The following is a 113,002-nucleotide window of genomic DNA, read 5'->3' as shown; positions in this document are numbered from 1 at the left end:
ACTATACATCTTATTTATATACCTTAAACGTAATGTCGCCTGTCCAACCTCGTGGGTTTTCTCCGGGTCCTCCGGTTTCCTCCCACTGCTAAAGACCACTGCGAATTATTGAAATGAAATTAAACCATATGTTAGTCCCGAAATGACCTAGTTTGTGTCGAGTGGACGTTAAACCCCATTTAATTCTCTCTCTCTCTCTCTCTCTCTCTCTCTCTCTCTCTCTCTCTCTCTATCTCTCTCTTACCTTAAACGTAATTTGTTCATGGCCGGTATATCTTTTGATAGATTATTTTAAAATTCAAACAATTAAAAATGATTTGATACTCTATTTGGAATTGTAAGTATACGAACATAAATAATTTCATTAAATATTGCGGTAAATATTTTCAAGATGGCGATGAATAAATAATATCGTCCATTATATATAAAGCATTGCACGTTTTGTTGCATTCCAAATGTCGTTGTTTTTTTCGGTTTTATTCGATTTTCAAATCGGTAAAAAGAACTAACCCAAATCAATTTGTTTAAAGGAGCTAAATCGCTAATATTTGGGGCCTAGAAATTGACACAAATCGGTCGTAACGCATATAATAATGTAATATGATTGTATATAAACTGATTGACATTCAATCATTTCTGTTTTACTGTAATTTCTAATCAGTTCTGTTCGGCGAAATGTCAATCTCTAGCGTCTGGTTTTTCCAGTCTATACCGATAGTATTTATTGCGCATGCTCTCCAGAATAGAATACGAGGTCACCGTTTGACATGACTTGTGGGATACGTCTAGCCTCTTTCTTCGAGTCCCCTGTTTTAAATGGCGCTGAAACGCATTATGGTACACGATTCGTGTACCCATTGTGAAATATTTATTTGTTCATAAATATTTAATATCATAAGCCTATCTTTTCCCGCTAAGATCACAACATTAATGTTGATTTAAAGTAGCTAAGCCTCTAACTTATTATCATCCAAAGTCTTACACGTTTAAAATACGAATTATTTGTCAATTCAAATCAACATTGATGTTGTGATCTTACCAGGAAAAGACAGGCTTCTGACATCCAATATTTAAGACAAAATAAACATTTTACCATTGGTACACGAATCGTGTACCATAGTGCGTTTTAGCGTCATTTGCAACAAGTGACCAGAAAGAACGAGGCTAGACATATTTAACTAGAGAACCTGCTCAATAGACTGGAATAACCAGACGCTAGAAATTGCTATAGGGTTGAGACACAGGCCGTATTTCGCTGGACATAACTGATTTGAGATTAAGAGTCAATTTCTAGGTCCCAAATATTCGCGATTTAGCTCCTTTAAATTGACAAATAATTTGTGTTTTCAATGTCGAACACTTTGGATGATATTGAGATAGAGACTTGGCTACTTTAAGATCTTATATCAAGCTATAAGTATAATGCATATAACATGTGCTACAGGTACATAATATACGTTCATATACAAACGATTAGAACGAGAACTGCGCAATTCTAATGATAGTTCGATAACTGAATGTTTTACTAGGTCGAGGCGATCTGAATGACCTAAATGCAGACTCAGTCTCGTTAATTCATTTATGTGCATACATAATAGCAGTGCGTTATTGGCGGCGAGATGAAGTAGCGAATCTAGGGCGGGGGGAGTGGCGGTTTCAAATCTAGGGCACCATCCACAATCAAACCCACAATGAATGTCAATAAAATACTTGCTATAACACCGGCTGGGTGCCCCGGTAGAACATTGTTCGCCAAACGAGATCTCTTCGAAAAGGTTTTTTATCAAGTTGGCAAAATGAGTCTGAATGCGTGAAGTTTAATATTGAGCTACAGCGAAAACAGGTGAACTATAAATTAATCAGTTAGCTGAAAATCCGGACCGTGTCATTGTGTACTACTTATCAATTGTCATAGATTAACGATTCGTTGATTGTTAATTGCCAAGATATATAGGGGGTTTATTCCCACGAAGGCGCAGTTATGGACCGTCACGGATTAAACAAGGTCGTTTTCGACGACTTCGTGGGAATCCAGCTCCTAGGGATTAAAATGGATTAAAAACGTAACAATGGTGTTATAGATTGTTATGATAAGAATGTACACTTTCATAATCCCCAATGTAACTAATTAATTAACCAACATTTTAGCATCATTTTTGGCATAAGAAATAAAAACATAACTACACTATAACAAAAATTAATTTTAATTTCGCCAAATAAGACACTAAAGTCAATTCCTCTTCCTCGTGTCTTCCATTTAATTCCTGGAGTTGGCTTTGGATTTGAGCATATTTATATCTCTTCCTTGGTGGTTCCTGTCCTCCAGCATACTGAACGATTCTAATCTCATTAATATTTTGTTCTTGTTGTAAAAATGTGATCATTTCAAAAACATTAGGATGGGCTTTTCCAAGTAGCTTCTTGATTCTTGCATGCCATCCTTCCAAAGTCTTGTTGGTCTGTGCTCCTTTGTGTCGTAGTAGTCCCACTGATGAGTTGCAAATTAACCCTCGAGAGGTCGAAGGCCAATTGTACAGCAAGACATAATATAATACACCTACCCTTTCTACTGGTACCAACGGTAGAGCTGCAAACCTCCGTACCACCTTCTGTATTTCTTCATATTCTCTATATTGCACTTGTAGACCTACATTCTGTGTTCTTCTCCAAATTAAGATTCATATTGAATACCTGGATGATATGATGATTTTTATCATTAGTTGCCAATTGGTGAATAAAACTCAGAGTGAACATAAATTCATAAAATCTTTAACACCGTTAATTAGGTCCTAATAGCAACATGCATCTCTTCGAACGAAAGCCGACAAGTCGATATCTGCGCCTTCGTGGGAAGGATTAATTTTTGTCACGCTCTGTAACTGCGCCTTCGCGGGAATACACCATATAGGGGGGGGGGGGCTGAATGGTTAGTACGTGCGCGCTGTCATTGAGTCAACTGGCGTGGTTTCGATTCCCCGGCTGTACGTGACAAGGAGTAGGGTCGCCTGTCTAACCTCGTGGGTTTTATCCGGGTCCTCCGGTTTCCTCCCATTGCTAAAGACCCCTACGCGCAACCGAATTATTGAACTAAAATTGAACCATATGTTATTCCCGAAATGACCTAGTTAGTGTCGAGTGAACGTTAAACCCCATTGCTCTCTCTCTCTCTCTCCAATAATATACTCTTCAAAAAAAGTAGGGGATATTCAGAAACAATACAAAACTGCGGAAATGCACTGCTGTTTTTATTAGAGGTAACCAGTTTATGTTAATAACAGGTCAATTGCCTACACATGAACATAAACAGTTCATATGGGTGGCTTATCTGACGGCCCCATTTCACTCGCAAAGAGATACACTGTCAAAAGTGAAAATGGACGTGTTTTATTTTTGTCTTAATAATGAGTAATTGCTCCACCAATCCTCAGACATTCAGCAATTCGTCGTGGCATGCTCCTAATCAACCGTCCAATCACGATTTGGGTCAATCTGACCCACAAGCCTTGCAGTGCCCCGGCCAATTCTTGCAGTGTTGTCGGTTTACGTTGACGTCGACGAACACGTCTTCCGATCAAATTAAACGTAACACACTAAAGCCAAGATACGCTAAACAGTAAATCTTAGGCATGAACCGATAGGAAAGCAAACATGGATAGGATAAACCAGCACGCGGCAGTTTTCATCAACCCTTCCTTGAAGTCAAATTTGACCAGGAACCCCTCCCACGTGTATAGCGCTATTGCGTGTCGCACATGCAGCTCAGTGGTTCTATTGGGGCGATACGTTCTTCATCTGTGAACATACTCTCAAAGCATGTCAAGTGTCCATGACTTTTTATCATATCACAACCTGCATACTAGGTTTTGCATTTCAATATGCCCAACATTTCAATATGCCCTACATTTCAATATGCCCTACTTTTTTGAATGAAGAGTATATATATGAAGCCTTTCCTGGCTCAGTATTAAATCTGGATAATTAATCCAAGCGGTGTTTATTGGGTATTTCGTTTCGTCTTTAAGAAAATCACATTATGATAGTTGAATTCCGTTTACTGTGGCGTTATATGTGTAGCACTTTGGCCCTTGAGACAATTGTGGGTCTTTATAAAATTGTCTCTTCAATTTTGTCTATAAAGTCAAAACACACGCACTGAATGAACGTGGATATAGTTATACATAAAAAACAGTGATATTTTGGTAAAATTATAATCATTGTCAAAATAGTCATCAAATTCTGGCGGTTTATTGACCTATGGTTGATAGACCAAAAATAGGTAATGTTTTCTATCTTATTTGTGGGAAATAAAGAGTTTTATTCCTTATATGGCGTGGAAATTAACGTCAAGGTTATCGAAGACCTGCAGAAATTAGGGGGTATAAATTAGGGTGTAGAGGCGAGCTGGATTAGAGCTCACCTAGAAATTCCTACCAGCCATTATCATTGAGAACGAGGAACCTGCAAAACCAGTACAACTTAGAAATAAAGTTGTGAAATTATTTTATGCTGTAGTCTTATTAAGATCACCAGAAAGGAAACACAACAATAAGAAGTCCTATAGTATTACATATGGCATGTAAAATATGCATGGGTATTATTGTTTCAAATAACAACATAACAAACGACCTATTATTCATTTTAACTTCGTCACACGATAAATTACAATAAGGACAGGACACACCTATAGCTATGGTGGCTTCTATTATGATCAAGGCTAACATAACAAAAAATATCAAATTAACTCATTGAAATTCGGCGTGAATAATTAGAATAACAGTTATGGATTTATGAATTCATTTTTTAAAAAAAAAGCCAGACCGGTCCGTCACGCGTCTATACAGACAGACAGACAGGGCCATTCGTATATATGGGTACACTGAGTTAAACTATGCAACAAAAGCTGTTGTCTGAATAGATTGGTTAGCTGCGCAATAATAAATAGAACTGCGTGCAGTCATGACGGATTTCAACAGTGCATTTTACCTAACAGACGCCACTTCTCGTAACAGAATTTCTAAAACGTAGGTTTTAAAAACATGGACGCCAAGGGACAATAATAGACCTGGCAAAACCTTAAAAAGTGACAAATGCGAAATTGTAATAAACAGAGAATCTCCTACCAGTCTTTTTTGATATCAAAAAATATCAACACAAGTTGATAAAGTAACAAAAAACGAGGCTCTGCCGAGTGTTTTTTTACTTTATCAACGAGTGTTGATATTTTTTGATATCAAAAAAGACGAGTTGGAGATTTTTTTTTATCACTCAATCCCTTCTTACATGCACACATAGATAAATATAATTCTTTGCTGTAGATTTCACTTTTACTGAACATTACGGCGTAGTGATACATCATTTTTTGACAGCAATTCAACCATTGCAAAGTCCTTTATATTGACCCAGTGTTTCCATCAAGGTCAATTGAATAACAATAGTTCATTTTTAATAAAAAAAAAGTTACTTTTAATAAGAAATGAACTGTTCTTTGAAAATAAAAAAAAGTAGTTTCTTTTCAACTGACCAATCAAATTCATGTAAAGAGATATCTCCTAAGGAGATATCGCAGTAGATTATGAAATATATCACACAAGCGATATCTACTGTAGACTGTATTATTGGGTGATAAATGGGGTTAAAAATCCTCGTAATTATACATCTTCGAACTAGTCGTTGATTGTTCTTAAAGGATACGAACTAGTTGGTTTGTTTAGTAGTTTAACGCATGCACGTGGAATCATAAGGTCTGTGATTAAGTCGACTGCCGTGGTTTCGACAAGGAGTATGGTCACTTGTCCAACCTCGTGGGTTTTCTCCGAGTCCTCCGGTTAACCTCCCACTGCTAAAAATACCAACGAGGAGGCAGCGTGATTGAAATTTAACTGAACCATATGTTAGTCCCAAAATGACCTACTTTGTGTGTGTCTGTGTCAAGTAGACGCTCTTTCTCCCTCTCTCGCTCTCTCTCTCTCTCTCTCTCTCTCTCGGCAATGAGTTAGAAACTATTTATTTCAATGAGTGAAATAACAGTTTAAGGGTTTCAACAAGTAAACAACTAACCAGATCCATTTGAAAAAATAAAAATTGTTTGAAAGGCAAAAGAATACAGTTTTTGCCAATAGGACATTGTGAAATTTGAATCCCTAATAAGGAGATGTAAATAAAATTTGAAAAATTTCAGTCCGAAGTATTTCAGAAAATATACGTCCAGATATCACAGCTGAACTTCGAAACCACGCCAGTTGACAGACCTTATGATACAGCGCGCACGTGCTAACCATTCGGCCATCCAACCCTCCTTATAATTTAAAATCTAAGTCTTCCAAATAGAGTAAGAAGCACCGTGATAAAGATCCCTACGCGCAAAGGAATTATTGAAATAAAATTAAACCATATGTTAGTTCCGAAATGACCTAGTTTGTGTCGAGTGGACATTAAACCAGATTTCTCTCTCTCGCTAAGAAACAACGTGGCAGTTTGAAATCTTGTATCAATCATTATTATAGCTGACGTCATTGTTTAACGTGAATTGTGTTTTAATCAGCTAGTTATCTCTGGAGGAAGATAATTCAGATAAAAAAAAACAGTTGATAATTTTATCATTCCCTGATCAGTACTGATACACTTAAACAATTTCAAGCAATAATTTTCAAAAAATAAGAAAAGATTCTTGGAATTTTTGCGCTGTGAAAAGAAAGCAACAACGTTTCCAAAATCAAAATGATGAAATTGTGAATTATATTGCTTAGACTCCTCTGGCTATAGAAAACTGTAAAACTCGGGTTTTAACAGTTAGACCCATTAAAAAAATCTTAACGTCCGGGTCTTACATGTACATTGTTCGATCCCTGCATTGGCCGAGAAAGTTCATCTAGATTTTCCAGCGTGATTCCCCCTTATCAGTGATGCAGGACGGAGGGCCTGACAAGGACAGCTGTCTAGTCTTTCGGATGGGGACGAAAACCGGAGGTCAGGTGTACAAATTGGCGTGCACGTAAAATATCCCTTGACAGTTGGAATTCGATATAAGAGTAGACCGTAGTGGCGCTGTTCGGGCAAAATTTTCCTTATAGCACACTGTATGGCGTATGCCCGTCTTCATTAGTCCAGTTCGGAGCAGAACAGTAGGACGTTAAAGGACAATATTGGTGCCATTCATTATCACATATGTGTTAGAGCTGGTTAAACACATTCCAAATATATTTTTAACACAGAGATCATTGCTACGACAGCTGAATAATACAGGTTTCCCATATCGGAAGTAACGAACGCCAAAGGAAAACATGAGTCGCCGCTCTCTATAACTGACTGAAGCGACGAGTGATAACAGATATACGGCCGAATTTCTACTCACTAATAATTCCTTTGAAGACCAACAGTTGTTGTATGGGACTGTAAGAGGATTCCTGACAATTCAATAAAGTAATTGAATGTCATTAGATAAGAGAACACGAGAAAAATAGAAATAGTCCGTACATTCCCGTGTTTATATTCCTTATATACCTTATAAAAACACGGTAATGCACGGACTTTTTCTGTTTTTCTTTCGTGTTCTCTTATCTAGTTGCAGTCAATTCTTTTTATGAATTGGCAGATATCCTTTCACAGTCTCACACAACAAGTGTTGGTCTTCAAAGGAATTATTAGTGAGCAGAAATTCAGCCGTATATCTGTTATCACTCGTCGCTTCAGTCAGTTATATTAAGCGGTGACTCGTGTTTTCTTTTGGCGTTCGTCACTTCCGATACGAGAAACCTGTATTACTCAGCTATCGTAGCAATGATCTCTGTGTTAAAAGTATATTTGGAATGTGTTTAACCAGCTCTAACACATATGTGATAATGACTGGCACCAATATTGTCCTTTAAACCCCATTTTATTTCATTTCATTTCATTACATGTACAGACTTATAATAACATCTTTAATCTTTAAGTCAACCTCACTTTCCAAACAAAATCGAAAATTTCACAGCGATGACACGAATATTTACTATGACAAATATAAAAAAAGTAATCCGAACAAAAACATACGATTTCACACAAGCTTTGCACTGTTCGCAGTGTGAAACCCTAAAGAGTCCAGACTTATAGAAGTCGTTCCGCAACCAATGATTTTTCATGATGAACACGTATGAGTTGACATTTAGGTGGCAACGCTTTAATATATATAGGGTAACGAAGGGTGGGGGATGCCTGAATGGTTAGCGGCGCGTGCGCGCTGTATCATAAGGTCTGTCATTGAGTCAGCTGGCGTGATTTTGGTTCCCCGGTTGTACGCCTGTCCAACTGCGTGTTGCTGTGTTGCAAAAATGGAAAATATGACATTCTTAGAACCAACCTTTTAGTTCTGGAATTTGTGTTTTGCTTGAAATTGTGTGTGTACGGTCATGTACTGTTCGGCCATAAACGGATATATGCAAGATTCTTCAAATTATGTAAATAGCTTTTTTGGTTACAAACAAGACTTTTTTTTATCTCTCTGAAACACTTTCTGGGTAGAAAACATGATTATATCACAGTTTAGATGCTATGTCTGTATAGCATTTGTAAGAGCACATAACCTGTTGGAAAAATGAATGAATATTTCATGTAAAGTCGAGGATCAACGATTTTGTCTAAAGGTTTCCGTAAAATTTTAAATATATATTTTTCAGAAATGACAATACAGGAAAAAATGTTTTGGTGAGAGAGAGAGAAATAAGGTTTAACGTCCACTCGACACAAACTAGGTCATTTCGGGACTAAAAAAATGTTTTGGTACACTATAAATTCATTTTTTAAAAAAAAATTAAAATTGGAAGTCATGTTACTGGTTCGCTTGTCTCTACACGGATTTGGCATTCTATTTACGCTTCGTCGTTTGGCAGAAAATCTGATCAAAGGCGCTGTTTGTTAGTGTTCCAAAGGGGTTATTTCTTATTGCATATTCGAAATCTATGGACACCTTGTTGAAAATCGTTGGTCTGCCCCCTTAATAGAGCTCCAACCAGTCCATTCATAGCCTAGAGTCGCAGTGTCTCGGTGAGTAACACGTTGACCCGCTAACCTGGATGTCCCGCGTTCGACCCCGGTGTTGGCCGAGAGAGTTCATCAGAATTTTATGGCGTGGGTCCCCCCTTGTCAGTGAAGCAGGACAGAGGGCCTGACAAGGGACAATGAAAATTTTGGTTCAGATGGGACAAAAAAGAAATCGAGATCCTGGGTACACATTGGCGTGCACGTAAAATATCCCTTGGCAGTTGGAATTTTATATAAGAGTATCCCGTAGCGTCGCTATCCAGACAAAATTTCCCTCAAAGCACACTATGGAAATTGCGCGTTTTCATTAGCCCTGTCGGTGCAGAACAGTAGGACGTTAAACACCATTTCATTTCAATACATTAATTTTTGCAACCTAATTCCTGTTACACACGGCAATATGTAGGCTATTTGCAACTGATATAAACCGGTCTGAGGTAAATACTGGTTGATACTGGTATAAAGTGGATTCTATTATGCTCGTGACTGCTAGTACGAGCTGTTGTATTATTAGATAAAGTGTTTTTTGCCTACTTGACTGAGATACTGAAAAGTCTCATTTTTTTATCTGCAGTAGGTTAAAGTAGGTAAGTCTCTAACTCAATATCATCCAAAATCTTCGACATTGAAAACACGATTTATTTGTCGGTTTAAATCAACATTGATGTTGTGATCTTACCAGAAAAAGATGGCCTTCTGATATCCAATATTTCAGACAAAATAAACATTTTACAATTGGTAAACGAATCGTGTACCATAATGCGTTTCAGCGCTATTTGTAATATGGGACTAGAAATACGAGGCTATGGTTATTCTACAATTCATGTCAAACGGTGACGCTATATTCTTATCTGGAGAGCAAGCCCAATAAATAATATCGGCGTAGACTGGAATAACCAGACGCTAGAAATTGAAATTCGATTGAGAATACTGGCGTATTTCGCCAAACCTAACTGATTAGAAATTACAGTAAAAACAGAAACGATTGAATGTAAATCAATTAAATACATTCATATTTCATTATTGTATGCGCTGCGACCCATCTGTGTCAATTTCTAGGTCCCAAATATTAGCGACTTAGCTCCTTTAAATACATATACAGATAAAACTTGACTAGCACTCTCTGTTCATTTTCAATATCGACATCTCACTTACCAAGCTAGTGCTAAATGGTAAGGCAAGCTCACTTTTTCGTCATAGGTCACAAGATGTAAACAGGACTAGCGCTAATCCCAACCCTAACCCTAACCCTGGACCAAGTCCCAATGCTTACCCTAACCCTAACCTACAATCTCGCCAACAATCACGTGGCCTAACATTATTTACATCTCAGCGACCTTGATAAAGAAATGAACTGGCCTTAACAAATAGATTTAGCCTCAATTACCAAGAGAATATTGAAGTACAGTTCTTTTATATTGTCAATTTAAGCTTACGTTCCTGAATTCAACATTGAATGTAATTCGTTTAGTTAAAGATGCATTATTCAAGAGCTAAATCTGCCTATTGCAGGTTTTTCTTTAGGCCTGAAATGTTATCTAAATTATCAGTTAGACTTTTATTAACTTGCCAATGCCATAATAAACCCTCGTTGTCATCTTGTGCTCCAGATTGTCAACGGATTTAAACACGATAGTCGGTTAATAAATTAATTACAAAATGGATAATCAAGACTTTGTTTATTATTGTAACAACAGTAGCAGCTCCAAACCGCTCTAACGTCGCTGAGAATGAAATAATTTGACAGATATTTTCAAGATACCCCATTTTCATTATCTAGTTTATAACTATTATAGCGAGTTTATAACTATTATAGTGAGTTTATAACTATTATAGAGAGTTTACAACTATTATAGCGAGTTTATAACTATTATAGCGAGTTTATAACTATTATAGCGAGTTTATAACTATTATAGCGAGTTTATGAGTTTATAACTATTATAGCGAGTTTATAACTATTATAGCGAGAGCTGTCAGCTCTTTATCTAATCTAACAACAATCTAGGAAACCTGTCCTCGGATTTATAATTTGTAATTTAAAATCCAATTCGAAACGTTCGCCTATCTTCCAGGTAACCAGGGAGTAAAGACCGATTTTATTTTGGTCTTCGTGGCGTTTGTTAAAATATTTACCATCAAAATGGAAAACCAGGGAGTAAAGACGGGGTTTTATTTTGGTCTTCGTGGCGTTTGTTAAAATATTTACCATCAAAATGGAAAATACGTGTACTACTAGATTTTACCAACAGTCCTGGTATTTCGGTTTAACCAGTGATGAATGGTTATGCCAAGTTCAGTTTCGATTTTACAATAGAAACGCCAAAATATCAGTAAATAACTGTTTGGTTTAGGTGTACGTTAAAGAGACATTATGGAAGATTAGATAAAGAGCTGACAGTTCTCACTATAATAGTTAAATAATAGATAACGTTACGTAACGGGAATATATTGAAAATTTCCGTCAAATTACTTCACTCTAAGCCGAGAAATAGACATTTTAATAACATTGTAGCCTCGATTATCATTGTTATCGTTGTTACAGTAATATTCAAAGTTTCAGTTGTTCATTTTTACGGTTAATCATTACGGCCGTTGAAAGGCAGGTCGAATTTAAATCTAATGAAAATCGGACCCTTCTCTTAAATAAGTGGAAAATTCCCACAGTATTTTAGCAGATTGTTCTGAGAACTTTGACTCTTTGTTGGTAAAAAGAATAAAAGCCAAAGAAGGAATTTCTACTGAAAAGGTTTATCGTATTCCCGAAACAATGGCCCGAGAAATAACTTTCTGGCCATTGCTGGATTGACTTCTGATACTTGAGCCTTTCGGGGAATGTGTCTATTCTTCCCGTTCAATAAAATCTATCCCAAGTACAGCAACATGACTGCCCTTCGTTTAATCTGGGTCTTCCCTCAAACTCTGGACAGTGATTTAAGGTATTAAAAATGGTGAAAGTCTTGTCCGTCTCTAAACAGCATTGTTTACGGCGTATCCGTTTTTCTGCAATATTCTGCTATGCACTGGTTAATTGGACATAAATTTCGTGAGTCATGACATAACGTTATGTAAACATAATTTTGTCCAATTCATATTGGAGCGCTGTTTAAAGCCTAATGAAATTGTTACGCAGTTACCTATTGGTTGTTAATCGAAGTATTGACCAGTCATAATTTGGAACAGAAATTTGCTTCCATTACAGCAGTGCTAAGTGGGATTAGGACTAATCAAACAAAACACTGCGAGGAGTATGAAGGTTTATTTACTGAGACTTGATACAAAGTGGTTGGTTGAAAATTAGTGGTCTGTACCCAATGACCTTCAACGCAGTTGTCTCCTCCCTTGACTTTCCTGGGAGTTGTCTTTTCCTGACAACATGGACGACTGCTGGACATAATATCGACTATTTGTTGATGATTTGTATATTAATGAATGATTGTAGATAATTTTTGAAGTCAGCAGTATCAGCTGTAAGTCAAAATATCAGTGTGTTGTAAATGTGCATTAAAAGAAACAAAATGATGTATGTGCATGATTATATTTTCATGACGCATGTCCATGTATTTTATTTGGACTATTTCAAATTCATTTTTGCTCTTGCGGATGCACGATATTAGATATTTGTACGATCTGAGAAATATCTTTCCGTGTTTATACCCACAATTCTAACCCTTCAGAATAGCTTTAGCGTGTGCGTGTCTGGTTAGTTCTATTTCATAAGGCCAACTTCAAGTTTGGTCAAAGGTCAGGAAATGTAAACAGGGCTAGCGCTAATCCCAGCCCTGGACAGAGCCCTAATGTTTATCCTAACATCTCACCAATATCCCTTTTTCATGTGTTTTCAGATTAACTCCTGTCACTCACAGTTTCCAGTACGGTACCAATAATCATGGCAACGATGCTGAAATCTGGTCAATTGTTAAAAGACGCAGCAAGAATCTTTACATCTTTGATGCCATCAATAACAGCAAAATCAGGTCAACATATCGGCGTGTATAACATTACCTGTCTACGAACATTTAGTGTAGCTTCAAATCCAGCCATTTACAGAAACAATGTGCCGCAAAATCAAACAAAATCAGCGCCCTTATTACAAAAAAATACAAATATTTTCAACCCATTTGTGCTTCATAGCCAAGTTCGACATTACAAATCTAAAAACATTTTACGTCTTCGGTGCTCGGGTTGTTATTTTGTGAAAAAAAATGAAAGACTTTTTGTGGAATGTAAATTAAAACCACGACACAAGCAGATGAAGAAGATGCCAAACTGGGCGTTATATAAAGAAGATTATTCGGAAGGAAATATAAAAAGGGCGCTGCATTGGAATTATTTTCACGAGAGAGATTATCAGATGGGAAATAATAAATTTGCGAAGTATAATTGGCTAGAAGGAAAATTAGGACATACATTATAGAGATGGATAGAGAGAATAGTAGTATAAATAGATATATTATAAATAGAAATATTAAATATGGTTTGATTTAAGATACAAATGTTATGTAAGAGGTCTTTTTTCTCGTGGGGAGGGGGAATGGTTAACGCATAATTGAGTCAAGTGACATGGTTTCGATTTTCCACTTGTTTGTGACAAGGAGTAGGCCCGTCTGTACAACCTCGTAGGTTCTCCGGGTCCCCCGCTTTCCCGCCACTGCTACTAACCCCAACCCGCAAGGGAATTATTGAAATAAAATTGAACCATATGTTAGTCCCGTCATGAACTATTTTGTGTCAAGTGAATGTTAAACCCGATTTCTCTCTCTCTCTTTTCTGGCTTCAGACGTTAATGTTATATTCACATGAGAAGCTCCGAATCAACTCTCAAGAACATCTGATGGCTGCGATATTACGTGGATTAGACCATCTGTACCATTTAATTAACTTTAAAAAAGAATATTAAGATTTTGTTTATTATTGTAGTAATGACAATCGAGACTGTTTATTATTGTAGCAATGACAATCGAAACTAGGCTATTTGAATGAAATTTTTAATATGTTTATTTGTCGTTATCTTTTTTAAACTATTACAGTATTTCAAGAACGACCATCTCTTTATCTATATCTAAAACATTTTGTTTTTTATTAAAGCAATAACAATTGAGACTATACACTATTTGAATGATGCGCTGTATCATAAAGTCTGTCATTGAGTCAACTGGCGTGGTTTCGAATCCCCAGTTGTACGTGACAAGGAGTAGGGTCACCTGTCCAACCTCGTGGGTTTTCTCCGGGTCCTCCGGTTTCCTCCCACTGCTAAAGACCCGTACGCGCAAGCGAATTATTGTTTTATGTTCTGTGGTCGTCTCTTGTTGTCATCTTTACCCATCTACAATTTCTTGTGAACACCCGACAGGTTTATTTCAAAGTTGTGAAGGCTGTGAGTAATGGTGACATTTAATATCTTGGGTGTTTTCAAGATACCGATTATGGTTAATCGATTTGTAAATTCCATTTAATCACGTTTACGGCAAAAATTATCCTAATCCGTTTCACATAAGTGTTGTATTTAACAGATCAATTATGCAAATTTTCCAACTTGCTCGCCTGTGCTGGATTGACGTTTCGAACCGATTCGAATACCATCTGGAGACCTACATGTATATCATGTACAAAACAAGATAGGTAATCGAAACATTATGTTTTAACTGGAAGGGGATCATTAACATGCTGTCAATGGTACAGGATGCGGGAATCCCGTCTGGACATTTCTGCTGAACTTTCTCGACTTTCCCCTGGATATCCCCATTGATAATGTCTTGTGAGCAGGTTAGAGGACAGATTTTTTGCTGGGATTGTTCAGTTATCTCCCTTTTTACATTCAAATTAATGAAATCTTATGAACATGAATCATGAGACACTGTCTACAATATGCACGTAACTAAACCTATACTAGGAGTCAGTTCCATTTCATTTTATTTTTGGGTTGTTTACGCAAATGGGAGAAATGTGATTGGATAGTAATAAAATTGATATCGATCTGACAACTGAGGTGGTGTTACTAGAATATGTTTCAGCTGTTGTGGTTGGTTAAGATATTTTCTTACTCATTCTACATGTACATGTAGTAATAAGCCCCCACTACCACTGAGCTCCATTTAGTATCACCCACGATTATCGAATTCAATCTTGTATCACCCACGACTACTGAGCTCAATCTAGTATGCCACACGAATATCAAACTCAATTTTGTATCGCCCATGCCTACCATCCCAGTCAAATGGGGTTAACATCCTACTGTTCTACTTCGACTGGCTAATGAAGACGGGCATACGCCCGGGAAGCGGCACAAAGCCTACTCCTATAACAAATTCCAACCGCCCAGGGATCTTATATGTGCATGCCAATGTGTACATGGGATCTAAGTTTTTCGTCTCCGTCGCACGACTAGACAGCTGCCCTCGTCAGGCCCCGTATCCTGTACTACAGATAAGGGGGAACCATGCTGTAAAATCCGGCCAAGTGATAGAACCCGCAACCTCCAAGCTAGCGAGCCAGCATCTTACTCACTCAGCCACCGTGGCTCCCCAATACCCGAAACAAAGAAATGATCTTTATACATGTACACTACGTACTCATTATGAAGATAACATTCATCTTGGTCTTTCACATCAAAATTGCTGCCCAACTTTTTTGTTTTCGGGGGGTTGGATAGCCAAATGGTTAGCACGTGTGCACTGTATCATAAGATCTGTCATTAAGTCAACTGGCATGGTTTCGATTCTCCTGTTGTACGTGTCAAGGAGTAGGGTCGCCTGTCTAACCTCATGGGTTTTCTCCGGGTTCTCTGGTTTCCGCCCACTGCTAAAGGTAATTATTGAAATAAAATTAACCATATGTTATTCCCAAAATGACCTAGTTTGTGTCAGAGGAGTTAAACCCCATTCTCTCTCCTCTCTCTGAGTTTTCAAATAAAACAAACTAATTGTTGATATTTTACAAGCTTTAGCTTTATTTTAACACAATAAAAGGCATGTTGTCATAGTAACATGTCGTCATAGTAAAATAAAGAGTATATTATAATATTGGAAGAATGGAAAAATAAATCAGAACAAAAAAAAAAAAAAACCTTGGCATAAATTCTCTAAAGTAAAATAAAATATAACCAACTAAACTAGACAAAAAATTCAAACATTGTGTAAAAATGAATTTTTTGGTAGGAAAAAATCTGATATTTACAACCTCCTTGCAAATGACTACAACCTGTTCCATGGTCAGCTAGGTACATGTAGCAAATGACTACAGTCTGTCCCATGGTCGGCTAGGTATCAAAAGTAGATGCATCATTTGAATTTTTTGTTAAAATATCAAATTTGTAACAGGTCAGGTTAATCCACACTATTGTACCCCGATTGATTATTGAACAGGAAAACATAATCAAAATACCAAAGCTAGATAACCTCCAGGCATGGATTCAATCAAACATGTCTATCAATAATTTTCCGAAGACAACAAAATGGCAGTGGGCTTATTATATATGGAACAGGATAGATCGATGAAATTTTAATTCCACATATATTTGTAAAAGCTGAACGGAACTGAATCATTGTTGGACCGATAGAGATTGTAGTTTGCCAGTGATTCCTATCACAATAAAATGATGCATCAAGACTTCAACGGATTTGACCGACGTGAAGGTTATGACAGACTTTAACATGATTAAACCAATGTTTATTACTAATAGTTATATTATTCCACGGTCAGAAATCATTAAAATCAATAATAACTCAGTTTTAAAAGAAAACTGCTCTATGATCAGTTAAAATACAGATGAGACGTCACCCTTTGATGTTGGAGTACCATTATTTCAAATAATCGTATGGGCAATGTGCCAAGCGTAACTTGGTAAAATATTGAAATCGAGTGACGTATTTCATTGCAAAGCACGTGCAAGTGTCTGTATTTTAAGTTGTTTAATGGTCTCGAGCTTAAGACATTGCATAATATATTGTAAAAACATTCGGGCCTCACGGCCCTCGTGTTGTTACAATATATTACTTAATGTGTCGCTTTCAACCATTAAACAATACATAGTTACCCATATATCATAGACTTTAGTTTTTAAATCTTGGGCTAGATGTTATACTTGTTTTAATAGGGATGACCTAAAACAATATCACCATAGTAACAGATATAGGTATTTATCAGTATGTTTATAATATTATGCTGATTAATCAGGTGTATCAATATATATAGAACACAATCAACAAATTTTACCGATTTTCTTTCATTTGGGTAAAAAAAAAAAAAACTTTTTCGATTTCAGTAAACTTAATGCCTCAATTTTTAAATTAAAAATGCCCAGATGGATTCAATACTAAAGTACATCAAAATTTTCTGGTTATGAGAAGTGATATTAGATGTTCTAGAACAGCCAGAATACCCTGCATCATTACTATTTATAGATAATCTATCGCAATGGTTGGGACCTGGATTTCACAATCTGTGGATTAAATATACGACTTTTTGTTGTCAATAGTTTTTCCTCCAAACTCATACTAAAATAAATTGCCACTAACTCTTTTAAGATTTGTCCAGGGTTTGTCCAAAGAGATTAACCAATTCAATTTCTATCTATATCAGAGAGATTGTGTTCCTTTGAACCTGTTTTCTAGAGAAAAAAAAACAAACGTAAATGGAAACCAAGATGTAAATGATAATACCATACTACATGTACCCCATTATGTAAAATAGATCTAATTAATAGGCCCTTAATAACTCCACTCATTATAGAATCTTTAGCACTATATACTGCACATGATGCCCTTAAAGTAACATTCTCTCTGTCGGAAACCCAAGTTTCTCTCTTTCAGAAACCCTCCTCACCCCCAATTGAAAACAAATCCATCTTACTTTTGACCTCTGTATGGAATAAAATCTAATTGTTTATATAAATGGATCAAAATCAGGTGACATTACTTACTAATAAATTTAATATTTATTAGAAACAAAAGATGAAAACGATAATCAACATATCAGCCAGGTAAAAAAAAACCTTTAAAGATTTTAAAATATGATGACTTTCGGTAAAACTGAATGGAATAAAAACAGACCTTGCCATTATAAGGAAATATGTGAATAGCGAAGTGAGACAGTCCCAATATTTTATTTGAATAGCAGAAGATAACAGCCTACTAATTGTATAGTTTGTTTATGGAGCGTTAATTTTTATCACCTTGGTTGGTTTATAGTTGTTCTCCAAAATTTCAAATTCAAATTTAAGTTAGGATGTGTCATCACTCTCCTTATAAGGCAAGGTGTGAGAAGAAATAATCGGTATATTTTTATCTTTTGGAACTGGAGAGATCTGATCAATATAATAACCTAAAAAAAAAAACAAACAAAAAGAATGTTTGCTGTTCAATCCAAAGCTTAGCTTATTGTACAAATATATTTACAGTCATTCTCATTAGCTCATCCTCTCTCAAAAAACATGACTCCACTCTTGATAAAATATCTTTTATCGTATTGCTCGGGTAGCTACTACCATGTTCACAGACTTTTTCGTAAAATCCAAACGTTTTTTGTCTTTTTTAAGTCAGTTGCCAAGTTCTGACGACTAGAAGAGTTGTTATGTTTGGCTATATCTGTGATTACGTGATGCTAATTTTCCAATCTGTGGCGTGTTGAAACCATGACGACCTGTTGAAACCATGACAACACGTAGAAACCATGACGACATGTTTAATGAGAAATGAGGAGTTTTGAGAATAATTTACAACATTACTCACAGAAAATACTTGGAACTATAAACTTATTAATAAATCACTCAAAAGTTCTACCGTACAGGAAATATCAAATTTCAGCTTTATACAAAAAATCTTGCCATAATGTCCACCTGTTTTTCAGGTTAAAAAGAGAATTGGTGCCTGGTTGATGTAAGATGCCGTCTGCCAGGAACCCCCACAGCCCAAGACTCGCGTAAATAAAACGTGTACTACATGTATACAACCATGGGCCTTCGGTCTTGTGACTTTCGGATGCAACAAAAAATGCATATAACAGATCTTATAACAGTTGAAATCTGACAAAGTGCATGTGAAATTTTTCCTTAAAGCACAATAAATGGTGTATGCTTAGCTTCATTAGAGGATTGGTGCACATGCAAGACCTACCCACACAAAAACCAAACATGTAGTAAATGTATACAGCTATCTAAAACTTCCGTGTAAGCACACATCCCGCCCCAAGCCCTTGGTCAGTAACAGACTTGAGGCTTCGCGATAGGCATGGAGTGTATCTTGAACGATCCAGGGCACATTGCAAGGAGTATAAATATATCTTGAATGAGTCAGACGGTATCACCACGAGGGGTATAAATATATCATGAATGAACCAGGGGGTATCACCACGAGGGGTATAAATATATCATGAATGAACCAGGGGGTATCACCACGAGGGGTATAAATATATCATGAATGAACCAGGGGGTATCACCACGAGGGGTATAAATATATCATGAATGAACCAGGGGGTATCACCACGAGGGGTATAAATATATCATGAATGAACCAGGGGGTATCACCACGAGGGGTATAAATATATCATGAATGAGTCAGACGGTATCACCACGAGGGGTATAAATATATCATGAATGAACCAGGGGGTATCACCACGAGGGGTATAAATATATCATGAATGAGTCAGACGGTATCACCACGAGGGGTATAAATATATCATGAATGAACCAGGGGGTATGGAGAATGATAAAGAGGGCATCTTACATCAACTGATCTGCTTCTGTTGATAAGAAAGACCACCGGAAGTAAGTTGATCATTTTAAAATATAAATATTATATTTACAATGTCAACAAACGTCCTTATTTAAAAAAATTCATCCACAAAAATCCTCTGAAAATAAAGTAATATAATAAACATGGCGTCCATGAAAAATAAGGCTCTAAAAATCAGGTGTCATTTTACTTCAAATGTAAGTTTTTAGTCTTAATTTCTCGTCTGTTTGGCTCAAATTTGGTTCAGTATATGTATTGCTTAACACCTTATTCCCCCTTTAAAAAATGAACAGGTCTATAGTGAATAACTTATTCATGTCCAAATTAAATCTTGGATCACATGATTTTAGAATATAGGGAGAGAACATGATCCCAACTTCAATTCAGAAATGATTGATTTTAAAGTAAAATGCATATATACGCTGTATTGCACTAAGATGATGCCCCATTTAACATACACAACACGATGCATAGATAGTTACTATAAATAGTAACATTTTACCCTTCCCATAACACCCTGGCAGATATTTTAAGAAAACTGTCCGTGATATATTTTTAAGGAATTATTCAATATATATTTTAATAACAATGAAAACATGGAGAAAAATACCAGGGAAACATAGAACAATATTACACCATTTTCGCGACCATAATCTAACGCTTTACAATTGAACGTTTTTTTTAATATAATTTAAACCCACTTATTGTTTATACTACATCAAACTTTTAACGAATGGCTTCATTTTACAATTCCATATCTAAATGAATGGTCAGATTACTAAATACAAAATTTATTTTTGCTTAACCCTAATAAAATAGCTTCATTTTATGTAAATGAATAGGTCATATTACCATTTTTATGTTAAAAGGCAGAATATCAGTGGTTGGTCTAAAGACTTGAACTTTGCCCTTTATGATCTGTCTCATTTTACAGTTTATAATAACCCTTTGTCCACCCCCCTTACCCTTGTCCCCACCCCACCCCCTTTACCCCTAGAGCCGCCTTGCCTAGCTATCCTGATAAATTTTTTAATATTGCATTTTTTCATTAAAAAAAAACATGAATCATATTTTAAATGCAGGATTGGATTTAGAAGCAAGACTGTATTCCATTCTAGGCCTCAGATCTACATGTATGCTAACAACAATTCAAATAGTCGTGTAATAGAACTGGAATACAGATTGCCAGAATTTACCGGGTCATAAACTTTTAAAAATTATTTTAGACAAATTTGGTTAAATGTTTAAACAAACAAAAACAGACAGAGGCTGATTTAAAATATCTTCCAGCTAGACCCAATATCTACATAGACTGGATCAACTAGACCCTATGTAGACTGGATCAACTGAAACTATGTACGTTACCACCAGATATTAAACTAAACTATTAGAGTTATCCAGCTGACCCTAAAATAAACATGTTAATATTCATTTAGTGGTCAGTCCCATTATTTAGACATTTATATCGCTGACTGTAAAACAAGAAACTATTGCTAGCATTTTAATATTGCTCCATTTCTATCATCCATCAGGGACTTTAATTTCACAAGGATGTAGATATTGCAGGAAAAAAAAATATGTTTCTACATAAATTGTGGATATTCTTGGATGAGAAAGATTAGAGTTTCTTATTCCATATTTTATAAAACATTTTTCCTCTAGGCCTACATCAAATTTTTCAATATTAATTTTATATGTTATTTTCGATAGATCTATACTTGTGGATCTTTCGATAGATCTGTATTAGTTTCAACAATATGTTTATGTTATTTTTGGTATTAGTTTGTTGTATATTGTGGAGAATGAGCATTAATTTTTTGCAGCATTAGATTCATGTTTTAACAGTAGGGTATAAAACTGTCCATCACTAATATTAATTAAATACTGGACTACTATTTACGTGTTATACTACTTGTAGGAATAGCGTGGCACGAAGCCCATAGCACCCGGGTAAGAAGGGTTCAGTCCCCTTGTTGATGCCAGTCCAGCCGCAGAATAGCCGAGATTAGGATACGAAGGATGAGCTTGTTGCATCTGTACCCCAGGATAACCAGCATACGGAGAAGATGTTTGATACATTGGACTGGAAAACTGTGGATTGTAGACTGGTTGTTCTAGACTTGTCATTATCGGGGTTGCTATGTATGTTGGCTGGGAATAAGTCGATGCTTGCTGAAATTATATAAAATCACAAAATATTATTTTATTATTTCCTGCTGTCAATAATCTGTAAACAAATGAAACACTGATTTTTGTTTATACATATATATACAAGGACAGCTGTCTAGTCCTTCAGATGAGACGAAAAACCGAGGTCCCGTGTATACATTGGAATGCACGTAAAAGATCCCTTGGCAGTTGGAATTCGATATAAGAGTAAGCTGTATTGCCGCTGCCCGGGCAAAATTTGCCCTCATAGCACACTGTATGGCGTATGCCCGTCTTCATTAGCCCAGTATAGGAGCAGAACAGTAGTACGTTAAACCCCATTTCATTTCATTTATATATATGTATAAATGTATAGCTTCTGACAAAATGAGAAGAGAGACATAGTTTAACTACATGCACGTCATTTCAGAGAGAGAGAGAGAAATGGGGTTTAACGTCCACTCGCACAAACTTGGCCACCTCGGGACCAACATATGTTTTTTAATTTTATTTCAATAAATCACTTGCGCGTAGGGGTCTTTAGCAGTGGGAGGAAACCGGAGGACCCAGAGAAAACCCAGGAGAGTGGACAGGCGACCCTACTCCTTGTCACGTACAACTGGGGATTCGAAACCACACTAGTTGACTCAATGACAGGCTTTACGATACAGCACGCATGTGCTAACCATTCGGCCATCCAACCTCCCCATTTCAGATCTAACATACAATGTATGGCTCAATTTTATTTCAATAATTCTATGATTCTATTTCAATAATTCATCTGCACATTGGGATCAACAAGCTTTTGGGTGTGAGCATAATTGGGGGACCACGAGACAAATCTCAAAGCTGGACAGGAGACCATTCACCTTGTCGTCACATGCAAGCAGGGAATCGAAACCACGCCACTTGACTCAATGACAGACCGTATCATCTAAATCGCACATGAATCGGTTGCTTTTTACCGAGCTGATAATTACGCACAGAAATGGAAAAGAAAAACATTTGAAAGGTATAAGACATACTGTTAAATAACTTTTTGAAAAAAAAATTTGTAAACTAAAAAAAAAAAAATATTATCTTAGGAATACGAATTTTGCTTTTTCCATATAAAATAAAAATCAACTGATTGACTTCAGTTATTGGTTTAATTAGAACTAACCTGATAGGGTAAAGAGTTAGCAACTGAAATATGGGCAGCCATTGTTGACGGAACACCAGCTGGATGTCCACCTGGATGACCTCCTGGATGACCAGCCGGATGACCACCAAGTCCTTGAAAGGCAGCTTGTGGTGTCCCTAAAGAGGGTGGCATTGATGAACCATAGGCTGCCGAGGACAGGGCTGAATAAACAGGACTCCCAGAGTAAGCCATGGCATATGCTTGAGACGGTTGCCCGTAGGAACTAGCTTGATGTTGACCAATAGATGGCATACCGGCACCTGGCTGCCCCACAGTACCAGGTGTTAACCCTCCTGGTGGAAAGGCCTGGGCTGGATAACCAGGACTAGCAGCATAATAGCCCTGTTTATCCTGACCTACAATGGTCTGTTGAACTCCTGGACTTGGGTAGTAGTTCATGATCTGAAAGAATGAAAGAAGGTTTACAAATTAATACTTTATAAACTTACACTGTTAAATTGAAATACTGTCTTCTCATCCGAATCTTAACATACAACAGTTTATAAAAAAGGTAAATCTGCCTATTACATGGTTTTATTTTGGCTTCAAATGATATATGTAAATTATAATTATTAGATATCTATTCACATGACATTTAATGATCTTGTATAAAAATGGAGAAGCGAGGACAAGTCTTGATTAACAAGTAACATTACTGAGATAGTACACAATGTAAGTCAAAACTTTAAACGATGATAACTCTGCTCAGAATAAAGTAATATGAATGAAATTTGCAATATATTCATTTTCTTTATCTATTTTGAAACTATTATAGTAAGAAAGATCAACTCTTTATCTAAATCTTACATAATGTATCTTTAACGAACTAACTAATATTTTTGTTATTAGATGACACAAGCGATCACAATCCTATTTCGTTTCGTTTTTTATAGTTCAAAATTTCGTTTTCCTCGTCTTTACTACACCAGAATCTCTAAGAGTTGTTCTATAACCTGTGTTCTGTGTGATGTGAGGGATTAGTCAATGAAACAGTTTGTTACTGCATGTTTTGGGCGTAAGGACTAAAGGAGCACAAAACTTTGGGTAAACCACTAGAAACGTCAACACTGACCGATTAATCAATGTTTGACGTCAAAAGTCGCTTGTATGACACCTGATGCGACCTTCCACTACAACCAGTCAGATCTTCATGTAGTACTATAGAGGCCATCAAAAGTATAAAAAACCGAAATGAAATTTTAATCAGATTGAGATGACAAGTGATTATGACGCTAAACTAATAGTAATATTTATTTTATGATCAGTAGTGGAATACCGCGTTTTATCAGTGAAATAAAAGTGTTATTCCACTGGCTAGCAGTGAAAAAAAACTTGTTATTTCACTGGCCGCCGGAACTACTTTTTTTCTGGAGTTACACTTTTTAGTGACAAAATTATGAAAACAATATGGCCGACACGCCGACTTGTCCATCGTTACATTCTCAAAGGTATTCATACACCAGAAGCAGATAAAGATGTAAAGCGGTCTAACACCCCCCCCCCCCCCCTGTTGTCAAAGCAGACAAAGTAGCCCATGTTGTTTTTACCTAAAATGATTGTAAAATCATAAAATAAATAGAATGTTTGTCGTTTTGTCGTGAATAACATATTTTATTTCATCTCGAAGCAGTTTTCTTGCTTCTCGATGAAATAAGATATGTTATTCACTCTAAAACGACAAATATCCTCTATTTAATACATGGGGTGTACTCTTGCTACACTTGCCCAAATTATTCTTGAATATCAGAAACTACAAATATATACATGTATTAGCGATTCAATTTTAGGCTAGCCTCGATCGTCATTACTACCATCGGTACGATAATAAACAAAGTCTCGATTATCCATTTTACGGTTATTTCATCCACCAAAAAACCTATTCAAATCCACTAAACATTGCAGGCATCCCATGACATCAAGAGTTGATTATGGTCTGGATAAGTTAATTAATGTCTAATTAATAATTTAGATAACATTTCAGGCCAAATGAAAGACCTGCAATAGGCAGATTTAGCTCTCGTATAATGCATGTTTAATGATGTTATAAAATCTCAGATTGCAATCTAAACCTAGCGGGGAATCGAAACCATGCAGCCGGACTCAATCGTGGACCTTATGATTTCACGCATTAAACTATTCACTGCCCTTTATTGAACAAACCTTGTTGCTTGAGTTACCAAAAGATAGAACTGTTCTTAATCTTAACAGTAAACATTAATGAAATATATTTTAAGATAAAAAAAAATTAAATCTTACGTAAAAAGATATTTAAAGAAATTCTCTTCCTGCTTACATGGGTCTCGAATTAACTGACAACTAAACCTGAAGATAGAAATAAAAATATAAATAATTCACACAGCATAATCTCTATTGTGCAGAATACTCCCACCATAGGTAGGAGAGCGAGAGAGAGAGAGATGGGGTTTAACCTCCAATCGACACAAACTAGGTCATTTCGGGACTAACATATGGTTCAACTTTCTTTCCATAATTCGCTTGCGCGTAGGGGTCTTTAGCAGTGGGAGGAAACCGGAGGACCCGGAGAAAACCCACAAGGTTGGACAGACGACCCTACTCCTTGTCACCTACAACCGGGGGATCAAAACCACTTCCCCCATAGGAAACAATAATTACAATACACCTTAATAACTAGAGATTTTGGATACGACACCCAAGTATATTTTTGTTTATGTTACTGTCAATCAAATGGAGCCGCTGTGGTTGAGTGAGTAAGATGCTGACCCACTAGTCTAGGTGTCAGGTTTGCTCCCGGTGTCGATTGAAAAGGTTCCATAAAATTTTCCAGCTCAGTGTCTCCTCAGTATGAAAACAAAGACCCCATATGTAAACATATTGGCGTGCACATAAAGAACATTTGTAAGATGGAATTTGATATACATATAAGACTAGGCTGTAGCCGTGCTGTCCGGGCAAAATTTCGATCATGTAACATACTGCATTAGCCCATTCAGTGCAAAAAAGTATAAGATAACGTTAAATCCTAGATCATTTCGGTCTTCAGACTTTAACAATTTGTACTAGAGACTTCAGACCAGGTTTCTCCTCTCATCATAACTCGCAAAATATTCCAAAACTCGGCAATCAACATATTTAAAAAAAACATCGCTCAACTTTGTGTGAGATTTATGCTGCCCGTATTCCATAACACAATAAAATATCCTTGTAAACATCTTGGATATCATGTCATAAAATCAATCTGATTTCCTGTACATGTTGGAGGTATCATTAATCTCCGCACAAAGTTCTCTTGATTTTTTTATATTGTAAGAAAACATGAATATACATGAATATACGGTAAACTTTGCATAAGTCGGATCTAAGTGGACTGATCAATTAAATCCGAGTTAAGCGAAGATCCGAGTTAGCCGAATACCGAAATTCAATCTTAGCTCGATCAGAAATGAACTGCAATAACCGGATAATTATTGATTCAAAGGCACATTTTAAGCTTTTGTTCGTATGTGCGAGTAGATAACTTCCGTTTTGGTGCGAGTAGATAACTTTCGTTTTGTCGCCATCTTTGAACAATGTCCTAAATTTTCCCGGAAAGTGTCTCGTACAGCAGACAGCCAGTTTCGAACTGGGAAAATTCTATTATTGAGTCGCATCAAATAATCTGATTTGAGTCAAAATGATACATGTAGAGGAAAGTATTTTGGGCCGCTGTGCATGGAATGCCTGAGCGCGTTTTAGACCATCGGGATGAAACTGACAGTGAAATTCTGAACATACTGTCAATCTGACTTAGGCAAAGAAAAAAAGCCTGATTTAAATCAAATGGACCAAACATATTGATCCGAGTTGAGCAAAGATCCGACTTACATGCAGAAACTTAAACATGCATTATGCAAGAGCTAAATCTGTCTATTGCAGGTCTTTCTTTAGGCCTAAAATGTTATCTAAATTATTAATTAGACATTAATTAACTTATCCAGACCATAATCAACTCTAGATGGCATCGCTAGCTTGGATCTTAAGTGGATTGTGATCCGATTTACTGCATAACTTTCCTTCTCGATTAAACGATTAAATGGATAATCGAGACTATGCTGTTTAACGTACTGACTTAAGTAATGATGACCGAGGCCAGGCAGAAATTTTATTCGCTTAGTTCTCGGTTGATAGTGGATCAATTTGAATGAAATTTTCAGCAAATTGCCTTTAAGTTATCTAGTTTTTAATTATTATAGTGAAAACTGCCAACTCGCTTTCGAATCTCCCATAATGTATCTTTAATAAGAAAAAAAAAAACGTGCAGGATCAAAGGGTTCAAACGATTTTATCCGAGTTGAGTGAAGATCCGACTTGTACGAATCCGACTTATGCCAGGTTTACTCTGTATTGAAAATTTCATTCCAATTACTTTATTCAGACTCTGAGCGAAGATGTGGGTGTTCGAAGATGTAGCTTAGATTTTTTTGTATGGTAGAAACAGTACTGAAAAAACAAGACTCCGCCTCAATTATCCATTTTGTAGTTAAATTTTTTAATCAAAAAAATGTTTGCTGGCGATATTCTTAAATGCTCGGAAAAGCAAATCAGATGGGTTAATTTGTCTATGACATAACTCAAGTGGATTTTTCATATACTAAGAAATATTTATGACAAAAATAAATGTTACAAAGAAATGTTGTTTTTTTTGTCTATGGAAATATTCAATATTAATAAGCTCAGACTCAGATCTTCAAAAAATTTAATTAGGAAATTGAAACGAAGCAATGGAATGGAAGCTAATAATACCGAGATGTATAATAACTTTTTAGAGATGTCTATTGCCGAGTCTTGAATTCTTTGAGTTGCTAAAAATGTGGCACGGACAGTAAAGTAAGTTATCTTATTTTCTTATTGAATTCAGGCCTTCAACATCATTCAAAATGGCCAATCATTTGACAGTCAATTTGGCTTGAGAAATTGTCACATTTTGCCTTGGACTACTTTTTCTCATATTTCCCCGAGACTGAAGATGAAATGGATAAAATAAAAATAAACCAATCTTGCTAAATAACAGTTTTTTTATGTTTTTCATCAGCATTGATTCATGAAATTCTTGATAGACTTTTGCAGAGTTCAGTTTCTTCCATACAGAATTTAGCTTACTAAACCCAAGACATTTCTGCTCTTCATTACCATCATACAAAATTTACACTTTCAATATTTGGTTAGGCTGTTAAACCTATTGAGTTACTAGAAGAAATCACAAGCAAATCGCCATTTATAATTACTTACCACTAATTAATTAGTAAGAAAAATAAAGTCAATGAATTTAAAGTCAACACAATAAAAGGTGACTTCCGGAATGACCCAGTACCGGGCTGAAGACCGTTCTAAAAGTTGATTGGTTTAAATTAATTTGGTCTTGATCAACTTGGTCTTATTGTTGTCTTGCACCATTGATATTTTTATACAAAGTATTCCTGAATCGACGACTGGTTAGATATTACTGCACCCAAGCTAAAACAGGGAAAAAAGAAGACGCAATAAAATAGGTTTTAGATTCCTACTTTCTGCTAGTCTCCATCATCCAGACAAATATTCTACGTTGAAGACTAGAAGGTTCTAGGTGACCGAGACTAACTTTCTGCACCAACCGGTACTAAATCTATTTATTAAGGCCAGCTCAATTTCGTCAAGGTAGGTAAGATAAGGTTAGGGACGTGATTATTGGCTAGATTGTAGGTTAGGGTAAGCATTAGCTAGGTCCAGGGTTAGTTGAGTTTGTGGGTCAGATCTATTTGATAAGGCCAACTTCAAGTTTGGTCAAAGGTCACTGGATGTAAATGGGGCTAGCGCTAATCCCAATCCTAACCCTCAAATTTATTCTTTTTCTTCTTCAGAAACAAAAATACCAGAAGTACCAGAAGTACCATCCAAGGAAGACCATCAGCCCCACCAACACCAAAAACAGTGAAATCGCTTATAATTCTAATATATTGTAGTCCCTAGTATTTTTAATAAAACTAGTGCTTATGTGGAGACTTAACCTCTCCCCCAAATTCTTAAACCTAACCCTGGACCTAGCCTTAATGCTTACCCTAACCCTAACCCTAACGTACAATTTCACCAACAGGCACGTGTCCTAACCTTATTTCCATCTCAGCGGGGGGGGGGGGGCGTGGATGGCTGAATGGTTAGCGTGCGCGCGCTGTATCATAAAGTCTGTCATTGAGTCGACTGGCGTGGTTTCAAATCCACGGTTGTACGTGGCAAGAAGTGGGGTCGACTGTCCAACCCCGTGGGGTTTCTCCGGGTCAACTCGACACAAACTAGGTCATTTCGGGACTAACATATGATTTAATTTTACTTCAATAATTCGCTTGCGCGTAGGGGTCTTTAGCAGTGGGAGGAAACCGGAGAACCCGGAGAAAACCGACGAGATTGGACAGGCGACCCAACTCCTTGTCACGTACAATCGGGGATTCGAAATCACGACAGTTGACTCAATGACAGACCGTATGACGCAGCACGCACGTGCTAACCAACAGGAATAATGTCAACATGTAGCTTTTTTATAGTGGGAAATTCTAATACTATGTAATGGTATTATTATATTTTTGTAGCTTTAATAATTGAAAATAACAAATACATTTCACGAACTATAATAAATGGTAAACGTTTGTCATTCTCAAACATAAAATATACCGTCATTAATAGTAAATTCGTCAACTTGAGTGAGCATATGAATGCACACGTCACCTCAAGATTTGATCTAGGCCTTGTTTATTGCTATATGTTACAATGAGGCGAGATGATATGCCCCAATCAATGATATAGCCCGATCGGTCTAACATATTACGTGTAATACGGAGTCAACCTACTATTTCTATTTATAGTTACAGGACATGTATATTTAGAAATACAACTTGAGCTCCTGGTTGGCATATTTAATGTAAATGTAAGATAGGTAATAATAACAAGTGTTTATGTAAAGTGAATTAATATTAGATCTCTATCAGTGGATTTTATTCGATCTAAAACAAGCCAAACCTATAACGGTAAGTTCATGTATATAATTGGGAAAATGTTAATAGACGATATTGTTAAGGTAATGTCGTCATGCCCTGTTGGACTCTTAAACTTCCTGGGTTCGAATACAACATCTATTCTATATATCTTGCTTAGATTACAATTACTAGAAATGTAATTTTAACTACTAGAGATTCTTTCACAAACACTTCCAGACATCTACGGTAAGGTTTATGTGCGTTTGTTTGACATAATACAGAACAGCTTCATGGGCGTTTCCCAGAATTAGCTCACTGAAGATATCAGTTTTATACTTAGAACGATTAAAAGCTGAGGGTGTGAGAGGATATCTGACAATTCATAGATTTTCACTAGATAAAAGAAAACGAAATAAATAGAAAAGGCCCAGCTTTCCCTTGTTTTTATTCATTCTCTACTTAATAAAAACATGGTAATGCTCGGACTTTTTCGTGTTTTCTTATCTAGTCACAGTCAATGTTTTGTTTACATTGTCAGATATCCTCTCACAATCTCATATAATAAATTTAACAGAATTATTAGTGAGTTGAAATTCAATCGGATTAAAATACAGATCTATATTTCGTTTCTTTTTTTATACTTTCGATGGCCTTCACTACATGGAGATCTGGCCAGTTGTACCGGGAGGTCGCGTCAGGGGTCATACGAACGACTTTTGACCCTATGACGCCAGACATTGATTAATCAATCAGCGTTGACGTTTCTAGGGGTTTACTCACAGTTCCGTGCAAAGCACGCCAAGCACTCGCCGTAACATACCATTTCATTGGCTAATTCCTCACATCAACTATAACGTATGTATGTTATGTAACAACTCTTCCAGATCCTATTATTGTGGAGACAAGTAAAACGAAATTTTGAAACGAAACGAAATAGGATATGTGTTTTAATCAGATTGGTTGAAATTCGTCCGTGTATCTGTTATCCCTCGTTACTTTAGTCAGTTACATAGAAGGAAAACTCGTGATTTCCATTTTTTGGGTCGCTTTTCGTTTCTTCAAATCTTCGTTACGCATCTATCGTAACAATGACCCCCGTGTTAAAATTATATTTGAAATACGTTTAACCATTTTTTTCAAATACATGTATGTGATAATGGCTCATACTTACATTGTCCTTTAACCTGAATTATGTTTTATTGACAACTCGCCATTGTCATGTTTATTAGCATGACATGTATGTTATCTACTTTCAGAAAATAACAAAAACACGGATCAGTCATTTGTCGTTTTTTACCAGAAGGTAAATCCGATGGTGTCTATCAAGGATCATCTTCATCCAGAAGAAATCAATCAAACAGTAGAGATACCACGATTATAGACAATGATCAGGATTCTGGGTTTGATGCAAACATCGAGGAAGGAAAGATAATAGCAGCCCAGGATAACAGACTTTGGCGTTACAATCTAAAAATAAATCATTTAAGGACAAACCAATTCGGCTAACATAACAACTATGAGTACTTAAATTATGCATACAACAGTCGAACTTGATGCTTATAAGGACAATAGAACATGTCATGACGAAGCCACTGAAGTCAATGACAAAAACAATCTAGATGACACAAACATGGAAGATGACGCTGGGGAATTGTTCCATATCAACAAGGACCAGGAAAACAATAACATAACATCAAATAGAGAATTAATTGGGAGTACTGCACCAACAGCCAGTGAAGATGATAGAACGATGCTCACCAAACAGGTACCAAGAGAGAGGGATAGCCATATAATTAGACAAACGAATATAGACACAGCTAATAACAACCAGCCAAGTGAAGAACCACCATCTGAACAACATTCAGATGATACCAAATTAAAAACAGGTTCGATAACATTTACTACATTCGGTAATGGAATTTTTGACTTGAGATGGGAATTCCATGTTATTATTTTGCTCACTTGACTACTTTATTGATTATGAATTAAGGGTGGTGGTGGCCGAATGGTTAATGCGTGCGTGTTTGATCATAAGGTCTGTCATTGAGTTTAGCGGCGTGGTTTTGAATCCCTGGTTTACGTAGCAAAGAAAAGGGTCGTCTATCCAACCTCGTGGGTTTTTTCCATATGTTAGTCCCGAAATGACGTAGTTTGTGTCGAGTTGACGTTAAACCCCATTTTCTCTATATATACTGTAGCCTACGGTTTATTGTCTTGTTTTAATAGACCGTAAAGCGGGAGAAGATTTTCAGTTGAATTTGCCATCTTCAACACGCCACTTAGTGACATGTCTATCCAAGCCAGTGAAAAGATAACACTTTTTGGTCAACGATTTGCAATAACAAATTGCCTTCTGTTGGTAATACACAAATCGACATTGTAATTTCGATAAATCGGAATGTTAATTTCCAAAACAATGCAATTAAAGGTGCAGTCCTTACAATGGTATGACCAAGTGAGAATGAAACGAGTGATAGGCCTGGCTAAAGAAATCTATAGACTCGAACACCCTATTGCCTGTTTACTTCCTGCTCCTTCCGCCTCAAACCCTTGAATAATCACATAAACTTGGCAGCAAATGGAAATTTAAATACTCGTCTTCGATCCAATCCTAGACTAAAACGTCAACAACCGTTCCTAAAACGGGAAAAGGAGAGAATTGCTACGCATAGAGGAACTAGTCTAATGCCTTTTTAATGGGAAAATAAGACACTATACCCCCCCCCCCCAACCTTTTTCCCAGCCATCTGGTGATTGGTGTTGATTTAGTGGTCTATAATGGAAGAAGAGGGTTTGAATTAACATTTTCTGCCAGGTTTTTGTAAATATTCATGATTTAGAGTTAGTTACGGTGATTCATATGGCGGAAAGGAGCATGTTTTTAGTATCCAACTTCATGTTTGTTTATCTCAAAATTCCATTGGTCAACCTCTCACAGAATCTGGAGCAAAGCCATGGCCACTTGTGACTCTGTCAATAGTGAAGAGCGTCCAGTTCAACCAACAATTTATAGAAATTTTGAAGCCAGGCAAAGAGACCATAATTAACATTAAGTCAATGGGGAAATTAATGGGGGTTTATCTCCGTAATAGCGAAAAAAGAAATAATATTTATCCCCCCCCCCCCCCTGTTTACAGTTATGGTTTGTACAAACGATGAAGAGGAAGAAGAAACTATAGAAGAGATTATACCCGTTAAACATCAAAGAGGATTGATGTCTAAAGCTGATAGATGGAAAATACAAAGACATACAGATTATCTTGTAAATCAACTAGATGCTATAGAACTTATAAATAAACTGTATTCCCAGTTTGTTTTCGGCGACGATGATTATGATTTGTTATTGAATAGCTTAGAGACAAAGGGCCGATACAGATGTATTACACATATGTTGAGGATTTTACGTAGAGAATGTGGACCAAATTCCTACATTCAGTTCCTGGTGGCACTAGAACGATGTGGCTATACCTGGGTTATAAAGACTTTAGAACCTGGATGTGGTATGTATTATAATAAACGAGCTCAGTACCCACTTCGCCCAATTTCTGCTTACTCGCCATCTTCTTTCTTGCACGCTTTTTCGCCACATTGAGTTAATTGGCGTGGTTTCGATTTCCCGGTTGTACGTGATAAGGAGTGGACGGACGTTTCGGCCAGTGGACTTTTTGGCCTAAGATGTTTAGGCCATTGAACATTTCGGCGTAGGACGTTTTGGCCAATTTTACAATTTTTTTATTATTATTATTTTTATGGAAAAATGTTTTGAGATATCACGCCTGGCACGGGCTTGGATCAATCTCACCCCATGCGTTCGGTTTCTTGGTTAGGCGCTCATGATCGTGCCGAGGCAGCCCACTAATTTCGGCATTATTGGCGCCCCTCTGGGATGAGGCGCCCAACCAATCGCACACGGCATTATTCATTATGTGCGATCCGACAATGATATAGCTACAAGTCTGTGTGGGTCTATTGTCAAGGTTTACATGGCTATCTTTTGGTATCTCAAGCGTTCTCCATATTTCAGGTATCTATAAAGGAAAGATGAAATACAGTGGACAGAAGTTTTATGAATTAATAGACAACACCAGTCCTAAATATAAAGAATTTGTAAAAAGATGCGAAAATAATATTGAACAGGTCTACCAGGACAAACCAGGACAACAATTTGTGGTTGTAAAGAAATTAGAGTAAGTTACAATCCAAGTACTACGTACATGAAATCAGTAACGTTTAAGTTGCTATACCTTGTACTTGAATAAACATTTAGTCCGTCTTCATTAGCCCAGTCGGTGCAGTACAACGGGACGTTAAACCCCATTTCATTCTATTTTACATCCGTCATGAATATATATTCTAAATTATGTCTTCTTCCATCTTTTCGTCCTTTCTCTTCTGGCACATTGTTCGTTGACACGAATCCTTGCGCATGCGTAATGTGTTGATTAAACAGATTTCACTGCATTTTATGGAAACATATTCGTTATTTTAAGGGATATACACGTTCATTGAATGAAATTCTATCAACCACAAATAATTATCACAAATAACACGTGCACAGAATGACAATTGGGTAGATCAACACCATTGATTCCAAATATAACTTGGTTTATCGCGTTTTCTTTGAGCTAAATACTGTACAAGTCTCAAACAGAAAGGGATATTTTTAAAAGTGCAAACTACACAGACTTCACAAATGAGAAGTAGTGACCGTGGTTCTAGAAATAAAGAAGCATTGGATTAGATCTGCGAAAACGTATGTGCAATCGTGAGAGAGAGAGAGAGAGAGAGAGGGGGGTAATATTCATCCCTAATATAATATGTCTATTGTAACCTATTTACAGGAAAGGATGTGTTGAAGTAACTTTTCATCTCATATCACTCGGTTCAAATGATGAGGAGGGATTGCGAAGCTGTCTTCAAGATGTCGTACAAAGTGGTTTCATTGATTCTGATCCAGTTGAATCGGATTCGTTTACATTTCATCGTATCACAGGTATTTTTGAATATATGTTTATGATTTATTGTAACACAAATGTCAAATTGTCTTGATGCTGATTGATCTGTTTGGTCAGGCAAATATGTGGCACTACGGGGACTTTAATCAGTAACTCCCAGAAAACGGCCCTTCACACTATATAGGTTTATCACCCTAAGATCTCGGTTCCTTTCGATGTTGGCAGGTATCGGAGTGTAACTTCATGGATTATGGTCCCCGATTTTACGAAAAATCACGTTTTTAGCTTATGAACACTGTAGAGGTCACAATTATTATCCGATTTGGTTTAAACTTGAAATGTATGCTTATAACCCAAAGATCTTGGTTCCTTTCGATATTCGCGCATATCAGAACGTAACTTCCTGAATTATGATTGTACTAAAAATCGCGTTTTTAGTTTGTGAACCCTATAGAGGTCATAATTTTTATCCGATTTAAAAAACCGTATTATTATATCACCGTTACACCACAAGGCCGACTGAGTTCGAATTTCGTGAAAATCGGCCGAAAACTGACAGACAAAATGGCCGCCTTTCGTTCTTAAATAGCGTAAAAATATGGTACATCAAGGTTGTGGACCCTATAGAGGTCACAATATTTATTCGATTTTGTTGAAACTTGAAATGTAAGTTTATAACCCAACGATCTTCGTTCCTTGTGGACCCTATAGAGGTCACAATTTTTATTCGATTTTGTTGAAACTTGAAATGTAAGTTTATAACCCAACGATCTTCGTTCCTTTCGAATTTCGTGAAAATCGGCACAAAACTGACAGACAAAATGGCCGCCCCTCGTACTCAAGTAGCGTAAAAATATGGTATATCAAGGTTGTGGACACTATAGAGGTCACAATTTTTATCCGATTTTGTTGAAATTTGCAATGTAAGTTTATAACTCAAAGATCTCGGTTCCGTTCGATATTCGCGCATATCGGACAGTAACTTCCTGAATTATAGCCCCTGATTGTACGAAAATCGCGTTTTTAGCTTGTGGACCCTATAAAGGTCATAATGTTTATCCGATTTAAAAAAAACGTGTTATAATATCACCGTTACACCCCAAGGACGGCTGAGTTCGAATTTTGTGAAAATCGGCCTAAAACTGACAGACAAAATGGCCGCCCTCGTTCTCAAATAGCGTAAAAATATGGTATATCAAGGTTGTAGGCCCTATAGAGGTTACAATTTTTATCCGATTTTTTTTAAACTTGAAATGTAAGTTTATAACCCACAGATCTCGGTTCCTTTCGATATTTGCGCATATCGAATTGTAATTTCCTAAATTATGGCCCTTGATTGTAGGAAAAATCACTTTCTTTTTAGCTTGTTCTCTATCCATCTCTCAAAAATGTGGGTGTATCCTGCATGGCCGCCGCTGGTACGACGGTTATATACAGAAAACTACACACACAGCTATGACATTATATATAAGATAAATATAAGTTCTATATACCCAAGCTTGTGTTTTTCGCTGGAACGCCCTTCTGAGAATAGGAAATGATGCCCAAAGAAACTTAAACCCCGCAAGTCTATATAAAGAGGATACGTGCACGAGTCATGTATTGACCCTCGGGAAAGTGGCCAGGTACACTTTTGTCTGGTTGGTCAGCTGCACAGAAGCTACCCTGAATTTTAGTGTACTAATATGGACACGCAGGAGGACGGGTGTCCACGTTTCTAACGTATGGGATTGCCATATTTGGATTACCAGACTATGATGTCTTTGCCCGATTTTAATCTACCAGACATAATATACTTGTTATCCTAGTTCTCGTTGCCTTTAGGTTCTAGCTAACGAATTCAATACATAAGAGCATCGTTTGCAGAACCTAAATAACCTCTACAGTATTAGAACTATACGTACAAATATTGCAGTATACATTTTTGTCTTTACTGACAAAAATCAAGAATTTTTACACAAATAACCACCACACTATTTTCAAAGTTAATCTTCTACCCCAACACAATCCTGAAATACATCAAACAACAGTATAGTAATTGAATCATTCAAAACAATAGACGATAAATTACTTGCAATTTCGTTCCAATATGACAGAAGTGATTTCTCATACGGTTTTCGCCAGTATCGCCACTGTGACAATCACATCTGTTATTCCATTCTACTGGTATTAGTCAGTTTTAAATATATGGCATTCTGAACCATATTCTATTATAAACTGGCTCAGTGGGTAAGACGTTAGCTCGCTAACCTGAAGGTCCCAAGTTCGATCCGAGGTCCCGTGTACACATTGGCGTGCACGTTAAAGGTCCTTTTGCAGTTGGAATTCGATATAAGAGTAGGCCCTAGCGCCGTTGTCGGGGCAAAACTGCTCTCATAGCACACTGTATGGCGTATATCCATCTTCATTATCCCAGTCGGAACAGAACAGTAGGACGTTAAACCTCATTTCTTTTCTTTTAAACGTTTACTAACTGGATGTTCACTAATTGTTATGTATTTTGTATTTTCAAGAGGAAGAAATCGCCACTGAAAGGCAATCGATGAAAGGAAAACAAGTAAAAGATCTTGAGAATGAAATACAAACCTTGAAATTGGAAATTATTGATCTGAAGGTAGAAAATGATGCATTGAAATCTGAGTCGGTTCATTCTACGGAAATTCAGAAATTCAAAGAACTCGAAGCTAATAAATATAAAGAAAAACTTCAAGAATTGGTATCGGAGAAGGACCTGGTTATTTGGAACATACGAGAACAACTGGACCAAGAGAAACAAGATAATTACAAATTCCATCAAGACCTGGACAAATTACATCAGGATCTGGACAGATTACAACCAGACCTAGACAGATTACAATCTGACAATAAAACACTTCGACAAGAGAAAGACAAATTGGAAGTAAAACTTGTGGAAGTTGAGCAAATGCTTGAAGAAGAGAATCGGGGGGAGGGAGAGAGAATATCGGTGAAACGGGCTGGAACTGTACTGAGGAGGAGGGGATTGGCAGAGGAGCCAAAGAAGAAAATGATACAGATTCACCATTTTGATGTCATTTTGACATGCTTAACACTATGCGCGCTATTTTATTTTGGCAATATTATTTTTTTTTAATTATTATATTTTGTAGCTGGGGATGACTTTTTTATTATCTTTGATCTAATGGGTGGTCTGCATTGTTTTAACAGTTTTGTATAAGTTGATATTGCCGTCACCGCTGTCCACCCGTCCATTGTTTTGTAAAATCATTCATCCGATATTTTAGTGAATTGTTTACGTAAGTACAACGATGAATTATTGATCGATCTTTTATTAAGTTTCAAATGAAATAAAAATGATTAATTTCATTTCCAGCATATTGATAAAGGTAAATTGTTGTTTGATTCCAATGGGCTATTGACACCAAATGTGACAACCATCAAAGCTTTTCCAATGAGTTGATCGTCAATTCTTATAGCTAACGGTTATAATATCCTTATCTTGTCTGTCGAAAACAAAAGGAAAGATAAAACGAGTTGTCTCCCCTGTTCGAATCATTCAATCCTACTAAGAGTTTAAAGGGACAATAACACTCTTGCTGGCTTGACAGCCCCAGTAAATAAATATTAGCCATATTCTAAGTATTAGATGCTTAAGTGTCCTACCTGTTGTGTAAATTCTCCACTACATCCTATTTTACTTGTCCAGAGGGTTCGAAAATATTTTTAAATCCTTGTCACATTTGAAAATGTTTACGTTAGGCTTTTCAAATCATTTAGTTGAATTTTTCCAATTTTTTAAATTAGGTGTGTTAAGATGAAATTTGTATCATAAATTAATTGGAATACTGTAAAATAGTACAATTTGTTGACCAGAATAAAGATTGGGAGATATTATTCAGTTACAACAAGAGTGGTATTGAACCTTTAGAAAGTGACGTTAAATGGGGTTTAAAGTCCAGTTTGTTCCTACTGGACTAACGAAGTCGGGGATTTTAACTTGACACAAACTACATGTATGTCCATATGGTTCAATTTTATTTCAATAACTCGTCCACGCGTAGCGGTCTTTAGCTTTCGGAGGAAACCGAGGGAACCAGAGAAAACCTATGAGGTTGTACAAGCTTGTGCCAAATAAATCTATATATCTGCGATACTGACATACATATCTCAATTGTGTGAGTGTGGCGGGCAATGGCCTGTATATCCCCCCTTTAACATCCTGCTTTTCCATTTGTTCGAACTAGACGAACGAGGTACCAATGTCTGACCATATAGTCATCTTCATACTAACCTGGGGTGCACAGAAGTGTGCGTCTGTCGGGTTCCAGCCCCTGGGTGTGGCCCTGATGATCCCTAGAATGACCCCCAAAATGGGTTAAGCTCATACATTCGAGGTACCGGTGGAAACCAATTTTAAATTAAAGAGTGCGTCTCACTGACTACGAAACTGCCCATAACAGACCATTTTGACCCTGGGTGGCCCAAACTGACATCCTAAATACGGACTACAGAGGGCCTGAAAAAGGCTATATTCATACATTAGATGAAAAAGTATGTCCAGCTGAGTACTAAATTTAGGACCCTGGAATGACCCAAACTGACACCCCAATTTTAAATGAAGGGTACATCTCACTCGTGATTATTGGTTAGATCTATATCATAAATCCAACTTCAAGTTTACTCTAAGGTCACGAGATGTAAACAGGGCTAGCCCTAATCCCATTCTTAAACCTAACCCTGGACCTAGCCCTAACGCCTACCCTAAACCCTGGACCTAGCCCTAACGCCCACCCTAACCCTGAACCTAGCCCTAACAGCTACCCTAAACCTAATCTATAATCTCGCCAACAATGACGTGTCTTAACTTTATTTACGTCTCAGCGACCATGACGAAACATTTAGTTGGCCTTAACAAATAGATCTAGTCGTGATTATGCTCAAATTTGTACAGATGGTTCTAAATATGGTGATCGGGAAGCCTCGGCTACTGTAACGTCTTCTGAAACCTGCAACTTCTATTTTTACATCTGAGCTTCAAAAACTGGAGTTCATTCAATCGCCATCTACTATAAAGCATGTCATCTTTACTGATTAGTTGCCTCAATTCAAACAATACGAATAAACAGCTCGATCACCCATTATAGTGGGAAATTCCAACACTATGTAATGACAACGGGACCAATGTCAACATATAGCCTTTTTTATAGTGGGAAATTCCAACACTATGTAATGGTATTATTATATTTTTGTAGCTTTGATAATTGAAAATAACATAATATGCTTTTTACGAACTATAATAAATGGGAAACGCTTGTCATTCTCAAAGATAAAACACCGTCATTAGTACTACATTCAACTTGAATTGGCACATGAATGCACACGTCACCCCAAGATTTGATCTAGGCCTTGTTTATTGCTATATATTACAATTCGTCAACTTGAGTGAGCATATGAATGCATACATGACAATGTGAACTCTAGATTTGATATAGGTCTTGTTCTTTGCTATATACGTATTACAATAAACAGTAATTTTAACGTGCCTCTAGATAAAACAGTTCATGCTTTGAAAATCTAAAATCCGTGCTTTAAAAAATATTATGTAGCCTTGTGAATCCGAGAAGCACCTGACAGTGCCATGTTCTGCCATGTAACTTTCGAGCTTTAGGTGGTTGTGGGAATACGTCAACAATACAAAACTTTTGAAATGAAATGAAATGAAATGGGGTTTAACATCCTACTGTTTTGCTAATGAAGACGGGCATACGCCATACAGTCTGCTATGAGGGAAATTTTACCAGGGCAGCGGCGCTACGGCCTACTCTTATATCGAATTCCAACTGCCAAGGGATCTTTTACATGCACGCCAATGTGTACACGGGACCTCGATTTTTCGTCCCATCTGAACGACTAGACAGCTGTCCTTGTCAGGCCCTCCGTCCTGCATCACTGACAAGGGGAAACCACGCCGGAAAATCTGGATGAACTTTCTCGGCCAATGCAGGGATCGAACACCCGAACTCCAAGCTAGCGAGCCAGCTTCTTACCCACTTAGCCACGTGACCCCCGAAAACTTTTGAAACAGAAATCGAAAGTTGCCGATGATCATAATGATAGGTAAGTGTCCCCATACAATCTGTAAAGGTTCGTTTGCCTTTGTATTGACTTTGGATATTTATTTGGGCCGCTAATGATACTGACACACGGTTATAAATATAAATATGTTAATTCTCTTATATTTTGGTTTTATATAAGCCAATAAAACCTTAAAATAGCCCCTGACAATGAGGCGAGATGATATGCCCCATTGAAGTATATAGTCCTGTCGGTCTAGGCATATTACCTGTAATACGGAGGCAACCAACTTCTATTTACAGGAAATGTATATTTAGAAATACCGATGGTTGACATGCAATGGGGTTTAACGTCCGACTGGGATAATGAAAACGGGCATACGTCATACAGTATGCTATGAGCGAAATTGTGCACTATGGCCTACTCTTATATCGAATTCCAACTGCCGAGGGATCTTTTACGTGCATGCCAATTTGTACACGGGATTAATTTCTAAAACATGTTTTTTATGTATTAGAAAAATAAAGACGTTTGACGTATTTGTAGGTAAAAATGATTTCCAATTTTAGTGTAAGTGGGTATTAAATGAGTAAAAGGCACCATTTCGCCCGAATGAAAAGTCACGTGTTGAAGGTAGTCATCTTTTTCAGAGATATTAGAATAATTTCGTAATCCTATGTGAAACAGATTGGTTGTTTTGTAGTGGTGTCTTATAGGACACCGTTGTTTTGTGACTTTTCGAAACCGAAAACGAAAATCGTATAAGACAAGTATAAACAATGTTGAATTGTTGATTTCCTAGCCCTGTACGGAATTAAATTAATCACATTATGTAACTTACAGAATTTAAAAAAATAATAATAATGCTTTATTCTGTAATAGAATCATACTATGTACATGCTATTTATCACCTACACTGTCTCAATCTGTTTTACAGAGAATTACGAGTCTTCTCTAATATCTCTGTAAATGACGACTGTCGTTAACACGTGCCGTCACAGCACGCGGTGTCAATCATTGGCTGAATGGCGCGTGCAATGTTTACATAAGCCGTTACTGCTTCGGGCAGAATGCTGCCTTTTAGTCATTTAATACCCATTTACACTAAATAGGAAATAATTTTTACCTACAAATACGTCAAACGTCTTTATTTATTTTTCTAATACATCAAAAAGTGTTAGAATTTAATTTGTCGGTGGACAAAAGTTAATATTTGAAACTCATTAAGTCGCATTGATGTCATCCTTATCAGTGATTGTAGGGGCCGAGCGAAAATTCACTGCTCATCAGTGTGATAATACAGAACAGCTTCATGGGCGTTTCTTACAATTAGCTTATTGAAGATATATGTTTTATACTTAGGACGATTAGGGACTGAGAGTGTGAGAGGATATCTGTCAATTCATAAATTGTCACTAGAAAAGAGAAAACGAAATAAATAGAAAAAGTCCGGGCATTACCATGTTAAAATGAAAATACAGGTTACATACTATATATACAATCCGAATTTATAATAAAAGTTTGTCTCATTTAAAACGTTTAACAATTTTCCATATAGGCCCAGTTGATTAGTCCATTGGTTATATGGACTGAACTAATTCTCAACTTAAAATTTTTCCATATAGCTTCGGTTGATGAGATCTTTGGTTGTATTGAATGAACTATAATCTACCTTAGAAGTGGTATCAGGTTTTCTAGAAATAAAAAGCATACACTGTCTCCTGGTCGTCAATTATTATAGGTAAAGGTTATAAAATCCTTATCTTGTCTGTCGAAAGCAATAGGAAAAAGAAAAAAAACAGTTGTCTCTCCTGTTCCAATCGTTCTATTCTGTTAAGAACAGTGTACACTACTTTTGGTGCCCACAAATTTTACATGTGATAGAACTGGTTAAACACGTCTCAAAAATAAAGCCCGAGTACGTATGAAATTTAAATGCCAAAATACAGATGAATGGTGTATTTACCCGGTCTCAAAAATTCAGCTCAAAATATTGAGTCGTTTGGACGTGAACGTCAAAACCGCTTATCCGGACACGTAACCCTTTCAAGATTTCGGGTCAATTGTTTCGTTGGATGACCCGATAATCGATTGCCGTTACTATTGGATATATATACAGTCCATGACCCAAGTGCTGTACTTGATAACAAAAGGTGAATTTCACCTACACATTCTTTTTATAAACAGACACCGTATAATAAAACTTCAGACACGGGTCTCCATTTTCAGATGAAGACTGGCGGATTTACGTCGTTTGAAAACATATCACGTATAATGAGTTGGTTCCTCGCTCTAAGATAGAGTATTTTAAGGAGAAATGAAATGAAATGAAATGGTTCAATTTTAATTTATTATTCACTCACGCGTAGGAGTCTTTACCTTTCGGGGGACACCAGAGACGGTACAGGCTTGTGCCAATTAATCTAGTTATCTACATATAAATGCCAAGGGTTATTTTACAAGTACGCCAATGTGTACGTCCCATCCGAACGACTATACATTGTCCTGTGTCGCCAGATGAACTTCCTCACCTACCAATCAAAACCAATGATGTAGAAAATTCGCGAAATCGTTTTAAATATCTTTGATTGTCGAGACATTTCATTGGCTATCTAATCAATGTGATATTATACCTTTTTATATATAATTGTCCAAAATTTATTGTTTGAACAAATGCACTTTTAATTGGGATTTGAAACTTTTGTTGTCCCGAATAATTTGAGGTAAATTGTTCCACAGTTTTGGTCCAGCAGTACTAAAGCTCCGAACTGTTTTTAATATTGATTTTGATGATGGAATACACAAAATGTTTTGATGCTAGGATTTCAAAGTACGAGTCATATTTTAATTAGACTGTATTTCGATGAAAGTCAAATAAATTATAAATTTACGCATGTTTATTTTCTGGGTTTTATTTTTAAATACGTGTATTTTGTTTCATCTGAAATTGGATTCGGCATTAGACTGGATCTATTTGACCGTTACTTTATATATAGTTGGGTACGAGACCAAAAATCCGTGTATTGATTACAATATTTCGATTCAGACACCCTTGGAACATACGAATAGACACCTCGGAAGCCTATATTAAATAATTTTATATTTTCCCGCCAAATCTGGCAGCCATTTAGAATTTGGCCCTCTAGTGGATTCCGCCAACATTTTAGAGAGAGGCACCCAAGCTTAATCATCTTCAGCAGGTTTTTGTCATATAGAAACCACCTTCAAAACAACTTCCCCGAAAATTGGTCACGGATTTTAGGTCTCGTACCTAATATAATATATATATATAGTAAATATACAATATAATGCATATACGTAGTAAAGATACAGCATAATTTATAGTATGATTTATATACATAGTAAAGATACAATATAATTGATATACATAGTAAAGATATACAATATAAATTATATACATAGTAAATATACAGTATAATTCATATAGAAAATAAAGATACAATATAATTTATATACATAATAAATATACAGTATACATGTAATTCAATACAAAATAAAGATACAGTAATTCATATACATAATAAATATACATTATAATTCATAGTATGATTTATAGAAATCGCAGGAAAGATAAAATTGGTAACATGAATAATAAATTTATACATTTTATTTCAAGATTGGATTCGAGATTGAACTGGATCAATATAGATCCTTAATTTATATACATGTATATACATAAATATATGTACCCTACTCGGTGGTAATCGACAGTGTACTGTGAGGGAAGACCCTCGCAGTTGTAATCGACAGTGTACTATGCGGGCAGACTCAGGCGGGTTGTAATAGACGGTGCGCTCTGAGGGAAGACCCATGTGGTTGTTAGCGACGGTGGGGGAATGGACGCTGATAGTGTTCGAAAAATAGACAATGAAGGACTCATGAACTGATAGACATTTTGGTGAGCGACAAACTAGAAAGCTGTTTCGCATTTGTGTTTGAATTGCCTTAACTTCACTATTTAGATATATCCATGAACGTAATGAACACAATGAATATAGTTGTACAGAATAACATAAAAATGAATAGTGGCACCATGTTTCGAAGTGCTTCCGAGTCAGACTGTAATCATTTCAGGTACTGTTGTAATTTGTAATTATCTTGTAGAAGTGTTTCACCACGAGACTGTAATTTACTCAAGTCCTGTTGTAAATCGACATTCTTTTCTAGATGTGTTTCACTCTCAGAACTTAATCTCTGCAGGTCCGTTTTTAATTCGGATGCATGATGTCGAAGATCTCGAAGCAGGTCACGGGTCCGTTTTGATTTGTAATACTTATAAGGTAGAGGTACTTCATCGTCAGACTGTAATCTGCCCAGTGGCTTGTGTAATATGTATTGATACTGTCGAGGTACTTCATCGTCAGACTGTAATCTGCCCAGTGGCTTGTGTAATATGTATTGATACTGTCGAGGTACTTCATCGTCAGACTGTAATCCGACCAGTGGCTTGTGTAATTTGTATTGATACTGTCGAGGTACTTCATCGTCAGACTGTAATATGTCCAGTGGCTTGTGTAATAGGTATTGATACTGTCGAGCTACTTTATCGTCAGACTGTAATCTGTCCAGTGCCTTGTGTAATTTGTATTTATTATAATGCCGATGGTATTCTTCATCGTCAAATTGTAATCTGTCCAGGTCTGCTTGTAATCTGTCCAGGTCTGCTTGTAATTTGTCTTTATCTTGTTTCTCGTGGTCCAGTTCTTCATCGTCAAATTGTAATCTGCGCAGTTTTGTTTGTAATATGTTTTTTTTACGTTGTCGAAGTGTTTCATTGTCAGACTGTAATCTGTCTAGGCATTGTTGTGATCTGCCCAGAACCTGTTGTAATCTGTCCAGGTTTGCTTGTAATTTGTCTTTATCTTGTTTCTCGTGGTCCAGTTGTTCTCGTAAGTTCCAAATAACCAGGTCCTTCTCTGATTCCAGTTCTTGAAGTTTTTCTGTATATTTGTTAGCTTCGAGTTCTTTGAATGTCTGAATTTCCGTAGAATGAACCGACTCAGATTTCAATGCATCATTTTCTACCTTTAGGTCAATGATTTCTGATTTCAAGGTTTGTATTTCATTCTCAAGCTCTTTTATTTGTTTTTCCTTCATCGATTGTCTTTCAGTGGTGATTTCCTCATCTTAAAAATACAATTTAATATCAAACTTTAGACTATAATATAGTTTTCGATTTATTTGAGCCTATTTGAGCCTGTTTATTGGGTCCAACAACATGTTGATTTGGGAGTATAGCGTTTTGATTGGGCTATATTATCCATTGATTGGGACCAATATTGTTCATTGGGGTCTAAAACATGTTGATGACACTTTGTAAAACAGAGTGAAATAAATCATGTCGGTTATATTGAAACTAACATATATGTACTGTATTGTGTTGAATGTGTATGTAGAATTAACAGATATTCAGATCTGGAAATATGCGTTGGTCAGGATATGGGATTTCAGACTTTCCCCAAAAGAGAGCATATATATCCAATTGATTAATATATTCAAAAATACCTGTGATACGATGAAATTTAAATGAATCAGATTCAACTGGATCAGAATCAATGAAACCACTTTGTACGACATCTTGAAGACAGCTTCGCAATTCATCTTCGTCATTTGAACCGAGAGATATGAGATGAAAAGTTACTTCAACACATCCTTTTCTGTAAATAGGTTACAATAGATATATTTTATTAATGATCAACTACCATTAATTGTTACTTAACCAAATAAGAAGTGACATCAGGCGTTCCGAGAAGTGTAAACATATCCTGTCTCGGACATTGATTTAAAGGTGACGGGAAAAAGCTTCTTGTGGAAAGGATATGTTGACATAATTACTTGCATTATTTTAAAAAAAATTGAAACTTTCCCGGTAACCTTTAATGTTTCTGATGAGAAGGATAAGATTCGACAATAACTGGTATAAATTAATACAAAACAACATAGGTTAGCTAAGACAACCCCACACAGTAGCAACGGAGTAGATGAGCAAACGTTGCTGCCAAAAGGGAGAGAGGGTGTGGTTTGTTTGACGTGGTGGAGGGGTGGAGCACAACCACGCCCACCACATCGTCAACTCGATCATCTGACACTTTGCACAAGTTTTTAACTTACTCTAATTTCTTTACAACCACAAATTGTTGTCCTGGTTTGTCCTGGTAAACCTGTTCAATATTATTTTCACATCTTTTTACAAATTCTTTATATTTAGGACTGGTGTTGTCTATTAATTCATAAAACTTTTGTCCACTGTATTTGATCTTTCCTTCATAGATACCTGAAATATAGACAAAGCGTTAAACTGTGTTCTGTATACATCCACACAAGATTGTAAGGCCTTGACACAACGGGGGAATTGACAAATAAAATAGCTACTTCGGAGAAAATTATTGATATTTTAACAGTCGAAGACAGGCCCAGAATCCGGACACATGACAATCTTTTCATCAAGCTTTAAGTGTTTAATTTGTTCGGCCACCGTACAAACATAACAGAGCGTTTTCTCACGCAGGGATAATATTTAAAAATTTTGCAAGTCACACATTTTTAGTAGCGGTTAACTGAGTCCAGAATTAGGTCCATAAAAGCCGTTGTCCGCTTCAGGAAATAAGGTCAATAATTTTCCATTCCATTTAATAGACTTTGATATTTTTATGTAGCATATCGTCATCTGAGTAATGTTTATGATTAGTACTGGTTTAAACCTTACGCGTGTAATATTCCTCAATAATTACCTGCCTTTAAATGTACAATTGAAAGAGAAATCGAAACATTCGTGAAAAGGATAGTTCATGATATCTAAAGAACGTTTTCTTTTTTATAAAATGGTATTTCAAAATTACACTGGTAGTTTAATGACTCGTAAAATGACGTAGCCCACTTCCGCATATTATCATTATTGGCCTACGTGACTCTTTACATATCATTCGCACCAAAATCAACTATTCTACTAGTTTCATAGTAAGCAATATATTTTGCATATAATGGAACATATGCCTACTTTAAATATTGTGTAATGGCAAATGGGTTCGTAAAAAAATTGTTACGCTTGGTAGAGGACTGGGCAGGCTCAGAACCAAAGTCTCATTTCGTTACTGAAGGGGTGAGTTCAACAGGTGACCCAGGCTAGCGACGAATATACCAGACATGTTTCCTCTGGTCAATTCAGAAAGATTGAATACATCACGAACGTAGGCTAAATAGCTTACAATTCTAATCAATCTCTACAACTATATTTAAATGCTTGGCGATACCCTGTTCCTTGTGTAGGCAACATGATAATACTATACATACCACAATCAGGTTCCAACTTCTGTATAATCCAGGTATAGCCACATCGTTCTAGGGCCAGCAGGAACAGAATGTAGGAATTTGGCCCTTTTCTACTTAAAATCATCAACATATTCATAACACATTTGCATCTGCCTTCTCTTTTTAATATGCGTAAAAGTGATTCATAATCATCGATGTCGTAAACAAACAGGGAATAAAGGATATTTATAAGTTCTATAGCATCTAGTTCATTTACAAGATAATACGTGTGTCTTTGTATTTTCCATCCATCAGCTTCAGTCATCAGTCCTCTTTGATGGTCAAGGGGTATAATCTCTTCTATAGTTTCTTCTCCCACCTTATCTTTTGAATATACTGTAATTGAGATTAAGAGAGATAATTATAGTTTGTTGTAATAGTAAGGAGAGAGAGAGAGAGAGAGAGAGAGAGAGCAGGCCATTTCCGGACTAGCATATAGTTCTATTATATTTCAACAATGGACCTTTAGTATTTTTTGTTTTTTTTTTTGAGGGGGGTAGAGGCCCCGGAGTAAACCCACGAGGTTCGAGGTTGAACAGGGGACTATACTCCTTGTCACGTGTAAGCGAGGCATCGAAACCACGTCATTCGACTTAACAAACAGCCCTTACGGTATACCCCAGACGTGTTAAACCGAAACCTATAGGGTAAACCCTCCGTCAAGACAAACAATATAAATAGATGTTGCAAACCATGAAATCAAGTTAACAAAACAGGGAGGCTATCTGTAAGTGCTCCATTGCTCTGTATAGTCCCAGTCCAGTAGTCATAGGGCTTCACGCAGATTGAAAACCAACTAACAATATAAGTGAAACAATTCACCAACACAAACGGTTACCTGTTTTGAAATTGGTATCATGTGAAGATTGGTTAGACGGCGCTGCTTCTTCAATTGGATTGTTATCCACAGCTGTTTTGCTATCCACTTCGTTAATTATATGACTATCCGCATCTGTTGGTATTGGGCACATCTTCGTGTTCTTATCACTTGAGATTAATTCTCTATTTAATGTGACATTATTGTTGCTATGGTCCCTGTTTACTTGGAACGATTGTTCAGCCTTACCGTCCATGCTGGAGACATTTTGACTGCTTTGATCATTGGCGTCACCATGACATCTGATATTAACCGATTCAGAATCATCATGATGAAGAGCACCAAGTTCTTCTGTTATCCGTTTAAGCTTCTCCTCCAGTATCTCCTTTTCAGACTGTAATTCCTGTTTTCTTATATTCTGTCCTTCCTCATCGTCTACTTCAAAACCAGAATCCTGATCTTTCATCGTTCTGTTGTTCTCCATCTTGGAATCTGTAAAGATTTCCTTGTTTTTGTTACCTTCTTGTTGAAGATGTTCATTGATGGAAATCATTTGATTTGGCCAAATCTGTTGATCCATTTTGTTGCCTATGCTGTAAGTATATAGATAACACACATGATAAATATGGCCACGCCCACACAGCAGCTTTGTCACAACGGCAGCTTATCGGAGACGACAACTTGGATGATAAGCAAATTTGAGGGTCGATGAAGAAATCTCATCTTGAGGAATCATCCTCATATTACCCCATTCATTCGAACAAAATTAAAAAATCTCTTTAAAAAAACCTTTAGAATGGAAGAGGCCTATGCAAGGAAATTGAGCAAATAGCAGCCACTCTTAGAGCAGTGCCAGCAAAATGGTTGGAAGGCCTGGGATTTTCCTGTGGAGGATTCGTGTCTCAAACATTTTGGAGAGCACCCCGGAACCTAGGCATGGCAGGACCAACACGCAGGACCTTAGTTACCAAAGTAGGCAAACAAGCTGAGGAAGCCTCCAACTGGTTGTTGATAATGAGAGGAGAACTGTGGAAGTGCTAACTGGTTATGGGCTGAGTCTGATCAATTCAGTTGGCTCACCCCTCGAGAGCGTTGTGGAAAGCGCCGAAACGCATGAAGACGGAGGACCCCCACCTGATGACAGAACCAGTTCCGCAGTGGAAACACTGTATTCAAGATATGCGAGCGTATTACTTTATATATATGCTCACATTTCAGCGTGGGCGTATTACAACTGAAATGTAGACATACATAAAATAATACTCAAAATAACTGCCTTCAAAAGGCAAAACCTAGTAACTCACTTTTTTTTTTATCAAAATTGAGTTAGGACCAAATTTGTAGTTACTAGGGTATGTACTTCCTGTTGTTGTACTAGATATTCCAACCTTTTGATTTTGTAAGCAGTTACACCCATGACACAACCTAGCAACTTCCTTGATTTGCCTAGTATACCACAGCAAAACCTAGTAACTCAATAGTAAAATCAATGAATGAGCTGGGGTTTAATATTCATTCATTACGTTTTCATTTTCTCAAAATAAGAAAAAAGTGAGTTACTAGGTTTTGCCTTTTGACGGGAGATAAGTACAACATATATATATTCTATACTATTGGGTCGAATCATGCTTGGGAAATTCATATTGAGCGGGTATAACACATGTTGTCGGTGATTTATATGGTCCATTACAATTCCCGTGAATATATTACATTACGATGCATTGACGAATGGGTTAGCCATCCACATTAAAGATGCATTATGCAAGAGCTACATCTGTATATTACAGGTCTTTCTTTAATCCTTGAACGTTAATTAGACTTTTATTAACCTGCCAAGATTATAATCAACTCTGGACATTTTCAATGGATTTAAACACAATTGGCAGATAATGAAAACATGGATAAATGAGACTTTATTTACTATCGTAACAACGCGTGTAGCAATGGCTTTGTTTACTATCGTAAAGGTATATAGCAATGACTATCGAAACTCCAGTATTCCCCAAACTTCTCCTAGATTGAAATAATTTGACTGCCATTTTCAAGATATACCCCTTTCATTACCTCGTTTTCAACTATTATACCAAGAACTGGCGGTTCTTTATCAAAAGCTAACATAATGTATCTTTAACTAGAATCAGACAAATGACCGTCTAAAAGTTGACGTCAGACACCAACAAATTATAACGCCCCCCCCCCCCAACTACTACTGTAAATGTATTGTAAACAAAGTGCTATAGACGTATTTCACACAATTCTAAATATAACACTGACGTCATCAATCGGGTGAGCTATTTCTAAGAAACACAAAACTGGGTCAATTCGGGGACCTGTTATGTATTATATTATACAATAAAATATATTTCATCCGTAGCATAAAATATGTTCGAATTCAGATGCCTCAAATTTAGTAGTCAAATGAGTTGGTATCAGGTACGAAGCAGTATATGCTTTAGTTCTGATAAACATTAATTTAAATTGCGAGTTGATAAGGCTGGCAGATTTTTGTTGTAATTTAACTGTGAGCAAGTGGTTGGTGGTGGGGCAATAATTGTACCATAGGTTAGGTGAAGGGATTCAATCAGGCGCGTGTCCAGAGCGTTTCCGAGGGGTCCGGATCCCCCGTTGCGGACGCAGAGCATTGTTTATTTCTCCTACTATCTTTGAAATAACACCTCCCTGGCAATTAATAGCTTTTCGTCGTAGTTTTACTACAAATGCTCTCTAATGCTAGTTCCCACTATCACGATTCGTGCTACAACTAAAATTGTGGTATTAATCGTGGAGTAATCGTGGTGATCCTATCAGGTCTTATCATTTTGTATATCATGGATACATAGATACAATCATAGTACAATAAAGTTGATATCAAGAATGCTAATCTATTAATAATGTTCCGTATTTTACAAGAAATATTAACTTACCGCTATATAGATGTATATATAATCCAGCTCGTGTCAGTCACTAATAAAATCCCATTTACACGCAAGCCTACAGTATGTCGTCATTTAAGGGCTCAAATGGGATTTTCATTACGTGCTTTTTGTTACTATAAATAGGAGTAGGTTGACGCCCTTTATTCTTTCTTTTTCGTTTTTAAACAATATTTTTATTCAAGATGTCTGCATTGGAATGTAGAACAGGCTTAATCCATGTGAAACCCCTCTCTATAACTATTATTAAATTAATACAAAAGAACAAACGGGTGTATTTACATGGTGAATATATCAAACACACACATGTATATTTAGAAAAGAAAATATGTAGAGTATATATGTTTTGTGAAAGCGAACAACAACATTGGAGAGCAGGTCATTGAAAATAAAATACTCATTTGATAGATATTAAAATCTGTGTAACAAATCAATAAACTTATGTAGACTGTGGGTTGTGGGGCATTACGGTTAATGTCTAGATGATATGACTATGTACACTAGATTCATTTTAAATCAAATACGGATTAATGGTTTCATCTTACGTCTATATAATACGCACTATAAACCATTTTTGCAATAAAATGTCAATAATTAAAAACTATCGTCACTTCCATGTTACCGATCATAAGATTTATAATATGATCAATACATCAATAATGATTATGTCAATCATCAGGGTGAAAAGCATCATGGTGATGATGAGAATGGCAACAAAAGAATTGTTTGTTATTGCAGAATGGTTCCTTCAACGTTCTACTTTTGCAATATCAACCATTTTTGCAATAAGTTAATTTTCTTGCTAAAATAGTTGGTATTGTAAAATAGTCGCTACAAAGCGTGTTGTGTTAACATATGTGGCTCAACTGTAGAGGGAGAGGGACGGTTAACGCCTGCACGTTACATCAGTAGGTCTGTAATTGAGTCGACTTGGGTGGTTTCAAATCCCCATTTGTAGGTGACAAGGTAAAGAGTCACATGTCCAACCTTGTGGGTTTCTTCCGGACCCATTTATCTAATTGCAAGCCGAGTTTGAGCCACCAGTTAATAAATACTGGATAAATGAGCCTTTGGTGATACATTTGTATTATGGCTTAATATATATATAAAATGTGGATTTGGCTCATGTAGGTTGAAATCTCAGAGAACGCCATAAGTATAGCAGAATCGAAGACGGAATGTTTTATCCGACATTCGACACTTGTAAGAAGAATAGGGTGTGATGGAGTACCTTTTCACATAGACGAACTTGAAAAATACATGTATATTATTTATTGTAAATATATATCATAATATAATGTACAGTAAATATCTATTACTATTGGATGACCCGGCGCTGCATGGGTTGAAAGTAGTATAACTCAGAAACCGATGGGCCAACCCCACCTAGCCAATGTTACTCCCAGTTCGGAGCTACCCCCCCCCACCCCTACCCCTCCCCCTCCCCCTCCTATACACCAAATGTCAGCCTCAGGTCAGACCAACCTTGAACAAACAAACAAACGACATTCACAAATATTAGTATAGATAATATAATGTATATCAAATAACATATACATCGTCTCGTGCAGTGACCCCAATTGTCATACATATCTAAGACACACCTCTTACAATCCAGTGTATGATTGTGTTTATAGCTTTGTAGACACCGAACATTATTTATTACACTGAACCCGTACATCCAGATGCACGTAAAGGATCCGTAGCTCTCTTTTCTCCAATTTTTATTTCATCACACATTTTTCGATATCGCCAAAAGACTATAAAGATGCATTATGTAAGAGCTAAATCTGCCTATTGCAGACCATTCTTTTATTCTCTAGACAATCGAATGTTTGTGAATTAGAAGAAATTGAAACAGGATTAATTTTACAATTATCAAGGGTTCATTCACGCGTACACGTGTACTTTGCGACCCACCATACGCCCGTCAAAAGTCAAAACCTAGTAACTCATTTTTATCCCGCGCCGAACGAAGTTAGGGAGGGATGTTGAAATGGGGTCCGTCCGTCCGTCCGATTTCATTTCCGGAGCATATCTCATAAACCGTTCAAGATATCCTTCTAAAACTTTGCACACACATCAACCTATTACAGTAGTTGTGCCTTTTGCTATTTAGGAATTTCTGGGATTTATATTTTTTGTGTTTCCATGGAAACAAATTCGACTTAGTTTTTGGTGTATAATTTTGTTTCCGGAGCATACTCAATACAGTAGTTGTGCCTTTTGCTATTTAGGAATTTCTGGGATTGATATTTTGTGTGTTTCCATGGAAACAAATTTGACTTAGTTTTTGGTGTACAATTTTGTTTCCGGAACATATCTCATAAACCATTCAAGATATATTTCTGAAACTTTGTACACACATCAACCTATTACAGTATTTGGGAATTTCTGGGATTTATATTTTTTGTGTTTCCATGGAAACAAATTTGACTTAGTTTTTAGTGTATAATTTTGTTTCTGGAGCATATCTCATAAACCATTCAAGATTTGTTTTTTGAAACTTTGTACACACATCAACCTATTACAGTAGTCGTGTCTTTTGCTATTTAGGAATTTCTGGAATTGATATTTTGTGTGTTTCCATGGAAACAAATTTGACTTAGTTTTTGGTGTAGAATTTTGTTTCCGTAGCATATTTCATAAATCGTTCAAGTTATCTTCTTGGCACTTATTTTGAATTTCTCAGATTTGATAATTTTATATGTTTCCATGGAAACACATCTGACCTTCAAGATACCTTTAAAATAATTTTACCCATTATTATATTTTCTGAAATCCAGCCTTCCATCCTGATTTTGTTTCTGGAGCATATTTTATTATCTGTTCAAGAAATCTTTTTGAAACTTTGTACAAACATTAACCTATTATATTTTATTTTCTGATGTATACGTTTATTGTTTAACATGCAGCAGCTGATTGAGGTAGGCAAAGGTTGTTGTGTAAACCTTACAGGGAGTAGCGACCCTGCCTTGCCGAGCTACTGTGATCACAGTATGAAATTCTGTGAATTGATATTCCATGTGTCGGAATATGAGATTTGTCTAAAGATTTAGACTCTGGGCGCAACTGATGGTACAACCCCGACATGCTGAACTACTGTGCTCAGAATATTTATATTCTTACTAGTTGAAACTTTGAACACACATCATCCTAATTACAGTAGTTGTGCCTTTTGCTAATTAGAAATTTTTGCGTTGCCATGGAAAAAATTCTCTGTTGAATGATTTTTACTACACATTTGAATTATTTTTTGGTATATAATTATTATTCTAGAGCATATCTCAGAAACTGTTCAAGATACCTTTAAAACACTTTCATATTCATCAACCTATTATGTTATTTTTTGATGACCTTCCTTCTGTCCCGATTTCATCTGTCGAGCATATTTCATTATCTGTTCAGGGAAATCTTTTTAAAACTTTATACAAACATCAAACTATTAAAGTATTTTATTTTCTGATGTATAAGCTTAATGTTTAACACACAGCAGCTGATTGAGGAGGCAAAGTTTGTTGTGCAATCCTTACATGGAGTAGCGACTGTGCCTTGCCGAGCTACTATGATCAGAGTATGAATCTTCTGACTAGTCCCATTGATATTCCTTATGCCTTCCAAACAAGTTCAAGGGCGCGGGATGGTGATGACTAGTCATCTTGTTTTTATTAAAATTGAGTTGGGACCAAATTTGTAGTTACTGGGGTATGTGATTCCTGTAATTGTACCAGATATTGCAATCTTTTGATTTGTTAAGCAGTTACACCCACGACACAACCTAGCAACTTCCTTCATTTGCCTAGTATACCACAGAAAAGCCTAGTAACTCCATAGTCAAATGAATGGATAAGCCGGGGTTTAATATTCATTCATTACGTTTTCCTTTGTTTTCTCAAAATAAGAAAAACGTGAGTTACTAGGTGTTGCCTTTTGACGGGAGCATAATGAATACACGTTGTTCCTTTCCCTATGTCAAGTACCAACCCGCAAATTCCGGAGGTACTTTCTTGGTCAACACTCTCGAGATCAGAGTGTAATACTATAGAGTTTATTTCAGTTACATGATGTGAGACGAACACTAGGGTAATGAAGTAGCTTGCATTATTCTACTACTTTCTTAGACTAACCCACCGACAGTTATGTCAGTATCCTTTGCTGGAAGTAGGGTACTATAGTCCAGTCATCTCGTGCACGGATTAGTACAATTAACTAGAATAATGTTGACGCTAAACGGTGCCCATATGAAATACTTACCCAAAAATTGTAATTGTCCCGCAATGATAGCTGACGCATTTCCTTTCTATATAAGAAAGAGCGAGTTTTATTTCACTTCAGACATTATGATGAGACCGTAGAGAAGACATCATTCGGAGTTTAGGGGAACGTCATACCCACAGCTAGGGATAAAAACAAAATGTGATGTTTAGGCCGTTCGATTTTAGTTATTAAATATATTAACCTCAGACCGTGATGTTTAAGCCGTTCGGTTTTAGTTGGGGATCACGTGGCTAAGTGGGTAAGACGCTGGCTCGCTAGCCTGGAGGTCGGGTGTTCGATCCCTGCATTGCCCGAGAAAGTTCATCGAGATTTTCCGGCGTGGTTCCCCCTTGTCAGTGATGCAGGACGGAGGGCCTGCCTAGGACAGCTGTCTAGTCCTTCGGATGAGACGAAAAACCGAGGTCCCGTGAATACATTGGAATGCACGTAAAAGATCCCTTTTCAGTTGGAATTCGATATAAGAGTAGGCGATAGTGCCGCTGCCCGGGCAAAATTTCCCTCATAGAACACTGTATGGCGTATGCCCGTCTTCATTAGCCCAACATAGGAGCAGAACAGTAGGACGTTAAACCCCATATCGAATTCCAACTGCCAAGGGATCTTTTACGTGCATGCCAATGTGTACACGGGACCTCGGTTTTTCGTCCCATCCGAACGACTAGACAGCTATCCTTGGCCTGTCAAAGAAACACTTCGACAAGTTAAAGATAAATTGTAAGTAAAACTTGTGGAGTAGGAGCAAAGGGTTGAAGAAAGAAATCGGGGGGAGGGGAGAGAGGACATTGATAAAACGGTCTGAAACTGTAATGCTGAAAGTAGTTCAGATTCACGAAGTTGAGCAATTTGATGTCATTTTAAACTGCTTCGCACTTGGCTTATTATATAGATATTTTTATCTTAGATGACTGCAATATATTTTCTTAATTATTATATTTTGCAGCTGAGAAGGACTTTGTCATTATCTTTGATCTAATGGGTGGTCTGTATTTTTCTTAACAGTTTTGTATACTGTAAGCTGATATTGCCGTCGCCGCTGTCTATCGGTCAATATTTTTGTAAAATTATTCATCCGATATTTTAATTAATTGTTTGCGTTAGTGTGTGATAGAATACATAACTCTTATTTATTAAAAAGATATTTTAATACTGGATAACATAATTACATGTACAACGTCATTGTGGTTAGATCTCGTGACATCTATGTAGCCTGTTCCCTCAGGTCTGCCAAGACCTCCTTCTCCCGGGGTCCAAGGGCAGACCGTCTTGCCCCGGGTCCGAGCCGAGTTCTCTCTAGGTCTCTCTTTTTTCTTTTTTTTTTTTTTTTAAACAAGTTTATTTAGAAAAATATAAATACATTCATTTATGCATGAAACTATAAACAATGCAATATACAATTTTATATCATAGGATTTAAATATTTACATTTCCTTGAGGGTCAATATCTAATTACATGTATTTACATTTTCAAAGTTAACGGTTGTATATAAGAAACAATAGTATGGCATAATATACAAAGCAATATACACTCACTTTTGAACAATATATACAATCGGATATATACAACAATAAGTATTAATTAGTAACTATAACATTTGACTAGTACATGCCCTTTAAAATATACCGGATGACAGTAATTATACTGTAAGAGATTAAACTCCTGGGAGATGTTCAGGTCGAGGCCCATGTTTCTAAAATTACAGGTGACGTAATCAGATAATTGTGGGATAGCGATATTTCTAGACCACGTGGTGTTAGATTGCGTGAAAACATAGCGGTAAGTATACGTTGACAGTGTCGGTATAACCGTTTAAGGGGAGGAGTTATACGTTCATTCAACACAAACTGAGGTACTTTGCGACTAAATAATGCTTAAAATTTATTGTACAGGGCTTGAAATTGTAGCGGGGGAGCGCTATAACGTCCGTTGACTGAGCGCAGTGGGGTCGAACTCGTGCCACTTGTTTGTCATTTGGTTACATTCCAAATCACCTATCTGTTATAATAAGTTAGGGTCGGGTTCATTTCAAAATCGTATTATTAAACATCATTCAACTTGTAAGCAAAACAGATAAATATATGAACTCTTAACTCTTAATTAACTAATTATATAATTGAACTAGAAGAGAATTTTAAGGTATGGGGATTAGCTGTATTTGAATATAGGTAGGGTTATGTGTAAGCTTTATTAAGTGAGCAGACACAACATAGTTTATATATATGGGTAGTATCCTATTAGGTGAGTTTTAGTAACATTATAGCGCCATACCAAATAAGAACTTAAGAATGGTAGGCCTATATGCATTAGCTGTGTCTGTAAAAGGGTTTTAGGTAGGCCTGTTTTGGACAGATAAACATCGCAGTTAATGTGGGATATATAATTTGTATATGAAACATTAGTTGCAGTGCTAATATACGAAAGCGAAAGAGTATAAGAAGATGCCTATGGTTGCAGCAACTTATAGAGATAGTAGCAACAGTAAATGTTTTCATATTAGGGGTGTAAACGCAGAATAAAACTTCAAACATGACGAAACCTTAGCCTTATGGAAGGTAATAAGGCAAGAGAAGACTGAAGCTTTAGAGAGTAATCATTATTTTTGTTTTCTTTTTGTATAGAATTGGTATATAAGATCTTTTGAAATATTGGTGGATTTAGGGTGTGTCCGGTTAGACCATATAATTGACAGGTATAGGTATATATCATAAATGTATTTAGATTCAACATTGTGTAGATGGATGGTGTCGTTGTTGATTTTGAACTCTTTTGTGAAATGAATGTTGTTTATGTGTGTGGTAATGAAACATTTATAGAATTGTAATTTGGGGCAATTTAGAAACAGATGATGGTAAGATTCAGTTACTCGGTTGCAATAGTGGCATTTATAGCTGTTAATATATATATTTCTGTATAGCATAATATCTTATGTTAGCACGGCATTATTAATGGTTGTATACATGAAATCCTTTTCTTTTTCAGACAAGGAGGGACATTGATAGAGAGTTGTCCAGACTTGAGAGAAGTCAATATGGGGTAATTGTTTATTTATTTTTGGTTGTGTGTGTAATATGTCAATTAGAGACCGGTATATGTCTTTAAGTTTTGTATTGCAAGTATATTTGATGGATGATTTGAGTCTATTGTAAGTTTCTTTTATATCTATATATGGTTGGGGGATTTAATCTGAGTGGGTGTAATAATTGGATGCATATCTTGGCAGAATATCCCTTGTAGTAAATCCTAGCCAGTATATGTATAGGCCTACCCAGGGACTTATGTTGTCCTTGGTAGAATTTACTTTGAGTTGTTGTTGCATTGCCTGGATTTTTAGTCGAATGTTTGGTACTTTAAGGCCACCATTTTTATGGTCTAGGTTCAAGGTGTTTCGATTAATTGTTTCACTTTTATTATCCCAGATGAAATTGTAGATTATTTTATTTATGTTTTTGGTAATTGAATTTGATGGAGGAACTATCCTAGCAACAAACCATAGTTTACTGAGTATGTAGGTGTTTAAGATACATATTTTTTCTTTATATGATAGCGACTGATTTTCCCATGTCTGAATGGTTGATTTCATTATTTGTACTAGGGGTAACCAGTTTTTTTTCCATTTTATTTGTGCCAAACCAAATGCCTAGTTATTTAATAACATCCGTTTTAATATTTATACTTATATTTACAGGATAAGAGTATTGGGGTGGGTTACCAATAGAAAGAATTTCAGTTTTATCATGGTTTAGCTGGGAGCCAGATATTGAGCCAAAGGTTTTGAATTGTTCGAGAAGAGTGTTGTATGAAGATAGTCTCGATACTATTGCCGAACAGTCATCTGCGTGTTGAAAAAGCTTTATCTCTGATGGGTAGTTGGGATTCTGATGCCTTTTATAAGGATGTTTCTGTTTATGTGTGAGGCAAGGGGGTTGATACATATGGAGTAGAGAATCATGGATAATGGACATCCTTGGCGAATCGATCGGTTAATTTTAATATTTTGGGAAAAGGATCCATTTACTTGGACTTTACTAATCAAGTTTTTAAACAATATTGTGACCCAGTTTAGGATGTAATTTGGGAAATTTATATGTTTTAGTAGATTTTTAATATAGTTGTGTTAAATGCGATCAAAGGCTTTTTCTTGGTCAAATGGTAGTATATAGGCACTGGACTCATTTGTATTTATATAGTTTAGAATTGTATCTATTGAATATAGATTGTCAAAAACGCTTTTATTTGGTCCGGCTCCAGTTTGTGTATTAGAGATTAATTTGTTTATAACTGTATTGATTCTTGTGCCTAAAATTTTTGTGATGATTTTATAGTCGACACATAACAAGCTTATCGGTCTATAGTTCTTAAGTAATGGGTGGTCGCCTTTATTCTTATAATTAATTGTTATTATACCAGTTCTCATTGTGTTTGATAATTCACCCTGTAAATAGATGTTGTTAATTACCTCTGTTAAATCGGTTCATATGGTGTCAAAGAATTTAATGTAGAAATCGCCTGGAATACCGTCGATGCCAGGGCTACGGTTTGTTCGGAAACTTTGTAACGCTTTGAGAACTTCATTATTAGATGTGAAATGAGACAGAGAATCTCTTTCCGTGTTAGTTAGAGTATTTATGTTACTGTTTTCAATATAGGAGTTTATTAGGTTTTCGTCAATGTTTTGAGATGTATATAGTTGTTGGTAATATTGGTGAATTGTGTCTAAAATATCTTGTTCATTATCTTATCACATACTGTATTATTTTGATTGATTAATTGTTTAATTTGCTTTTTAGCACCGTTTTTGACCTCTGCTAATTTATATATTTTAGAATTATTAGATTGAATAATTTGAGGTATTTCTAGTTTTGATCTATAACGTAACCTTGTATTATATTTTGTTCTATTATTTCGATTTTTGTTTGAATTTCATGCATTGAGGTAGTAATCTCTTGAATTTGACCAGGAGAAAGTAATAGAGTCAGGGGAAGTAACTCTATAATTATCAATGCTATTTAAGGTGGATTTAATTTCAATTACATCCCACTTCTACTCGTTGCCACTGGCAACCTTTGATAAAACTGTCCTGTTTAATTGCAGTACATGCAGAAAAGTATCCGTGTATCAGAAATGTTCAGAAAGAGAAATGTTCATTTCTGATACACGGATACTTTTATACCGTTTTAGATACCTATCAAACAATAAGTAGCGGACGTTTAGTCCGACCCAGATCGCAATTGATAACGACGGCTCTGTACAATGTCCACGAAACGACTAGTCAAAATCATAGTAACAAAACAAAATGGGGGGAACTACATGGCAGTTCAAAAACATATACAATGACATTAAATTAACATAACAACATATTACAAAAATCAATTATTATACATATCAATTGGCATCTATTTCATAATTTGGTTTGATTTATATTAATATGCAAAATATATAAATTAGAATTTTGAATAATTATTTTAATTAATTGTGATGATAGAAGGCGCAGTTCTCTTGCTTGACACTTCACAGGCATTGAAAATAAGCAGGATGAAAAAAAAACGCCTAGAAAGTCATAAACTTTATTACAAATAAATTTCAACGGAAGAACCATCCGCCGATGCATACTTTCACCAGGAATGACCCACGTTTCGCATTTCCTTTACACTACATTTAATAATATCGCAGTCCTCTACGCCATAGACAAGTTTGTTTTGACGATGTGGTCTAAACAAACACGTGAATGTTTTACGCTCAGAGTATCATAGCAAGACGCACGTGTAAATACTACTCAGGTCGTCTCTCCACTGCGAAATCATTCTACCATGAAATGTAACGTGAGGCTCATAAAGGGATAAATAATGAAAGAGCAGAAAGTATTTGTCACTTTTCGGTTGAAACGACTCGATAATAAATACTATTTTTCACATTTTGCTTCACAATACTCGATAGAAATGTGATGTAATTAACTTATTAGCACCTTTCCTCGGTGTATCGGTGAATATGAGGACAGTTTTGGTCGGGAGCCGCCTCGGCTCCGCCTCGGCTGGGCCCCTCGACCAAAACTGTCCTGATATTCACCGATACACCTCGGAAAGGGTGCTAATAACTACTACTTAGCTTTTGAATGGCTTCTTTTGGGTGGTTGTTCATGTTTTCCGATTTATTGTCTTTTTTATCTTCTATAAGGTTGAAATTTCCTGTCATAATATATGTGTGTTGTGGATTATAAAGTGTTTTGACATATTCTAATAATGTGGTGTAAAAGCTAGTTTTTTGTTCTCTGGCGCTGGGCCTATATATATTTAGTAGCTGAATAGTTTTCATATTGGCAGATATTTCTATATGCTGAACTCTACCAGCAAGTTTTTGAGGGGTAATCTGGATATTATGTACAATGTTTGGATTTATTAGTAAAGCAACACCAATTTTAGTTTCATTAAATGATGTGTACATTTTATAGTTAGTAATATTTTCAACACTTTGTCTCAGGTTATCATCCAATGTTAGTATTTCCTGAATACAGGCAATATCTAACTTCTTAAACATATTATTTAATTTAATAATCTTCAAGGTATTACCTTGTTGAATATTCATGGAATATATATACATAATTAAATAGATATAAGAGAGTAGGAGCTTCATAGTTTTGTTTCTTAGAATTGTTTCAATCTAAGTTAGAGAATTTCAAATATGTATCTAAACATTAGTTTCGATTAGGGGCGAGATCGCCCTTTGTTTTTTCTCGTTATTATCACTATCGGAAAGACTATCTGAACTTCTATCTCTTTTATATCTATCACACTCAGTGACTGTAGAAATATTTATAGATTCATCAGCATCATAATTTGTAGTAATATTGGTTGCTAGAGTACCGTTAAAACTATCATCAGCATATAAGTCATTGTGGTCCACTAAGGGCCTTGTACTTATTGGGGTGGAAAACCCAGAACTACTTGGGAGGGAGTCAAGTGGGGTGCTCTGGGAATTCGTGCTGATATGGGCAATATCTGTGGGGCTTGAGATATTGATGTCAGACTGTTGATTAATTGAGTAGGGATTAGGTGCATTTTTGGCATCGGTTATAGTATTTACTTTGGTGCATTCCTTAGACATATCGGTATTACTTAAAATATTAGGATCAGCTATGTGTTTTGGGCTTGTTGTGACTTTGTAACTGATATTGATAACGACTTCTTCTTTTTCAGGAGTAGAATTTGAATTATCAATGGATGGATTAATCATAGGGGATGTTACTGTGGATTGTATACCACTTTTTGGGATTGTTTGGGGATGTAAATCAGGGAAGTCATTTTGACTGTCAGGTTTTGGAGGATTGGGGGTGACACCTTGGCTATATCTTTTGTCCGGTTTAGGGCAATCCCGACCTAGATGGCCATGCAGACCACAGTTATAGCATATTTTGCCACGAATTTGGCCCTCATACTTAATGGAAACATGGATTCCCTTCACGTATATGTGGGATGGGATGGGTTTATAAATTTATTTAGCATAAACAATTCCTACACCACTTTCCACTGTCGGAAATGGTTTGAATGTTGATCTGTCACATTTTACTAGATCGCAGTAGTTCAGCAGTTTGTTGACGATATGTTTGTTTTCCATTTCGAAGGGTAGACCGAACACCGCAACTGGGATTGAATCAACTGGGTACTCCCAAGCAATGTTACCTGCAGCTTCAACAGTATAATTGCAGTTCTTTATTGTAAAAGTCTTAAAGGTTTCCAGGAAGATCTCCTTAGCCAGGATATCCTGGAGGGTAAGACAGAATTTACCCTTACCTATATTCTGAAGGCACTTTATGTTCTGTATGTTATACTCCTTTGCCTGTAGGAAATAAAGAATATCAATCGAAGCAATCCCCGAGGATGAGTGGTCATCATCGGGTATTAACACCACAGTATTGTCTCTGTTGAGGTGGTTTGTTACACTAATATCCCCATCGGGATTTATTGTCATCTTTGTTGATTTAGCGTAGCTCATTGTCAATAAACCATTTATTATAACATTTCACGCTTTTCTTTTTATTATTTTTTTATTATTATTATTATTATTAATGTTAATGGGTAGACTATGTGACGGACATCGACACATTTACACAATAGTGAAATATGATGATCATGATGACAGTAAGTCTGTCAACAGATAAAGTTTTTTTTTTATGTTTTGTCACTCTTGTATAGTTTACGTAAAACAGCTGCTAATGTGATATTAATCCAGTTTCAGGAATATCTTATTTGTACCTATTTAGCACACTCGATGCGCACTATTGCATACTGAACCGCTTTCTATAAACACTAGCTAGAGGGAGAGCTTCCGAGACACGTCTTGTCAGCTCCAAATCTTACGCCACCACCCATCTTACGCCACGTCTCTCTCTGTGCCTCGTCTGTACTTTCCCCTCTCTGCTTCTAAACTAGGCTTTTTATATCGGTTAGGGCACGCCTTAGTTAATACCATTAGTAATCAGAACAATGAAAACTAATCATTAAGATTCACACATCTTATCTCTAGACAATATGTGTTAATGCTTGTTACCTAAACCTTATATCATAATATACTTGTCTAAGACAAGCCGGCTATACATTGTTTGAATAACCCATTATATCTTACATAATACTATGAAATAACCCTCACACCTGATGCAGATTACATTTTGCAATTAATCTGTCACATGTTCAAAATGAGTTACAAATGAAAAATATAAATATGAATTCAAAATACAATAATAAAATTTAGATCCCAAATAGTGGAATATATAAAATAATATATGAAACGATTTTAAAACAATAAAGATTAAAGCATAATACAATAATTGAAGCTTCCAAAAGCAGATGGAAATATTGTCTATGGTAAAAAAAATGTTCAGTAGTCCACGGAGTAATGCCGGGGTAAATATGGCGTCGTGGCGGACATATTTGGTAAAAAATTATATACAATAAGTAACACAACATCGAAACTAAAAATATTCACAAAAGTATAAGTGTCACTGGTCCTAGATCCTAGATTAGTATATCCTACGAATAAAGACACACCTACGTGGGAACAAAGTACGCGGAAAAATAGTCACACAATGAATGTCATATAAATGATAAATTAAACACACGGACATAATCACATTCACACGCGATCCAAATTAGGGAATCCACCATTTAAACACATATTTTCCACCATGTATGCATCACCATGTATGCACCTGTTCTCCTTTATGTCAGCATAATTATATTTTCCACCATGTATGCATATTCTTCTTCATGTCGGTATAATTATATTTTCCACCATGTATGCATCACCATGTATGCATATTCTCCTTCACGTCAGCATATATTTTCCACCAATGTTAGTGACCATATATATGCCCTGTTTTTCGAGGTGTGGTAAATGGATAATTTCTCCATTTTCCAAGCTTACTGCCGCTTGTGGCTTTAGCCGTCACCATCTTCTTCAATACTTTATACTCAGTATCGTCACCTTCTGTATATTTATTGGCCGCTATTATTCTTGTCGGTTAGTCTTTTTCCTTTCCATACCGCCTGGCCAACGGTGCTTAATGACATGTAGTGTCATGAGAAATATTTTTAACTGCCATGCGTGCCCAAGTTTTATCATCTACTTATTATATTACGGAGTGAACTCAATTAACTGTTAATCAAATTAGTAAGTGGAACAGACTATTTTAAAATATTTACATGAGAATTGACATAAACCAAATTGAAAGTAGGAGGTCACATTGCTCTACTTCAAGCTAAATTATAATGAATAAGATATTTTGGAAAGAACCTATCAAAATTAACAGTGGTTTTATCTCTATATTTTTTGAAACAATACATCATATTCGCTCTTAATTCCGAGCAAGACCCGCCTGGGGTGAAACCAATTCCGCCTTACAGGAATTTCACATAAGACTCTCCCGTAACATCTCGGGCTTCCCAATCGCATATTATTGGGGTTAATACAAATAAAATCTCTCCCGTAAAACCCGGGGCAAAACCAATCCCAACTTATAGGAATTTCACATAAAACTTTTCCCGTAACATATCGGGCATTATTGGGGTTAACACAAATAAAATCTCTCCCGTAAAACCCGGGGCCAAATATATATATAGACAAAACAAAAAAAATATAAGAGATAAAACCGAATATACCGTGTGAATATTTATGAGTTATATCTCTCAATTAGGATACTCTTAACTCGATTCCAGTAAAATATAATTTAAAATATGAATTCAAAATACAATAATAAAATTTAGATCCCAAATGATATTGCATTACAAGTGCGACGATGAATCAAAATGAATTTCAAGAATTATTGATCAATCTTTTATCCAGTTTCAAATGAAAATAAAATTGTGTTTAGATATGCTTTTTTCAAAAGGATTCATTTCATTTCCACCACATTAATTAAAGTCAAATGTTATTTGATTCCAACGGGTTATTGATAAAAAATGTGTCGATCATCAAAGCCTTTTAAACCCATTCGGAAATCATGACATTGCATTGGCATTGGTAGACTGATATCGGATAGTCTCTATCATCCAGAAAAATATTCTACGAATATTAGTCTGGACCGGTTGTCAACCTTTGAGAATAATTGACTAGATAATCCGGTCTTTCACATTTTCATAAACAATGTCTAAGGGGGGTAACTCCTCTTAAAACAAGATGTTTACGTCCATGAAATTAATTTAAGAATGTCATTTCAAAAAATCCATTTGATTGCATGCGAGTTCAATATCTAACACTCTTAATTTTTTATTGTAAAATTTCTTTCTTCATGGGCCATATCTATGCTTTTAAAATTAATCCTAATTCGTCGTCACCATTCATGTTTGTTTATATTAATGCAAGAATTATGGGATTTATTGTGGGAAGGGGCGCAACTCTTACTTGACTTGGCTAAAGAGACTGGATAATCAACTACATTAAAAACCAAACTCCCGGTTACCCATGGGCAATGGACTTTACGTCAAATATTGACAACCTTCCCAGACCCTCCGTATGTTGAAGACTAGGAGGTTCTGGGTGACCGAGACTAGATATCGGATAGATACATAACAAACAGTGGTTTTACTGATCGTGGATAATAAGACAACATGGACTAAAAAAAAAACAGAACGAAAACTCGGTATGATTTTAATTAACAAAATAATAATTATATATATCAACTCTGACCGGACAATATGGCGCCAAAAGATGATCTTAATCAGACTGCATAAACGATATCACAGAAATCAATTTGATTTAAATACAGATCTACATTTCGTTTTTGTTTTATACTTTCGAGGGCCTACACTACATGAAGATCTGACCAGTTGTTTTGGGGGGTCGCGTCATAGGTCATACGAACCGCTTTTGACCCTATGACGTCAGACATTTACTAAACAAATCAGCATTGATCTTTCTAGTGGATTACCCATAGTTCCGTGCCCACCACGCCAAAAGCTCGCTGTAACAGACCATTTCATTGGCTAATCCCACACATCATCCAGAACACGTCAATGACAACAACTCTTCCAGATCCTAGTGTAGTAAAGACAAGTAAAGCGAAATTGTGAACTATAAAAAACGAAACGTAGCGATCTTTAGCTTTCGGAGGAAACTTATGAGGATGTACGTGCCAAATAAATCTATATATCTGCCATACTGACATACACACATTTCATTTGTGTGAGTGTGGCGGACAATGACCTGTTAATCCCCCTGTCAACGTCCTGCTTTTCCATTTGGTCGAACTAGACGAACGAGGTGCCAATGTCTGGCCATATAGGCATCTACATACTAACCTAGGATGCACAGAGGTGTGCGTCTGCCGGGTTCGAGTCCCCGGTGACCCCTAGAATGACCCCCAAAATGGGTTTACATTCGAGGTACCGGTCAAAACCAATTTTAAATTAAAGAGTGCATCTCACTGACTACGAAACTGCCCATAACAGACCATTTTGACCCTGGGTGGCCCAAACTGACATCCTAAATATGGACCACAGAGGGCCTGAAAAAGGGCTATATTCATACATTCGGGGTACCAGTTGAAACTAATTTTAGATGAAAAAGTATGTCCAGCTGAGTACTAAATTTAGGCCCCTGGAATGACCCAAACTGACACCCAATTCTAAATGAAGGGTACATCTCACTCGTGATTATTGGTTAGATCTATATCATAGAGCCAACTTCAAGTTTACTCTAAGGTCACGAGATGTGAACAGGGCTAGCCCTAATCCCAACCTTAATCCTAACCCTGGACCTAGCCCTAACGCCCACCCTAATCCTGTACCTAGCCCTAACGCCCACCCTAACCCTGAACCTAGCCCTAACAGCTGCCCTAAACCTAATCTACAATCTCACCAACAATGACGTGTCTTAACCTTATTTACGTCTCAGCGACCTTGACGAAACATTTAGTTGGCCTTAACAAATAGATCTAGTCTTGATTATGCTCATATTTATACAGATGGTTCTAAAGATGGTGATCGGGAAGCCTCGGCTACTGTAACGTCTTCTGAAACAAGAATGTGGACACTGTCATGTTTCTTTGGCAGTTAACACATTTTGATTGAGTGCAAGCATACTAAAGACATTAGATTAAATCATTACCGTTGCTACTCTTTACACCAATTATTTGCGAAGTCGGGTATGTATAAATTACTAGACTTTTTAAAACGGCAATTTCTACAGGAAATTTTAATGGTATATTTGTGATTTTTATTCTTATTATTTAGTTATATATACATAAACTGTTGTGATAATTGTTATAAATTGATATTCACTGTGATATTTGTTTTTAATTATATACTAAACAGCAAAAGAAACGCCAGGTTGGTATGTTACTCAGAATAGACGCATTGCATAAAACTTGCCGAATGTTTTTATTGTATACCTGAGCAATAAGGCTCCTTCACAAACACAGAATTGAACCCAGGAAATGTTCTCAAAAACGCAACCTGACTTCTAAGATAGTAATGTGTTCTCCATGATTTTAATGTAACTCATGTTGCACGTGCTGTTCACCGGGACCAGCCCTAAAATGCACCCCATGCCTTGTTGAATCAACATGCCACGACCCACGACAGCTCAGAGGAACCGGGCCATCTACAGGCTTCGGCAACGCTTTCGGGCCACCAACACCACGGATGATCGCCCGCCGAACTGGTAGACCAAGGGTTACCACAAGGCGACAAGACCGCCAAGGTGTGCAACAGCACGTGCAGAATCCCTTTACACAGGCACCTCAGACAGCACGCCAGACAGTGGGAATACACGGAAGACCCATCAGTACCGATACAGTGCGCCGACGCCTCACCAGAGAGAACATCAATGGCCGTAGACCTTACCGTGGACCGATCCTCACCCCTCGCCATCGACGTGAACGTCTACAGTTTGCCCAACAAAACCAGAACTGGCAACACGGGCAATGGAGAACTGTTCTGTTCTCAGATGAGAGTCGGTATTGCGTATCAACTGCAGATGGCAGGACCAGAATATGGCGTCGACGTGGCCAGCGTTATTTTGACCAATGTGTCATGGAACGAGACTCATGGGGAGGTCCAAGCATAATGATTTGGGGTCCTGTGGTGTTCCAAAATCTTAGTCCAGGGAGAGAAGGCGGCATCACAGCAGTGCGCTACATCGATCAAGCTCTCAGACCCCACGTCATTTCGCACGTCATCGAAAAAACGTTTTCCAGCATATCAACGCCCGTGCCCACACCGCCAGAGGTACTCGGATCTTTCTACAACAGGGGGGGGGGGGCGCTGAAAAAATTTTCGACCATAAAAAAAAATAGATATACATTGTCTGTCAATATTACAGCACCTCTGAGAATACTCCCCCGCCCCCCTGTTGTTGCTCTGAGCTAGTTACGGTCCTGGACTTAATAACGTCGTACCGAGACCAAAGTCAGCTGATTGATTGTGCTGCTGTTATTGACACTTGCGGTGGACGCACTGTTCACAAACAATGTTTTGATCCATTTAGTAAGTCGTTCTCTAGAATGATTTGGGTGTTCGACCCCTGCATTGGCCGAGAAAGTTCATCCAGATTTTTCGACGTGGTTTCCCCTTGTCAGTGATGCAGGACGGAGGGCCTGCCGAGGACAGCTGTCTAGTCCTTCGGATGAGACGAAAAACCGAGATCCCGTGTAAACATTGGAATGCACGTAAAAGATCCCTTGGCAGTTGGAATTCGATATAAGAGTAGGCGATAGTGCCGCTGCCCGGGCAAAATTTCCCTCATAGCACACTGTATGGCGTATTCCCGTCTTCATTAGCCCAGTATAAGAGCAGAACAGTAGGACGTTAAACCCCATTTCATTTCATTTAGAATGATTTGATTAAAGTGCCTCTCTGATTTTGAAATCGTACTGACGTTTTTTTGGGGTTTTTTTTTTTGCTTTTTATTTATATATAGAATAAATAAAAGTTAAAAATGCCTAAAGAAAGTACTATAGTTTAATTGTCTATATGTTTCGCCTGAGTTTGTCAAGACATACAATCTCAGCGTAGATACACGATAGATAAATAAAAATAAAAAATAAAACCACTTTACTTCATTCTGACATACATTAAATCATATAAACTAGCTGTCTGCCCTCTATAGGCGTCCTCAGGTATCAATAATGTACACTACAGGTGTAATGAGATGAAATAAATGTCCATAGATCAATTATGTAATTTGGTTATTCAATTTGAAAAAGTCTTTCAATATTCACACAAACAGACCAATTCTTTAGAAATAAGCCAAGGAATTATCGAAGCAGGATAAGCGGAAGCCATGATTGAATTTGTTTCAGGTAACACTAGTGTTGTCTCGAGACTCTTCATTGAATAAAAATAAAGCTGTAATTATCTCCCCTTTGAGCGTAATACTTTATTCGAGGTCAAAAGTTAGTAAATTAGTTACACTAGTGTTACATTACGTCATAACTATTAATTACACGACATTGGGTGTCACCCATCGTCCAAATGTGTCAATGTAAGCCTTTTTAATCTCTTCAACTAATTATACAGGATCGACCATGTTGACGTTTGTCATAGTAAAGCTGTGATTTGGTTAATTTTCTTGTATATGTATCATTGTCAGACTGTAATTTGTCGAGGCCCTGTACACGTAGAAGTGTTTCACGATCAGGCAGTAAAAGGCCCAGACTCTGTTGTAATTTGACTTTATCTTGTAAACGTGTTGTACAGTCAGAATGTGATCTACCCAGGCCTTGTTGTAATTTGACTGTATCTGGTAAACGTGTTACACAGTCAGAATGTGGTCTGCCCCGACTCCGCTGTAATTTGACTTTAACTTTTAATCTGGTAAGGTTTTGTTGTAATCTGTCCAGGTCTGCTTGTAATTTGTCGTTATCTTGTTTCTGGTGGTCCAGTTGTTCTCGTAAGTTCCAAATAACCAGTTCTTTCTCTGATTCCAGTTCTTGAAGTTTTTCTTTATATTTGTTAGCTTCGTGTTCTTTGAATGTCTGAATTTCCGTAGAATGAACCGACTCAGATTTCAATGCACCATTTTCTACCTTTAGGTCAATGATTTCTAATTTCAAGGTTCGTATTTCATTCTCAAGGTCTTTTACCCGTTTTTCTTTCATCGATTGTCTTTCATTGCTGAATTCCCCATCTTAAAAATACAAATTAATAATTAAAAATAGTTTTAAAGGTCAATTTTGGCGGATTTTGTATGAATTATTTCACCACAAGATATTCGGGTTTTTTTTAAAATGACAGAAGTTTCTGATTTAGAATCTGTAAATGCAATTTTGATCTGATTTTGTAGTCTGTTTTTTTTTTATTTTTACCACAATAGTTCCACAAAATATTGGACATAGAAAAAAAATCAATTTTTCCAAATACAAAATTTTTGGCTTGTAATGATTTTGACCTGTGGTGCTTTTTCACCACACGAGCTCCACACGATATTTATAAGTCGGATTAATATTATCCAATGAAATGAAATGAAATGAAATGGGGTTTAACGTCCTACTGTTCTGCTCCAAACTGGGCTAATGAAGACGGGCATACTCCATACAGTGTACTATGAGGGACATTTTGCCCGAACAGTGTCACAGCGGCACTACGGCCTACGCTTATATCGATTTCCAACTGTCAAGGGATCTTTAACGTGCACGCCAGTATGTACACAGGACCTCGTTTTTTCGTCCCATCCGAACGAATAGAGAGCTGTCCTTGTCAGGCCCTAGGTCCTCATCACTGACAAGGGGGAATCACGCCGGAAAATCTGGATGAACTTTCTCGGCCAATGCAGGGATCGAACACCCGATCTCCAGGCTAGCAAGCCAGCGTCTTACCCACTTAGCCGTCGTGATCCCCCTTGAAATTAACCGAAATATACTTGATCGTATTTGATTAATGTGGATTCATTCGGTTGAAATAAAACATCTTATTAAATATCACGTAATATACTTTATCATATTTGATTAATGTGTGGATGTGGATTCAGAGCACTGAAAAAAGAGTATAATATTGTCAATTGATTAATATATTGAAACATTACCTGTGATACGATGAAATGTAAATGCGTCAGATTTAACTGGATCAGAATCAATGAAACCACTTTGTACGACATCTTGAAGACAGCTTCGCAATCCCTCCTCATCATTTGAACCGAGTGATATGAGATGAAAAGTTACTTCAACACATCCTTTCCTGTAAATAGGTTACAATAAACATATTATATTAGGGGTGAATTTAGTTCATGAGTGGCATAATTATTATAATACAAAGATATACAACAACCATTAAAGATATATTCCTTAAAGTTGCAATTTCATATTTTTAAGTTATGTTTTTAAAATTTATTAAAATAAAGCCTTAAAATAGATGATATCTATAAACAGTCTTACCTTGTTAAAAATAATCCTATTAATCCTATAATTCACTATTGCCAGTTGAGAAATTGGCAAAAATATCATTTTCATCTTCACGTTTGAGGGAGAGAGAGAAATGGGGTTTAACGTCCACTCGACACAAACTAGGTCATTTCGGGACTAACACATGGTTCAATTTTATTTCTATAATTCGCTTGCGCGTAGGGGTCTTTCGCAGTGGGAGGAAACCGGAGGACCCGGAGAAAACCCACGAGGTTGGACAGGCGACCCTACTCCTTGCCACGTACAACCGGGGAATTGAAACCCCGCCAGATGACTCAATGGCAGACCGTATGATACAGCGCGCGCGTGCTAACCATTCGGCCATCCACCCACCCCATCTTCATGTTTGAAGATAACTACTCCAAGGTGGAGAATAGAAAACAAGGGGGTAATTGGGAAGTAATTGTGTTACTATTTCCGGTGTAACTGAGTTTTAAGTGTGAGAATGACAGCTATGATTGTATAATAGTGAGTTGACAACCTATTGAGCAAAAGACATAGAAATAATTATGTTTTGACTTTCTTAGAAAATATGAAATTGTAACTTTAAGAGCTAAATCTTCTTAATGCAGATCTTTCGTTTGGCCTCAAATGTTAAATAAATAATTAATTATACATATATTTACATGTCAGAAACATAATCAACTCTCTAAAACTTCAGGTGGTCTTAATTTTCAACAGATTTCAATACGATTGGCAGTTATTGATTTAATTAAAAAATAGAAAATCGAGAATATAATTTCAATCGAGACTACACTGATTTGCAAATGACGAGAATTCGGTTCAGAATGGATAAATTTGAACATATTCCCTTTTCATTATCTTTTTTTGTAATTATTATAGCATGAACTCTCAGCTCTTTATCTAAATCTTACATAATGCATCTTTAATTGTTACCTAACCAAATAAGACGTGGTATTAGCTATTCCAGGAACAGTAACCCTATCTTGTCTCACACTAATTTCATGTTTCATGTGTGTACGTTTAAAGTTGCAATTTCATATTTTTAACTTATATTTTTAAAATTTATTAAAATAAAGCCTCAAAATAGATGGTATCTATAAACAGTCCTACCTATTAATCCTATAATTCACTATTGATAGTTGAGAAATTGGCAAAAATATCATTTTCATCTTCAAATTCAAACGTTTGAAGATAACTACTCCATGGTGGAGAATAGAAAACAAGGGAGGTAATTGGGAGGTATTTGTGTTATTATTTCCGGTGTAAATTAGTTTTTTAAGTGTGAGAATGACACCTATGATCGTATAACAGTGAGTTGACAACCTATTGAGCAAAAGACATAGATATAATTATGTTTTGACTTTCTTAGAAAATATGAAATTGCAACTTTAAGTTTCGTTAATAACTGGGCACCTTCAGACAAACGATACAACAAAATAATCTATGCTAACAAAATAGTGCAAAAGAGTGCAAACTTCACACAGTGGACTCAATCTGCCGAAGGGTGAGAGGGAGTGTGGTGGGTGTGACATGGGTAAGCGAAGCGGAGGGGGAGGGGTAACATCCACTCAAAACCAGCAAGATCAATTTTGAAGTAATATATCGTATAATTCTAAATCGCGTAAGATCGCAACTACACCCACCACATAGACAACTCGGTTGCAAGGTTTTAACTTACTCTAATTTCTTTACAACCACAAATTGTTGTCCTGGTTTGTCCTGGTAAACCTGTTCAATATTATTTTCACATCTTTTTACAAATTCTTTATATTTAGGACTGGTGTTGTCTATTAATTCATAAAACTTCTGTCCACTGTACTTGATCTTTCCTTTATAGATACCTGAAATATAGAAAATTACTTCAATAAACATTCAGACAAAGTGTTAAAATGCTTTGTTTTGTAGGCATCCACAAGATTGTAAGGCTTTACGTAAGCTGGGATTTGACAACGAAAGACAGGCACATCGGGAATTATTGAGCCTTTAACGGTGGAAAATAAGATATTTAAATCCCGTTGTTCTATGGGCATTCAAAAAGATTGTAAGACTTTGACATAAGCGGGAATTTTACAACAAAAGGTAGCCAACATCAGAAATTACTGCGATTTTATCGGTGGAACAAAGACATATAAATTCGGATCATTAGCACGCCCTGGTAACAGTGAAAAGTTATCCTCGGTATCCCCAGTGGTCGTATTTCGTTCTACCCCTCTATACCATTGGTTCATCCATACGGTATTCATGTATTCAGATTATCAACCCGTGATCGTAGCCTGATTCTAAAAATTAATCAACGAACAGTTTACAAACCAGTCTTAGCCCCATCGTTTAAGTTCATAACAATATGTCGACTTGTTCGTTCGATTATGAGAAAGTTTGCAAAACAAATAATACACACACAAAGAGATGCCCTTAAAATCTTTTTGATGGGAAAGGTGTCTTTGTGTCAGTTTTTATGTATTTCACTTATTTTTTCATTTGTCGATAAAAATAACTAAATTTCCATGGGCAGATAATCTGAATAGGTATCTCCCCCATGTATGAACCCATGGGTTAGTTGAGTAGAACGGAATGAGGCCACTGGGATGTGCCAGGTTTATAATTGAATCACTTTGATAATCAATCTCTTTACACAAAGTCAATCGTTATAGACGGCAACGCTTGACCATACCGTACACGTTACGTTACGTTGTAGATTATCTGCGTTGCCGTTGATGCGCTGCGTTGGCCATCCAAATGCCCTGGCCTGAATCCGGGGGCAATCTTGGGCGTAAAATCCATCAAACGGATTCATCAGTGCAGAATCTTAACGATTTGGAAGAGACAGGAATGGGTCAGACTAAAACAGGCCCAACGTCTTATGCAGTTGATCCAGGCTGGCAGAGAATGCAGCAGATATTGAGTTTTTGGGTCTATGTTTCCTACCAAGTCAAACATTACCACTAAATGTTACGATACGTTGTTCTCTGTATACCTGATAATACTATACATACCACATTCAGGTTATAAAGTCTTTATAATCCAGGTATAGCCACATCGTTCTAGAGCCACCAGGAATTGAATGTATGCATGTGGTCCTTTTCTGCGTAAAATAATCAACATATTCATAACACATTTGTATCTTCCTTTGGTCTCTAATCTATTCAATAATGATTCATATTCATCGTCGTCGAAAACAAACTGGGAATACAGTTTATTTATAAGTTCTATGGCATCAAGTTCATTTACAAGATAATCCGTGTGTCTTTGCAGTTTCCATCTATCATCTTTAGGTATCAACCCTCTTTGGTGATCAACAGGTATAATCGCTTCTATAGTTTCTTCTTCTTCCACTTTATCTTTTGAATATACTGTAATTGACATCAAGGGGGATACTTATAGTCTGTTTAATAATAAAAGGAGAGAGGGAGAGAGAGAGAGAGAGAGAGAGACCGTGTAATTTCGGAACTAGCATATGTTTCTATTTTATTTCAATAATCCGCTTGCGCGTAGGGACTTCAGCTGTACAGGGAAACCGGGGGACAGGCGATCCTACTCCTTGTGGCGGGGAATCAAAACCACACCACTTGACTCAATGGCAGATCTTCCGACCTTCGGTTCAACCAGACACACGAACAAAACCCGTACGGCAAACCCGCGGTCAAGATACACAAAGTAAATAGACGTTGCAAACGCAAGTGAATAGATCAGAGAGGCTACTGTAAGCGTCCATTTCGCTGTACAATCCCAGGCCGGTAGTAATACAGGCTTCAGTGAATAAGTGAAACAATTCATCAAAGACAAAGGGAAGAAGGGTGTGCAGATGATAACGTACCTGTTTTTAAATTGTTATCATGTGAAGATTGGTTAGACGCCACTTCCTCTTCAATTGGCTTGTTATCCACAGCTGTTTTGCTATCCACATCTTTAATTATATTGCTATCCGTCTCTGTTGGTATTGGGCATATCTTCGTGTCCTTGTCACTTGAGATTAATTCTCTATTTAATGTGATGTTATTGTTGACCTGGTCTCTGTTTACTTGGAATGATTGGTCAACCTTACCGTCCATGATGGATTCATTTTGACTGTTGTGATCATTGGTTTTAAATGAGTCAGAATCAACATATTGAAGAGCACTTAATTTTTCCGTTATCTGTTTTAGCTTCTGCTCCGGTATTTCCTTTTCAGACTGTAATTCCTGCCCTTCCTCATCGCCTACTTCAAAACCACAATCCTGATCTTTCATCGTTCTGTTGTTCTCCATCTTGGTATCTGTTACGATTTCCTTGATTGTTTTACCTTGATTGATGGATACTATCTGATTTACTAAAATCTGTTGATCCATTTTGTTGCATGTGCTGTGAATATATAGAGAACACAAATAATAATGATAGCCACGCAAAGCGTTGGATATGCCCACACAAAAGTTTATCTCAACTGCAACTTATCCGAAAGGACAACTTGGACGATAAGCACATTTGAAGATCAATGAATAAATCTCATCTCGAGGAATCATCTTCATATGACCCTATTCCTTCTAATCGATATCAAAATTCTGTCACAATTCTCTGTCGCTATAGAGGGGGGGGGGTGAATAACTCAGGTACAGCAGGCTGCGGATTATAAATATCAATAATGATCATGATCCCAATTCTTCAAGACAAGGTTATTACGTCAAAGGGGCGTAACTCGAGAACAGGGGGTCATGGAATGTAAAATGAAATGAAATGAAATGGGGTTTAACGTCCTACTGTTCTGTTCAGAAACTAGGCTAATGAAGACGGGCAAAAATTTGTTAAAAACTATAGCCTCTATCGCGTTCACAAGGGGGTGGCCCTGGAAAGGAAAGTCGCAGAATGCTTAATGTCGATAGGGTTCATTCTTGCAATGCAATTGGGGCAGGGGGTAACTCGGGTACGGACAGTGACACTACGCCGAATACCGATTGGGTCCCTCGTCTGATGACCACAATGCTTTACACTTAATCTGAAAATCATTTGTCCGAATCTAAAGCCACTATCCCGGTCGACAAAGTGGGTATAACTCCGGATCGAAACGTAGCAGTATACGGAAAGTCGATAGGGTTCCTCCTCTGATGGTCCCAATGCTCACTGGACAGTCATAGAATGCTGAATATCGATAGGATTCGTTCTCCCATGATGACAATGCTTCACACAAATTTCGAAAAGAATCCGTCGAAAACGAAAGTCTCTATCCCGTTCACAAGGTAATCTGTAAAACAGGGATTACTCCAGAACGAAACGTAACAGAATGCTGAAATCGACAGGGTTCCTCTTCTTATGACCACGATGTTGGAAAGAATCTGCCAAAACTCTAGCCTCTATCGCGTTCACAGGTCAAGTCAACACTATAGCTTACAAGAGCTGGTTGAAAACTTCTAAGCCTATCTGTGAAGGACCTGTACAGAGTCTATGGTTTCTATTTATTTTTCTACATAGTCCCCTTCGAGATGCTGCAAGACCTAGATGCTGGTCAGGAAGCAATTTTCCACAGCCATTCTAAACAAGTCGTTCGTAGCGGACACGACGTCATGTTTCTTCTACAAATTGAAAACAAGTATGGCAGTCGTTTAGGGCGTTACCTTTTTTTTCTTTAATTATTTCTGTAGTTTTGTAATCGGAGTTCAGCTTTAAGATGCAGTATATTCAATCACAACGTGAAGCTGTCATTAATGTAGAATGTCAGAATGGCATTTAAAGATACGTCCTAATCAGTTAAAGAATTACAAATGCAACCAGAGACAATACTAGACGATCAAAGGCTGTTCCAAAATATGTAGTAAGAAACTATGCATGGTTATACGCCGGATGTGGCAACCGGCGTTGCTATATGACCGATCTCCACGTCTGACAGACGACCCATGGTGCTACAGAGATAAAACACTCGTTTGGGCAAAGAAATAGGTCACTACCAGACAAAACCTAATTTCTGAAAATAGACTATGTTCAATCTATTTCCTTTCTCGAAAACCCGGTCCGAATAGCCATACTACGCACGCATACTTTCACTAAAGTCGCGGTCATCAAGCGATATTTCTTATTGTATATATGCTTGGCCGATTCACCATTATTGTATGGTGAGACATTGTTTGTCGGGTTGATTTCCGCTCATGTCGTCATAATGTTCGGGTTCGAAGAATTTCGAGAAATGTTTTTGGAGAAATGTTTTTAGAGATTTGCAAGATTTATATTTGGAGATTTGTATTAGGAAATTTGTTGTTCGAGATTTGTTTTTCGTTGTATTTCTCTGGGGAAATGTAAATGGAGGCTAATTTTTTGATTTTCTAAAAATAATATTATCTTTACATTAAAATACAAACATTCATTTTACAAATGTTAATTTTAGTGTACAAAAGTCGAAATACGACAAAAAATGAAGAAATAAGAATTAAGGACTGTGAATTAAGAACTAAGAACACTGAATAAAGAGCTGTTTGGTCTTCCATAACAAATGCCCTCTAGCCTGCTCCAACCAGCCCAGCATTTCGTGGTCCCAGCGGGAGTTATACTATATAAATATTCAGTTTTTATGCCCCCGCGGAACTTTTCTTCATCATGCAAAATGAGCGGTCACTAAAGCCGAACGCACACAATGGAACATTTTAGCCGAACATTCGTGAAAACATTGTTCCGATCAATTTGTTCACCGGCTGCTGGTTCAAAAAGCATGAACAAATCACATGACATTCAACTATCATGTGATTTGTAAGCCCTTTAGAAACCATGTGTTGGTAGCAAAGAGAGAGAGAGAGATTGGGTTTAGCAACCACTCGACACAAACTAGGTCATATCGGGACTAACATATGGTTCAATGTTATTTAATTAATTCGCTTGAGCGTAGGAGTCTTTAGCAGTGGGAGGAAACCGGAGGACCCGGAGAAATCTCAAGAGGTTGAACAGGGCGACCCCTACTCCTTGTCACGTACAGGTGGGAAATCGAAATCACACCATTTGACTTAATGACAGACTTTATGATACAACGCGTACTCGTTAACCATTCGGCCACCTAACCCCCATGACGGTAGCAATGACGTATGCTAATATATATACGTCATTGGCCGGTAGTGTAGTGTTAGAGCTAAAACATTCGTTCGTCTGAGGAAAAGAATAACAAAAACATTAGTTTCGTGCTTTTGTTCGTCGACATAAATGTTCCATCGCCCGCATTCGGGTTAAGCCTCCGATTTGTAGCATTGATATTATAACATGTTACTTCGGTCTAGTCTGAATCCAACAGGGCGTGGCGATGTTGTCATGACTACGTCTTCAAGTCTATTAAATACAGAAATCCGATATAAAATACATAAACATACCGTTATATAGATGTATAGCTCAGCTCTTGGGACTTAAACGCTAATAAAGTTCCTTTATACTGATCTAATATTGTCCTATATACTAATAAGCCTACACTATATCGTCATTGGTTTCAAGGAGGATTTCCATTACTTAATATAACTTTCCGGTTACAATTCACAGTAATAGATCGACTCAACATTTGTTTTAAAATTATATAATATATTTGGTCGGGATGTCTGAATTGGTTTGAGAGGTAATGAAATGAAATGGGGTTTAACGTCCTACTGTTCTGCTCCTATACTGAGCTAATGAAGACGGGCATACGCCATACAGTGTGCTATGAGGGAAATTTTGCCCAAGAAGCGGCGCTACAGCCTACTCTTATATCGAATTCCAACTGCCAAGGGATCTTTTACGTGCACGCCAATGTGTACACGGGACCGCGGTTTTTCGTCCCATCCGAACGACTAGACAGCTGTCCTTGTCAGGCCCTCCGTCCTGCATCACTGACTAGGGAGAACCACGCCGGAAAATCTGAATGAACTTTCTCGGCCAATGCTGGGATCGAACACCCGACCTCCAGGCTAGCGAGCCAACGTCTTACCTACTTAGCCACGTGATCCCCCTTCTATATTCTATAATTAATATTTAAATAACAGTGTCATCATCTGAAATTGATAAAACTGTATCGTATATGGAGGTGATCGATTGTCATTCGGAACGTTCCGATTTAACGGAATTGCAATCGGGTGACGCTGTTAATTCAATCCTGTCACAGTTCTGTCAGTCCTGACTGTCATGGTTGGTTGAGATATTTTCTCATGCAGTCAGTGCATGCGTTCTAGCCCCAAATCCCATTTTCACTCTATTGTCAGTTAGTGCAAAATGATAAGGCCAGCTCAATTTTCGTCATAGGTCACGAGATGTAAACAGGGCTAGCGCTAATCCCTACCCTAACCCTAAACCCTAGATCTATCCCCAATGTTTACCCTAACCCTAACATATAATCTCGTGCTTTACCCTTATTTACATCTCAGCGACCTTGCCAAAAATTGAGCTGACCTTAACAAATAGATTTAGCCCTCGATTGTCACTATTTTTGACAGAATTCAATTCCGGAACGTTCAATCGAGTATCGCCTATAAGTAACTAAGTAAGTTGATTGCATAGAAACGCCCACGGGGAGCAGCATTCAAATACTAAATGAAAGAAAAATCACATAAGAACAAATATACATGAACATAGATATAAACGTTGCCTTGTTCACTACTGATTCAAGGCCGATGTGTGAAGAAACCTAAATCGAATATAATACCTAATTCAATCTTATAAATCAGAAAGTACGCTCTCAACAATAACGAAGAAAATATACATGACTAGAATCTATACGAACACATGTAGAATATATTAGAACATTCACATTTATTTAGTGATATATAGATACATATATACATAAGGACAGATCCTGTCAGGTAACATCTCTTGAAGTAAGAACAAAACACACAAAACGGCAGATTTCGCGAGATATACACCTTCGGGGGTTAAATAGATTTTTGGAGAGAATTGGATAGACAATTTCCTTCCGAAGATTTTCGTACTTTGTGCATTCAAGTAGGAAATGTTTTTCATCTTCGACGACAGAAAGGGTACACTGGTTACATAGCCTTTGTGGAACAGGTATATTTTTGTACCTCCGTCTTTCTATCTCCAGCTGATGTGATCTCAGTCGAAGAGATGACATGGCACTCCTGTGGTGTTTGTTAGTAACCGAGAAGAGATAGTCTGGAGGGTTGGCGATTGAGGTTTTAACTAGCGCATAAGTTCATAATTTGTGATGATTATCATTAGGTGGAGAACATGCATTTGTTAGCAGTGAGTTAAATATAGTTTCCAGTGACATTTGTAGTTTAGGTTTTGTTAACTGATTTTTATCTATGTCAAAATAGTTCAGTATCTCGGTAATGAAAGCTAGCCAAGACATTTTTTAGTTAGATTTAGCAATTTCGGCATCCGCCTTAAGTGCTGCAACGAGGAGGGGGTTGGTGGTGTCTATAGTGCTTTGAATTGTGAGAAGTCGTTTATAGTAGAGTAGCATGCTTTTATAGATGTCGAGCTGGAGTGGAAACAAGCCTACTTCAGCTAGACACTTTATATTAGTGGTTCTTGGTGGTTGTGGTAATATAGATTTACATGCATTTGTGGTGAGTTTATTGTGCTCAACTTTGCTCCATTGAGACACATTAAATGTTTTGCTATGTACAAGTTCACTCCCCATATCTCGCTCCCATAGATACTATTCGGTTTCACAACCGCATCATAGAGTTTTATTAATACATCAGTAGGGACATGGTGAGAAGAATATAGACCAACTTTGCTCCTTAAACTAAACCAAGCCCGTTTAGCTTTTTTTACAAGGTCCAAGACTGCTAGTTTGAAGGATGAATTATTGCATATCTTGATTCCCAGGTAGATGTAAGACTGTACAACTTCAAGTTTGAAATCACGGAAAAAGTATTTATTAGGAATGGTTTGCTTTAGCGTAGGGTTATTGATAAACAACATAATTTTAGATTTATCTGTATTAAGGTTCAATTTCCAGTCATCGCAAAACTTCTCAAGATATTGGAGACTATTTTGAATTCCATTGGGGGAAGTGGATAAAAGTACCAGATTATCAGCAAAAAGTAAATGGGGTACAGTAATATTATGGAGTGTAGGGGCATAGACATCAGTTACTTTCAGATATGATTAGAGGTCATTGACATAGACGTTAAACAGGGTTGGGCTAAGAACACAACCCTGTTTAACTCTCATGCAAGAATTGATAGGTTCTGAAAGACCTTCGCGAGTTTTAACAATATATTTAGTTTTGTCATATATTGAGGTTACCCTAGTTTGCCAATGTGGCTATCCCAGTTCAGGTTGGATTTAATTATTATTCCCAGGAATAACATACCATTTGAGAGACTGAGTTCTCAAAAGTTAGCTGTATTTGAATCCAAAATCAAAACTCATTTGTTTGTTACTTATTATCAGGATTAACTATCATCTTCTATTAGGTTAGATCTTCCTAAATTTGCCACGAAATTTTCAAAGGCATACTAAACTAAGCAAATACGAAAAACCACGTGATCCCAATTGAGTATTCACTGGTGTCTACTGAAAGTTCATAGCTGTGTTTTTCTTTATTTAGTTTGAGTCATTCGATGTGGCTATGACTAGTCTCTGTCTGCGGTTGTATGCCGTCTGACTTACCACGTATTTATTTTGCAAAATTCAAATATTATTCATTTATATTTAGCCAGGTGGGCCGCTATTTTTTCATGTGTTCCAAGGTGTGCCGATGGCAAAAAAGGGTATATAAACCCTTGACTTAGAACATACAATATGGATGGAGTGAGCGCAATCATAAGTGCATATTATTATTAATATGCCAAGAAGCCCCCCCCCCCCCCTGTAAAAAGTTTCGCCCCCCCCCCCCTTTGAAAAAATTGTCGACCATAAAAACAATAGATATACATTGTCCGTCAATTTTACAACACCCCCTGATAACACTTTCCGCCCCCTCGTTGCTCTGAGCTAGTTACGTCCCTGCAAGATAGTATGTTTGTATGTTTACCATTTGACATACAATGAATGTGACTAAAAGTGGAACGATTTACCCAATATTACCAGCAGCCTACCACATTATTGAGAAATAGTGACAAAATACTTAAAGCACATTTTAAAAATTAAGTTAATTCACAGAAAAATTGCTAAAAATGTCTGGCAAATGTGATGGCCAATGTCTGGAATTAGACCAGTAATTATTTCCACTAGGAATGTAGTGCGAGTTATAAATAGACAATTTTTCACTTAATTTTTTTCTCCCCTCTTTCTGCATTTTTTGGTTGACTTTTTGGTCTAGAATTGGAGAAAAGGGATCAAATTTGCAATTCCATAGCAGTTTTGGGTAATACTGATGATATTAGGGCGGAGGGATAGGGGGTGTAAAGTGTCTTTCTGCAGAGCAATCATTGCGTCGGAAGTGAGATTTTCACCCCAGTCAACTTTAAATCCCCGTAGCAAAAAATTCAAACGGTCAACCCACTACAAAATTATGATTAGGATATTGCCAAATGTGGTCTCCATTATGCCTATAAATATTGGAACCAACGGAATGTTGAGCAAAAAGCTACAGCCTGTGATATTACAGTCATTTAACATTGAATTTTTCTACCCTTTTGAAATAAAGTGTTTATTATTATTGATGTTATTATTATTATTAGTATAAATCAATGAACAAATAATTGCTAGTCAGAGACGTCTCGATTTTTCCAGTTATCTCCCTTGATCACTCAATGCTTACTGAATATTAGCCCACATAAAGTTTGATCCATTATGAAATAGAGGGTGATATAGAGGGTGAGGCAACATCCCATGTTAGATATTGTCAAACAATAGAAATTGAATAATGGCGGAACCTAATTTGTATATTCAGTACGTTAAATTATCATGATTGCTTCTCGTGGAACGATGATAATAATAATAATAATAATTCTGATTGTGAGTTACTCGTGCATGTCGGATCCAGATCAATTTTTCATACTAACCATGCCGTGGAATGGATTCAAGGTGGCGTCGGATTTCATGTCGGCGGATTTGATAATCTAACACTTTGCATTTTTGACTGTTCGTTAATCTTATAAAAGTAGAAATTGTACAGAATAATTAATTGCCTAGCTTTGAAGAATGGACGGTGTAAGTCGAACTTAACCTCACTATTCTAATTCTAACACTGTGCATTATTTTAATATTTACATTGTGGCACTATTATACTGTCTTCGACGAAGTTAAACGGGGTATGTCCTTTCACCCAACCCTAACCCTTGCCGACGAGTTTTACCAAATGCAAGTCCTGTCCACATGGCATTGTTCTTTGTGTTTTGATTGATTTCCATGTGACGTTCAAGTGTTGTATATTTGAGATTTCTCGTCCTAGAGCCTTGTTTTGTTTTGAATGTATTATAATGTCTCGTTACTCTTGACTCGATTTATTGCATTATTTACCCAAATCCACCAGTATTTCACTCATATAATATAATGATTTATGTCTATATTTAGAAATATACTGTTCTTTATGCAAAATTGTTTCAAAAATATTCCTTAAAATGCAATTTCCAAGCAAGCGATTTCGGGTAATTTGTGGGGGAATTTTCACAAAAATGTTACTATTTTATATTACATAGTGTATATTTTGCCGTCCGACGGTTCCTTACTTTATTTACTATTTAGCCGTACTTCCGTTCGATATGCGCAGTTGTCCGATTCTCGAGAGATCTCAGGCCCTTATCACGTGATTAAATATGGCGACTGAAGAAGATGTTGACGGCTAGTGCGTTTACTAAAATAATGTTTCTGGCGTAATTGGAAGCGAATTTGACTCTTTTCGAGCAGGGTTAGGATTAGTGTAAAATAAAATTCATCGTGAGACGGTAAAATAAAATTCGTCGTGAGACGGTAAAATAGTTGAACTGGCGGTAAAATAGGCCACGAGTTGAAATAGCCGGCATCATTGCCAAAGCAAAAACCGCTAACTCCAGGAATCAGACAACTGCGCATATCAAACGGAAGTGACGGCTAAATAGTAAATAAAGTAAAGAAACGTCGGACAGCTGAATATCCACTGCGTTTATATTAATAATGACAATTTAGCATAAAGAATACCAGTAGTACATGTATATTATAAAAAATATTGATATAGATTATTGTGATAGGAGTTTAAATAATGGGGGATTTGGTTACAATTGCTAATAAACTCTCTTGGACATCACATTTTGAGGGGCATTTTGACACAAAATTATTATGATTGTAAATTAAAAATAACAGTTTGGCATAAAGAACTGTATGTTATCAAATATCGCTATGAATTATTATCTTATACTGGTATGAAAAAGCTTTCAGCCTCACCTTGGTTTTGAGCTTGGGCGTTCACACAGGTGAATATGCTGGTTGTCTATTTGTTCCACCTGACTTCCCAGTAAGAGTTGTAGCTCAATACCTTTCAAATCCACATAGTAGGGATAAGTGTTTTTGCCTCAAGTCTTCGATGTCAGAATTAAACTTGGTCAATCAGCTTATTTGTCTACCCATTTGTATGTGTTGGCCTATTTTAATATTCATAAAAACTAAACATGCATTATGTAAGATTTAGCAAAAGAGCTGGATGTTCTTGCTATTATAGATCAAAAGTAGATTATATTGAAAATTTCATTCAAATTAGGTGGGGGTGGGTGGTCAAATGATTAATTTGTGCATGTTGGATCCAAAGGTCTGTGATTGAGTCAAGTGGTCTGGATATGATTACCTGCTTGTACGTGACAAGGAGTAGGGTTATCTGTCCAACCTTGTGGGTTTTCTCCAGGTCCTCCGTTTTCCTCCCAATGCTGAAGAGCCCTGCCCACAAGCGAATTATTGAAATAAAATTGAACCATATGCTAGTCCCGAAATGACCTAGTTTGTGTCGAGTGGATGTTAAACACCATTTCTCTCTCTCTCTCTCTCTCTCTCTTTCATTGAAATTACTTTAGATGTATTCTGAATCTGAGTGAAATTATAACTGTTTGAAGCTATCGTGTAGATTGTTCATTATCCTAGCAACGGTGCCGAACAACCGAGACTTAGCCTCGATTGTTCATTTTATAGTTTTAATTTTCACATTTGTTTAAATCGTGACCATCTGCAATCTGATTAAAATACAGATCTATATTTCTTTTCGTTTCATTTTTTTATACTTTCGATGGCCTACACTACATGAAGATCTGACAAGTTATAGTGATAGGTCACATCAGGGGTCAAAAGACCGACATATTACCCTATGATGTCAGACATTTGATTAACCAATCAGCATTGATGTTATTAGTGGATTACCCACAGTTCCGTGAAAAACACGCCTAAAGCTCGCCGTAACAGACCTTTTCATTGGCTTATCCCCGACACCATTCAGAACACGAGTTAAATAACAACTCTTCCAGATCCAAGTGTAGTAAAGAAAAGTAAAATGAAATTTTGAACTATAAAAACGAAACGAAATAGGATCTGTGTTTTAACCAGATTGGGCCATCGGATGTTCTAGAGTGTTGATTATAGGCTTGTCATATGAATACATGTCTAAATTAAGTTTATTAAAGCCAAAATATAAACCTACAATAGGAAGATTTAGCACATACATGTTATATCTTTTCATGAATTTCAGATTACTGATGAATGTAAAAACTTCCATGAGTGTGCAATATGCTGTCAGATCTTCCATCAATGGAGCGAGCTACAAGACCACCAAATAATTCATGTTGAAAATAAGGATATGAGGGGAATAGATTTTAATGTCAATGTCAGCAAAGACAAATATCCAGACTTCCGTTTACATGATCAAGGTGAGAAGTCTGATGCACGTTTACACATTGAAGATGGCGGTAACGGATGGAAAGCGGATGTTATTTTAAACATGAAAGATGGAGAGACATCTGATAATGATGGGAGGTCTGATGATAGTTTACACATGGAGAACGAGGATGATAAACGAGATAACGAAAGGAGGTCTGATGTAACATGTAGTTTACAAATGAAAAACGCGGATGAGGATAAAGGAACTAAGTTTGATATTCGTTTACACGTGGGGAAGAAGGGCAATGGAGATATCAAAGAGACGTCGGATGATACTTTACACATGGAGAACACGGATGAGGATAATCAAGATAAGAAAGGGAATTCCAATGTTCATTTACGCACGGAATACAAGGTTGATAATCAAGATCAGGAAGGGAATTCGGATGTTTATTTACACATGGAGAACAAGGTTGATAATGGAGATAACAGAGGAACATCTGAGGATGCTGATGTATGTTTAAAAGAAAAAGAAACTGGTGACATTGATAAATATAGTGAGGTGATTTCCATACCAGACCTCCCTATCACTAATAACAGAAGTTGGAACCTTAAATGTGATTTCTGCAATAAAATATTTAATGATCAGGCTAATTTACAAGAACATGCCCGAGTTCATCAGGGAAACAGACCCTTTAATTGCGATTACTGTTGGAAAACGTTTCCAAGACAAACGGATCGACTTAGACATTTGGTGACCCATACGGGTGAAAAACCTCATCACTGTGATGTTTGCAATAAATCATTTAACTTACACAGTAATTTACAGAAACACAAAAAGATTCACACTGGCGAAAAACCGTTTGAGTGTGGGATGTGTGATAAATCGTTTTCTCAGTGTAGTAATCTTCTTACGCACATGAAAACGCATACGGGGGAAAAACCCTTTAGTTGCGATATATGCGGAAAGTCGTTCTGTAGACAGAGTGATGTGAACCGACATTATAAAACTCACACCGGTGATAAGCCATTTAAATGCGATATCTGTGGTAAATCATTTAGTGATGGCAGTAATCTTCAGAAGCATGCAACAACTCACACCGGTGAAAAACCTTTTTCCTGTGAAGTATGTGGACGGTCGTTTTCTAGGCGTAGCACCGTTAAACGGCATCTGTCGACCCACGCACATGATTCAACATTAAGGGCGAATTACAGCCCTAGTCAATCGGACCATAACAATGTTGGAGATAATCAATTGAATATTTCAGAATTGGATTCTCTCAATTCCAAGATTGAGTAAAAAGAAGGATTTCTGGCTACAAGGCATGTGTGTCAAATAAATAAGAAAATATCTCAACCAACCATGACAGCTGAAACATATTGATTGTGTTTAATTATCACGATTCTATGAATCTTTTTCCATTGGTAGAACTGTGACAGGACTAAATTCAGCGTCACTCAATTTCCCCAATATTTAAAAAAAAATTAATTTTGATCAATGAAACATAATTAATATTCTAGTGCATGTTTTGTAATATTATGACGTCAGTCGCAAATTGTCAAATTCATTTTTTTCTCACCATTATTTTATTCGTTCTATACAATAAATGTTGTTCATGATACAATAAAATAAGTGGGGTTAAATGTCCTATTGTTCTGCTTCAACTGGGCTAATGAAGACGGGAACAATTTTGCTATGGCTTACTCTTACATGTATATCGAATTCCAACCACCAAAGGATCTTTTACTTGCACGCCAATGTGTACACAGGACCTCTGGTTTTCCGTCCGATCTAAACGACTAGACAGCTGCCCTTGTCAGGCCCTCTGTCTTGCATCACTGACAAGGGGAAATCATGCTGAAAAATCCCGATGAACTGTCTTGACCTACATCGGGAGTGAACCCTCGACCTCCAGACTAGCAAGCCAGCGTCCAACCCATTTAGCCAACGTGATTCACACAAACTTATACCTTATAATACACTATATAATTTACTTCCCAGTAACTCGTGAGTCCATATTTTGTTTTTTGGAACCTGTCCTTGCTCTTTGTAGGCTTCAGAATGAATTAAATGGGGGTTAAATCCCTACTTTTTGGTCCAACCGGGCAAATGAAAACGAGTTTCGCTTTGTGACATAAAAAACAATCTGAAGAAATATGAAAAATTGTACTATTTGTATTCAGTCATTAAATCGTTTTACAGACTTTTAAACAGAGAAATGAAATGGGGTTTAGCATCTTACTGTTCTGTCCTGGGCCAATTGAGACGGACATACGTCCAATCGTGTGCTTCGAGGAAAATTTTGCCCAGACAGCAGCGGTATAACAAGCTACTCTAATATCAAATTTGAACTGCCAAGGGTTGTATTACGTGCATGCCTATATGTACACGGGACCTTGATTTTTCGAACCATCCAACTGACTATGCATTGTCCCTTGCTAGGCCCTCTGTCCTGCAACACTGACAAGGGTAAACCTAATGAACTCTCTCGGCCAACACCTGAATCAAACACAGAACCTGCAAGTTAACGAGCCAATAACAGGACCTTAGACATTTCATTAACCATTCAGCGTTGGTATTTCGAGTTGGATACCCACAGTTCAGTGCATCACACGCCAAGAACTTGCTGCAACAGATCGTTTCATTGACTAATCCCTTACATCAACCAGAACATGGGTTATAACAACACTTTCAGATTCTAATGTAGTAAAGACAAGTAAAACAAAATTTTGCACCATAAAAAAGGAAACCAAATAGGATCTGTGTTTTAATCAGATTGTTTTTTTAAGTAATTCTAACATTCTCGTCGTTTGAGATAAATCAAGCAAAATTGTATCTAACTTCGTAACATTGATATCAGCAGTTTTTATTTTACCATAAAGCACGAGGTCTGCAATCAATATCTTTAACCCATGATCTTAATTGATTACGGTGGGTTTTGTGAGTTAATAGGGTTGTGGGATCCTGGTCGAAACCCTAGATACAGCTAATTATTATTGTAGGATGGTGGTTGTATTCACAGCCAAACGCGAACTGGTGCTCGATGGATGTTTGGCAAGATCAGTGCTTGCAATTGTTGCCCTGTTCGTCAGTCACGCTCTGTTTATCAAGCAATACACTGAACATCAGGTAAAGTATAGTCTACGAAAATAAAACAACTTATTTCTATTTCTTTCTTGTGTCTGATCAGAAGTGAATATTCGCTTGGCCGCTACAATCACTGATAAGGAGCCCAAAATGTTAACTTTTTTCTTCCGACAAATTAAATTCTAAAACATTTTTTTTATGTATTAGAAAAATAAACAATGACGTTTGAACTTTGAAGTATTTGTAGGTAAAAATTATTTTCTATTTAGTGTAAAAAATGAGTAAAAGGCAGCATGCTGCCCGATTCAGTAACGTCTTATGTAAACAATGGACGTGCCATTGAGCCAATGACTGACGTCACATCACGTGGCGTCAAGTGTTGAAAGCAGTCAGAGATATTAGAAGACTCTCGAAATCTTCTGTGAAACAGATTGTTTGATTCCAATGAATAAGATATGACTGGATAACCATCTATTAATAAATACAAACATCCAAACAATTACAAAGACGAAAAATTGTATTGAACAAATGAGATTCTATCTGGGGTAGGCAAAGTAATGACTGAAGATTCTAATTTTTTCAAAGATTCCAAATTTTCCCCCAGGTTACATGTACCTAAATTTTGTTTCGTCTTTGTAATACCGAGGTTCTTAACTTTGTGTATTACCCTATATTTAGATTGCAATGGCCGCTGCCAAAGTATTAGCAGGAGAAGATGTATTTTTAACAGTAGACGTATGTTGTGTCGCACATACACTGTACTGACTACAGCAAGGTAAGCAAGGTGACGTGACTTTACTATGTGAGCGGATGATGAGTGGTGTTTGGCTAATGAATTCTACAATCGGGCGAATGCTTCGGTGATGCGGACACACTACATGTAGGTCTATATATCAAACTTGTTTGATTCAGGCGAATCATTCGGCCGAATGACAGTGGACAACTAGGCGAATTTCGCCGGCTAGTGTTCCCACCTTTTAAATTGTTCCTTACATTGTACAGGGACTAATGCACAACCGTTTAGCAGTAAAAAAAGTTGTCCAGTAAAATTTACTGGGAACAGAAAAACTTTTGACAAGGAGTCAATAGTTAGGATTTGCAGTATAAGTAGGCTGTAGAACACTGCTTGGCGTATGTCTGTTTTCATCAACCTAGTTTCAATAACAGACATGCTTAGACATACTATTGCTAGTATTTTATAATCCATATTTATTCCAATATTTCTGTCCAACCTTGTGGGTTTTCTTCGGGTCCTCCGATTTCCTTCCACTGCTAAAGACCCCTAAGCACAAGCAAATTATTGAAATAAAAATGAACCATATGTTAGTACCGCAAAAACCTGGTTTGTCTCTCTCTCTCTCCATTGCAATATTTGTCCTCTTTAATTTGACCACAGGCTGTTCACACTGATAGCATTTCTTTTGCTTGCACATAAGGGGGTTGGGTGGTCGAATGGTTTAAAGGGGGGTTGGGTGGTCGAATGGTTTAAAGGGGGTTGTATGGCCGAATGGTTTAAAGGGGGTTGTATGGCCGAATGGTTTAAAGGGGGTTGTATGGCCGAATGGTTTAAAGGGGGTTGTATGGCCGAATGGTTTAAAGGGGGTTGTATGGCCGAATGGTTTAAAGGGGGTTGTATGGCCGAATGGTTTAAAGGGGGTTGTATGGCCGAATGGGGTTAAAGGGGTTATGTCGCCGAATGGTTTAAACTATGAGCTATAAATTATAAGGTCTGTCATTGTTTAGTCAAGGGGCCAACACATGCTTTCAATTCCCAGCTTGTATATGACAAGTACTAGTGACGTGCATCCAAGATTGTGGGTTTTCTCTGGGTCTTGTGAAGTAGAATTGAAGCATGTTAATCCCGAATTGTCCTAGTTTTTGTTAAGTTGGCGTTAAACCATATTTCTCTCTCTAACAGGTAATAAAACAAGACCATCAGCTGTTGTGTGAAAGGATATAAGAATAGAAGAATCGGCCAATCAGAAGACGTTATAAGTTTGCAATATACCGTCTGGACACACATTGGTAGTAAAACGTAGACTTAAGAATGGAGTAAATTTTTAAACAGAACAGATTGGTAACACTGAACAGACTGGTAACAACGAACAGACTGGGAACACTGAATAAACAAGTAATTCTCCTCACAAAAAGTTTATTCTCTGCATTTTATATCTGGTAAAATGATGGGGGAACAATATTTTCAGATATGTCTAGATATGTTAACCTATTCAGGGTGAGTGTATTGTATATTTTAATGCATGTATTTTAGATAATAGGTTCTGTCATTGAGCCAACCAGGGCTGACAGTACGCTATAATAGTTTAAATGTAGAACATGAAAAGAGAATATGCTGAAAATTTCAGTCAAATTACTCTACTCTGACTCTCAATATCAACTACACAATTATAGGCTAGCCTCGTTTGTCATTACTACTGTTTATATAATAATAAGTAAAGTCTTGATTATCCATTTTTACAATAACCACATTGACAGCAAAACATGTTTAAATTTACTTATATCACAGCCATCTTATGGCATCAATAGTTAAATATGGTCTGGGTAAGTTAATAAATGTCTAATTAATAATTTAGATAACATTTCAGGCCTACAGAAAAACCTCCAATAGACAGATTTAGCTCTTGTATAATGTATCTTTAAATCTGTCTATTGGAGGTCTTTCTTTAGGCCTGAAATGTTATCTAAATTATTAATTAGACATTAATTAACCTATCCAGACCATAATCAACTCTAGATGGCATCGCCATCCTGCGATCTTTAGTGGATTATGAGCCGATTTACTGCATAACTTTCCTTCACGATTTAACGATTAAATGGATAATCGAGACTATGCTGTTTATCATACTGACTTTAGTAATGATGATCAAGGCTAGGCAGAAATTTCAACCGCTTAGTTCTCGGTTCATAGTGGATCAATTTGAATGAAATTTTCAGCAAATTGCCTTTACATTATTTAGTTTTGAACTATTATAGTGAGAACTGCCAACTCGTTGTTGAATCTCCCACAATGTATGTTTAACTTAAAAACATAGTATCACATGCTCTGGTTATTCCCCCTTTGATCACAAACTAGCTTTACAGCAACTTTCAACTTTTCCCAACTTTTTACCATAATTGTTTTATAGGAATTTCTACATATGGTATATCTATCTGGATTTCTCATTAACTGTTGAGAAAGTGAAGCGAGCTCCCCACAGTCACACCTTCTGGTTTTTAAATAATTTGTGATGACTGAATATCCCTCAAAATAGCATAAGAAAGTCCTTGGTATGTACAGAAACATCATTTTGAATTATTAAGCAACACATAATTTTAGTGCATTTAAAGATCGGTTCCCGCGTACAAACTGGGTTTTTTAATGGTATATATGGACCAAAAACATATTCAAACTAATTAATTTGTCATAATTATGCTTCAAATCCTTCTCAAACATTGTAATTGCGAAGGAATGCCTTGCTATTAAAATTTGATCAAACCAGGTCATGTTTACGTCAAGTCTTGGGAGTCAGAGGAGAATTCATTGCATACATAAGACGACGCTGTCTTTAATCACTTACTATTTATTATAAATATCGAATCCTAATTAAGTTCTCGGATTATCCACTACCCGCGTCTTTTTCCGTCATTTTTATGTCAGAAAGTATTGTACGTCTAACTCTTCATAAAGTTTATCAACTTGTACATCAAGCGCTCAATGTTCGCTCGTGACCTTTGACATCACGCGTGCAGAAGTTCCTAATCGTCGGACTGTTGATTAGGGGAACCCTTACATTTTTGTCCTGTATACGCTTCATGAGTATTTTTCGGGGAATCCAGTATTTTTCTAGTAAGATTTGATATCTCTACTTTCCATATATACCAAAATTGCCATACTTTTATTGGAAATAACCACCCAATAAATACTTTTCTGGGAACCCATCTTTAACAATATCTATTTTGTGGTGTAATTATATTATTATCTTTATGTTAGGTCTGTACCTGAATAAATCGTTATTCCAGAAGAAATGGCTATTCCAGAAGACAACCATGAACAAGGAAAAGAAGAGGGCGAGGAGAGTGAAGAAGAGAGAGAGATGGGGTTTAACTTCAACTTGTTCTAAAAGCACGACGTTTCGACAAGTATCCTCTTATCGTTATCAAGCACGTGCTTGATAACGATAAGAGGATACTTGTCGAAACGTCGTGCTTTTAGAATAAACCAGTGATTGTTTCCCATAAAAATTGTGTTCTATTAAAGTAGGTGTTATTTGACTCTACAGAAAGTGTAGTTAAAGATACAATATGATCGCAAGGACCATAGTATTACAATAACTTGAGTAAGAAAAAAAAAAAATGAGATTGGATTTACGTCTTACTTTTCTTCACAATCCGGGCAAACGAAGAAGGGCATACTTTGACGGGCATGCCAATGTGTACACGGGACATCTGTTTTCCGTCTCATCCGAATGCCTAGACACTGTTCCTTGCCAGGCCATCTGTCCCGCACCACTGACAAGGCTGAACCACACGGAAAATAATGAACAATAAATTACATAGCTATATGGATGTCAGTTGGTTGTATTAGCTCTGAAGTGGGTAAGACGCTGACTCGCTAGCCTCGAGGTCGGGTGATCGATCCCTGCATTGGCCGAGAAAGTTCATCCAGATTCCCCCTTGTCAGTGATGCAGGACGGAGGGCCTGACAAGGACAGCTGTCTAGTCGTTCGGATGGGACGAAAAACCGAGGTCCCGTGTACATATTGGTGTGTACGTAAAAGATCCCTTGACAGTTGGAATTCGATATAAGAGCAGGCCGTAGTGCCGCTGTCCGGGCAAAATTTCCCTCATAGCACACTGTTTGGTGTATGCCCGTCTTCATTAGCCCAGTTCGGAGCAAAACAGTAGGACGTTAAACCCCATTTCATTTCATTTTGTTTCCATGATAATTTTCTCCATCATTATGAAACAATACATTTTGCATTAAAATTAAAGTATAAATAACATTTTTCCTAATGTTAACAATAATGTGCTTGATAACGAAAAGAAGGTCAAAACCTTGTAACAACATATTTTATTTAATATGACGATAACTAAACACGATTTAAAAAAACGGGAAATAAATCAAAATGGAATGAAATGGGGTTTAAGATCCTATTTTTCTGCACCAACTGGGCTAATGAAGACGGACATACGCCATATAGCGTGCTATGAGCTAAATTTTGCCCAGACAGCGGCGCTATTCTTATTTCGAATTCCATCTGCCGAGCGTTCTTTTATGTGCATGCCAAGTTTTTTGTTCCACCCGAACAACTAGATGCTGATCGAATCCAAGACCTGGGCCCGGTTCCTAGAAAATTCTTAAAGTAAGCACAACGTCATGTGCTTCACTTTTTCTTACGTAAGAAACTTAATACCGTCCCTAGACCATTCTTACGTAAGCACAAGTCAAGTATAAGTCCAAGCACATTGTGACTGGTAAAGTTTACCATAAACTGAGATTACGATGCTCTTTAACGTCATAAAAACAACTTTGGTATGCGAATTACGTCATAAATTTATCGTCTGCTTCATTGACGTCATATATAATATACGGTTGATTTAGATGCATTTGACATGTCCCCTATACACATATAAAATGTGCCACAAAATAAAAAACACAGACACATACAAACTAAATGAATAATTGTGAGAGCGCCTGATCTTAAAGTAGCCCGTGTGTTTGTAGCCTATTGTTTACTAATTGGCAAATAAATAAAATGGTTTCAGGGTAGAAGCGAAATTTTCTATAGCATTCTTAATTTCTTCTGGAGAAGGATTTTCTCTGTCTTGTAATAATTGTCTGTTTGGTATCAAAAGGTGTCGGAAATGCCGTCGAAAAACTCTACGGTCAGCCATCTTTTTGTAGCAGAAACAGACTTAAGGTTGGTAAGCAAGCCGTATACCTTGCTTGGGACTTGTGCTTAGATTGACTATGTTTAAGAACGAAGTTGTGCTTAAGTTTTTTCTTGGAACGCATAATAACGTTCTTGTGCTTACAATGAAGTCTACTTAAAATCTTAGCACAAGAACGTTTTTAAGAATTGTCTGGGAACACAAAATAAGGTAAGTTTACTTAAATGCAAAGTCTACTTAAATCTAAGCACAAGAACGTGCTTAAGAATTTTCTAGGAATCGGGCCCTGGTTAACAAGCCAGTGTCTTACTCACTGAGCCACAGTGGCTCCCTGTCACATACAATGTCAGACACAATTCCACTGGTGCATGTCATGTCTAGTAGTAATCTAGCTAATTTCAGAAGATTGGAAAGAAAAATAAATTAACGGATGATTTTATGAAGTTTATAATATTTACTGATTCTTTCCGTCATGTTACAATTTTTGTATCCTATTTAGGCTAGCAAATTAACGCAATTTATCTGTTTGTATTTACCTGTCATGTATATATGTAACTATAATTATTGTGTATATATGTTATCTGATGAGTCAGTAGACTTAAAGAAATAAAAGAATTGAATTGAACAGATTTATCTATATTTCCGTTTTTGATATTTTAATACATATCCGCAACAAAGTTTCGGAGTTTGTAATAATTTTATTCGTAACAACTCCCTTAATTCTAGAGATTTTCCTTCAATATCTATATCTTCAATAGTTTGCTGATTTGGATTAGTTCAATCACACCACCCATCTGTCCGTAATGCTCCTTATGGACAGACTTTGTAATGCTCCAGATGGTTATATATCCATTCCATCAGGTATTTATCAAGGCCCAACATCTTTAAAAACAGATTTATGTGAAAACAATCCTTGAAAACATTTGTTAAACACAAAGCTGTATTAAACTATTTAAAGAGCTAATCAACTCTAGATGGCATCGCCATCCTGCGATCTTTAGTGGATTATGAGCCGATTTACTGCATAACTTTCCTTCACGATTAAACGATTAAATGGATAATCGAGACTATGCTGTTTATCGTACTGACTTTAGTAATGATGATCGAGGCTAGGCAGAAATTTCAACCGCTTAGTTCTCGGTTCATAGTGGATCAATTTGAATGAAATTTTCAGCAAATTGCCTTTACATTATCTAGTTTTTAACTATTATAGTGAGAACTGCCAACTCGTTGTTGAATCTCCCACAATGTATGTTTAACTTAAAAACATATTATCACATGCTCTGGTTATTCCCCCTTTGATCACAAACTAGCTTTACAGCAACTTTCAACTTTTCCCAACTTTTTACCATAATTGTTTTATAGGAATTTCTACATATGGTATATCTATCTGGATTTCTCATTAACTGTTGAGAAAGTGAAGCGAGCTCCACACAGTCACACCTTCTGGTTTTTAAATAATTTGTGATGACTGAATATCCCTCAACATAGCATAAGAAAGTCCTTGGTATGTACAGAAACATCATTTTGAATTATTAAGCAACACATAATTTTAGTGCATTTAAAGATCGGTTCCCGCGTACAAACTGGGTTTTTTAATGGTATATATGGACCAAAAACATATTCAAAGTAATTAATTTGTCATAATTATGCTTCAAATCCTTCTCAAACATTGTAATTGCGAAGGAATGCCTTGCTATTAAAATTTGATCAAACCAGGTCATGTTTACGTCAAGTCTTGGGAGTCAGAGGAGAATTCATTGCATACATAAGACGACGCTGTCTTTAATCACTTACTATTTATTATAAATATCGAATCCTAATTAAATTCTCGGATTATCCACTACCCGCGTCTTTTTCCGTCATTTTTATCTCAGAAAGTATTGTACGTCTAACTCTTCATAAAGTTTATCAACTTGTACATGTACATCAAGCGCTCAATGTTCGCTCGTGACCTTTGACATCACGCGTGCAGAAGTTCCTAATCGTCGGGCTGTTGATTAGGGGAACCCTTACATTTTTGTCCTGTATACGCTCCATGAGTGTTTTTCAGGGAATCCAGTATTTTTCTAGTAAGATTTGATATCTCTACTTTCCATATATACCAAAATTGCCATACTTTTATTGGAAATAACCTCCCAATAAATACTTTTCTGGGAACCCATCTTTAACAATATCTATTTTGTGGTGTAATTATATTATTATCTTTATGTTAGGTCTGTACCTGAATAAATCGTTATTCCAGAAGATAACCATGAACAAGGAAAAGAAGAGGGCAAGGAGAGTGAAGAAGAGAGAGAGATGGGGTTTAACTTCAACTTGACACAAACTAGGTCAATTTGGGACTAACACATGGTTCAATTTTATTTCAATAATTCACTTGCGGGTAGGAATCTTTAACAGTGGGAGGAAAGTGTAGGACCCGGCGACACACTGCAGGTCCCTTACGGTTCCCTCAAACTGCTAAAGAATCCTACGCGCAAGCGAATTATTGAAATAAAATTGAACCATTGACCTAGTTTGTGTCAATGTAACCGGGGGGTGTAAATTCTCAATAAAAACTAAGGTGGTTAGTAAAGAAGAGAGAGAGATGGGGTTTAACTTCAACTTGACACAAACTAGGTCAATGGTTCAATTTTATTTCAATAATTCGCTTGCGCATAGGATTCTTTAGCAGTTTGAGGGAACCGTAAGGGACCTGCAGTGTGTCGCCGGGTCCTACACTTTCCTCCCACTGTTAAAGATTCCTACCCGCAAGTGAATTATTGAAATAAAATTGAACCATGTGTTAGTCCCAAATTGACCTAGTTTGTGTCAAGTTGAAGTTAAACCCCATCTCTCTCTCTTCTTCATTCTCCTTGCCCTCTTCTTTTCCTTGTTCATGGTTATCTTCTGGAATAGCCATTTCTTCCAGTACAGACCTAACATAAAGATAATAATATAATTACACCAAAAAATAGATATTGTTAAATGCACTAAAATTTTGTGTTGATTAATAATCCTTAAAGAATTGAAGTTGAACAGAAGTATGTTTTCTCATCAATTGCAAATGAGAGAGAAATTATGTCATTTTGGGACTAACATTTTAAACATATGGTTACATGACATGTATGGGTCTTTTGCAGTGGGAGGTTGGACAGACGATCCTACTTTGTGTGAGATCGAAACTACACCACTGACTCAGTGCCAATGAAATGAAGACCGGCATAATGTCATACAGTGGGCTATGAGGGAAATTTTGCATGAGCAGCGGCACTATGGCCTATTCTTATATCAAATTCCAACTGCCAAGGGATCTTTTACGTGCACGCCAATGTATACACGAGATCTTGGTTTTTCGTCTAATCCGGACGACTAGACAGCTGCCCTTGTCAAGTACTTCGTCCAGCAACACTGACAAGGGTAAACTACGTCGGAAAATCCCTATGAACTTTCTCGGCCAATGCAGGGATCAAACATGCGACCTCCAGGCTAGCAAGCCAGCATCTTCCCCACTTACCCACCGTGGCTCACATGATGATCTAAAGTGGATATGTTAGACCATTCAGCCACCCAATTGCAGGTGAAACAGACAGGTTTATAAACAAAAAATATAAAATTGTTAATATTATACTCAGTTCCTCCAGCAGACTAGTTTCGTCTATATCCACATAATCCACACAAAAGACTATATATCTGAAATAACAATTCAGAAAAATGTAGTAATATCGGTCTTCCTTGTTGTGTTTCCTTTGTGATCGTAAATAAAACTACATGTTAGTTCGTTTCTACAACTTTATTATTAAACTGTTTGGCTTGACGTTCTCAATAAAGTATAGATGATAGCTGCTCGGAATATCTGGGTGAGCTCTGTTCAATTTCACGCAACACCCTCTTTTATAACTCCCTTATTTCTGTACGTCATAAACTGACCTTGGCGTTCATGTCCTTCCCAAATATGAATTACAATGTAAACATCCCCATTCTCAAAAGGGCGGGTGGGGGGGGGGGGGAGAACATTACCTTATTTGGTCTACCAAACCCATCATAAACAAGATAGAATTTGATGGATATTTTGACAATGGTAAGGATTTTACCAAAATATCCCTGTTTTTTATATGTAAATACATCACTCAATTCATTAAGTAGGTGTTATTTGACTCTATAGAAAGTGTAGTTAAAGATACAATATGATCGCAAGGACCATAGTATTACAATAACTTGAGTAAAAAAAAAAAAAATGAGATTGGATTTACGTCTTACTTTTCTTCACAATCCGGGCAAACGAAGAAGGGCATACTTTGACGGGCATGCCAATGTGTACAAGGGACATCTGTTTTCCGTATCATCCGAATGCCTAGACACTGTTCCTTGCCAGGCCATCTGTCCCGCACCACTGACAAGGCTGAACCACACGGAAAATAATGAACAATAAATTACATAGGTATATGGATGTCAGTTGGTTGTATTAGCTCTGAAGTGGGTAAGACGCTGACTCGCTAGCCTCGAGGTCGGGTGATCGATCCCTACATTGTCATGTCTAGTAGTAATCTAGCTAATTTCAGAAGATTGGAAAGAAAAATAAATTAATGGATGATTTTATGAAGTTTATAATATTTACTGATTCTTTCCGTCATGTCTAGTAGTAATCTAGCTAATTTCAGAAGATTGGAAAGAAAAATAAATTAATGGATGATTTTATGAAGTTTATAATATTTACTGATTCTTTCCGTCATGTTACAATTTTTGTATCCTATTTAGGCTAGCAAATTAACGCAATTTATCTACACCCCACCCCCATACCTTTGTCTGTTTGTATTTACCTGTCATGTATATATGTAACTATAATTATTGTGTATATATGTTATCTGATGAGTCAGTAGACTTAAAGAAATAAAAGAATTGAATTGAACAGATTTATCTATATTTCCATTTTTGATATTTTAATACATATCCGCAACAAAGTTTCGGAGTTTGTAATAATTTTATTCGTAACAACTCCCTTAATTCTAGAGATTTTCCTTCAATATCTATATCTTCAATAGTTTGCTGATTTGGATTAGTTCAATCACACCACCCATCTGTCCGTAATGCTCCTTATGGACAGACTTTGTAATGCTCCAGATGGTTATATATCCATTCCATCAGGTATTTATCAAGGCCCAACATCTGTAAAAACAGATTAATGTGAAAACAATCCTTGAAAACATTTGTTAAACACAAAGCTGTATTAAACTATTTAAAGAGCTAAATCCGCATATTGCGGTTCTTTTTTTCTCACTTAAAATGTTTTATAAATTCTTAGACATTTATTCAAATGACAAGTCCATAATTAAATCAACTTGGGGGGGGGGGGGAGTGGCCGAATGGTTAGCATGTTCGCGCGCTGTATCATAAGGCCTGTCATTAAGTCAACTGACGTGGTTTCGAATCCCCGGTTGTACCCACTGCTAAAGACCCCTACGCGCAAGCGTATTATTGAAATATAATTGAACCATATGTTAGTCCCGAAATGACCTAGCCTGAGTCAAGTGAACGTTAAGCCCCATTTCTCTTTCTCTCTCATAACTGAATGGATATTACAATCAAAACTTTATTTACTAACGTGGCACAGGTACTAGAAAATCAAGACTATTCCTCAGAACTTCACTCAGAATAAAGTAATTTGAAATTTTCAATATATTCATTTTTCATTATCTATATTTGAACTACATATATATATATATATATATATATATATATATATATATATATATATATATATATATATATATATATATATATATATATATATATATATATATATATAGTAAGAATACGCTATCTCTTTATCTAACTGTTAAATAATGTATCTTTAAGAATTATTTGTGAATTTCGGAATTTTTAGTAAAATGGGGTTTAACGTCCTACTTTTATTAACCTACCAGGCTAATGAAGACAGGCACCACATGCCGCGCTATGATTGGTTGCTATTGGCGCGTGCAATCGGATTCTTAATTTGTCATTACCTACAGGACCAATCAAAGGGCAGGAAGCATGTTTTTTTACTGATGATGCAGACACCTTAAACCAAATAAATAACATTTTATAAAAGGGATAAAAATGGACTTTACGAAAAAGTAAATTCATTTTACACGCCAAAGAATAAAATATTTTGTTTCCTGCTGAACATCAACATACCTGGGTAAGAGTGGTTGCATATTTTCTCAAAGACACAGATGTAATTCGATGAGTTGCTTTAAGATCCAGCTCTATATACACTGACCTCAAGGACGAAAAGATAGGTTGCCAGGAAATGAAACATACGTCCACAGCAGCTAAATCGCCCGCACGGTCAACAAGGGTTGTCGCATATTTAATCTTTTGTATGTAATGGGGGAATTTACAAGACAATTTCGTACAGATCAGATTAGAATTTTCTTTTTACTACTTTAAATAATGCATATAAATATCGTACTGATCAGATGATGACTTGTCGTTCGAGTATTCACATGGTACAACAAAGTGAAACAAGGGCCATAACTTTAGAAGCAATTGACAAAAATTGCTAATTTTCAATAGACTTCTTTGTTTCACTAACTCAAGTGATGCATACCTGTTATAATCGGATGATAACTTCTGCCGTTAGAGCATTCACAAGTGCAACAAAGTGAAACAAGGGCCATAACTCAAGACGCAATTGACGAAAATTGCTGAAATTTTCGATCACTAATTTAAATAATGCACATATTTCATACAGGTATATGTATTAGAACGAGACCCAGTAACTTGGTTAAACAATGTCATTTTATTCCTTGCAACTTTACTCCACAAAGGGCTAAAGATCACAGAATGTATTGTTTATTATTGTTAATTCTACAGGCATTATTCTAGAGTTACAGTTGCCTGATGCATATAATTTGCACACACAGTTTTCAAACAAATTGAACCAAATCTACCGGTAACTGGATTGTGAGCAACTTTCGTAAACCTATAAAACTAACTTATTTCAGAGAGATTTACAACCTATTAATAATGTACCTTTTTACAGTTAAATTTCCTACCTGAATTGGGAAATCGGTAAGGGTTTTCATCCACAATTAAAGCATTTTTTCGTTGCTGAATATTAGACATTCTAATGGAGCTCGACAATCCAATGGAATTAGTTCCTCTCTGAAAACAATATTAAACCAATTAAAGAGTTTTTCTTAGTGGAATATAACCCATACTTGAAGAATATCCCCTTCCTTGGTACCCTGGATGATCTGAAAATTGCCCTAGGGGTCAGGATGGTCATCCTCCACGTTTACGAAATGGAGCAGGAGCCATGAAAAAGCAATTTCAACAAGCGGTTGTCATTCAAGATACCCCACATTTTGCAAGAGATGGACAGAGAACAAGTGGCCATCTTGTCGAGCAGTTCCGGTCTGATAGTTACGAAATTCGAATTCAACCATCATCTGGGAGTAACGATGATATATTTAAAGGGGCTAAATCGGTATTCTTTGGCACCTAGAAATGGATACAAATTGATCGCAACGCATGTAATAATGTAATACGAATGTATATATAATTTACATTCAATCGTTTCTGTTTTAACTGTAATTTCTAATCAGTTATGTTCGGCAAAATACGCAAAGAGTAACAATTGAATGATAGTCTTTGGCGTCTGGTTATTCCAGTCTACTCCGGTAGTCTTCCATTTGTGGGATTTGTAATTTCCATTGTATCTTTTTCGAATCCCCAGTTGTACGTGACAAGGAGTAGGTTCGCCTGTCCAACCTCGTGGGTTTTCTCCGGGTCCTCTGGGTTCCTCCCACTGCTAAAGACCCCTACGCGCAAGCGAATTATGGAAATAACATTAAACCATATGTTAGTCGCGAAATGACCTAGTTTGTGTCGAGTGGACGTTAAACCCCATCTGTCCCCCCCCCTCTCTCTCTCTCTCTCTCTCTCTCTCTCTCTCTCTCATTGTATCTTAAATATTGAATACCAGAAGCCTATATTTTCCCAGTAAGATAACATCAATAAATCGGGTTTGCAATGTCGAAAACTACACGTCAGTCAACCATAAACAGCAATGTAGTCACAGGTTATAAGCTATCCAAACACTATCTAAGGCACAAAGATACACGAGGTGTGAGGGCAGAAAGATACAAGAGTGGTGCGGGAAGAAAGATACAAAAGGGGTGAGGGCAGAAAGATACAAGAGGGGTGAGGGCAGAAAGATACAAGAGAGGGGCAGAAAGATACACGAGGGGTGAGTACAGAAAGATACAAGAGAGGGGCAGAAAGATACAAGAGGGGTGAGGGCAGAAAGATACAAGAGGGGTGAGGGCAGAAAGATTTTTGCATGTGCAAACTAATGTCATAACCGACCCAGCACAAGGGAGACTGGGACACATTTACAACACACACTCCAATTTTATAAAAAGGGACCCTCCCTCGGGGGAAAAGAAGTAAACCCAAAATACCCATCTCCCTCCGCATGGCCTATGTGCACTAAGGGGGTAATGAAATGAAGTGAGGTTTAACGTTCTGCTGGTCTAATGAAGACAGGCTTACACCATACAGTGTGCTATAATGGAAACGTTGCCCGGTCAGTGGTGCTATGGCCTACTCTTATATCGAATTCCAACTGCCAAGGGATCTTTTACGTGCACGTCAAGGGGGCCTTGTTTTTTTTTTTATAAAATCCAAACGACTAAATATCTGTGGTTGTCAGGCCCTCCATCCTGCACCACTGACAAGGAGAAACCCTGCCGGAAAATCACGATTAACGTTTTTGGCCAACACGAGGGGATATAGAAAAAAAATGGAGATAAAAACTAGATGTCTTTTGAATTAAAACTTAACATTCCCACGGATCAAAATTCCCATACCAAAACAGGGATGACATCTACAAATTCCATCCTCGGGAGTCAGATCAATACACTGAACACCAAATCCTGAATCCCAAGTAGTCCGGTGGCTGAAGGGGGGAATCGCCACCCGAGCTATGAATTTATGAGACCAAGTTTTTCTAGACCAGTTTTTTACGTAGATTCCGAATCTGGGTGGTGATCAGGCGTTTGAGGGGGCGTTTTCGAGATATAGGGGGTCAAATGTCTACAATAGTGGGGGGGGATGTCAATATGTTGACATAATATATTAATAAAACATAAATTTCTAGAACTGCCCGTCTATAAATAAGTGTTTATGATGCCCCTGGACAACTGTTTTGATTTATGGGGAGGTGGGGTGGGGGCAGCAGGTGTGGGGGTGGGGTGGGGGGATAAATTGGCGGGGAAATGAGTTCACTTTGATTTAAATGATAATTTTCTGAAAGCTTGATGAAACATATCTAAATATGTGTATAAGATTCATATTTTATGGGGGTGGACGCTGGGGTGAGTCCCCGTGGGGGGGGGGGGGTGCGGGGGATGGCGAGTGGCAACATGTATGTGTGGACAGATATCATTTCGTTCATAATTGAGCTTAAAGTGGTATCACGTTAGCGTTTTCGTTCAAAATATTAAATTATAATGGTACTTTTCAAGAGATCTGGAAATATTAATCAAAAACACATTAACTCAGAGATATGTTTAGTTGTTAGTTTATTCTTAGTCTTCATCACAGGATTCAAAATCAAAAGTTCATATGAGCGAGATAAAAATTTTCTTGGTTGATGGCCTATGCTTCAGAAACCAGTTCACATTATAAATCTTCATTCCAGCCATGCAGCAAAGACCACGTATACGGCAAGGTGGTAATAAAGAAAGGTCTGTTATTTTTTCACCCAGAGAATCTTTACTGATGTAAGTCGTGTTCTACCTTTGCCCGTCTCATTATCGATTAAAATTTGTATATTTGGATCATCCTTTGCGAGGAGAATGATTGGGAAGTCTATTTCGCCCGAGCCAGAACGCAAAATACAATTTGTTTCAGCACCTCCATTAATTTACAATGCGAAGAGGAGTAGGTAAGATATTTTGGTGTCTTCGTGGTTGGTTGTCAGTTTTAGGATATTCTCGACACTGTCAATACTAATCTTGATATTTTTTGACCAATCAAGATTAGTATTGAAAGTGTTGAGAATATCTCGGCCTACGGTACATGCTTTCAGTGGTAATGACTATCTGTCTTTCTTTTTCAAGATAATCCCAACTTTCTAACAATTTTTAAAGAACTGGGATAGACAAATGATGCTTCTGATGACGTAATTGCTGGTTTAGAAAAAAATGTTTGTACATGTAACTTGTACGGCGAAAACCGACTTACATCAGTAGATGGCACTAGAAGAAAGATCTTCTGGAGAAATTTTAATTGTGATAAAAATTCTTTATTACCATCTTGCCCGAGCAGTCTTTTGCTGTATATTAAACGCAATAATTATGTTGCAGCAATATGGAGACAGGTTGCAAAATTAATGATCGAACAAGATGACTTTGCGATACAAGGCTGGAATGAAGATTTACAATGTGAATGGGTATCTGAAGCATATCCAAAGGATATACGCAGGCTGTTGATCAGCCATCAAGAAGATATCTATCCCGCACATATTATAAGAATAAACTAATATCTAAACATGTGTTTTTTATGTACATTTCAAGATCTCTGGAAAAGTACCATTATAATTTAATATTTTGAATGACGATATTGGCACTGAACGAAAACTCGAGAAAACACTTTTCAGGTCAATTTTGAACCAAATTAAGTGGTTTCTGTCCCCCAAAATACATTTACCCTATACAATGGTAATCGTATACACATATTTAGAGATGTGCAGTGGAATTAAAAAGTAATGTTTTTAACAAGCTCTAAGAAAATCATCAACGTGAACGCCAATTGTACCCCCCACCCCTTCCATAAACGCACACCTGCTACCCCCCACCCCACCTCCCCACAAATCAAAACAGCTGTCCAGGGGCATCATAAACACTTATTTAAAGATGGGCAGTCCTAGAAATTTATGTTTTATTAATATATTATGATAACATAATGCCCCCCCCACCACCACCACACACACACACACCCACACACACCTGCTATCCCCACCCCACCTCCCCGCAAATCAAAACAGTTGTCCAGGGGCATCATAAACACTTTTTTATAGATGAGCAGTCTTAGAAATTTATGTTTTATTAATATATTATGTCAACATAATGACATCACCCCCCCCCCCACTATTGTAGACATTTGACCCCCTATATCTCGAAAACGCCCCCTCAAACGCCTGATCACCACCCAGATTCGGAATCTACGCAAAAAACTGGTCTAGAAAAACTTGGTCTCATAAATTCACAGCTCGGGTGGCGATTCCCCCCCCCCCCCTTCAGCCACCGGACTAAAGGTAACACAATATATATCTCGAGTCTGTTTCTCCTTTTTATTAATATATTATGTCAACATAATAACATAATCCCCCCCCCCCACCACACACACACACACACACCTGCTATCCCCACCCCACCTCCCCGCAAATCAAAACAGTTGTCCAGGGGCATCATAAACACTTTTTTATAGATGAGCAGTCTTAGAAATTTATGGTTTATTAATATATTATGACAACATAATGACATCACCCCCCCCCCCCCCCACTATTGTAGACATTTGACCACCTATATCTCGAAAACGACCCCTCAAACGCCTGATCACCACCCAGATTCGGAATCTACGCAAAAAACTGGTCTAGAAAAACTTGGTCTCAAAAATTTACAGCTCGGGTGGCGATCCCCCCCCCCCCCCTTCAGCCACCGGACTAAAGGTAACACAATATATATTTCGAGTCTGTTTCTCCTTCCATGATCATGTACCAATAATGTTTGACCCAGGAAAGCACCCCCAGTTACCATGGGAATAGTCTCATCACCTAATATTAAACACTTATATAATAAGTTTATGATATCTGTCCATTTTCTAAAAAAATATAAACCAAGTAAAGCTGTATCAGCTATGGAAGCTACATATACATTATCCGTGAACGTAAACGACCCTATTCAGAGAGTAACAGGACCAATTAGGAAACTAGGAAATGCTATATTTTCGGCTACAGTATGAATTGTAATATCCCTAATTTTGTGTGGCTTATGTTTTATTTTATCATAAACCTCAGGTGATATTATAGTACAATCCGAACCGGTGTGAATCATCAAAGACTCAGTAGTTAAATTAACCTAGCAACAGACATTTCACGGTAGCACGGTGGCTAAGTGGGTAAGACGCTGGTTCGCTAGCCGGGAGGTCGGGTGTTCGATCCCTGCGTGGTCCCCCGTTGTCAGTGATGCAGGACCGAGGGCCTGACAAGGACAGTTGTCTAGTCGTTCGGATGGGACGAAAGACCGAGGTCCCGTGTACACATTGGCATGCGTACAAGATTCCTTGACTGTTGGAATTCGATAAAAGAGTATTTCGTAGTGCCGCTGTCCGGGCAAAATTTCCCTCATAGCACACTGTATGGCGTATGCCTGTCTTCATTAGCCAAGTTTAGGAGCAGAACAGTAGGACGTTAAACCCCATTTCATTTCATTTCATTTCATTTTTTATGGGCATTGATTTCTTTTAGATATCCACGTCTACATTAATTAAGCTAACTAGTTATTATTTTCCAGATTTTGGAATTAGTAGCTAAGTTTCCATTTTCAAAGCACAATTGAACGGATTTGGTACATGGATTGGTTAGTGCTTTCTGTAAAATTCAACATTAAACCCGTTATTGAATGATTTGAGAGCATTATATTTATAATAACTAAACTTGTGTTCAAATATGCGAGGTACATTAATGCGTATTTGTTATCATTTATTATGGTTTGTGAATACAATTTGTCATAAAATCTATACATTTCAAACTGCATTTTATTAGAATCGGAAATATTGATTATTTTCATTAGTTAGTCGTTGAATAACCGAATTTATTTTGTTTCTTGTTTTCTATTCAGAAGAATAGTTTTGTACCTTTGAATGTGAGCATGTAGGATATACCCTTTATTTTTTTTCTCGTCGACTTAGTTTTCACCTCGTCAATATCATTCAAAATGTTTTCAATATATTGTTTACCGTTGGTGCTAACTAGTGGGGGGGGGGGCGAATGGTTAGCACGCGCGCGCTGTATCACGAGGCCTGTCATTGAGTCAACTGGCGTGGTTTCGAATCCCCGGTTGTACGTGACAAGGAGTAGGGTTGCCTGTCCAACCTCGTGGGTTTTCTCCGGGTCCTCCGGTTTCCTCCCACTGCTAAAGACCCCTAAGCGCAAGCGAATTATTGAAATAAAATTTAACAATATGTTAGTCCCTAAATGTCCTAGTTTGTGTCGAGTGGACGTTATCCCCCCCCCCTCTCTCTCTCTCTCTCTCTCTCTCTTGCTGCTTAGTATAGTATTATAAACTATGTTACATTATGAGCTGCAGTGACTCGGTTAGTATGGACGCTGCAATTCGGGTTCAGGGGTGGTTTTCCATATAGTCCAGGACGACACAGCTTACAATGAACAGCATCTAGTACTCCGAATGTCACGAAAGAACTCCTGGCAGTAGCGCCACTGCCTTGGCAAAGATCCACTCATAGTAGAAGAGTATTTAACCACGGGAGGAACCCGGATAACTGTCTTTCGAGACAGTCTACTTTTCCTATTTGCTTCTTTGTATTCAGTTTTGCTTTTTTGACAGATGGATCATGTGCCCTATATGTATTCAATATACCTCGATTCCATTGAATACTGAAACGTTTCTTGACAGATTTTAGAGCAATTAGGTTTAGACTAGCTTTTTTTATACATTTCACCGATGTGGTTACTTGTATAGTTGAATTATACTACATATGCTTACATTCGTATTTCGTGTAGCATATAGCTGATCATGACTCATGCTGGCATTACACAATGGTTTCTGTGGGTTGTATCCTAATTGTTTTCAAATTTGAGTGAAGTCTGTGTCACTACAGACCCGGGACTGTACAGTGCAGTGGACGCTTACGGCTAGCCCCCGGATCCATTCACTTTTTTAAAATTGTTTGTCTGTTTGTGTTTTTCTGAGTATGATGTCTTGTCCGTGTATCTGTTTTTGTGTAAATTTTGTGTGGTGCAGTCCCCCTGCACTTACTAATAGAGACAATGAATGGGGTTAGCCAGTGGGGCAAGACTCATTGCCAAATGATTTGAAGTACTAATCCGTACAGCTGCGTTATACACAGTTAAGTAGAAATCAAATGGGGTTTAATGTCCTATTGGTCTGCTCTGACTTCCTGACTGATTGCGCTACTGAAGACGGACACACGCCATACAGTGTACTATGAGGGACATTTGGCTCGGGCAATGTGTATACGGTACCTCGTTTGTTCGTCCCATGCGAACGACTATACGTTTTCCGTATACACTCTTCACTACAACCGCCGTAGTAAGAGCATGGCGGAATCATGGTAAGGGTGTGGCAGGCAACGACCTCACTAGGCGGATATTGAAACCCACACCCTAGCCGTATAGCGAGGTCGTGGTGAAAGTGAAAGCACATGGATAGAGCGGGGGTAGTGGAAGCGTACCGTGAGGAGGGAGAGTGGGGGGGGGGGGTAGTCGTGGTCATCGTGTTAAGGTTTTATTTTCTGTTAGCTTTCTTGATTTTTCTCTTTGTCTGATACGCTGGAACTAATGGATGAGGTTCAGGGTTAGGGCTAGGGTTATATCCCATAAATCCACCGGTCGAGGTAAGGTGGCTGTAACATAGGTAGCCAGCATGGTTTGTGCGTAGTGAGAACGTGGAAAAGTGGGGGGGACAATTTTGCGCGTTTTGAGAGCGTAGTTATCTCGAAACCATTGGATTTTGACACATTTTATCGCGACCTCACCGAGCTCTATTGGCCCGTAGCGAGGTCTTCGGTATGGGTGAAGGGGGCTTTATTTCACAGAATGACTGAAATCGGTTTATCCGATGTTCATGGAAAAGTTGGTACATGACTACATGTTAGAATTTACACTTTTCATTTTATTTAATTTAGGTTTAATTCATTTCATATCCTGCATTTCAAATTAATTCGTGTCATTCTAAATTAATGTTCTTATTAATTTCAATATGGTACGGCATTTCATCTCGTTACATTTTAAATTAATTTGTATCACCTTCAATATGGCACGGCATTTCATATCACTGCATTTCAAATTAATTTGTCTACTTCTAAATTAATTTTTTTTATTTAATAAATTTTCATATCATTGCATTTCAAATTATTTCGTATAATATTGTAAAATTAATTTTCTGATCACTTTCACGCGGATATTAGAATTCATATGGAGAGTGGGATGACAAACGAAGTTTTCAGTACACCTTGTGTTAAGAAGAGGGTGGAGGCACATGGGCTCAGTGGGTAAGACGTTGGCTTGCTATCCTTGAGGTCCCGTGTTCGATCCCTGTTTTGGCCGAAGAATTTCATGGTGATTTTCTGGCGTGGTTCCCCCTGGTCAGCGGTGCACAGGACAGGAGGCCTGGCAAGGGACAAAGTAAAGCCGGCAGATGGGATGACCTGGCTAGGTCCTGCGTATACATTGGCGCGCACATAAAAGATTCCGAGCCATAGATGTCCCGTATAGCACACTGTATGACGTATGCCCGTATTCATTAGCCCAGTCGGAGCTGAACTGTGGAACGTTAAACACCACGTTAACTGAAGATAAAATGTGTTGGCTTTTTTTTTGGGGGGGGGGGGGGGTATGGCAACTATTGTTTACCTTCAACCGTTGTGGGAGTAAAGGGTGGTTAAAACGTGCACTTTAGAACATTAGGTCTGGTGTTTAGTTAAATGTTGTAGTTTTGATGTTCAGCTAGTACGTGACAACACCTAGATGCAAGCGACGTATTGAAATACAATTAAATCATATATTAGTCCCGAAATGACATAGATTGTGTTGAATGGACGTTTAATCTCCCCCCCCCCCCCTCTCTCTTTCTCGCCCCCCCCCCTCCCATGGTCAACAGACATTGTTTATAAGACAGCCCTGCATTGATCGTGTGTTACACGGCTCCGACATGCTGTCTATAATGTATGTACACTATATACATGTGTACTGTATAGTATGCCTATACCTTTAACCGCACAATAGTATGCCCTCACACTCTATTCTCACAATTTAATACAAGTTAAAGCACGGTCCATATATGGACCCAGACCAATTCGCCCTCCATGTACAGGGACTCCAGC

At 37.1% G+C, this 113,002-nt stretch overlaps 3 protein-coding genes and 4 long non-coding RNA genes across 10 annotated transcripts; 4 read left to right on the top strand and 3 right to left on the bottom strand.

Annotated features, from left to right (window-relative positions):
• Window positions 1-12,352: 12,352 nt before the first annotated feature.
• LOC126816617 (uncharacterized) lies at window positions 12,353-14,296 on the top strand. Its single transcript, XR_007678469.2, has 2 exons — window positions 12,353-12,482; window positions 12,858-14,296. It is a non-coding gene; the product is annotated as an uncharacterized LOC126816617 (long non-coding RNA).
• A 1,644-nt stretch (window positions 14,297-15,940) lies between these two features.
• On the bottom strand, window positions 15,941-28,595 carry LOC126816618 (uncharacterized). Its single transcript, XR_007678470.2, has 4 exons — window positions 28,321-28,595; window positions 25,330-25,395; window positions 23,053-23,475; window positions 15,941-21,914 (listed from the first exon to the last, which is right to left on the bottom strand). It is a non-coding gene; the product is annotated as an uncharacterized LOC126816618 (long non-coding RNA).
• A 1,295-nt stretch (window positions 28,596-29,890) lies between these two features.
• On the top strand, window positions 29,891-38,843 carry LOC126816615 (uncharacterized). Of its 3 annotated transcripts, none has more exons than XM_050543315.2 (6): window positions 29,892-30,086; window positions 31,292-31,921; window positions 33,173-33,535; window positions 34,060-34,222; window positions 34,877-35,028; window positions 37,504-38,843. In XM_050543315.2, exons 2-6 carry the CDS (start codon window positions 31,567-31,569, stop codon window positions 38,100-38,102), a joined length of 1,632 nt encoding a protein of 543 aa, XP_050399272.2. In that variant the 5' UTR covers window positions 29,892-30,086; window positions 31,292-31,566; the 3' UTR covers window positions 38,103-38,843. The 3 variants fall into 3 exon arrangements, with proteins under 3 accessions (XP_050399270.2, XP_050399272.2, XP_055955649.1); XM_056099674.1 differs by lacking the exon at window positions 29,892-30,086 and adding an exon at window positions 30,217-30,281; XM_050543313.2 differs by lacking the exon at window positions 33,173-33,535 and having other exon boundaries at window positions 29,891-30,086.
• Window positions 38,844-43,954: 5,111 nt separating this feature from the next.
• Window positions 43,955-52,231, bottom strand: LOC126814978 (golgin subfamily B member 1). 2 transcript variants are annotated; one of them, XM_056099672.1, is made up of 6 exons: window positions 52,115-52,231; window positions 49,212-49,783; window positions 48,356-48,709; window positions 47,177-47,339; window positions 46,571-46,722; window positions 43,955-46,191 (listed from the first exon to the last, which is right to left on the bottom strand). In XM_056099672.1, the coding sequence occupies exons 2-6, from the start codon at window positions 49,768-49,770 to the stop codon at window positions 45,131-45,133; spliced, it is 2,289 nt and encodes a 762-aa protein (XP_055955647.1). In that variant the 5' UTR covers window positions 49,771-49,783; window positions 52,115-52,231; the 3' UTR covers window positions 43,955-45,130. The 2 variants fall into 2 exon arrangements, with proteins under 2 accessions (XP_055955647.1, XP_055955648.1); XM_056099673.1 differs by lacking the exons at window positions 43,955-46,191; window positions 46,571-46,722 and having other exon boundaries at window positions 46,741-47,339.
• An 18,790-nt stretch (window positions 52,232-71,021) lies between these two features.
• LOC126814977 (uncharacterized) lies at window positions 71,022-80,679 on the bottom strand. Its single transcript, XR_008787635.1, has 6 exons — window positions 80,562-80,679; window positions 77,063-77,586; window positions 76,242-76,598; window positions 74,927-75,089; window positions 72,909-73,060; window positions 71,022-72,014 (listed from the first exon to the last, which is right to left on the bottom strand). It is a non-coding gene; the product is annotated as an uncharacterized LOC126814977 (long non-coding RNA).
• Window positions 80,680-85,147: 4,468 nt separating this feature from the next.
• LOC126814260 (zinc finger protein 391) lies at window positions 85,148-90,018 on the top strand. The gene is made up of 2 exons (XM_050539302.2): window positions 85,148-85,284; window positions 87,779-90,018. Exons 1-2 carry the CDS (start codon window positions 85,276-85,278, stop codon window positions 89,204-89,206), a joined length of 1,437 nt encoding a protein of 478 aa, XP_050395259.2. The 5' UTR covers window positions 85,148-85,275; the 3' UTR covers window positions 89,207-90,018.
• An 893-nt stretch (window positions 90,019-90,911) lies between these two features.
• Window positions 90,912-97,416, top strand: LOC126814302 (uncharacterized). The gene is made up of 5 exons (XR_007677525.2): window positions 90,912-91,036; window positions 91,673-91,769; window positions 92,913-93,227; window positions 94,138-94,279; window positions 94,983-97,416. It is a non-coding gene; the product is annotated as an uncharacterized LOC126814302 (long non-coding RNA).
• Window positions 97,417-113,002: the final 15,586 nt, after the last annotated feature.

This window comes from Patella vulgata, chromosome 3 (genome assembly GCF_932274485.2).
Source record: "Patella vulgata chromosome 3, xgPatVulg1.2, whole genome shotgun sequence".
Lineage (NCBI taxonomy): Eukaryota > Metazoa > Mollusca > Gastropoda > Patellidae > Patella > Patella vulgata.
Note: the sequence above shows the minus strand (reverse complement) of the source record. Positions and strands in the feature narration are given on the sequence as shown.

Excerpts from the sequence above, each read along its gene's own strand:
- LOC126816615 (XM_050543315.2), top strand. The coding sequence starts at position 31,567 with ATGCATACAACAGTCGAACTTGATGCTTATAAGGACAATAGAACATGT. Across the intron at positions 33,536-34,059 it reads GACTTTAGAACCTGGATGTG|GTATCTATAAAGGAAAGATG; the intron begins GTATGTATTATA and ends TCCATATTTCAG. Across the intron at positions 35,029-37,503 it reads TACATTTCATCGTATCACAG|AGGAAGAAATCGCCACTGAA; the intron begins GTATTTTTGAAT and ends TGTATTTTCAAG.
- LOC126814978 (XM_056099672.1), bottom strand. The coding sequence starts at position 49,770 with ATGGATCAACAGATTTGGCCAAATCAAATGATTTCCATCAATGAACAT. Across the intron at positions 46,723-47,176 it reads GTGGTTGTAAAGAAATTAGA|AAAAGGATGTGTTGAAGTAA; the intron begins GTAAGTTAAAAA and ends ACCTATTTACAG. Across the intron at positions 46,192-46,570 it reads TAAATTTCATCGTATCACAG|ATGAGGAAATCACCACTGAA; the intron begins GTATTTTTGAAT and ends TGTATTTTTAAG.